Here is a 143,750-nt window from a genome sequence, read left to right on the forward strand (position 1 = left end):
TCTTTCCCATACTCGGAAACCAATTATGGTATCCAGCAGCATTGTCGGGTGATACCTCATGACCCTTGGCACCACTTTCGAATCTAACAGGTTATTCTTCTTTTTCCCAGCTTACCCGGGTTTCCCTTAGTACCCAACCCGGGGCTAAACTGGGTAGCTCGCGCGGTACAAATAAAATAAATTTAACAGATCCTCGATTTTTTCTTTTGCGGGTCGGGGAATTTTTTCGAACCCGGATATGGACTTACGTATTTTTGCCAAGGGTCTTTCACGTGGTACCGCTTTCTGAAGGCTGTTGTGTTTTGCTATTTACAGAAGAAGATCGGGAGATACTGGAGATAATAGGACCGTGGGTGCGTGGGGTGACACGATGGTTTGTGACCGCACCCATTAGCTTAGTAACTTGTCCAACCCTGACCCTGACCTTGGCCCTGAGCCTGAGCCTTAGCCCGCAGTTCCTATGTGCATATGATGATGGTTGTATTGAGGAGTAACCGCGTCACGTCAGTTCATATACAGGTTATAATTAACATTAACACCATCGCCTCTGCCAAGACGCTAGCGTGACAACCACGCTACTTGAACGGGAGTCAGGTGAAAATGCTTGGCGAGTATGGCACAAACCAAGGCGCTTTGCGCTAAAACCAATTTTCCTTCCCATGAAGTAGGCCTAACGCCAATTACAAGGGAATACAGTTTTGTCTTTTTATTTTCTCCCGTGGGTATGTACTGGCACTGCTGAAGAGTAGGCTATATGTAGCTTATTGGAATTCTGGTCTTGTCAGCGCCGAGACTCATAGAGTTCAGGCCAGAGTCATGCGGCACAACCGATGAACCTCGAATTTTCCAAAATCTCAGTTAACCTACCCATAATTAACTTCTCGGCCATTTATCCCATCAATTTGAGGCTGTAGAGTACGGTCATGAGGCATTGTTGCATTTCCACACAGGTACCTTAATCTACTAGGTCCGCGACTCCTGATTGATACCTGTGATAATTCGGGAGGAGAGCCTTCTCTCGCTTCAGTCCAAGATATCTTGCTAATACCTCTCCTCCTTGCAACTACAAACTGGCTTTCTCTCCAGGCTCTTTTTAGCCTCGTACATAACACGCTACGCCATCCATTCGAAGGACATTTTAAAGATAAGCGCAGGTTTCGCAGTGGGTCGGCCCGGGTATGCTAAGCCGGGTGATACTTCATGATCCTTGGCACCCACTACTTCTTCCAGTTTACCCGGGTCAACCCCTGGCTAAACTGAAAAGCTCGGTGGGGAAACTTGTAGGATCAGGCTTCGTTGATGCTGAAACATACTGTATCATATGAGGACCGAACATATCATACTGGGCACTCAATATCTGCAGTAGTAATCTACAGGGAGTGCAGTCTCGTGACACGTATGCCGGCCCCAGCTATATATACATGCTCTCTATGGTCATGGCGGTGAGATAGCGCTAGGCGCGGACGAGCCACAACTGAAACGTGTTGCTTCCCGTGGAATAAATACGAGCATGTTGAGCTTCACCGCGCGAGAGCGCAAACTTTTTCAGATTATGCCCAGTACCAAATATCGATCTGCAATAGTTACTGCCGAATAAGAAATTGTGCAAGACTTCCAAATTAAAAATCGGAATCCCAACTGTTATCCCGTAGCAATACCATGACCTTGCAGCTATCGCCAAGGCCGTTCTCGGCCTCATCCGACGCCGCGTCTACGAACGCTGCCAAGCCTATCCCTTAGACCGTCAGGCCCAATTGTAATTGGAGGCATCTCACGCAAAGTGGAAATCGTGATGTATGGCACGCTGATTGGAGTTGCAACGACAGATCACCACGAGTTTCTGTGTGGTGAATTATACGTTGCATCACAGACACGCATATGATCCTTATGTTTAGCATATCACGATTTCCAGTCCGCGTTAGATGCCCCTAATTACAATTCGGCCTGACGGTCTATGGGATAGCTCTATATATTTATTCGCACTCATATGACACAGATACCGCAAAACCCCCCACAACCCGAGCCCGAAGTGAAATAAAACCCTAACAGCCGTTGAAGCTAGATGATGCAGGGTCCACAATGTGTCAGCTAATTCCCTAGGTTGGTCCGGTTGTACCCCTGGCATACTAGCCGCGCGAGTGATACCTCATGACTCTTGGCGCCCGCCACTTCTTTAAGCTTACCCGGGTGCAACCCGGGGGCTAAACTGAATAACCCATAACCCGAGAAAAACACCCTTAGCTCAGTCGGGTTCTCGGTGTTCTTTCGCGGGTCGGTGAATTCTTCGGACCGGCCGCACGAGACGTTGAAACTCCGGTATTTGGCTATTGCCTTGAACACACCCTTTAATCTTCCTTAATCCTGGCTTAAGAAGACGGCTTGAATCGGCGCCGGAGGTGACCGACCGTATATTAGAATTACAGGTGCTGGGCGACTGCATGCTGAGATATACCTGGGGGGTGAATATGTCACACCCGATATTTGTAATAGCAAAGTCAGCATATATGCTTGTCTGTATTGGTTACCCCTCTGAGACTTCTGTTCAGAATGAACCACAAGGAGCGCAGTCTGGTGACAGGTATATTACTTTTGCGGCTTCCAGTCTATGGTCCCGAAGCAGCAACCGAAACGTGCCGCCGCCCAGAGAAAGGGCACCGCGAGTTTCACACTTCTATACAAGTACCATACGAGAGCGTAAAGTCTTTTACATAACATCTTCGGGCACACACAGCACCAAAAAACCGAGATATAACAGCCACTGAACTCGCACAGAATCGCGCGGAACCCCCGAACCCTAGCTGCGGCGGCAGTGCCTCTACCCTGCGTTGGTGTGTTCTGCCAGTTATGGTACTTGATCCTGGACAGCAATCCCACTCGTGAGAACGCCGACGGAAACAACTAAGACCCGAATATCCGGACACTGACAGGGGGGCAATTACTTGCATTTGATTTATCCCTGTCCGTCAAGCATTATAGCCGAGTGCGATCCCATGATCCCATGCCAAGCCCCGAATTTGCCGAACCCTAACCCGGGCGACTTTTCTTTTGGTTTAATTCATTAACTCAGGCAACGGGTTGGCAGTATGGATAAATGGACCGATGCTCTCGGTCATACGGGTAGTTATTTGGTTGATGAGCCTTGGGGAGCGTTGGTGAGGAGGCCGTCTCCGGAATATCTCTACTCTGTCTCACTTTGTAAAACAGCCCCGCCTCTGGATCCTACCATTATCTCTGTCGGCCTAGATTTGGTGCGGAAGATGCATGGGAGTGATGATGGCGAGTGCAAAGGGGATAGTTACAAAGTATATATAGATACTTAAATACGAGGCCGCTGCTTGCTAATAGGTCTCTCACACAAAGGTATTACATGTAGGGACGGATACATGTAGGTACACCCGTATCTCGATAGTTCCCGGAGCCCCCCATCATGGCAATTAACTCGCGACTGAATTTACCAGAATCAGAGTTAACTTTCAGACAAGATTGAGTAGGATAACTAGAGAGAGTGTGTAGATTAAGGATATGCCAAAATTCTTTGTGAAGAAACATTAGTTTGGCCCCGTTATTTGTATTTTTTTTTTGGGGGGGGGAGGCTCCGGGAATTATTTTTGACATGGGTGTACATGTAGCTAGTTACTAGCTACACCGTCACTTCTAGCTACCTGCAATCCACCTTCTAGCTGCCTGAATAATGATCGATTGGGCACGAGACTCAACGTCCCGCGACCTGATGAGACTACCCTAGGACAAGATGAGATGTCTCGGGAGTTTTCTTTTTGAAATCTCGAGATCAACCTCGAGACCGGCCCCCGAGTGATGTCTGATGATCCAAATTTAAAGCATTGCAAGGCTTCCTAATGCTCACACCTCCTCGTTCTCAGACTTCCTCATGCCCAGACTTCCAAAAATCGCAGAAAAAAGCCTACATTTCATGCAGCTGTACTGTATTTTCTCCCCGAATTCTATCCATTATTTTAATTTTCCGCCAAGGAGTTCTGGTTATACTTCACTTTTGAATGTTATCAACGGATTTAGGCGTAACTTCCTGCCCCAAATCCAGATTGTCTTGAGACTTCTAAGGCTCTGATGGGGTGGGGTGAGATAAGATGAGATAAGACTTAGTACAAAATTGTCGCGTCTTGTCTTGTGCCCATAATTAGCTCCCTGTGCCTTGCAACATGTAGACATAGTCTTCTCTCGGAAGTGTTCCCATCACATTAGAAGATTACCCCCCATCTAGCACTTCAGCAATACTTTTTTCATGTCTCGTCTTACCGGGCGAGATCCACCACTCTCCCGACGCCCTCGACTAAGGGCTACTTCCCATTTGTATTAAGAAGTATTGGGAAGGTTTTGGCTCTCAAACACCCCCCCCCCCCCCCACATTAGATAGTTTACAAAGCGAAGTCCCGATAGTAGCACCCCCGGCATTAGCAGATTCTTGATATTAGGATATCGCTGGCTGCCGGTCCCGAGCTTACCATACAAGCATCTTATCGCTAAGCACGAAAGATGCCACTACCGAGCCGAGTGACACCCCATGACGCAACCTCTCACAACCGCGCAGCCCACCACAAGAACCAACAACTGAACAACTAGCATCCCCCATCCTCATAACACGCGACATCCTTAAGTTCCCTCTTGCACGTCTCTCTCAACTCTTTTCTAGAACAGGTCAACACAAGATGCCTGTCTCGAGAACGGCCTAGTGCAGCAAATGTTCCTGACAAAATGGCCCTGAGGCGGGCGGCACAAAGGCTTCACTCGTTGATTTGCTAGCATGGAACAGCTATATATAGATACAAGTAGTTTCTGGCCTTCGGCCGGTACTATATGTGTATCAATCAGCCCAATATACAGGCAAGCCGCTTTGCAGCTTATTTTCTCTATTTGCCTGTCAGTCCGGGCTCTCAGGCCCCTCCTGGCAGGCAAAGTCCATCACTATATCTAGATCTGCTCTGGTCGATATTTGCCTTTTCTGATATTCCCCATATATCAGCAGTTCATGCTGCAAGTATGTCCCTTTAACAGCCACCAAGTCGCTAAAATCGAACTACTAATCAATTCCCAGAATCAGTAGGGAACATGTTAACAACCTAACACCACTCAGTACAATTAATACCCTATGTTAATATCCAACTCAACATGTTTCAAGTGAAACAAAACCTCTCAATGAGCCAATCAGAAGACTATAAAAGCACATTGCATATGCAGGTTATAATTATATACTTATTAGATGTAGATAGGTGGAAAAATGTACGTATGGATAGAAGAAGCAGGGAAGAAATTACTATTTTTTGTTGGGTCTCGGCACATGAGTACTCACTTGTTTTTCGTGTCTCGGGAATTTTTTACTTTTTATTTATTAATTGCATGTAACTATACAGTTATGGTAATATAACACAGCCCAGAACTTCCCAACTGCCTCCGCCGCTTCCCATAAAGTATAAATAGAAAACACAAAATAAAATAAATGAAACTCGTTACTGTTCGTCCCTCGATCCTCCCCACCCGTGGACCATTTCTCTCCTCTCCTCTTCACCATGCACGTCTCGTCCTTACTTCTCATGCGTGTCTCGGGGGGGGGGGGGGGGGAAGGGAGGAGATTATTTTTGTTATTGTTAATTCATTGATTATATCGAGAAAGAGGAGATGAAACTTGCACATTGATTTACAAGACGGGAGAAAACTAGGCTTTGGTCTCGTCTCGAACGATGTCATGGATAATATAGTAATAAAGAGAAGCAATGCCTGGAATTCCTCCACCCATCTAACTACTCCACCTCCCCTCCGCAAACACCCTCCCAAACCCCCTCTTCGCCGCCCCCCCCGCCCCCGCCGCCCGCTCCCTCCACCCCGGCCCCGTCTTCTCCACCTCCGCCCTAACCCACCCCGCCCCCTTCACTGCCTCCCACTTTACCCACTCCACCCCCTCCCCCCACCCCCTCCTCTCCACCTCTGCCCTAACCCACCCCGCCCCCTTCACTGCCTCCCACTTTACCCACTCCACCCCCTCCCCCCACCCCCTCCTCTCCACCTCCTCCTTCACCCTCACCGCCCCCCTTTCGGCCTCCCTCACAACCCTCTCCCACTTCACCCCCCTCACAACCTCCTCCCACCCCTTCCCCTGTACCCCCTGCATCCACTCCACTGCCCTCCTATCCGCACCCGTCAGCGCGCCCACCACCACCCCCGCGCCCACGAGGCTCCCGCCTGCTATCAGGAGCGACCCCTTCATTGTTGCCGACTGCGCCGCCGCGAAGGCGGAGTGTGCGGCGACGTTGCCGATGTGGGACTGCCATGCTGCTGCAGTGCTACCTAGGTGGGCGTTAGTACAGAAGGGAAGGGACAGGGAAAGGAGGAGAGGGGCAGGAGGGAGGGACGTACCGGCGGCGGGCCCACTAATGGTAAAGCCGAGCGCGAGAGGGAGCACGATGGTCGCGGTGCCGGCGAGGAAGAGCGCTGTGCTGACGGGGTGGTCGCTCATGAAGGTGAGGGCGTTGGTGCGGTGGGCTTGCAGCTGGGCGATGTAGTGGGAGAGGGGTTTTGTGTCGGGCATTTTGGCTTCTGGGTTTTTGGTGGAGATGGGAGTGGATGGCAGGGAGGCGCTTGTGTATGTAGCTGAACAGTTCAGGCAACCCATTGGAGGTGGCGTGCTTTATCGTTATCTTATCGATATCAGATCGATCAGTTCTCGCTTATCTACATACTTACAGGGATTCTGCACACCCGCACCGCAATACCTCAAACGCCCCCTCTTTACAGTTTCTTGGAAAGTGTTTCTTGACTGAATTGGCGACAATTTCCCCGGCGGAAGGTTGGGAGGGGCCCTCGCAAGCCGCGTACCCTATATACTTTTCTCCGTATTAATCGCAATTAATCCGAGCCGCCGCGCCGACCACTAAGTCTCACCTACCTACGTCCAATACAGCCTGCTCTGTAGCTAGCAGCTGCAGAGAGCGCTGCATACTCACCGCCGGAAGGGACCAGTGAATGCCACCGCGAAGTTGGGTTTGGAGTCTCTAAAGGGGCAGTCTCGGGTCGGATGCGACTGGGGATACATTTGAACAAAGACGGATCAGGAACAGTACAAGGGTGAGCAGGAAGCCGAAGAATTCAAGGTGGGCCATCTGAATCTTCGGATTCAGTAGAACCAAGTTCGCGTAATGAAGACAAGGACTAGGTTCGAAAGCTAACAGATACAGGAGAGAAGAAAAGATAAAGGTTGTTTATATTGTATAGAAGCATAAAGTTTATCGCACGACTACAACTACCGACGGCAATAAGGAAAAGACAAAAGAAAAGATAGAAATAACGAGCGCAATATTAGGTAGGTTATCAGAAACTAAGCGACGTACAAAGTAGCAACCCTACAGTAAAAATAGAAACCTATGAACTTCTCAATCAACATCAGAAAACCAATACTTATGTACCTGTTCAACATAAAACAGGATCATTACTGTCATAGCCCTTAAAAGAGGAGGAAGCCCTGCACGAAGGTGAGGCTAAAGGCTACGTCAAGAGTGTTAGGTGTAAAAGCATAGGGTAATAGTCAAATATATACACCGTGATGTCTGCTCGTCAGCAAGCAAAGCAGTAAAAGGTTTCAGGCTATAAAGGGCACAGTCAAAATATATTAGAGAAAACCGTTACCTGTTGTTGGGCTTTCCAGTTGTAATCTTCAAACTCAATTTCAGTAGTATATAGTGTATCTACCCAATAGCTAGGTCAGTCCATTTGCGGAGACGTGTATTAACTTGAGGGAGATGGAATATACATGCGGTATTCATCTTAATTGCAACTCCTGAGATAGGAGTGCGCGGTTCATTGTTCACATACTTCTGTGCTAGGGAGTTGATAGTCTTGAAATAGGGCGCTCGGCACGTTTCATAGTATTGGAGGATTCTCATCATTTCATTATAGTATTTATCATCGGCGCATGACTCACTTTCTTATTAGTCATTCTATTACTCACACGTCCATGACTCATTATATTTCTTTTGTACTACCTTTCATTGGTATAAATACGGGGCATTCCCCCTTAGCTAGAACAACAACACGATCAATTACTTTACTTCTCCTACATACTTTCTCTAGATAGCAGTGATTCCCGACGACGGTGAGCAAGAGATTCGAGGGTTGACCTATAGCTAGTACGGAGTAATTGATAATGGCAATAATGATCCATCCTAAAGTTCAAGCAGGATTTGATTGTAGAAACATTGGAGGGGGTATTGCGAGAGGGTGGCGATGGGAGGTTGTCTGAACTGACATGGTATAGCGGTGATGGCGGTAATGGTGCTGGCTGATGTTTCTTTTTTGAAAGGTAATTTCCGGTGGTGCTGGCTGCGGTATGAATATTGGATTCCGCGGTTATGATTGCTGGGAGCATGTCTCGAGCGAGAGAGCCGAGTACGGAATGGAAATAACTCGAATATGGTGTCTGGAACACCTAACTAGCTGTGGTGTTGATTCACGATTTGATGGACTTTGGTTTGGTGTACATGAAGATGGGAGATGGGAGCTTCCTGCGTTGTGGATGGTTGTGCACGTGTCAGTTCCTACTCCCAACCCTCACATATCTCCCTCGTATCCCTCCTTACACCCGTTCCATACACCCCCACAATAACGTTTGATGGCTTTTATTATAATCAGCCGCTAACAATAGCTACCACTGACTCCCACTCGCGGGTCAGGATTTAATCATCAAATCCCAACCTGTCTACCGCCGATTAATATGAGTTGGTTAATTTACCTCCCCCGCGCAACTTAATTAACCTCAGGTCGCCGCGGGAATGCGCTTTAGTGCTCCAGTATCCACAACCTAACCCTGGTGATATGATTTTTAGTTTGTTTTAGTTTTATCCCATTCCTGCCTAATTCATTAAATACATACACCCTTACGACTATGTGGGTGGTTGGGGCGATTTAGTGGGGGTAAGAAGAGAAGAGTGGTATTTGGTAAGATCTCTCGGTTTGAAAAAGGATTTGTTCTAGGGCTGTTCATTCAATAGGTTTTTTACGACGGGGGCCAGCCGCTATTCCTAGATATGTCCAGTCCGAGCTTGGGGGTGGGGGAGGGGGAGGGGGAGGGGGAGGGGGCGCTGGAGAAGGCGAAGAGGAATCATCAGTACTGCGAGAAAACTATGAGGAGAAGAAAGGCCTAGGCTAGAGAGGAATGGATGCACACTCTGGCATAAACAGGAAGCTTAGGGCGTACGCGTCCTGATAACTATTTCTGACCACCTTGTTCGTCCGCCAGCGAGTTTCGCGGTCCGCCCATCATAAATCGCTAAAAGAAACACCGGCGAGCTACAGTGTACATAGGTAGTCGACTAACCATCCAGACCCACACCCCCGGTTCCTTTACCACCATACCAGGTCTTGAGATTCCGTCGTCGTTTTGTGTGCAGTGGGTTTGGGTTCTGCAGTTGCGGGCATGGACTACCACTGACCTCTTATCTCTTTCCCGGATTGAGAGCTGTCTCGTCTTCTATCTCGTCGGTGAAGGATGAGATAGGTCTTGGGAGTGTGAAGGGGCCTTGAGGTAACTGTGGTCTCGGGTTCAATAGTACCAAACGGCTCCAACCCAGATCGTATCTAAAGTTAGATTGTCATTTCTTACACCTGCAAATGGCATGGATCATCCTACTCAAATTGATGTACGTATACCTCAGGGCATCAAAGCCTTGTTCGGACGTCATATACGTGCCACACAGCGCCCCCTCACCTTCCCCCACTCCGATCTATACCTTGATACCCAGGCAGAGGTTTCCAAGAGCGAGTGTATACCAAATTCATGATTATCAATCAATCAACTTGGTGCGTAATCATATCCTATCACTCGATATCACGCCAAGCCTTGGCGCGAGTGATTCTCCATGACAATGCCAAACACCACTAACCGTCCATAGAGCTGGATGGACTAGCTTGGATCAGCGCGTCCAGTGATCTTCAAAAAGATTTCTGGCTGAAGTCTGAATGTACGATGGGCGAAATAACTCTTTTTGTATCTTATGCAGTCCGTCAGTCCGTCAGTCGACTGACCCTTAATTGGACGGACTGCCAAGCTCTTTTATCAGTCCATGGACTGCAGTCGACTACTCATATTTCTCTGATGTTTGTGGACGCGACTGTTATTGCATGACATACAAAAATACGCCAAGCTCATGATTTGATTGTATGCAATAATGGCCTAGTTTAAAAACGTTAGTATATATAGTCGGACTGGGCGGTTGCCAGCCCGCAACTTGAAATTAAATTTTTATTACTATAATAATAATATAATAATAATTAATTTTGATTTGCCAGTGGCAGTAGACCATGTCCGACCATGCACCAGCCCGCAATACCATAGGGAGGATAAATTACCCATATGCGTATACCCCCATAACCCCGCTATGATTTTTCCGCCACCCAACGGCTGACAGCTGCACAGTGAAATTCAAGGTCTAAAACTCTCAGATTCCCCGCTACCTCCGGCGTTTTTCGGTCTCACAGGTATCAATAACGTCCAACCCCGCGTCTACCCCAGCTCCTCAGAATTCCCGCTGCGCATGCGGTAATATATGGTAAGAGAATAAGAATCTGGCAACTCCCGTGCCTGCACGCTCTACACCCCCCACATACTGCAGCTCCACCGCGGAATCCAAGTCCACCTCGCCTGTACAAATACTACCCCCTCCTACTACGCCCCTGTAATCGGGTAACTGCTTGAAGAGATTATTCAAACGCAGTATCCAAGAAATGGTCACCTTTATGGGATTTTGGTGGAGCTGCTCCACGATATGATAGGTTGCCGCTGTTTGTGGGGCGATAGTCCGACCTGCGGGCGGAATTAAGTAAACTGGAGGACATGGGAGTTGAAACAGCGGGTAAGTGCAATAATTCCCGCGATAGCTATCACCCTGCTATCCAAGATCTACAGGGCGTGTTGAAAGCATGTAAGGAATCCATAAAGCCCACAAAAGCGAGCATTGTATTGAATAAGTATATATAGTTTTAAACCCCTAGAATGTTTCACTGTCCACACCAGCTGCCGGCAACACAGCCTGTCGGCGGCTCAGATAATCCATCACAGCCTGATGTGAGGCGGACACAATCTCTCTCACCTTCCAAATATTCGTCAGAATGGGAGCCATGTCCTGAAACTGCTCCACCTCTGTAGGCAATCTCAAGGTCTCCCCACGCCTCAAGTAGTATAATTTACGCCCAATACACGACATGACAAGAAACATAAAGTTAGGCCCCGATTGTAGAATCCCCACCACGGCCAACTTCTTGATTGTGGCTTCGTCGTACGACACTTCGGATTTAAGGTTGCGGAGCATGGAGCGGCAGGCGGCGTGGAGCTTGCCGATGTCTGTATTCCATCTGACTGAGTCTGATGAGTTGAACCCGGGGTTCTTGGACGTCTGTAAAACGGCATATTCCAGCCGGGGGTCGGGGTGGATGGAGGAAACGCGCGTCCGGATGATACCATCAAAGCGTGGTGTCAGGCAGAGTGGTATGGGGTCTACACTAATCGAGTAATGTTCGAGGTTTCGTCTATAAGCGGATTAATAAAAGCGTAGAGGAGTAGGGAAATGGAGCTATGTGGTAGTGAGGAAGTGAGGTAGGGGAGGCTACAAACCGCTGAAGCATGAGAGATGGAAGGCTGGTGAAAGCCAAATCCAGAACAATCCAACAGATACCATCCCACACCCCTTGGCCGAGATCTTGTTGCCGAAGCAGGCCATGGGATTCAGTGATTAACGACATGCTTTGTAGTCATGAGGTGTCAGAAAGGGTGCGCTGTTATCAGGGATCGAAGAAAGATATACGCACAGTGTCTCTGTAGCTATATCAATCCAGTACTTGCAAGATAGCAGGTCCTTATCTGCTGATTCCCACTCTACCTCCAGAGGGTACGAAAGCTTCCTGCACTCAGCAACCGTCGAGACCTATGAAAGATAAGTATGAAAGATAAGACACTATACAAAGGGTCGAAGTGGGAGTCTACCACCTTTTCATATTGGGCGAGGTGAGCCGTGAGGTGTTTCGGGAACTTTGGCAAGGGGTAGTACTCTCTTAGTACATCGGGAGTGAAGCCTTTGCTTGTCAAAAGCTCCAGCAAATCCTTGTCGCGGATGTCAATAATTGAATATCGGGCTAGATTGGGTTCGTAGACACAGCCACCGTATTTGCTGACGATCTTCTTGAGCTCCCCCTCTTTGCTATTGTCTGGCTCGGACGAATCAGTCATGTATTCTGAATCTGAGCCTAATTCTTCCATGTCATCGTAATCATCTAAGGTTTCCTCGTCCGATGCTTCGTTCTGTTCTTCGTCTGATGACTCAAACTCGCTATAGTCGTCAAAGGTTACATTGTTCAATAATTTCCTAGGTCCATTGATCGGTTGTTTGTTCGGTCCCCCGCCCGGCAGTCCTCCAACGCTCACGTTAGCGTCAGTAGCGACGATCGTTCCATAATTGTCGCCGGCGACGTGAAGGCTGACTGTGCTACGTGCACGTATGGGTTTGTTTCCCCTGCGTAGGAAGCCTTTAGCTCTGGCACGGTCAGAGCGGCGGTCCTTCAGCTCGATAATACCATCAGTTAATCAAACAGACACCCAATTGTTGGCTAACGAGTCGGAGTAAACACAAGGGAGAAGAGGAAGATAAAGAACAGCCGCCATAAGCACCCTGGGGCCTCAGTGGAGTGAACAAACATTGATACGCACCTTGGATGAGGAGTAGCCTTGAAGGAGCGTTGCAGCACGGGACGCAGCACTCTCGTCAGGTTGATTTGCTCTTTGCCGTAGCTGGCGTTGCCAGGCACTGAGGACCACCTCGGAGTTCAGTTGAGCGGGCCCGATGCAGGCCTGGCAGAATCGCAGATACTTCAAGATGTCCCAATCCGCATGCTGCACTCGGTCGAAGTATGAAAGATAATCTGTAGGATTGGGGGTTTTGTGGGTCCGGATCATTTCGGCCATGACGAGAGTTTGTAGAGTAGAAGATGTGTACGATTTAAGCGAGGACGGGGGTGAAAGCCTGTTAATATATACGTGAAGGCTGGGCGCCAAGGGCTGAAGGAGGGATGATAAGGTTCTGCACGCTCAAGTTTGGTACCTTTTGCCGCGATTTTTGAGGTGAGTCACAATTGACACGGATCAAGACCAAGGTGCTGCAGGTGGCCGCGGGCAAATCCAACTACCGTGAAGTAGCTTGGGCGTGACTACGTGTATGGGAGAATACACGTATTCACCTCAATCGGGCATAACATTCAAATCTTGGGACTTCCTATGAAAACAGGCGGCTCTATCACAAGCGCCAATGAATTTTGTGATTCTTGTTGATCTATTGCCCAATTGAGCTGCATCGTTCTAGATCGATGTCTCGAGCCTGAACTCCTGCTGCTGCTGTGGTTACTGTTTTCGGAGATATCTCGTGAAGGAGAGGAAAGAACCGAGAAGGTGAGGAATGTGTTGATGAGTAGAAAGAAAGGAGAAGGTGTGCGATCAAGTAGCTCTTTCCTTATACTGACAAGTTAGAGGACAAACTGTTTCTAATATAAAAGTATAGGTTGTTTGGAACAACGTCCAAAGAACACAATGAAACGTTCAACAATGCAATTGTTGACAACATCCACCGGAATGACTGGCCACAACACATTTACAACTTCCAAGTAAATACATCCTACGTGCGCTGATTTCAAAACCTCGTTATTTTAACTTTTAACACGATCAATGTGACGCAGTGCCAAGGAAGAAAGGTGTGGGGTCAGGGTTAAATTAGGCTGGCTCGCTTATCGAATCGGACCTTTGTTTCGGGGTTCGTGGGTGTGCGGCTCGGCCCGCACCGAAACCCGTTGAAATTAGCGTCTTCGCCGCAGTACTACATCAGAATCCGATAAGACAAATACGATTCTGATGACCTACTCTCAACACCCGACATATGCACGCAAACAGAGACACTGACACCACAATACAAGCACCCCGCGAATACCAAGTAGCGTATAGACGCCCACCTTGGGATATACGCCAAGAACACGCCCACCAGCAAACGAGTCCGACAAACCAGCAGCAAATCCATCAAAGGTGCAAACACTACATGCATGTAAGTACCTACTTACCGGCCAGTTCAAACGCATAGACATATGTTGCATTCATCTGTACTCCGCCTCGCACCTGGACCTCAAGCTTACCCCACCTCCTTCCTACCATCCATACATTACAACCACCAACTTCAAGCCTATTAATGAATTAAACAAAAAAAACTTCAAGCCTACCAAAACCACACCAACCCCAGTGCCGCGGTTCCCAGCGCCCCCTCCGCTTACTGCTTGCCACTAGGTCCATCAGAGCGACCGCGGCCTTATACCCTCCACCTATCTCTACTTCTACCCCCTCCGCCTCGCAATCTCACGGTATTTTATAGGTGACCCCGCATTATCAAGAGACTCCCCCGGTTCCTCCTCTCGCAGAGTCGGTATAGGCCGTGGAGCTGCCACTTCCCCTCTCCGACACGAGACCGGGAGAACACTGGCCGGGAACTGTTGATCTACGCACCACTACCGCCGCCGGCGCACGCGCGCGGCTGCATCATCCTTGTCGCGCTGTATGGCTCTGTGGGCAAACTCAGCTGTGTAGTATTTGGTATGTTTTGCTCTCGACGCACCTCAAGGGCGTGCTCTCCGGTGGGCCTTATGACATAGGGGGATGAGTGATTAATGATAGATATGAGTTTTTTTTTTTTGTTTAATTCATTAATTGCATGCAACCTTACAGTTATGGCAATAGCCCCTGAACTACCCGCTCTCTTCCGCCTCCTCTCACGTTTGGCTGACATGATAGATATTGGTGTTAGAGATGTTGCGCGAAGAAAATATGTGCAAAGCGGGCCATTTAGACAAATCAAAAGCTTTGCGTATCGTTGAACGCAACGCAGAAGACAGAGATCGAGAGATTAAGATTAGAAACCAGGTCGAACTCAACACAATCATTCCGGAGTGATCGGTCGATCTTGGTTTTTGCTTAGCTTTTATGCGCCAAGTTTTGTTTTGGAGAGCGTATCAAGGACGTGAAGCTCAGTTACCCCAATACCGGAATTGAAGGGTTCACATGCGTTAATAGATAACCAATGAGGCACGGTATCAATTAATCCATCGATCGCGTCAGGGAATCTCACTCGCACCCTCACCAATCCCCGTTTCATGTATTATCACTCGCCGCCACCTCATGGATGGTCACTCGATTGATGGATGACTAACAACTTTCATAAGTCGTCACTCGGGGCATCGCTGGTCACTCGGCTTTTTAAAATGATTTTGGTCTTCCGAGGAGAGGGGGGGAGGGAGGGAGTTGTGCCTGGTTACATATACAAGTGGTTCTTATCGGTCATCGAAATCGAGAAGATTCGTTTGCGTGGAGGTTTTGTGGTGGGGTGATCGGTGGGCGGCGGTGTCCTTCTTGGCTCACATTCATTGTAGCTAGGTATAGTACAGGGAGTGATGCTTTTGTTAGGTGGAGAATTGATTGCGTGATTGACTATCTGGTGCATGGGCTATTGAATGTGTAGTGCAATGGCAACCAGGCATTAAGGTATTTTCTCAACTCCTCGATGGATCAATCGACTGGTCCACTTGCATATGACATCACTTCGGTCTACATTCCATAAGTTGCAAACCTCCGGATACGTATGCTGGCTGGGAAGGATTTGCGGTTCATTTATTTAATATTACTTCTCCTACTCAACACAGCCAGGGAGACCTTTGGGAGGCCTTGCAGGAGTTATTTCAGTCATTTGTATTGATGATGTTCTGAGGTCTGATCCGCAGACCTCTATACTTCATACTCACTGGGTTATGCTGACAGCGTGTGGTTACTTAGTTGTGGCCACCATTACTAGCTACATTACAGTCTCTCAGGACTAGCCTACTGCGAGTCCCATGTTATACCTTACAGGCCTGCTCAAAAACACTAACATTGTCATTGCTAAAAACTTAGAACACTACACCAGAAAGAATCCGGACTATACTAAATGGTCACAACCGCACTTACGATCTCTATCCTACAGTTAGCCCTCCTCTTACCGCCGCCGGTTGCACGTAAGGAAAAGACATTTATGTTCTCCGCCGCTCCGACCACTATGACAGGCATACTTTCCCTTGAAGCATCTCCGCCGAGAGCTTGGCATGCATATATACAGAATACGACTGGAGTTATCTACAGATTCCCAAGGCTGCATGCTATACTACGTTTGGCCTAGGCTTTACCCTACAGGGTAGATCTTGCTGATTTTCATCTCTAGCCCTGGCAAATACGCGAGTAACCCGAGGCAGTTAATATTGGGGAAAGTATGGCGGTCTTCACCTTCACCACGTACCTGTCACTGGGGCGGGTGTTGATTGGTTGGAACCCGGTGAGGAAAACCAGCTCATGAGGCGCAAAGGCCGCCTCAAAAGTCTTCCCGTGGCCGGAGAGTCAAGTTAGGCGTCCACACACAGATTTTCACCCAGCACCCAAGTTCACTTATGTAGACAGCGATAGACTCTACCCTACTGTAGCGCGGCCGGCCGTCAAAGCTCGGCACCAATTACATCAAAGGTCAGCTGAGTTTGTGATACGAGCTGCTCGAATCGACACCACGATCGAGTGGCAAGGCTGCCCATCTTACGTCCAAACATCAACAGATCTCGGATCGTTTTAACGGAACCGCGAGATCGAGGGCGCATCGACCCTAACTCTACGTCGACCCTAACCCTGATATCGTCGTTTGCCTGCGAAGACCAAGGAGGGAGGTGCCACGAGCATTCATTTGAGGTTGAGAGTTGTTGGTGTGCACTTAGTGATTATCCCTTAAGCCGTCAGACCGAATTGAAAAGACAGCTGTTAACCACATTCAGTAAGCATTGGGGGACATCTAGTACGATCTGCCATGTATTTGATAAGCAGCTGGCGTGACGGTATGACTGAGACCAACGTTCGATCTATCATCTTTACTGAATGTGGTTAACAGCTGCCTTTCCAATTCGGCCTGACGACTTAAGGGATATGAGGCTTTTTGGGACGCCGTTCTTTCTAGAGATCCCCTTCTGAACCCCCGTCCCTATGGTCATACAGCAAGTTGGAGCGGAAACTACATACATATTCATAAATACGAGATTCACAACCGGTGGAGTTATATATATATATATTGCCTATGGATGGAAGAGGAGAGGAGAGAGACAATCAAAGCCCATTACTATATACATTTACAATCACCTTTGTTTCTCTCTTGATATGTACTCCAGTGTCCCATGTCCGGCCTGGTTCCCTTCCTAATGCAGACCAACTGGCACATGACCGTGTCCTGTTTCTGCCGATGTCCCCTACCTCCAACGATTTGTATTTGCTTACCTTCTCCAAGAAGACGGGTGGCCAAAAATCATTATAAAAATCTGTGGGAATGCAACCTCATGAAACACTTAACTGTAGCAGGAGAGTGTAAGATATGAATTCCAGGGTATGTGTCTGCAAAGAATAATGAATTACTAATCGATCATTCCCCGGTAAATGATGGTATATGCAGCAGCTCAACTCATTTCGGGAGTTCTAGTTTAAGCTTTGGTCTTGGGTTTAGATGGTTCCATCCGTGTGTCCACCTACCTGTAGTAATGAGCAATATTACACTCAGATTTCTGATGTGTATTCTTGCCTCTTATTATTCCACCAATTATAGTTTTCCTTCCCAGCTTGCTCTACCTATATGTAATCATTCAGTAACACCAAGGCTTCTGATAGAAGCCTTGGGAATTAAAACCGGGGTGCACCAGGTTGTAGCTACTCGCCACGTTGGTTTGGGGGGGAGATTAGTAATTATTTGCCGGGATATGCAGGGAGATCATTAATTCCAGGCAGGATGAGCCGACTCAGCACGGTAGAGATAAGAGTATCGGTTATTGGTCGAATAGACTTGTCGGCCACCCAGTCTGATCCCGATTCCAACTCTGATTCTGACGCGCGATCCGCATACCACTGTGTAACAGTACCTGTATCGTGGGAGATGTTTTCTTCTACCGACAGAGAACCATCATCCTTGTAATTTTGTCCCAGACACGGCGGGTATCAGGTAGTAAGAGATGGGGGGGGTGTCTCGAGGAATAATGTTACTAGGCAAGATGTCAGTAGAGATAGTAAGAAGAACGGAGAGTGGCGTACACTGTAGTAGATCTCCATTTCGCTAAGATCCGTTTCATGGCGGGTATTGTGTGGTGCATGTTCTTGGTGGCGGGCGTGTAGGGATTTGCGACTGGAGATGGGAAAAAAAGCTTTGGATCTACTCTCTGCCCACGTACCAATATGTCCCTACTCCACCAACCCAACCCTCTACCCGGCCGGAATAAAAAAGATAAAAAAATAAAAAAAATAAGAGAGAGTGAGAGTGAGAGAGAGTGAGAGAGAGAGAGAGGGAAAAAAAAGAAAAAAAGAAAAAGGACTACCATCCTCACTACCGTAGCTGCTTAACTTACTCTAAAGACTCTCCCAGGCGGTCGTTATAGCGTTCTCTCCCCTTCCGCCGCGAAACTAGTTGTTTCCGCTACCACCGGCTAGCTTCTTACTCTTCCGTCCAGACACCCCTTCACCGCCTACGAAGGAAATGTCCGATGGCCGGATGAAGAATATCGAACATACTCACAACCAGACAGGATCCAACAACAGATCCATCCATCTCTCCAGCAGGGCGGGGGCTACAGTTCAGGTATCAGTATAGCTGACCGCCGAAGACTCTAATGTCCGCCGCTACAGGGCCCAACATATCTGAGCACCACTGCAGCCCCCGGCGCAGTTCCCCCGCACTCACCTGGCATCGCAGCTCTTGAACATGGGGATGACATTTCTGCTTGTCCGGGAATAAGGGTGTCAAATGTATGTAGGTGAAGTTGCTATGGTTTATTGGTCTACCGATTTACATACCGGGGACGTCCTGTTCGTCGAGTGCACTATAGCCAAGGCTTGTGATGGGAGATGCAGGACGGCCTAGATAGATGGTATGAAGTACCCAGTGAATATCTGCTACTGAAGACAGGTATATCAGAACTTCAAATATATGGCCACTATGAAAGTGCATTTCGACATATATCCTTCCATGAATTTATCAGGTCTGTATTTATTACCGATAGGCAGCTGGCCTTAGAAGGTGATGATGACGTTGCAGGTGGTATTATGACACGAGAATGATGGGAGTCATGTCGACTATTGATAGAACCCTAAACGTACGTTGCCGTGTTCTAAATAGAAACGGGGAAATGTGAAGCTTTCTGGCTGGTGGTAACCGCGCTGGGATTTGTGCGTGAATATAAGAGGGCGTTCGCACTTTATGGGGCGTGTGGGGTAGGGAGCTAAACCTGCTCAAAGGAATATTAACCAACCAGGTCGGGCTCACTACGACATTGTTAATATATCCAAATGTGCAAGGTATTGATGAACAAATGTGGTATATACCTATCCCGAAATGCGTACAAGGCAGAGATATCGATTTACTCATATCTTCCTGACGTTTTTGAACTGGGCCACTATTGCATACACCAAAAATCATCAGCTTGGCGCATTTTTGTATGGTATGCAATATTGGCCGCGTCCACAAACGAGTACAAGACCCCTCTCGCTAGGTACATTTGTATATGCTGTCTAGGTTCGTAAAGAAGGTATGCTGTTCCGAGACAGCCAGCAAGAGAAAACAATCAGATCACATGTAGTTTATAGAATTTGGCAAATATAATTTTCCAATACTGTAAGTCTGGGGGAATGGTGGGATACGGACTCAACAAGGCTGGAATTTTCCCAGCTCCTTCGGGGCAACTTTCCCCGAGCGCAGTTTCAGCACAGCTTGGTTAATGTCACTGCCGATGTGATGCGGTATTATGTAGTACCAGGACACTCATTAGAGAGTTTTAGCTATATAGCTATATGAGCTGAATAGAAAGTCGAGTACTTGGATAGAAACCCCTACACCTCTTATTGACTAAATCCTGCAGATCCTTGCCTAAAACAGCTAGAAACTCTCTATTATCGGGAATCTCTTGGGCCACCGCTCGGGTTTTTCAGTGTTACTACAGGAGTTCTAAAAGTCACTCCACATAGATCTCTTTGTGCAAGGATATATTGTTAGGGACCTTAGTGTTGAACAGAACGTTTTATAAATCGAATTGCGGAAGGATAACTAGGAAATCTGGTGTGAGCTTTTCACATCGGGCGGTGAAAACAGCTCGGGCCAACTTGACTAGCGAGGATAGAGTAGATACTCGTGGCTGCTCGAGGGCTTGGCCCGAGAACTCGAGTTAACTCGTCTCGTAGCAAATGCCAAGCGTCACGTTGGTGACCAATGCGAGTCAGAAACGTTGTTGGCCGGCTGTTGTGTTCACTCTCTGTTTCTTTTCTTCTCAACGACGATTCGAGACGAAAATACGTAGAATGAATAAAACTTCTATTTAGAAAACCGAGAACAAGCAGGATGATATATTATGGGTGATGAACAGAAAGATAGCAAGCTACAGTAGTTATACGGCCCTTTTCACTTCGGACACCTTTACAAAGGGATTGTCCTTTTCTGCGCTGACTAATGTATGACAAATCGCTTAGCAACAAATGTGCCCAACAACGTCACCCCAATTAAGGATATGTTGGACGCGAAGCGAATAGTTTCATCCTCCATCACTCATCATCATGCGTTCATCTTTAACTCTATCGAGCCCACACTGTTCGCTCTAGAATCTGGTTAGCAGAATCAACTCTCTTAAGATCTCGTGGATATTCTATTCGAGCGAGATTGCACCTTAGCTAATCGATGGAGACTGACGACACTGCAGCCCGGATTCAAATTTAAAACTCCGTACATATGCACCTACTCCGGGAACGAGGAACTCGCCTACATGACCACTACCTGGCCAGCGTGCGTCGATCCAGGGCGGGGGAACCCTGCCTGAAGAAGCTTACTTTAATGTACGGTGTCGGACAGCCAAAACCAGCCGGCCAGAGCAACCACCGACTCCCCTTCGCCCCATCGACTTTCAACAACGCAACACTTGTCCAAAAATAATGTTCTTTTGTAAAATGGGTCTAATCATGGTTGTAAACATCCCCATAAAATTGGATTTAAAATAATTAAGAACTGGCTGCACTATGACCTCTCAAACATTTGGTGCAATCTGCCCGAAAAAAACATAGGTGTGAAATAATAACTTTATGCCAAGGCGGCCACATTAATTGGGATAATTCTTACCCTATTGGGATGATTAGATGATTATTATTAACCGATTAGGACTAGTTTCTGGCTTGAAAAGAACATGGGGGTTGATTTTGACTGTCCGGCGCTGTACTCGTTTACTACGAAAGAACTGGAAAATGCAAGTGACGGAAACAGGGATAGTTTGTATGAGAGACCACCACCACTCCATACAAAGGATCCTTGCCCTGAGCAACTGCATTTTCTGGTTCTTTTCGTGGTAAACGAGTATATACACTAGCACTCCAGTGCGATGTGATAGGTGCATACATACCCTATTTCACCATATGGCAACGCAAACCTAATCCTAGCGGCAATCTGCATCTTGGGGAGGAGCTTCACTTGATCCACGGCTCAATCCACAGCAAATAGCGTGAATTCGGATGGCTTACGCCTTGAACTGCCCTGTAGCTTTTAGAAGAGATTTTTCTCTACTCTAAAGATTTATGCGGTAGTGAGACCTGGTTGCTGCGCATACAGGCACAGGGTAACTGCATTTTTAGACCCTTTAGCAGTCCTTCTTCGCGAATGTTTGACTGAAATCCTATCCATAAGCGACCTAACGAGAGCTCCAGAGGTGGCACATAGTCCGATCGGTTCCGCATCAATCAAAAAAAAATAAAGAGCCCCGGAGTAGCAAAAAGTTACTCTCGTCCAACATAGCGAGCTTAGAATTTTTCACATTGAGTCTACAAGCTCTCAATATCGTTAGTGAATTGGGGTACTTAATGGTTATGTGGCCAGGTCTGCTCGGACGCTATGTAAGTTATTGGTGTTTATCTGCATTAATTCTAATCTGGCCTGCTTCGGGTCAAGGGTCAAGGGTTGGCTGGAGCGCTTATGCACACCACCTAGAGTACAGTTCGTGGCGGATGCGTGGTGACTCTCATCTAATTCGTGGGTACTCATATGATACATGTGCTGATAATACATCAGCTTTCGGCAATCAAGACAACAAGGGGTTCGGGTCCGAACATATTATGGAGGAGGTGGGTTGGGAAAAGGCCCTGTGGTGTGCGCTGCAGATAAAGTTGGTATGGCAAAACCTGGAATTCGTAACAATCGCACAATATCCTACCTAATAGTTTACATGATTGATTGCATCTCTAGTTTTATATACTTTATATTCGCGTGTATAGTCTCTGCGTGTAGATCCTTATTTTCTCAGGCACCGCCGCCTCGACAATCCTTGGCAATGGTTTTAAAGAAATTAACTATCATCGGTGTACCTACGGATTGCGATACTATGGTCTGCATAAGCACCTTGCCTTACCAGTAAATGCCACGCTGACCGTGATCGATCCTGTGATCTTTGACATTGAAATTTCCAGGGAATCCTTTTCTCGAGTACGAGAGTTCCCAATACATACATAGGCCCACGTATCTCAAACCTCCGGGCCAGCTCTATGTCCACATCTCATGGGCTGACCGTGTGTGCTCTAAATGATCTCATTGGAGATCTCACCACCAGCGGGGAAACTGCCACTCTCTTGACTGCAGTCTATTCTCCCACATTATTCCTTTCCAATCAGAGGGGGCCTAGAATCCATGTAGGGTTCGGTTTACCAACTATATGCCGTACTACTGGTATAATGGAGTTACTAGTGTTACTGATAGCTTTATGATAGAGGGCGGCCTCGTAGTGTGACACCGTCAATCCCTACCCGCACACAGATGTGAAAGAAAGTCCAACATGCATATCATATGAAGTGCATCAATATAACCTTCACACACACTCCTAATACCTGAAGTTATCGAAGATAGCTTGCCTGTCGCTATGAGCAAATGAACTCAGCCACCTGTAAACGCTAGGCTTTGTCATTGTTCCACGAAATCTTATGGTGTAGGCAGTCTGAGGGGTTTAACTGTTGATTTACTAGATCTTCATGCGCTGTGCTGCGCATGGGCGAAACACCTTCCAGTATATTTAACCGATTCGTCAAGTCCAGCTAACTTCATTTTTCACCCCGCTCCAGAGTAGATCACCTCCGCTCCATGCTCCTCATACTCATTGGACTAAACAAAGGTCGCTGTTGGCCTGTTGATTACCCCCGAGAAAAAGCAATCAATTCCGAACCTACCACGGAGTAGGCCATTTGCGCACGCTCCACACGCGCTGTCAGGAAACCCCAACGACTGGTGACAAGTCTGATCTTGTTGTCACATCAAACTCTGCGCACATAGGAATCTGCCACCATCATCTGACTCTGGGTTTCTAGCAAACGAACCGCGAGGAGAAGTGCGATAACAAACCAGACCGGGCTGGAATATAGCCATATCACTCGCTTGGGGCGGTGGAGATTGGGCTTGTCCTGCGCTTGTGTTTGAGGCTCACCGTTGATATAGGAGCTCATTGACCCTCTCGGCCGCCGGGACATTAACAACTCCCCATGCATGCAAGGACAAAACTACTACTAATAGAGACTTCTCAGCCTGATCAACCATCGACCGATCTTCAAGAGAGACAGACAAGCCCTGGTCGGAGATAGCCAATATCGAGCTTTACCGCATTTAACTTCACCAGTTGTGCGAGCATACTGGTCAGGCAATGGTGTGATATAATAGCTCACTGAAACCCTTCTGAGGTCCGAAAGCATTGCCCAGTCGGCAATCCACCAAAAGATCATTGGATGTTATTAAAGTGAGTGATCAGACATGCCAGGGTACCTAGAATTACAAGTAAAGATTAGGCTCCCCGGCTTCAATGAATTATTTTATTTACCCTGAACTAGAAATACGAAAGCCACCTAAACCCGAAGAAAGCCATATATATACATCAGTGTCAATATCCTTTGTATGAACTAGACTCTTAGAGTCGGAGCTCAGATATTCTTATTTCGGGTAAGAGCATAGCCTGGCTCCTTTCATTTACCTCTCCTTTGATTTCTTCCATACTTGACTAAGTCTAACGGATAAATTTTATTCAACTTAGAAAGAGCAAACCTCAATCCAGTCACGCCTTTACTTATTTCAAGAATCGTTGTGGCCCACCTAAAACGAGGTCTCAGAAGTCTTGGTCCCAACTCAATGACGTTCAAGCTTCTACTATTCGTGTTGGCCGCATGCGTTCTCGCCGCCCCTGTCCCACCACTTACTGTTGTCCCAATATCCCCCAAAATTATTGCCCCTACAATTGTTGCATGGACCGACGAGCCCAAAAGTCGCGGAACACTCAGTATTATCAGCACATGTTGCGTTACCCTTGGCCTATGTGTTTGGACTGCTATCCACCCGGATATCCTGGTGAACGGTAGTAATAAAAAACGTTTGAAACAAAAGCTTCGTATGTCCATTAAGGCACTCATGATGCCAGAGGATATCCTGACCGCGGCACGGATCCAGTGGGACCACGCGCGACAGCTTCACCGGGCATTGGTTGCGGTTGACTATATTATGGAAGAAAACAAAAAGAAAGAGAAAGAGTCGATGGCGAACGACTCAACTGCACCCAAGCACACGACAGAACAGCAATCGTCACCTCGCAACTCGATAGACCCGGAAAAGCCCCAGCGCTCACCAGATTCAGAGTATTCAGAAAAACCACCACTACCAGAGGAGGAAAAAACACCACCGGAGATCACACCAGTAGAGACGGCGCTCCCAAGGACATCTACACATGGTTTACTATCACGAGCAAAAACAAAAAAGGGAGGAAAGAAAGAAAAGGACACCACACAAAACCTCGAAGAGGACTTCGAGAACTTTCTTACGATGCGGGTGGCTTATTTCGTTGTCATGGGCGGTTTTGTGAACAAATATGGTAAAACGGTCACATGCGAAGAGTTCTGGCGGGCCTTTGTGCGGGACCCCGAAGGTGTGAAACGAAAAGTCAGCTTCAAGGAAATTGTGGATAAGGGAAATGCGAGTATGCTCGCGAAGCTCATCGTGTCTTTCCAAGCCATCTGGTTCCTAATACAACTGATTGGCCGCCGCATCGCCCGCGCACCCATGGCGCTCCTTGAGCTTCATGTGGCTATCCATATTATCAGTGCCGCGGGAATATATGTGTTTTGGTGGAACAAATCCCTGGATGTGAATGAACCCATCGTGCTTGACGTTACCTATGTCCCATCCTACAAACCCGAGGATGAGAACGACCAGAATGATTTTGCACCATGGTGGATGATGCCCACTTTAGATACACACCCCGATCAGAGTTCTATAAGGCGTACCATACGGGGCTGGATATTTCCCCCTAACAAGGGAGAGATTGGTTTTCAGAATTATTTACGGGAGAGAGCCTCAGCGCAAATTAAAGAGATAAGGGATTTCAACGTGAATGCGCCCCCTCAGGGCCGGACGGTAGTTGAAAGATGTCTTCATTGCGCAAATGGCGAGAAGAGCTCGGTACATTCTAACCTTAAGCCCACCGGGGCGGGGAGTCGATACGGCGAGATTCGCAAAGCGGTTCTCGAGGTAATGCCCTGGTTGGGTCCTGAGGGCACCGTGGGATCTAAGTTCGTTAAACTCCTAGACCTCATTGAAAGCAAGAAAAAAAAGAAGCGAAGCAAAAAGGAGGGAAGAAAAGCAGATGAGGAGAAAGGCGCGGATAGTAAGGGCGCTCCCAAGGTGACGGAAGAGGAGAAGAAGAGCGAGAAAAAGGATGAGAAGAACGGGGAGAAGAAGGGGGAGAAGAAAGTGGAGAAGGTGGCAATGACCAGTCGTGCAAGACGAGAGGTTAACATGAGAAGCATCTCTACCTGTCTCTTCTATCTCTGCTACGCAGGCCTTCATTCCACGTCCTGGAACGATTATTTTCCTTCCGACGTTGAGAAATGGATATGGAGGGGATCGTGTTTGGTGATTGGGATCGTACCAGCCCTACTCTTGCTTTTTTACGTTATAGTGATCATAATCCAGGAATATGATCATGACCCGGAGGCATTACGCAAGAGTCAGGTAGCGATGGGAATTATACTGGGAACGGTTTATATTGTGGCCGCTGGGGCTTTGTTGGTCGAGGCCTTTATTAGTTTGCGCAAGGCTGATTCGGGGATTTATAAAAAGGTACCTGTGTCGGCATATCTACCGCATCTTTAGCATTTTCATTTCAGATGTATGTTAAGCGAGATACGAATTTCTTTTACGTTTGTTTTCTATCATGTACCACAGTCTCCTGCCAATTGAACTTTCCCTACGTTTTTAATGTCTATAATACTTGATTGAATGGTCACTAGCCGTACTGTGGGGGCCAATCCCCTCTATTCAACCAATTATGGCACGTGAGATAAAAATAAACCCACTGAAACATGTGCTAGAGATCAAGGTGTGGATGCTCGGTGATGCTGGCCGGAACAGTAGGTCTTGCCACCGACCGAACAAATCGAGTGATGATTTATGCTCCGGGCCAAGAACCAGAGTAGTGCCAAGACATGATGAACCTGGAATAGCGTGGCGCGGAGGGGAGTTGTTCCCCCGCCTGTAGGATTGAATTCGCTCAGACAAAAAGGTAAGTAGTTGATTGAAAGTTTATTGGCTGCCAGATCACTGGCTACATTTCTTTGGGTGGCTTCAATCCGGTAGCGCGAGTAGAGTAGGTATTTCATGCCAGACTATCACTTGTTCTGTAATTCGGTAGAGCTTTTATGTGAATATGGTGGGTGTAGGTACATTCTACAACATTGGTTTGAATGGAACGGGGGGTGGTAGTTGGCGCATATTCACCCGACGAGCCTGATCTAGGATAGGCTAAGATACTAATGTTCTCGTCTCCAAGGAATTCTTGAGGCTAGCGAGTTATATCTCGTTGATTGTGATAGATGTCGCAGGGGGGTTTATAGCTGTCGGTGTAAGTACTGGGATGTTTGGTTTCCGAGAGTTACCTCTGATCGCCGTATCTAGTTTCCTACGTTTTCTTTAGAGATGGGGAATCTGGAAAGATAGCGAGAATGTACCTTACCGTCGAAACGCATACAATTTTGAGCCTTATTCAGTCGACCTATCCAGAACGTAGGCTCAAAATAGCTTTATCAGTACAAAAATCCTTTTTTAAGCCTTATTTCATCCTTAAAACATGCTTAAATAATACTTATTTGAACCTTATTGGATTCATAAGACTATTATGAGCCTACGATTTGGATAAGCCGACTGAATAAGGCTCAAAATTGTATGCGTTTTGACGGTAAGGTATGTAAGTATTGGCAATCTTATTAGTTCGGATGAAAATACTTAGCTACCCTATGATAGGTCACCAATATTAGGCATAGATCAAGGGTTAGGGTTACTGACAAGTTCTAGCGTAGGCCATTGATAAAATTTACTCCGATGCGGGGAATCGAACCCCGATCTGCTCGGATCGTTGTCTTATTAGAAGGACTTGAGAGCGAGCGATGCTAACCGTTATACCACATCGGATTACACCAACATAGGGGAGAATTCGTTATTGTACCTACGTACTCCAAATGGCCCCGCGTCGCCCTATCTTTAAAGTCAATATCTGATATTGGCATTAGCCTCCCGCTTGGGAAAATAAGGGATGCTCAGAGTCATAGGTATCATGATACACCTCGCGGCCTAGATGGGAAGGAAAGCAGCAGGAAAAGTAAGGGTTAGGGTTAACATTCAATGGCCGTAATAGCATGTTATCTATTGAAGTCAACTGGTGCTATAGAATGTACTTGTCGCGATAGAAGAGGGTATTTCTATGCCTACCATAACTATTACTAGCGGCTTAGGTCGTATTTATTTATTACTTGTAGTCTGAGAACAGTAAAAATTCTCGTCTTCTCAATTTCATTAATACAAGCCGTTATTCGCTAGATTTATCTCCTCGCGATGTAAACTATCACCCATTATAAGCTCTACTCTCTTCCTATCAAGTCAGTCCTAACCCCTCAATCTGTTCAGTCTGCGGCTACCAGATTAACGCTGTGTCAGAGCGTGGGTCTTCGACGTACAAGGTAGTAGAGGTTAATCTGAAACCAAGGGTTAGGGTTCCTAGGCGAAGACTTGGTATTAACAGGCAACTTTGAAGGTGGGCTGACTGTCGGATTAAGACACCTTGGCGGGAGGTACGTAGAGCAATACATTGGAATCCCCATATCTAATTACTCCTCTAGATATACAATTCGGTCATAGACATTTCGGAAATTTATCGGTTCTGATTTAAATAGTTTTACTGCCAGAATATGAGAGCTCACTGCATGGAATTTAAATGATCCGAATGGTTAGGTTTAAATTCCGATGCATTACGAGGAGCACCACGCTCAACAATCTAGAACGGGAGGTCGAAGACCCACCCGTTGATTGTGAACCTATGTCAATCATACGATATCACTCGGCTGCAAAACTTCGATTTTCGCCCCACATCGACGGCGCCGGCTGGTCTTTAACTTCTACCCAGGCCCGGTCACTAGTTTGCCGAAAGCCTTGCTGATAATCTAAGCGCTAGTGGATCTTTGCACCGCCCGTCCTTGGCGGCTGCCTCCGGTTTTGCAGTCAGAGCTGCTTCAACCCGCGCATATGTATACATCGATTTGTAGAAAGGATCCAGTCAAGCGTTGGAAGCTAAGGGATACAAAGACAACAACGGGACTTGAGCCGAGTAACGCGTGATGGAAATCGTAATACTTACAAAAACCGCTAATCTTCCCCTGTGCTTACTGTAAAAGGTAACTTCGACGTTATGCGGGTTACTGCGATGTTAGCTTTAACTAGGCACTGAAATGCGTCGACACTAGTTAGTTTAAAGCACATATATAATCATAAACATAACTTACAATATCTAGGTTCCTTTACTTAAGTTTGATGGGCGTATCCGAAGTCGGGAGGGTTGTTTACGGTTATCGTGGATCCAAGGGCGATTCTTGGGGTAGTAACGGATATGAACGAATGTGGGTATGATTTCGATAGCCCCCTTGAGGTAAAATTATATATAAGAAATCAATTATATTTATTTATATGAGTGTCTAATCATAAGTTATCACTCGACCCTGGTCACCCGGCAGATTTTCTACCAACCCAGATAGATAGTGATGCATGGGCGCAATAAAAAACAAGATAATATCTTTTCATCCGCCAGGCCAAATTGTAATTAGAGGAACCTAATGCAGTTTGGAAATCGTGATGCACGTAGGGTACGCCGCCCGCCGATAGGAGGAACAACGACAGATACATACTATCGCAGGGTTTGTGTATGATGAAATGTGTGTACGCGTTGCAACACACATGTGCACCAAGATATTGCGTTTATCAAACCACGGTTGTATTTCAACCCCCGTTGGGTTCCACTGATTACAATTTTACCTGACCATTTAAGGGGTATCTTCGTCATTCCTTGTGGCAATAATATGAAACCTTGGAATTACTACTATTTTAGACATTTAATTTGCGAGGGCTCGAGCATTTGCTTGCGTAAAACAGTAAGTATATGACATATAAAGGAGACCTATAGGTGGGCAACACAATGAGTCCCAGGACTACTCCTAGAGGCGGCCACGGGGAAGGGGGGCGGGTATCATCTACAATAAGAGATATCGAAGCAAATGGTTGCAGTGATTCCCATGCATATGCATGCTGAGAGTATTAAGCCGGGGGTTAAGATCACACCTGAAGATGTGGAGGATTGGCTACGTCGTTCCAACGCAGCAATGAGGGCTGGGTCCGGGCGTGAGTACTGGTCAATCTGATCGACGGGACAGGTCCGCCCGCCCCCAGAACCCAGCCCAAACAACCACCTATTCTAACCCTATTTATCTCAAACTCATATTTCCACCGCTCGAGAGCCCTCACTTTACCCATCTCGGGCAACTCATCTAAGTACTAAATGAAAGTCTCAATCATAATTGATCACTCGTTGCATTTAACCTTAAGATCCATGAATTCCACAGTTGCTCTTATAACAATGAAATGATCAAGCTGTTCATCTCGAGTAACTAGTGGTCTCGAGCGAATTTAGCCGGAGAAGCTATGCTTCAATGAAGCTGCGCTTGAAAGAAGCTTTCCCTCCTTCTAGTCTTCACCCAAACCGCGGACTATGGTAGTCCCATGGCCCAGACAGGCAGTGCGTTGGTCAAGTAGCTATGCATCTGAGGCTACATGTAGAGTCCATACTCTTCCTACTCTAACCAATCGCTAGACGCCACCGTCACTTTGTACGGTTCGGAGGAGGTGCATCAGTATTGAACGGACCTAAGACCCACCAATCATACTATACCGGCCCGAATATCCACTACAAAAATAGTACTACCTACATATGTACGTCTTCAAGAATCTCCATGACTCACTGCAACAATTAAACGAAGCCCCATGGAAACCCTAACCCACACGCATAAAGAGTGGGCTGCCTGAACAACGCAGACACCGCCTGCGCCTCACATGAATATTATTTATTAACCCCAGAACCACGAATAGCCCCGATATATAGCCATGTTTCATTACCTCTGTTGACAGCACTCGACAACCAATCCACATTAACATACTAGCTATCAATTCCGAGAACTGCCAAGATGAGTACTTTGACAGGATCCAGTCAGCGGTCTGAGACGGCGCAGGAAGATGGGGGTTGCCTCACTGATGGAAATGTGTGAGAACCCGAATAGCGACTTGGATAATCATGAGCGGAAGCAGATAAATACAATTACTATGGAGAAACTTTTACACCTGGTATCGCTGCCAGAGGTTGGGGATGACATCCAGGGTAATACGGAGGAGCGGCAGGTGGAGGCGGAGGAGCGGCAGATGGAGGCAGAGTGTGTGGTGTGTTCGGACGAGACGCCAGATACAGTGTTGGTGCCGTGTGGGCATTTGGCGTTGTGTTCTGTGAGTATCTATCCTGTTTTATTTAAGTTTCGGAGGTAGGGGAGGGGAGGGGGATGGCGTTGACTGGTGAATAGGGGTGCTGTGATACAATGGGGATAAAGGAGAGGGGGGCGAGGAATTGGTCGGCAGTGCGGTGTCCCCTATGCAGGACGGCGGTGGAGTATCGGGTAGGTGTTCATGTCTAATGTGTGGGGTGTGGGTTGAAGTGGCACAGCTGACGGGGCGGTGAATGGTGTAGATTAAGGTATTTAAGGCTTAGAGGGATGTAGAGCTATACGCTGTAATCTCTACGTATCGTAATTTTTCTAGATATAATTTGGTTGTAGACGTTTGGGAAATTTATCGTTTTTGATTCAAACAATTTTACTGCCAGAATATTCAGGCTGGGAAGCCAAATGTTCCGAATGGCCAGTTTAAAGTCCTGATTTATTAAGAGGAGCACGACATCTAATGGTCTGGAACGGTATGTCGAAGACCCATCCGTTGATCATGAACCTCCTTCAATCACAAGATATCACTCGACAATAGCCGTTCGGTTTTTGCCCCCACCTCGCCCTATCCTCTAGCGGCGCCGGATTAATTGTCCTTAACCTCTGCCCGGGGCCGGCCAGTAGTTTTTTCGAAATGCCTTACTGACCACCTAAGCGCTAATGGATCTTTTGCACCGCGTGTCCTTGGCGGTCGTCTTCGGTTTTGCAGTCAAAATTGTTCCATGGATCCACTACGCGCATATGTATCCACTTGGTTTGTGGAAAGGATCCAGTAAAATGTTACAAGCTAAAAGACACAAAAGCGGCAATGGGATTTGAGCTGGGCAACCCGTAATGGGAATCGCAATAGCTATTGCTGTCACGATATGTTTGTTAGATAGTGAGTACAAGGCCTATAGCTATAGGTTGGTTCCGAGAGTTTTACGTTCATTTTCCTTGCTAAAGACCCCTAATATTCCCCTGTTCTCACTGTAAAAGGCAACTTCGCTTCATGTAGGATAATCGGCCGGGGCATATTCCTGCTGTGTTGATTTTGACCATGTACCAAATGCTGAAATGCGTCAGCACAGGTAAGCCTAAAGCGGAGATGTTTGGTGGAAATGATATTGCTTTTATTGAAAGCGCGGATAAAAGAGATAAAGGAAATACTTCTGACAAAGCGGTCCGATGTACATAGTGATGCATAGACGCAATACTTCAATACAAGGAGATATTATCCCTTAAGCCGCTAGGCCAAATTTTAATTCGCGGATCCTAACGCAGTTTGGTGATGCATATACAGGAATCGAGCAACAACGACAGAGAGTCGATTATCGATCTATAATAACGGAACCGAAGCAGATTATCGAAGTGGTTCCCTTTCTTAAGGTAATGAATTAGAAGTTAGGACCACACCAGAACCTATGGAAGAGACGGGCCATGGCGCTCCATGCAGATATTGAGAGCTGCGTACTTCGAACCTGAGTACAGGTAATATGATCGACGAGACAAGTCTGCCCATGCCCGAGAAATCACCCAAAACCAAACAACCACCTATCATACCCCGAGCTATCAGCAACGTATATCTTCATCATCTGGGAGCTCTCACGTTTCCCATCTCGGGAAATTCATCCATGTACGAGAAGAACGCCTCAATCATGATTGATCACTCGTTACATACCTAACTCAAATATGTAACCCTAACCCTGGATTCTAGAGTGTCATTAAATAATGACAAAGAGATCAACCGGTTCATTTCGAGTGGCTCGTGGCGTCCAATCGGGTTGACCGGAGATATGGCGTTTCAATGGGGCTTTCCCTCCTTCTTGTCTTGCAGTTGGGCCAAACCGCGGACTACACTGGCTAGCCCCATCGCTCATACAGGCAGGGCATTGGCCCAGGCAGACATCGGGTACATCTCAGCTGGGCTACATTCGACTTTCACCCCGTGATACCCTGTCGAGTTGAGCCACACATCCTCTTCTATTCTAGCGAATCGCCGCGAGAAGCCACCGCTCCGTACTTCGTGCTATGGAGGTGCATCTGTATTAAACGGGCCCCCAGCTCGTCTCCAAAAACCCAGCAATCATATGTACCAGTCCGAAGATCCACTACAGAAGTAGCACTCACCACATCTACAAAACCCTCTTCTGGAAAGTCGTCAATAAGCTAGCGCAACAAAAATTAGCGAGGGACCCCACCTAAACCCTAACCCACATGCATAAACGGTGTTGGGCAGATTTACGGTCAAGCATTAGTCATACAGTAGACGCGTGGATTTGCCGGGACAGGCGCAGCAAAGGGAAACGTAGCGGTAGCGCCAGCAACAGTTTGTTTAGGTGTTCAGATTATGAATTACCTCTAGCTAGTTTCTCTTGTCTTCTCATCATCACGAACAAATTTATCATTGCTCTCGTTTTGTCTTAATCAAAAGTTTTATTCATTTACGTATTTTTCGAATCGTCGTCGAAGAAGAGTGAACACAACAAGCGGCCAACAACGGTTGGCTGCAGAAACCGCCTGCGCCACACACATCAATAGCATTTAATATTAGGCTTAAGCCCAACACCACCTACGTCACCACCGATGACCATCTTAAATTACCCCTCCCGACAGGACTCTACGGCCAATCCACATCTTTTTAAAGTTACTGGCTTGCTAGCTAAAAACTCTCGAAAACCGCCGAGATGAGTATGTCCGGCCGGCAGTCTGAGGCAACCCATGAAGATGGAGCGAGTTCCTCGAGTAATGGCAGGTATTGCGACAGTCGGAGTCCGCAGAATCACCACACCCCCTACATCACCCGCGACAGCGTCTATCTCCCGGAGTGGGCCTCGAGGATGGGGCACGCAGGCTCCAGTGCCAACAATGGCAACCAGTATGAGCCATCACGCCCGCGGTATGTTCCACGGCCCAGGGAAAGTAGCGTCTGGAGGGACTGGGCTTATCGGGGGAGTGGAGAGGGGGATATTGGCACGTGGAAGCCCCCGCGCCGGGGGCCCTTACGTGCCGGGTCTGTGCCTGGGTTGGGAGGAGAGAGCAGGGAGGTTGTTGGTGGTGCGGGCGGCGGGGAGAGGAATACAACGGGGGTGGAGAGAAGACCTCTAGTGGCACCTCCGCAGTTGGGGGTGCGGAGTGGGGGTATTGATGCGCCTGCAGCAGCCTCTCAACAGCCCCGTCCCCACCCCCCGGTCGCAATATCAGACGCACCATCTTCCTCCTCTATTGGGGTTCCCTCCTCGGTGTCTCGTAAGCGCCGCTCTCGTAGGCGCCGCTCTCGAACAGTCGAAACTATAGATCCGGTTACTGGCTGTCCTGTCACTGTCCCCCCTCAACGAGCTGCAGCTGCAGCTGCTCCCTCCTCCTCCTCCTCCTCCGCTGTAACTACTCCATCCTTCTCCTCTGTGACTACCCCATCCTCCTCCTCTTCTGTGACCACCCCTTCTCAATCACGGCCAATCTCTCGACCTGCCCCCTCCACCATAAGCTCACCTCAACCGCGCCCCGGCCCGGTTGCACCGTCTGGTCCTCCTCCTCCTCCTCCTCCTCCCCCTCCTCCTCCTCTGCATTCGCTTGGCCTAGTCTCAATAATAGATTCCGTTCCTTCCTCCTCCGAAACTGTTTCTCTGCAACCAGTTCTTCGCCCGTCCTCAAATATTGCAAACACACCTCAATCGCACCACCCCAGCCCAGTCTCATTATCAGTGCCTCCTTCACACCCCGATCCCCGTCCGGCCAAAGTCGCACTCGCAAATCCTGCTCCGTCGTCTGATGTGGCAGCTAATCAACAAGCCCACCTGCGCCCCGGGCCAATCGTCACATCCGACCCTGGTCCTTCCCCGGCTGTTTCTGACCCTCGTAGGTCTCCTCGGCCAGTCTTGGTTCTCCGTCCTCCCCGAGTTGTGGCTGCCGCTCCTCAACCACGCCCTCCAGCAGTTCAAGTAGTAGATCCTCTTACACCGCCCGATGTTAGATCTACAGCACCTCTCCCATCTCGCCCGGGGGTGATAGATCCTCCTCCACCGCGCCGTGCGACATCTACGGTATCCCAACCACCCCTCCCTCGCCTAGAGACTCGAATAGTAGATCTTCCTCCACCGCGCCGTCTTCCATCCTCTTCACCTCTCCCTCGCCCAGAGACTCGAATAGTGGATCCTCCTCCTCCACGACATGCTACATCTACAGCATCCTCTCCACCTCTCCCTCGCCCAGAGACTCGAATAGTGGATCCTCCTCCTCCACGACATGCTACATCTACAGCATCCTCTCCACCTCTCCATCGCCAAGAAACTCGGATAGTCGATCCTCCTCCACTGCGCCGTGTTACATCTACAGCACCTCCCCCAGCTCTCCCTCGCCCAGAAACTCGAATAGTAGATCCTCCTCCACCGCCCCGTATAGCATCCCCCACACCCTCACCTCGCCCGGTCCCGGTATTGGTTCTCCGTCCTTCCCCAGCTGCTGCTGCCGCTCCTCAACCTCTCCCTCGCCCGGTCCCGGTATTGGTTCTCCGTCCTTCCCCAGCTGCTGCTGCCGCTCCTCAACCTCTAGCTCTCCCTCGCCCGGTCCCACCAGCAAATACTCGTCCTTCCCCAGCTGAACCTACCGTCTCACAGCCTCTCGCTCGTCCAGCCACACCAGCAAATCCTCCCCCGTTGCCTGCTGTGGTAGCCCCTCCTCAGGCTCCTCCCTATCTAGCCATATTAAGAAACTCCCCCCGGTTGCCAGCTGCAGCAGTGGTAGTTCCTCCTCAGCCTCACCCGCGCCCTATCCAGGCACCAAATCCTCTCCCGCCACCCGCTTCACCTGCCCCTCCACAACCCGCCGCAAGCAGCAGAAACAGCGCAAACAGCGGCCCCGCTCGCCCCGCCGCACACCCAGCGCCGCCGCCTCCACCAGCCGCGCACGCCGCAACAAGCGGACGACCTTCTCCCGCCGGCCTCACCGGCTTCGCTGGCCTGTTCTGGAGCGTTATCTACTCATTCACCGGCAGGGCGGGGGGACGGGGGACGAGCCCCCACACACACCTGTACCCGCACTGGTGCACTCACCCCCGCCCATGCATGACGCGGAGGAGAGGAGGCGGCTGTTGGAGGAGGCAACCGCGCTGATGGAGCTGTGTACGAACCCGGATATCGACCAGGATGAGCATGAGCGGCAGCAGCTGGTTGCGATGGCTAGGGAGACGCTGTTGCAGCTGCCAGAGGCTGGGGGTGACGTCCAGGGTACTGCGGGGGAGCAGCAGGTGGAGGAGGAGTGTGTGGTCTGTTCGGACGAGACGCCGGATACGGTGTTGGTGCCGTGTGGGCATTTGGCGTTGTGTTCGGTGAGTATCTATCCTGTTTTATTTTGGGTTTTGGGGGTGGGGAGGGGAGGGGTATGGTGTTGACTAGTGGATAGAGGTGCTGTGATAGGATGGGGATAAAGGAGAGGGGGGTGAGGAGTTGGTCGTCGGTGCGGTGTCCGCTGTGCAGGACGGCGGTGGAGTATCGGGTAGGTGTTCTTGTCCAATGTGTGAGATGTGGGTTGAAGTGGCACAGCTGACGGGGCGGTGAATGGTGTAGATTAAGGTATTTAAGGCTTAAGTGGTGTTTGGGCGGTTCGAAATGGGAGGCAGTTCTTTTGATTTATTTTTCTTACTGGACCGGAGGAGAGATCTGTTGATGTATGGCGTTAATTTAGTAGCTTTATTACATAGCCAGCACCGAACGTACTTTCTTGAATTGCTATAAGTATATGCGCATAGTCAGTCTGATATACATAATATATAGTTACCCCCCCCCTTAGGGAATAGGAAACACATACCGGGCAATCACCGGGCACTTTCCATTTGACATGGGCTATGAGCAAAAACCGGCTACAAAACACTTCCGGGTATCATCAACAAACTCTGTTTGAGGGTAAAGGCCATCTAACAGCGAAATTGAATTAATTATTGCCAGCGTCCGGAGGGAGACCCCCAGGCCGGGAAAGGAAAACACTATATTTCACACGACATGGAAGTTGTGAGGACCCAGCAAGTAGATATAGAACTCTACTCGTAATTTATTTGCGTTTCCGAACTGAACTGGGCCCGCATGAGCTTGTATTGAGGCTCATACGCCATCAACCGGTGACGGCCGTGTTCGTTTGAGGAGTAGTTCGTGCCCGTGAGCCCGCCGCCTTGCACAGTTTAAGTAGTAGTTCGTACCCGCGAACACCTTGAGCCCGTCACTGTCCGCGTCATGATTCCATTTGTTCGAAGAGGAGGAACGACATCACTTGCAAAGCGGGGTGAGGTGCTCGGGTATGCCAGCTTGCGGGGTAAAAGAAAGATGAACTCGAGGAGATTTCAATGCTTTCAGGTGTTCCAAAGTCCACCTGTTCGAACCTGATCAACAAGGCTAGAGAGAAGGCGATACAGACTGGAAACGCTGATGTTTGTGCATAAGAAAACTTGGAACCAGAGCCCAACTCGAGGAAGGGTAACAACAAGGCTTTAACTGTTGAGGAGGAAAGAAGATTGCTTGAGTGGGCTTTATCAGATGCAACTCACTGTCGGATGCCTTTAGGTGAGCTTGGGGCAGCAGTTACGTATCAGAAATATATTCCTTAAGCCAACTGTTCAAACAGATTTTAACGGGTTTGAACACACGCATCAATACAATCAGTAAGACCTTGAAAGCTGATGGAATCCATCGGCTTAGACCTACCAAAAAGCCTTTGATGAATGATAGACACAGGCTGCATGTCTAGCATTCTGTCTGCAGCATCGACAGCAGAATTGGCAAGACATCTTCTTCACCGGTGAGTCCTATTTTGAGAGTAGCAATCTACCGGGGGGGAGAAGAGCCAGAGGTGTTCTACGACGTGCTGGAGAAGCCTTTATACCGTGCAACATGAATAGAAAGTTCTAAGGTGAGGCCACAGTCATATTCTGGAGTGCTATACTATATGGATATTGATGCTCTCAGCTATCCTAGTATACCTACAAAACCCCTTATGAAACAGCTGTTGAACGAGAGACTGCTTTAGTAGAACTGTAACGAGAGTATGGTGGCGGGCAGCACAACAGGGTCGGTTTTGGCAGAGGTAGCAAAGTTCTCCGTCCAAGTGCAGGGGTGAGACTGGGGTATAGCCGAATAGTTGTGAAAAAAACTGTGTAGATTCTGACCCGTTTCAACAACCAACATCACAGCATTGCCTCGTGTGTTAAAGAGAGGATTACAAAGTAGAGTGGTGGGCGCAACAGCAGGTTATACCAGTGCACTATCAGCATATAGGAGGGAGAACCGGTGTGCAGATCCAGATTACGAGATGCCGGAAAGTGGTGAGATTGCAGACTTGTTGTGGACCAGACATATGCTTACTTTTTGACATACAGATTGGAAGGACTATTTAGTAAATAGGTGGCTTTTGATTACTGATACAAATGATTCAGACCGCGTGTGGTAATAGGTGGTGGGGGGTTGAGGTTAATTAAACCAATTGGGGTTTGCAAGTGTTCGGGTATTGGTAATGGAGGTTTAGGGCGGGTATCGGGGGTTGGTATATTCTCGGTAGGTAGGGAATCAACAATAATTTCAGGATGAAAAGGTGAAATACCAGTTACTCGGAACCCCGCTTGAATATTATGTATGGTGAACGCGTTATGGCGGACGACAGATAGTAGATCAGGACAATTATTTTTAGTAATAGGGCAGTGGAGGTTGCAAACCTCTTGCCTATAGTATGTTTTTAACGGTCCGAAAACACCAACGTCAGGGGGGTTGCAAAACTGGGGGGTATGAGATGGAAGACAGAAGGGTAGTATTTTTATTAAGCAATCAAAATTCCACTTTCTCAAGTTGTGGATCTGATTCAAATTGTTCAAAAATTAATAATCTCCACTCACCTGCGGTTCTATGATTTGTTTTCGGCCCGAAAATCTTCTGCAAGTATTCCAAGCACAGCGTACTATCATGATATTCTTTCGGGAAATTCCGTACCAAAATGAGTCGATTTTTCTTTTTTTTTTTCTTTCTTGTGCCAACCGGTCAAATGATTGCCTCCGTGAAGTATTATGAAGGGTGTACCCTGGAAATCTTATAGACTCATTGATTGAACAATACTACACTGGTAAGATTCTTGATTTTTGAATTCCTTATAAACCGCATCCTTTCTGATATTCCGACAAAGTCGCTTTGTGACATTGCCGCCGGTCCCTATGGTAAAGCCAATCCCGTACATGTTGTAGGTATTCTTTGTTTGAATTTGGTATTTCGATATCACAAGCTGGAGCTGTAGATTTAAAGGTTGAAGAGTAGAATTTTAATTTTATTTCTTGAATTTTTTTTATTGGACTACCTTCTGAAAAGATCGGTCAGAGTTTTCTTGTTCACTGCCAGTGCATTCGTATGGGCTGAAGAGATTGTTTTGACTGCCAAATATCAGCACTCGGGATGTTGTACAAGGAATCGGTAAGACTAATCACACCCTATAATCTTCTGGGATTGCATCGGTGAAGCAATAAATGTGCCAGCTAGTAGAGTAAAGCTTTATTGGTAGGTATGTTGAAACAGTAACCTTTTTACTAATACTTCCTCCTCTGATTTTGTCAAAAGCTGTTTCTCTGCATCTGCTTCCGTAACTGTCCGTGGACTAGTATTTTTGATATGCCGATGGAGAGTAATTTCCGATATGTCATACATTTTCGCCATTTGGGTAATAACCGGCTTCTTCTTCTTCGGTGGATGCCTTATTTCACTAATACTGGCAATATCATCAACAGAGCTGCTATACTCCTTGAGTTCTGCATGATAGTGCCTGATTGCCATGGCGATCCGTTCAAATTTGTTGTCATTTTCATCATGGTTAACCGTAGGTTTTGTGGTCGCTTGGGATTCCAGATCAAGCTCAAGTAAAGACAACTCATGATGATGATAAGACATTTTGTCGAGATGAATTAAAGTAAGGGAACGATGAACTCCCGTTTGCATGTTTGTCCGCACATGAGCACTCACTTGGAGTCAGCCACACATAAATGCACCTTGTCCGCCATCGAATCTGTTCCTCCAACGATCCAGAAAATGCTGTACTAGGGTGTGTGCAAAAGTGATCAGAACTCGATTTTTAGAGGTTGACGATATGCAGGTAATTGCGGGTCCAGTAGGGTGGGAATCCAATCAAGGGGGCCGAGACTTTTGTATTTATAAGGGGGAAAAAAGTGATCAGAACTTTTCTATTACTATCTACTCTAGTAAGGTGTGGCATCCCCGCCAGCTGCAATAACAGCTGCCAGTCTACGGGGCATGCTTTTTACTAAATTGTCTAACATATCTCTAGTTATAGTGTTATCCCAGGTATTTTTTAAGAAATTCTTCAATGTATTTAAGTGAGAAATTCTGCCAAATGTCTCTCCCAGTTCCGTCTCCATATGTGCCCATAAGGCTTCAATCAAGTTCAAGTCAGGAGATTGCGGGGGCCAGTCAATACTATCCATATTATTTCTTTCCCTGCAGAGAATAGAGTATTTTTTGTGCCCAGGTGCACCATCTTCTACCACTCGTGCCCAGCCATATTCATCGAACCATTTGTGCCAAAAGGGTATCAAAGGAGGGTCTAAAATGGTTGTAGTATATGATGAAGAGTCAATTTTGCTGCCAGATGGCACAAAATATATATCCGACTTGAGTTTAGGACCACAGAACACTCCCCAAATCATAACAGATTGTCTGCCTGACTCCCATCTCTCGTCGATACAGTCGGGATGATATTCCTCATCTGCTTTGCGTATTACCCATGGACGATGGCCAAAGCTGGCTGTATTGAAGGTAGATTGATCGGTCTATACCACCCGCATCCATTCTTCGTAGGTCCAGTGCAATCTCTCCTGATACCATCGCAACCGTTTTTGCTTATTTATATGCCGAATACCGAATCTATATATTTATTAGTGTCTATGATAATATGTTTCTAATTTAAATGACTTACTTCTTTCTTGAAACACGCTTGTGATAGCCCATAGATGCTATTACATCTCTCAAAGTTTTTACCGAGCATGCAATTCCCATCTCTTGTATTGTATCCTCCCACATCAAACGCTTAGTCCTTTTATCTCTGGTGATAAACAGCCGAAGTCTCTCTTTCTCCTCTGCATTGAACACGACAGGCTGGCCTGTTCTAGGCCTATTTGAAGGGGTCCCGTTGGATTTTGTCCTAGCATATATTGATTGACAGGTTCTGAAATCAATACCTGTATGCTCTTGTATCTTCTTCCATGTCATCTTTGCATCATCTCACAAAGTCATTATTCTTAACCTCTCATCACGAGTGGTTTCCTTTCTGTAAATATTGCTCGAAGCATGGTGCTGAGCCCGGGTGCCTTTGTTCTTCATGGAACGGAATGGACAAAACAGGACGGACAGGACAGGACGGACAGGACAGGACGGACAGGACGGACAGAACGGGACAGAGCAGGAAAAGACAGAGTTCGTGATGTTTGATAACAGTTCGGTGTCGGCCTTCTCTATTGCCATGACACTCATGAGGTTGAACTCAAACGTGGCCGTCTGTGGCTACAGCCAATGATAATATGCAGGCCCGATCCGCCAACCACGACGGCTTCTGATCACTTACCCACAACACCCGGTACTTAGTCTTGTTTGCTCAACCGACCTATATCGCCCCCCTTTCCTCGTAAATAAACAAAAGCCGCAATGTCAAACACAGCTACCGATACTACAATCCCCATCCTCGCCCTGCAGGTAACACCAAACGCACGCGCCAACCACATCCCACGCACGTATGCACTGCACTGCACTGCACTGCACTGCACCGCAGGGTCAGGGCTCATTCAGGCCCCCCACCACACACTCACTCCACCCACACCATGCATGCAGCCGTAGCCGCAGGCGCCTATTTAGAACCTCAGCTCATCGTAGTCAATGTCTACCCCACCTCTCTCTCTCTCATATCTCTACCGTCTCTCCTCCTCTCACACCGAAGAGCTATCTACCCACCACACTGATAGACTACACGCTATAACTAACTAACAGCCACATACATCTCTGCATACCGCCAGCCAGCTGCTCCACTCCACGCCACGCCACGCCATGCCCACCCCCGCCCGCTTCCGCCCACAGCAGGACCACCGTGCGCCCGCTATACCCCGAGCCACACCTGGGCGAATCCGCCGCTACCGCACCGCGGGCGGCTACATGCCCCGCCGGCAGGCCCACCCGGACGAAGACTCAGATGGCAACGGTAGCGAAGAAACAATCGGCGAATACACCGAAGAATACACCGACGACGACGACGACGACGACGACGATGATGGCGACCCCTCTCCGTACTCTGCCCGCTCCAACGGCGTCCTTCTGGCTTCTTCTTCTTTCTCTACCCATTCCGGATCCCCTTCTGCTGCAGCGGAACCACGTCTACTCCGCGCACGACTGCCGCGATGGTTCGTAGGAGACGCCGCCGGCTATCGCTATCGCGCTTCGGCTCCCCCGGCCTCAGCTCCTCCTCCCGCCGCAGTTCCAGCCTCAGCTCCCCCAGCCCCAGCACTTCCCGCACCAGGCACTGTCTACGGTAATCCCGCGCAAGGCCGCCCAGCCTACGGCAATCCCACGCCTGGACCACCCGGCCCAGCACCTCCCGCACCAGGTCGCCCCGACTACGGCCACCCGGCACCAGGCCGTGTCTATGGCCATCCCGCGCCCTCCCCACCCCCTCCCCCCCCGGCATCAACAACCTCCTCCACCCCCTCCGCCCGGCCCCCGCCAAAGAAGGACCGCCCAGCACCATCCTACATGCCGCTGTGGACCTGCGCGCCGTGCGCTGACACCATGTCTGTGTTTGCGCGCGACGAGCACTGCCGCACGAGGGCGCATGGGAGGGCTGTGATGAGGGCGGGGGAGAGTGCGGCGTATGTGCCCCCCATGCGGCGAGCCGCCGCTCCCGTCGCCGTGTCGGAGAGTGCTGCGTCCAGTGCGGGGAGTGTGTATGCCGGGGGTGGGGCTGAGACGAACCACCACCCGATCCCGAGGCCGGAACAGGGGCGTGGGCAGCGGGCATATGTACCCCCTATGCGGCGCACGTCCATTCCCGCGCGGCCCCCCGTCTCCGTCTCAGCATCGGAGAGCGCTGCGTCTGGTGGCGGGAGTGTGTACACCGGGGCTGGGGCTGGGGCTGGGGCTGGGGCTAAGAAGAACCACCATCCGATCTTGAGGCTGGAACAGCAACATGAGCAGCGGGCGTATGTACCCCCCATGCTGCGCGCCGCCGTTCCCGCCCAGGTGTCGGAGAGTGCGGGGAGTGTGGCTGGGGCTGGGGCTGAGACGGACCGCCAGCGCGTCGCGAGGCTGGAGCGTGACCAGCGGGCACACGCCCGTAACTTGCGGCGCGCCGCCAATGCCCTTACCCAGGCCACCGTGGCCGTTTTCGAGAGTGTAGGGAGTGGGCAGGGTGCGGACAGTGGGGAGAGTGTGTACTCCTCCTCATCCTCCGACTCCGACTCCGACTCCGACTCCGACAACTCCAACCCCGCACCCACACCCCAACAGCAGCAGGTAATGTTCTACTGCGGCCTCTGCGCCGCCGAGTTCCCCGTCCACGAGGTTTCCGGCCACGACAGTGGCGGCCGGGGCGGGGCGGAGGAGGTGGGCGTGTATATGTGTGTGCTCTGCGCGCAGCGCGTCCACATCGCTGGGCGGGAGGCGCATGCAAGGGGTGCTGCGCATCGGGAGATGGAGCAGCTTTACGGCGGTGGTGGTGGGGGGAAGGCGGGGGATGTGCGGTGGGCGAGGAAGAATGGGGAGGTGGGGAAGAGGTGGGCGGCGTGCGCTACGAGTGGGGGTGCGCAGGAGGAGGAGGCGGAGGAGAATGGGGAGGGGGAAGGGGAGGGGGAGGAGAGAGAGTGGCTGTGGATATGGATGTGGATAGGGAGGCGCGATTCTGGGGTATTACTGCCGACGCGGCACCGGACTCGGTTAGCGCATGGCCGAGCTTCCATCGAGGCGGGAATACACGGAAGGCGAGGAAGACGGCGGGAGCACCGAAGGCCCGGGAGGAGCGGCAGGTGAACGGCGGCGTGGTGAAGGTTGAGTGGAGGTGTAATGTGTGCAAGGAGCCGCTGATGGGCGGGGAGTTGGCGAGTCATAGGGCGGGGCAGTGTAAGGGCTCTGGCGATGGGGGGCGGCGGAGAAGAAGGAGGAGGAGGAGCAGGTGGACGATGCGGCGCGTGTGGCGGCTTTGGTGCGCTGGCTGGGTGGTTTGGGGGTAAAGAAGGGCGACATAGAAGCGGGCGCCCCCCGCCCTCTGGAGAACCTGCGCGGGGGCACACGGAAGGAGCGGAAGATGGCGAGGGACTTGGCGGAGGCGCAGAAGCGGCGGAAGGAGCGGGAGGCGGACGGAGGTGAGGTCAAGTGTGAGTGGAAGTGTGATGTGTGTGAGGAGCCGTTGCTGGGGGAGGAGCTGGTGAGCCATAAGGCGTGGCACTGCCGGGGTGGTCCGGGTGGGGGTTCGAAGGTCGAGAAGGGGGGCGAGGCGGGACAGCAGCCGCCGCCGTGGAAGGCGAGGTGGCGGAAGGAGAAGGAGAAGGAGAGAGAGGAAGAGGAGGATGTTGTTGTGCCTGCACCACCGCCACTGCCACGGTGGCGCCCATCGTCCTCAACGACTATGCCTGCGCGGGAGCCACAGTCACAACAACAACCACAACGAGCACAAGCACCTTCACCGCCGGCGACTGCCACCCCCGCTCTACAACCAGAAGTAGCACCACCGCCGCGGACAGCCCCGCCACCACCACAACCCCAGCCGCCAACCTACTCCACCGCCATCACCACCGCCACCGCCCCCACCGCCCTCCCAACAACCTTCTTCTGCGCCCCCTGCAACAAAACCCTCCCCCCCGCCAACCGCACCACCCATCTCGCCTCGCGCAAGCACCTCCAGAACACACAATCCACTCCCCAATTCTTCACCCCCCCCACTCCACAACTCTTCACTCCACATCTCCCAGCACCGACATTCATCCCTCCTCCCCCGGCGCCCCCACCACCCCCAGACCTACCATACGAAACATACCTCTGCGAGCAATGCAACAAATGGTTTGGCGTCAGCGGCCGCAGCGGACACGAGGCGGCCGAGAAGCATAAGAAGCGCGCGGCGGCGTGGGCGGCGAGGATGCGTGAGGTGCACGGGCCGGGGTGGGGGCCGCCTACTCCTCCTACACCACCGGCGGCAGAGGAGCCGTGTGCCGTACCATCTGCAGCACAGTCTGCGGCACCATCAGCGGTACCCTCCGCAGCGCCATCAGCGGTAGAAACCTTCTTCTGCACCCCTTGCAACAAAAGCTTTGCCCTCCTCGGTCGCGCAGGCCACCTCAACGGCCAGAAACACACCAAGAAGGCAGCCGCCATCGCCGGGGAAGCGGAGAGAAGGAGGCAACAACAACAGCAGCAGCATCACACCCAACCGGAGCAGCACCGACACTACCACTAAAGACGTACTGCGCCGTCTGTGACGCGACATACTTTACGATGGACATGCCGACGCACCGCGCGGGAGGAAGCATCTCCAGAAGGCTGCGGCGGCGGCGGGGACGCGGGTGGAGCTGCCGGTGAGCGTGAGGCCGGAGGAGAAGGTTGTGGCGTGGGTGTATAGTGTGCATAATGTGGTGGAGGAGGAGGAGGAGGAGGAGGAGGAGGTGACGCGGGCGGGGGAGTGGGTGACGGTGATGGGGGGGGTGTTTCGGTGTGAGGCGTGTGGGAGGGAGAGGAGTCTGCAGGGGCTGGAGGCGCATATGGGGAGTGAGCTGCATAGGAGGAATGTGAGGGTGGCGGAGGAGGAGAGGGTTTGGAGGGGGCGGGGGGGTGTTAGGTTGGGTGTGCGGGGGGCGGGGGGGTGGGGAGAGGGTGGAAGAGAGGGGGAAGGGAGGGGGGGGGAGAGGGGAGAGGGAGAGGGGGTGTTGTCGCGTCGTGATGTGATGTTTGTAATTGCGTTCAATGTACTTAACTTTAGCTTTCCTTATGTAGCTCCCCACTATAGCTATAGCTTCATTTCATTTCCTTTCCACCGGCCATATGTCTGTCACATCTCATACATCTCATACATCTCACCTCCTTCTGCTGCAACAACCTCTACTACCAACCAGCTATAGTGCCGTGTTACATTCATACGGCATGCATTTGGTGAGATGAGAAAGAAGTCTAGATCTTCATGCTGCGTTAACTAAACTAGCTAGTCCAATCCGAATAACTGCCGACAAGTAGGGACGGTACTTGTTCTTGCTGCAACTTACAGTGCTAGATCTGCTCATGCCGCATCGGGGGTGCCTGCGTCTTGGCGCTACGGCCCGTTTCGGCGGGATCATGGAGTAGCACTCGATCACAGCTTATCACTCGCCCACCTCACTTATCCACCATGAAGTCGAATTGAAGCGGGGATGACTTCAAGCCGACGTGTCTGCCCACCGAACGCTGAAAGCCGGCATGCTGTCCACATGACCAACATAGCACCTACAGTTGGTGCACCAGGTGGGAGTGCTGGGCCATGGACTCTCACTCGATACTAGGTTCGGGGGTCGGCGCTGTTTTGGTCGTTCTTGGATCTTGGGCCATGCTGGGCGGTGTTATTTGGCGTGTATATCTAGCTGGTGCAGAGTTTTCTGATAGGGAGTTGGATCCCGGTACGCCGTGGGGGGTGGTTTCGGGATGCTGGTTTACGGGGGTTCTGTGCCCGCGGGGGGGGGGGGGGTGGCCGGCGGGGGTGGGCTAGCTAGGTGGAGAGGAGCGCGAGGGATGGGGGAGGCGACGGAGGTGTGGGGGTGTGGTGTGTTGGGAGGAGTTGTGGTTGTCTGGAATTCGAAGCGGTGTTTATACCTTTTAGCTTTATTTTTAGGTGATCCGTCTGGTCGGGCAGTGGAGGTATCCCTTAAACCGTCAGGCCAAATTGAAACGAGTTACTCAAAACCTTTATTGTAATAATTATATAACGATGCGAGCATCATTTCGTGAAAGGGGGAGAAATATTCCGCTTTAGTTAACAGTGTTTAACCTAACTAGTTACACTAACCTTGTACGGCTAGTACAGGGTTGTCTTTTTCTTTCCGTCGTTTTTTTCTTTCTTTTTTGTTGGGATAGACGGTGGCTTAGAATGTCTTAGAGCAACGATATAGTTGTTATTTTAATACACTTTGGGATCGATACGGCCCATTCACCCATAACCGTAGGGTTGTATGTAATTTATGAGATAAATAAAAAAAATAATAAAGAAATATGACTTAGTCACCAAATATCACTCGGCATTGGTATATTTTGAAGTCTTGCATAAAAGACGTTTCTTTTGTTGTTCACAGAGTATCACTCGCCAAATAGCTTTACCCGGGTAACCTCTTTTCCCTGACCCGGCCTAATCATATGGAAATCTCAAAAAATGGAGGACTAACGTAACATACCCGTATATAGAGGACCGGGCCTGCCCCAAATAGGTACGGCAAGCCCATTGCGAAGCCTATGACATCTGCAGTGGACGATAGATCCCTTGGCTAATATCACCACACACTGATATAAATATATCCGACCCATTATATCTACTAAGTACACCGCCGTGCCGGTGCTCCCCCGAGGTCTTGATGAGCTTTGGGTTTGTGAGTACTGGATTGTCCTCTACAGTCTAAGCTGTAGTATATATAGCCATGACCTTTTACCTGCTTTTTTGTGTTTCGCGCGCCGCATGTTTTGGAAGGAGTAAACCGATAGTATGTTGACGGAACAAGTTACAATTTTCTAGCATCCTCTTTTTTACAATCTTTTGGTGCGCCACCGTAATCTGTTGACAACCCAAGACAGAAGGGAGACCTAGGTTATCAAGTATTTCTCTGTGCCTGCCGCGTTATCAGAAATACCCAGTGTGGGATATTTAGCCACAGGGTATATCTGAGCATGCGTACACCTGCCGGATCTTGCTTCAGCAATAGATCCAGATTGTTCGAATAGGTGTCCGTGGTTTCATGAGCTTCCCCTCTTGTATCATAGGGTTGTACAGAAAGGCCTTATTCCTTAGTAACCTTCATTTAATTATTCGCTCCCGAGGGACTTGGTCACAGGCAGATCACCGCCGCTCCCCACCAACCCTGCTCCTGTCACCACGTATTGTGGTGGTAGTTTAGGTATGCATAAATGTGGCCGCGGATGGATAGTACTGTAGACGGAGATAATGACGAGGCGGGTTAGATTGTACTTGCGGACGGGTAGGTGCGGAGGTTGGACCGCATCCCCGCACTTCCTAATGCCCGCAATGTTGTGTACATATACGGCGTTGGTAGCCACCCTTGAATTTCAGGCACCGTCAAGATAAGGGATTTCGCCACTTTTCGGTGTAATCGGAAGAGGAGGTGAGATCCTACGACCCTGAGAGCTCTGACTAACCGCATCAGATAATCACACACAACTAACCCTAAAGCCTGGCCATAAACCGGCGATAGGCAATGACGTAACCGGGATGTAGAATTGCTACCTGTATTATAGCTGCGGGTGGTTGTTCTGCAAGAATGCTTGTTCCGGTGGATATTTCCTCCTCCTACCTATTCTCGCGCTCATGAATCAAGGCATGAACGGCGACGCTGTAAGATAGTGCTTCTATTATCCTATCGATAATGACATACCAATCTTCCCATTATCATTCGCTGGGTACGCTATCGATTTGAAACGGCTATACGAGAGCGGGAAGGACTACAACTAGATCGGCTAGCTAACTAGCTTGCAAAATACGACGGCGGAAGTGAAATGTGTTTTATTCTATCTACAGAGTGCGGTAACATTATTGCGAAAACAGGGGTTTAGCGAGTGCTGTGGGGCCGGAGTGTGGCGAGTGATTTGATTGGTTGGCATTGAACCTCAATCATTCACGGAGTGAGGTTCACGGATTGAGGTTCACGGAGTGAGGTTCACGGATTGAGGTTCACGGATTGAGGTTCACGGAGTGAGGATTCTCGGAGTACGAGTGAAAATTTTTTTTTTTTCTTTTAGGTATAGACTAGTAGTCCATGTATTTAACCAGTTCTTCCAACAATTCAAGTCCGACAACGATCCATTCTTCAAGTTTCGGCATTCAAGTTATGGTCTCCCCCGAACCAGGTCAAGGTATGGCCTCCCCCGAACCGGATCAAGTTCCAACTCGTACAGACGACATCAGTTACAGAAAAAGATGTTATGTTCAAGCCCTTAGGTATGCAGGCTGGACATTTCAACAGATAGCCGATGATCAAGAGTTAGCAATCTCGACTGTGTATGGAATTTGCAACTCACCCGCTACACCACAGAGAGAAGGGAGGTGTGGCCGTCCTTTGATACTGGATACACCTACCCGCCATCAGTTGGTTTTTGCAGCTACCGCCACTGCTGAATCTAGAAGGAAACCATGGTCAGATGTTGCAGAAGAAATTAGTATAAGAGTTTCTGCCAAAACACTACGTGCAGTATTTGCTAAGGAAGGTTATTGTAATGGGGACAGTCTTTCCACGTATCGCTAGAATCTGATAGAAAGATGTGGCCGTGCAAGATAGAAATCAGGTTTAGATTATTCCCAAAGATTTATCGCTAATAACTCAATAATCTTTAAGGGCTATGCTACCGAGTAGAATGTACTTAATAGTTCTGATGAAGACTGTGGAAAACGGATAGTTGGGCGGGAAGGATCCTGAGTACTTATACTCCAACGGATTCCGTTCCGCTGCTCCTACTTCCTTACTAAGTTCCGGTGATGCCTTCTAGCGGAAGGGAAGCATTACCACCGCTACCCCGATTCTCTCTAACCGTTAGCGGGTGCTTCCGGTTCCGAAGGCAACTACCCTTAGTCAAAGCCTTTTGTAACACCTACAGTCTTGGTTGTCGCACAACCGGACCTGCATGAAATGAGCTACCGCTCAGGCGTAAGCTTAATCATTGCTGTAGAGCTCTTCCCTTATTGTAGACTTTCCCAGGCATCGTCCCTGTCACTACCGGCGCACTTATCATGCTCAGAGAATATAGAGGATCGCCGAGCACTCAGAGCTTCACTCTGGCTGACCTTCTAATCATTGGCGAGGCATAGACTCGTCAGTCATTACTCCCATTAATAGATCCTCTTCCTAACGCTCAGAATATAGTTACTCTGACAGCTGGTAGCTAACTACACTGCTGGCACTTGCATGTCACTGTGCAACTGGCTTCTATCAATAACTCTCAGCATGTAACCGGGCCCTGTATGTACTCATACACCAAACGGTTGAAATGGCTCCGTTACAGTTATCATCGTCGTGTAGCACGAAAGAAACCTTTTCTTAACGAGAGTCAAAGAAACAGACGTCTAACATTTGCTCTTGCACATCGTACCTGGATGGAGTGGCAGTGGAGAGGGGTAGTTTGGACCGATGAGTGCTATATTTGGCTTGGAGGTTCCTTCGGAAGGCAATACGTTACCAGGAATGGAGAGGAGGAGTGGATTGATGATTGTATTGCGCCTAAATTCGCAAGACAGGATTCAATTATGATATGGGGTGCTATTTTGGAGGATGGTTGTAAGAAGATCATTGTGATATGCGAGAAAGATAACTGGGGATCTATCACCGCCAGAACGTACATCAATAGAATTTTAATCCCTCGATTAGAACCCTTCTGGCTTCAGGAGAGTCAAACAACCCAACAGAATCTCTGGTTGATGGAGGACGGTGCACCTGCCCATAGAGCAAGCTCAACTCAAGTAAGGAAACTCTTTTCCTCATTATTCATTTCTAATTATATACAGAATGTCAGAGATCAATTTTGAATTACATCTCTTAATTGGCCTGCCTCTTCTCCTGATCTCAATCCAATTGAGAATATCTGGAGTATTCTTAAAAGGCGCTTGCATGATAGGAGACTGAGACCTAGAGGAAAAGCAGCAATCAGACAAGCAGTACTCAAGGAATGAGATCTAATTACTGAAGAGGACATTGACAAGTGTATCAGAAATATGCCAGAGCGGATAGAGTCAGTCATTGCTGCCAATGGGGATCATACCAGATGGTAGGGGTGTTCTTCTAAGTGGATTCGGAACATGCTGGAACAGGTATTCGTCAATCCCGCCAGCACGGGTGTTCGTCGATGCTGGAACTCTTATTAGTTACTGTACTGTAGAAAATTGACACAAGTTGCCACTCATAATCTGATACTTGCCAGCCTTTTTTTTGCGTATTGAGTCTGCTGCTGCTGCCAGTGAATCAACTTGAATGTTGGAACGTAATCTTTGCTGCTAGTGATCGTTGCTGAGGGCAGATGGTAAACACTCGCCACCCAAAATTTGATATTCGCTAGGCTTTTTTTAGCGCGCTCGCCTACCCCTGTTTTGGCAATAATGTTACCGCACTCTGTAGAAGGTTGTGAACCTAAACCCGTGGCCGCTTGGTAACGGGATACCCCCCTCGCAACGGCTTCAAAACACTCACGGGTAGCAACAAAAATGACAACTCTCAACGAAGAAGTATAGTAAAATAAAAATTGAAAGTATGAATCGACTCTACTACATCCAATGACTTGATTTAAAATTTTGTATGACCTTCAGTATGACTTATAATAGTAGTTATCCTCCTTGGCATACTATATAGATAATGATACAACCTCTCCCACGGCATCCACCTCTTAACCCGCTACTCAATTCTTTTTTGAAATTAACTACCAAAAACTGTGTTGCAACCACGTTACACAAACCCTAAAGTCTTTACCACTTAGACTTCAACCATCACCACAATGCCAAGCCCACCCCCTGACATGGTCAAGTCCCTCTCCCACCTGAGGTTAGGAGAGCTGGATGAAGACCTTACAGGCCTGACCAACACCAACGTCCTCTCCACCCAAGCCTACGAGATACTCAACGCCGAAGCCACTACGCATACCAAGCGCCTCTTCCTCACCCTTATGCTAGGCATAGTCAACCAAAACGCCATCCTCCAAAAACAGGTCGAAGGACTCAAAGAAAATGTCGAAGAGTACATGACCAAATACGCCAACCTGACCACGGCAATCGCAAACCGCCTTGAACGGATCGACAACCGCCATGCCACTCCCCTCGCCAACACAAACCCCCCCCCAAGAACACCCACCAACCCATCCCCCCCCAAGCGCCGCCCCCAACCAGAACCCGAGAAACACTCCCCGCAACCCCCCAAACACCCAGCCCCCCAAATCCTACCTGCAAGCAGCCCAAGAAAACCTTCAACAGTGGGAAACCGTCCCCAAACGAGGACGCAACAAAGCCCCAAACCCCCCCCAAACACCAAAAAGCCCCACGACATTCCCGGCAGCCCAACGCCGCTTCTTCGCCACCAGGACATCACCTACCCCCATCGATGCAGCTGAGCAGATGGCAGCGGAACTGTCCGTCGAGTTCGGCCAACTCCTCGCTCGCAGCAAACAGGTTGCCCCCGTAACAGCCCTTGCAGTCTCAATCAGCGCAAAAGGGACCGTGACTGTCTTCCCCCCGCCAACAGTCCTATCCTCAACCTACACTCACTGGTTCGAAGCCATGACAGCTGTGCTAAACAACAAGCTAGCCACCCCCGAGAACCCCTTCACCACCTTCCGCCCAGGCCCACCCGACGTAGACATCGCCATCCACCGCGTACCACTCTCTGCGATACCTGATAAAGAAACCCTAGACAACACCTTCCCAGAAGTGTTCAACCTCGCTTCCGGTATCATCCCGATCGCCACTCGTTTCCTCAATAAGAACGACGCCTCTCGGAACTCCAAAGCCACATCCACCATCGTCGTCACTGTCTCACCCACTGACGCTGCCTCAATAGGCGACACAATCCGACTATACTACAGACCACGCCGATTCGTAACCATGTGGTCAGCCTCCCCCACCACCCAATGCAAAAAATGGTGGAAATTCGGCCACGCCACTCAAGGGTGTCGCGAGATTTCCAAAACCTGCCCGATCTGCACTAAACAGCACGACTGACGTGGACACCGCTGCGTAATCTACACATGCCCAGGATTCCTAAAACCCACCCCCTCATGCTGCGCAGTCTCACCTGTGAAGTGTGCGAACTGCGCTGGAGAACATGCCGCCGACTCCAAAACATGCCCCACCTACCTAGCCATTGTCAACAGGAACAAAACAAACACCAACCCCAACACCGACCCCCCTGCCCCCACCACCACTACTCCCGTCGCCATGGAAATCACCCCAGAAGACACCCCCCCCCCTGCCCCACCCCCTCGACAGCCTCAGGCCCCTCAGCAAACCTCCCCGCCCCCGACACAACCCAAGCATAAAATATGACGAGCACAACAACGGACCCATCCTTCCTTCGCATCATACAACACAATTGCGCAAACAGCAACCAAGTGCTCCTAACACTCTTCTCAATCCCAATGACCAACCAAGCCCACATAGTCGCAATCCAGGAACCCCCCCTGCATGCCGGAAAGCCCCCCTCAGTACCGTCCTTCAACCTGTTATGCCCCTCGCCAACAAGGCCAGAAGACAAAATCTCAACATGCATATACATCAACACCAACATCCTAGACAAAAACTCCTTTGCCATCCTCCCATCCCACAGAGGCGATATTATCTCCGCCAACTTGTTCTGCAGAACAAGTACCAACACACATACAACCTTCACAATAACCAGTATCTATAACAGACAACTGGACAACACCACCCGCTCGCTCAGCCCCTCGACTATCTTCAACTCATCAGACAACCCCCACCTAGTCCTCGGAGATTTCAACATCCACTCCCCCTCCGCCGACCCCCTCCGCTCACTCTTTCAAAGAGAACTCCGACTCTCACAACCATATCTAGAAGCAGCAACCCAATACGGCTTCCTCCTCCTAAACACCCCTAGCACATACACCAGACTTTCACCTGACCCCAATAAAAGGCACAGTGTCATAGTCCTGTCCTTCGCCAACACACAAGCCTCCCACCTAGTCAGGAAATGGACCCCTTTATCAAACGCGTCAGGATCAGACCACAGAATCATCGCCATCTCATTATCACTCCCCTCAACAGACTTCACCCAGTTCCAAACCCCCGACTGGAAGCGAACGAACTGGACCCTCCTCAACGACCACTTTAAACAAACCACAATCCCACCATGCCCAATGCCGGACATGATAGATGACTGGTTTGACAAATCCCTCAACACCATCAAAGATATCATAAAACTACACACCCCAATAAAAACCATCTCCAAGTGGTCAAAACCGTGGTGGACAGGTAACCTCACCCAACTACGAACTATCTTCCACTCAGTCCACAGAGCATACAGAAAAGGCAGAGCCCCTCCATTCGAAATGAAAGCCGCCAAAAATGCCTATTTCAACGCAATTAAAAGGGCTAAGCAAAACCATTGGAACTCATTCGTCTCCAACGCTAGCTCTCAGGACCTCTGGAGGCTAAAGAAAATGGCCTCCAGAACGGAAGACCGTGTCCCCTCCCTCCCCAACTCACCCACGCCCACCCTCCTCAACAAGAACCTCATCAACGCATTCTTCCACCTTAGAACGGAAGCTGCCCCCCCCCCTCCCATAAGTTACCAAAACGTAACAGCAATAACGCTGGACGAGGTCCAAACCGTCCTGAAAACAACATCCAACCTCTCAGCACCAGGCACCGACACAATCCCATACAGCGTCTGGAACGGCATCCAGAAGGCAAACCCACTCATCATAGCCTCCCTCCTCAACCCACTCCTCACACATGGCTACCACCCCCTCTCCCTCAAAAGAGCCAACAGTGTCATACTAGCAAAGCCAGGGAAAACCGACTACTCCTCCCCTGCAGCATACAGAATCATCGTCCTCCTACAAACCTTCTCCAAAATACTGGAGAAAATCGTAACACTCCGCCTCGCAAAAATAGCAACCGCCACAGGCCCCATCCACCCACATCAGTGTGGGTCAGTTGCTGGCCTCTCTACCGCTGACACGGTCACCACCCTAATGCACAAGACAAGAGCGATGCAATTGGCTAAGCTAAAAGTCTCCACACTCTTCCTCGACATCAAAGAAGGATTCGACCACGTCCTTAAGCAAAACATCGCCCCCCTACTCGCAGCCAAATCAGTCCCCCCATACATAATCAACTGGACTCTCTCCTTCCTCTCCGACAGGTATATCACCCTACTCTTCAAAGGCTCCCCAAAGATTGCCACCTCGGTGCAAGTAGGAGTACACCAAGGCTCCCCCATCTCCCCCCTCCTCTTCGTAATATACGTCAACTTCCTACACAACCTCGACCCATCCCCCGGACTCACCCTCTCGTACGTAGACGACTTTGCGATTACAGTCGGCTCCCCATCATACCACCAAATCATCACCATCCTCCAGAACCACTACAGCAGGCTAACAGCCCTGGCCGCCCCACAAAATGTTACCTTCTCAGTAGCAAAAACAGAACAAATGCACTGACGAACACCAAGAGACAAATCTCCAATCTGCCATACCCCAATCTCCCTAGACGGACAGGAGTTTCAACCCGGACATCAAGTCAGATGGGTTGGCTTCTGGCTCTCCCCCTCATTCAACCCCAACACCCATTTCCTAAGGAGGCTAGCTTCGGCAAGGTCAGCCTTCGGTCCTATACGACGCTTCTCCTCAGCAGGCAAAGGCCTCTCCTCCCGCAACTGCCAAAAAGCCGCCACACTAGCAATAAGGCCCATGCTCACCTATGGCGCAAACGTCCTCACCCCCACCTCCGCCCTCAAATCCATGGTAACCTTCTGGAACTCCGTCCTCCGGTGGACCACAGGATGCTTCGGAGCCACCAACCGCAAAATCCTGTGGGCAGAGGCTAACCCACCCCCCCTTGACCTCTACCTCCACTACCTCAAATGCAAATACGCGATACGAATCCTTCGCACATCCCCTCTCGCAAACCCTGTTACGGGCAGGACCAGCCCCTCCTTCCCAACCATCTCCACCCACAGAACATACTCACACACCCAACTCCTCAAAGGCCTCCCCAACCCCCCCAAGAAATGGAACTCGACCGCCATAAAAGGCGTCGCCCACTTACCCATCGAATTCCTCGCATCGCTCCTCCTCCCCGTGATAGCGGGAGGCATCGCCCCAATACGAATGAACCACCACGCAAAAACACAACTCCTCACCAACTGGCGGCACTACTACCCACCTCCTGAGTACTACCCCCAGCCACCCACCACCACCCCACTTCCCTTCAACGACCTCCACAAATTCATTGCAACCCGCATCCACCAGTTCAGGTCAGGAAAGAGCTACCTTCGAGCCCAAAAAACCTGGATGACCGCTCACCTCCCCTCAAAATGCGAACGCTGCAACGCAGCAGAAGAAACACCAGAACATGCCATACTCCCCTGCCCGGCGCTCGCCCCAAACAGACACGGCCCGCTACAGACCATTACATCACTAAACGATATCTGGAATGACCAGAACCTCACTATAGTTCTAGGTGCCTTTAAAGCAATCACAAAAATCGGATACCCCAGAAGCGCCCCCCCCTCACCCCTAGCCACAGGCTCAGCGACCATGTCGACCCTCACCTCGATCCCCACCACATCCTCCTCATACTCGCTAACGGGGCCGATCCCCGTAATCTACCCCTTATAAGAAAGACCCACTTTGGGCACAGGGGCTCAGCCCACAAAACCTTTTCCTTTTGTCCCGCGCTGCTTCGCTTGACTTTCTTTGTATATCTTTCAGTTCGTTTTTCTGTTGTTTTCTTTAGTGGGACGTGTCTGGGAAAGATTGGGGTTAGGTTTCTTTTCGCTATAGTTTATACTGCATGCGACCATTCTGTACCTAGAAACTAGAAATGAAATGACTACACACACACACACACACTCTCCCACGGCATCTCCTCCCAAACCCTTAATTTGAGATAAAGAGATTAAATCCTCCCTTTTGTTAGGGACATTTCCAGTAGATATAATTTCTTTCCTTAACCTTCTCTTAAAACATTAACAGCTATCCCCAATGTGGTTAAGATTTAGAGAGAATGAGTGCCAATCCATTTTTGAAATACCATTCAACAATCTAACTTTTTGTATATTTTGATTTATGGATTCTTGCCCAATCTTCTATGGCCTGAGTCCCATTACCATGTCTTCTGAGTTCCTCAACCATAGGTATATACAATACAAGTAGTTTCCGGCCTTCGGCCGTACTATATGTATATCAATCAGTCCAATATACAGGCAAGCCACTTTGCGGCTTATTTGTCTATTTGCCTGCCAGGCAAAGTCCATCACTATATCTAGATCTGATGTAGTCAATATGTGACTTTTCTGATATATTATCCTCATATATCAACGGATAACATCAGCAATCTTTACAGTTTCTCTAAAGTGTCTCCTGTGTCTCCAGAGAATCAAAATCTGTTTTGATATATCAGGAGAACCTCAGGAGACCTGGGAGACTGTTGGGAGACTCATGAATATGTACAGCTCGATATCAGTAGGGAGGGTCGGGCGCAACTGGGCGCGCGCGCAACCATTTTTTCACAACCCAGGACGGTGATGACGACGTCGCGCGACGCAACCACGACAACCATGCCTACCAAAGACAGCAAGACAGCGAGGAGGGAGTGGCCATAGGGGGTACTATGGCAAGGAACTGGAATAAAGTGGTTTGGAGGCTCTTATTCATCGATTACTAAGCTCCTCAAAGTACCAAAGTCAACCCTTGTCCATGCCCTGGCAAGGTATGAGAATACCGGTCAAGTTAGACCCACAATCAAATATGGGACACCCAAAATCACTACTGCTAGAGATGATACACAGCTCCTCATCTGCAGTAGACGTGAGAGGACAATCCCATATGAGCAACTCCGCCAGGAATTCGCAGTACAGATTTCAACTAGCACAATCAAGAGGAGGCTAGCTACATTTGGTGTCCAAAAGCACATTATGGCTGAGATGCCCAAGCTGACCCCATATGATGAAAGGAGAAGACTGCAGTGGTGCATTGAACACAGAGGTTGGGATATCAGAAAGTGGAAGAGGGTGGTGTGGAGTGATGAGTGCAGTGTTGAGAAATATGCAGATCCATATACCTTTTGGGTATTCAGAACTGCAAAGGAAAAATGGCTTCCTGAATGTTTTAAGGGTGCCAGGAAGTTAGGAGGGGCATCAAAGATGGTTTGGGGATGTTTTGCCGGGGAATTGAAGGGGACCTGTAATGGGGTAATAGTGGGGGAAGGAGGGAGTACAAATGCAGAGGCATATATCAGGACTCTTGAGTTTTCACTACTGAACTTTTTGAGAGAGCTACAGGAGAAGGGTATCAGACCAATCTTCATGCATGATAATGCTAGGGTATATACCGCCAGCCTTACAACTCAATGGTTGGAGCAGCATGGGGTTGAAGTTCTTGAGAACTGGCCTGCATATTCATTTGATTTGAATCCCATTGAGCATGTTTGGGTACACTTCAAGAGACTCTACCATCAGCACTACCCCCATTTACTATATGATACTAGATCCCCTCAAGTAATTAAACCCCTCATGGAGGAAGCTCTTATTCATTCCTGGGAACTGTTACCTGATGAGTTATTTGGTACGCTGGTTGAAAGTATGCATAGGAGAATTGAGGCTGTTATAAAGGCAAGGGGTTGGGACACAAGATATTGAATGTCAAATTATTTTTATTTATCTACTATTTAACAACTATACAAAAATTCAGCTCTCCAAAGGATCAATTGTAGTTGTTGTGCTGGTACCCGTGATGGTTCGGGGGCGTGCGCGGCGTTGCGACGTCGCGCCTGACCGTCGCGGGTGAGCCACAACTATACAATCTTGCTGATGAAGTCAGACAATTTCTCCAGTTAAAACTATAGGTATATCCCTTTAATAGCTACCAAACCGCTAAAATCGAACCACTATCGATTCCCAGAACCAGTAGCAACCCTATTAACACTCTAAGACCACTTAGCACAATACCATATGTTAACATCCAACACAACATGTTTCAAGTGAAACAAAAACATCTCTCAATGAACTAATTAGAAGACTATCAAAGCACATTGCATATACAGGTTATCATTATATACTTATTAGATATATATGGCCTCAAGATCTCATGACAGTATTGGACAGAACTGACACCTAATCGGTCCTTCTTATCCACCCTCTCTCTTTCCTCCCTTTTCCTAAGTGCAAGAAGGGGAGTGTGAGGACCATGGGGAACAGCCCAGAACACAACTCAGCTTTAATCTCATCGGTAAAAATCATTTTTCGCCTGGCAATTTTTGTCTAGTGCTGTTTCGCCCTAGCAAAAGAGAGCCTAGCTCTTTTGCAGGCGAAATGGATATAATATCTGTCCGCTCATAAGGCATCGCCGATCGTTCTCTCTGACACCGGCATATTGAGTTCTTTGGTGATTTTACATAACGTTGCATGGGGATATATTTGCGTCACTTATGCGGCGCAACCGGCTTCTTCCCTTTTCGCTTTTTTCCGCGGCGTGGTGGGGGTTTGATGATGTTTGAGGGGTGTCCCGTTACCAAGTGACCACGGGTTTATTACCGCTCAGACAGACCATGAAATAATGAACTTTTTTTGCCCATATGTGCGGACGTAGTGTCTATGAGAATTCTCCGCCTGCAACATTCGTTCTTCCGCCCTCCATCTCTCCTCTTGTGCTACCGCAAGCGCTGTCCCAGCTTTCACCTTTTCGGTCTCTGCCTTGATCTTGAGAATCTCCGCTGCCACACTGTCCGACTCATCTTCGGCGCTAGGTATAGTCTCTTCCTTTAGCTGAGATGTGGCCAAGGTGTTGCGGGTTAAAACCTCGACGTGTGCGAGCTCGGTAGCCTCGAGGGCCGTATCTGCAGCCACCTTCAGGACGTCTAGAGCTCTGTTTCGTGACCCTTCTCCCATGGAGCTCCATTGGGGATGTTCGAAGAGACAAATCAGAAGATCTTTGTATTCTTGCACATGGTCGTTGCGGACTACCGGTGGAGCGTTCGGGGTTTTCATCCTGGTAGTGGTACGCTTCTGTTTTCACGGTGAACTATTAGAATAAATGTAGTGAAGGGTTTAAAACTCACTTTTCTTGCAGCTGTGGTGTGGTGTTGAAGTGGGGAGGTGCGCTACGTGTGGGTATTCGAGATGGAGTTGGATCTTTTATGTTCTGTACGTTGGCTGGCCGCTGGCACATCCTCTGTTGTTTTACATAAGCGAGGTTGGAGGCCTAATACGCTGCTTTAATAAAGAACCGAAAGGGAATGTTAGCCAACGCTTGTGACGGGGAGGACAAGTAGCTTCGTTAGCATGTATTTAGCCGGCCTGACCCGGCCTGACTCGGTCATCCCTTGAATAGGTCATCATTACATGCAGGTCTTACAGGGAAGGCCCAAGAATATATGTATTGTGAGACGTTTCTGGTTTCGATCTGCCGGAAATATGAAGAGAGGCCTCGCGCCCAGACCTTTGTTCCTCGTTCTGCAGATTATAGAAGGGAAGTAGTGTCTTCCAGTATTTCAGCTAACGTTTTAGGGGGTTAGTATATTACACACCTTACTTGAATAAACCACTGGCATATACAATGCAAGATAAACTCAAGATACGCATCACTGTACTAGCGATGCTGATTTTCATATAGATCATGTGACCCATTAGTCTCATAAACTCCTCAGCCTTTACATTAGGACGGTAGTCATATAAGCTATATCAAAATCGGCGCCGCTGGTATTATATTATATGGATGTCAAAGTGAAGTCTTGGAGACCTCCGGTTATGATGTGGATCCAAAGTGCGAACCGTGTATATGATATAACATGAGGAACGAATAGTTTCAAGGAGCAGAGGCAATGAATAGTAGTAGATTATTTGGGTTGAAGCTGTTGTTTGTAATTTACCTTGGTAGATCAGTTCGTCTATCAGATAAAACCTAGGTTGGCGTCGAGAAGATCACCGGGCTGTCTTAGATTGCAATTTGGGGATGGAAGGAACGATGACTAGTGATTTATAGATTTCCAAACGAACACATATCCTCGCCGCTTACAAAATCGTAGCTCTTGCAACGTGTACCAAGACCTAATTAATTAAGCTGTGCATTTCCCGCAACAATTATTTATTTACCAGAGCACGACGTTGGGTCGAGTGATGTCCTATGATCACATCCAAATGTGCTAAACGCAAAACAGCAGGATCTTCACGGGCTTCAAAGGTACTTCTGTTATTAATTAAATGCCGATGGATATCTATTGGATTTGGGACACAGGCACTCCTTCATGAATTCAGCCTAACTCGAATTTCACAGTTTGGGTTGGGTTGGGCTGGGTGGGAGGATCTAACCGTACTTGTAGCTTGGGTTTACTAGATTTCGATAAGGAAGGATCTTTTGGATATATATGTCACTACGCAGAAATCTTGATATGTCGGTAAAAAACGATATTTCCTTGGCGGAAGTTTTCAATCACGGCTGCTGTAGGGTTAGGGTTTTGGTCTACTATGTATTTCTTCATTTTTTGTTCTTCCATTGTCACGCACTCAGATTCGTTCGACCCCATGATATATATTTAATCTTAAGAATATTCTCGATACTACACCGAGTCTGTTTAACAACAAGATTCCCGTTGATTCCTGGGTACGAGACGAGACGATATCAAGTGAAGTCTCGTCTTGTTTTGTATTATGCGGTTCTGGTCCTAGGGAGCTTTGAGACTTGAGGAATATTCCAATAATGTCCCTAATTATATACAGAAGATCGACTATATACCAGCGGCTGAATTATGGATTATGTGCGGTATGCTGAGTTGAGTACCTGAATTGAAATAACAGGGTTGAGATTGGCGAGACTTAGCAATAAGACTGAGAGAGGTGCTAAGTAAGTGGACAAGTTGTAGTTATGTAGAGAAAGTACGATAGGTGGTGAGTTTAGCTTAGATTAAGATCCAGAGACTCTGCTCTCCTCGTTTAGAATCATCGTCAACAGAAGCATCTAAGTCACAATTACAGACACTTCATTATAACTTAGTTTCCCGTCCGTCCTTACTGTCTAAGAATGACCATGACACCAAGCGCTCATTATATCCCTTGTTTACCAGTTTTAAATCGTCTGTCCGCAACGCACTTTCGAACTCCCGTGATCGTCACAGCGCCCCGAATGAAAGCGTGCCCAGAAAGAGTAGCCTCCCGTCCCCCTCTAAAAATTTTAGCCACAATTGACGTTGACTTCCTTTGACGTTGACGTTTCCGCCCCCTGCACATCTTGACCCCTGCGCATGCACAGATCCGTAACCCCACACGCGTCTGTTCCTGCATATCGATCGATCGGCCAATGGCGGGGTTCGCTTAGCTTCACTTATCTTATCGCAGCAGAACCTGGTAGCAATCGGCACTTGGCATCTTCCGCATATGTGGCTTTCACCACGAACGTACTACAGTCGTCTCTGGGTCAACGACGAAACCAGTTCGATGGCGAGTAGGCTAATCGAAGCCAACAAAAGCCAATAAAAGCGTCCCAACCCCTTTGCTTTGACTGACTATCCGCCGAAAAAGTAGCCACTCGTCATCGAGCCGGGTTCGTCGTTGAGCCAGAAACGACTGTACTCGCTATCAACCATAAGAACCTGAAAATGCAGCGTGATCGGGCCGGGGTTGTGACAGGGAAGCGCCCAGGGTAGCGAATATCAAAATGGAACATCAGGCCATGGCCGGACAGAGTTCGTGATGGTTTGTGAGTGGAGTTTGACGTTCATAGTTCTAAATACAAAATAACTATCCTACCATTGCTGACTATTCTACCATTTCGTATGCCTACCATTATTGGCAATTACCTCTTCAATCCTATCTGGCATAGTATCTATATATCCTAAAATCTCATCCCTCGTGATCCTATGCCATTCCTCCAAAACCATCTGTTTCATCCCTTCTGCACTAGTAGGTCTAGGTTTGTTCTCAATACGGCCCTTCAGAAGTCCCCATACATTCTCAATAGGCTTCAGATCTGGTGAGCATGCAGGCTATTCTATAGATGGCATATTATACCACCACCTTTCCAGCTGTTTAGACTGAGCCCTGTGTGCAGGTGTACCATCCTCCATTACCCACAATCTCGAACCTAAATATAATTAGTGATCTGGTAGGAAAGAAAAAAAAAAAAAAAAAGAATCACGAACCTAAATCAACACTTTTGTGGCACCAGAAGGGGTGAAGACTAGGCTGTAAAATATAACGGATATATGTTGTTGCGCTGATGCTTCCCCAGTTGGCACGATTCCAGAAAACCAATCCTGGTTTCCTACCATCCACGATTGCCCCCCAAATCATAACTGAATTGACTTGTTTAAATTTAGGAACAAGACAATCTTCATGAAATAGTTCTTCCTTTCCAATCTTTTTGGTCACGTAGGTCTTGCCTTTAGCCCCACTTGTAAGAAACACATAACACTCAACTATCCAAATAACTTTCCTCCAATCATGCGCTGTCCAGTGCCGATGTGCTAGTGCGAACACCAGTCTTTTCTCTTTGTGTGTAGCTGTCAGAAAAACTTTTCTTCTAGACACTCATCGTACATAGCCTTCTTTTCGAAGTGCTTTATAGAGGACTCGATCGTTGGCTGTGGTGCCGCATTCTTGTTCAATTTGGGGGAAGGGCTTGCGACGTTGAACAGCATTGAAAGTTGCTCGTTCTACAAGGTGTTGACGGGAGGGCGATTCAAGATTAGGAGGACGGCCTTTTTCTTCTTGGGTATAACAGGGCCTTGGCAAATATTCCAAACGGTGCCAACAGACAAACCCTGAGTACTAGCAATTTTCGCGATTGTCCATTTTGCATTGGACCGAAGAGCATGTATATATGCTCTTTGTCTATAAGAACCCTCGCGGGTTTTTACTGGCATTTGAACAGAGAAATCCTTTCATGGATCAATTGGTTAACACACTGGGTTACGAAGGGTTGGATTAGTCAGAAAGGTTTTATGGGTTTCTATCGGGTTTTGTTGGTCGCAAGGGTATGAGTCACATCAGATTTGTCATCGCTGGGGTTTTCTTGGGTATATTATAGAGCCCCGTGAGAAACTCGGGAGTTTTAAACTGAATGTATGACAGACAGTTTTAAACTGGTTAAAAACTGGCTGTCGAAAACCTGGGTGTTATGGTCATAAACTCAACAGCCATTTTGGGAGTGGGCTAGGGTAATTTTAGGGCAAAAATTGGTATTTAGGGTGGGTTAGGATAATTTGGGTGGTCAAAATTAGAAAATTGAGTCTGAGTTTATGACAGTTTTCAGTTAAAAACAGATGACAGTCCGAGTTTATGACGCAGTTTATAACTCCAGCTCTGAGTTTGTCACGGGGCCCTAGTATATTAGTAGGCGTTGCCCTCGCTCCTGTTCTCTTTCTCTTCTTTTCCTTTGATACCCAACATCTTCTGTATCTACACTGTCTATTACTCTGCAATCACTATTCTCTCCCCTCTTCTGAGGAGACCACTGTGCTATTACTTCGTTGACTCCCTCGACCCATACCCAAATCAGAATCTACTTCGGATCTCCATCGTTATATTAACTCCTCAGTTTCTACCTTCACGTAACGTACCCTGCGGAATACTCGCCACACTCGCCCCCTTGAGAAATCCCAACGGAAGAAATAAACTAATGGATTTGGATTTGAAGGACGAGAGCTCTACATCAGTCATGGTCTCTTTTATTTTCTACAACCTCTTATTTTCGTTTGCTCTCTACAACGCCTGCTCTCTACAACATTCCATCGCCGTTTGCTCTCATTTCTACTACGTTCCATTTTGATACCCGAATCCTTGTCACCACCCTGGGCACTTCCCTGTCACGGCCCGGCGCGGTCACGCTGCATTTTCAGGTTCTTATGGTTGATAGCGAGTACCTAGCACCACTACTCGGGTGTTGCATCGCTGCCAAACAGAACGGCAACACCCAGAGTGCCCCAACCAACCCAACCCAGTACCACCCACCGATGACAAAGGAAAAGCGCGAGGTCGCCTAGCTTGGGTTAAGGTTTGCCGGCGCGGGAGGGTGCGGGGGCCGTCCGTTTTCATGATTGGTGAGTGACGTTGATTAAAACCTCTTGATGTAGTTACAAGCACTCCCGGATGTTTCTCACGAGGCGGAAAATCCTGCGGATGTAGATGGAGAAAGAGATGGTGAAGGAGAAGATCTAGGAAGAGCATGCCGCCGAGTGTCGTCCCATATAGAAGCTAATATATAATGCTTGGGTACGTGCAATAATATAGCGTATTCTAAGACTGATTTCGCTCGGTCGATGGGTTAGTGATGGGCAACACACAAGACGAGACAACTCGGGGCTTTGCCTTGAGAGACGATTCGAAACCGGCGGGGACAGCCAGGGAGAGCGGGGCCGGGGGGACTTTTCACTTGGTCTTGGGACCTATTATAGGACATAATATACGATTGGTAACAAAACTCGAGATGTCATTCACAATACTCCTTCTGAGCCTACAACTGTTTACGTAACATATAGTAGGCTAGCTGGCTACTCCCCATGCGTGCGCATCACCCCCGAATCAAGCATCCTAATCAGCTAGGAACAGCGCCACATTCGATACAAATTCCGTGTAGATTTGGGTCATGCGGTCCGAACCCGCATCTCCCGCAGTACCAGTGCGCGCGGTACCGGATCCCCCCTGAAATTGAGGTGAATCTGGCAAGAAAATGGATGATAGTTAGCTACTGCTCCTAGCTGATATTTCCAAGTATGTGCAGGGAGAAGAGTCAGGCATACCCAGTCTCGGGTTGTGCAGCCGGATCGCTGGCTACCGGGGCTATTATGCGCTCTAGCGCCCTCATGGCGTCTTCCGTCTTGATGATATTGTTAGTACTCACGTCCTGTCTGTGTGACCCATACTAGCTTACCCCTATATCGTAGGTTGATGTGCTATTCATGGTTGATTGGGATTGTAGGATGATATCTTTCGAGGATGATGGATAGGAAGTGTGCAGTATGAAGAGGGGCCAGAGGATACTTGTATATGAATTTCAGCACACCGTCAGGCTGTGCTGCGTCGCCTGACTCGCTACACTTGGCTCTGCGCACTTGCCCTTCCTCGCAATAGTGTTAGTAGAGTGTTTTAGTCCTCCACTGCATTTTTCGTCGGTGATTCAGGCTCGTAGCGCCGAGTCCTGCAAGAGTGAAAAATGAACCAATAGCAAGCTCAAGCTGATGGAGATCATTTTTGATTTTCCACCTTTACAGGAGTCTCGGCGCTTCGAGTCTGAATCATGGACGAAATATGGGAGGACTAAGACACTCCACCGTCCAATAAACAGTTCACCTTTGGACGGATGATAGCCCTCAAATTCGCAGCCTTAATCCTTCAGCTAATACTGGCCATATCTATGAGCACGTTTGGATTTTGATTGGCTGCATTAATATTACCACGCACGACCCAGGCTGCGCACATGAAGCTCCATCCATCCAAGCGATACCGCCAAGCTGCGATATCTCCAGTCCGTATTAGCCCAAAATTCCAGTAAGTATTGGTCAAGCGACGGTAAATGATTGTAGGCTAGGTGTAGTAAACCTTTTGGGTACTTAGTGGGTTAGGGTTGTTTATATTGCCTTCTTTCGTTATCCCGTCGACTGTAAAAACCGTTTTGTGGATCAACCGTGTACTGAATTATTTATCATGCTTCCGCAACTAGTAACCACATATAAAAGAAAAAATATCATGAGATATAGTTATATTAAACTCTCCCCGTATTGTCGTGCAGACACCTTCCCGTTCTACATACGCGGGCATCGCTTGCCAAAATATTTGCGGTAGTGGATCGATCTCTAGGCTTGCCTTGCATGTCTTTCCTTTGCGTACGTACTGGTACTCTACTCTACACTCAGAATGTTGCGGTGCTCTACGTCTGCACGGGCGTCGGCGGTGGGGATCCAAACCCGGTGGGGGGACTCTCCTCTTCGCTATCTATGGGTATGGTTAAGTCCATATGTGCGTGTGTGCACAGCAACATAACAAACGGCGTCGGTCCCGCCTCCTTTCCTTTCCGCACTTTGGGCCAGAGGAAGGTAAAGTAACGGTTCCAGCAATAATCCATTCCCCACCAATGACCCAGCCCAAACCGACCAAAATGCTAGCTAGGTACACATATATACCACCGCCTAACCAGCCCACCGCGCAGAAACTAAGACCCCCTCCCCCAACGTCAACCATCACCCCCGCAGTCCACATCCCCACCCGCGTACAGTCGCAAAACTACTTCGTCCACCTCTTTAACGACGAGGAAGAGCTCGATCTACAAGAATCAACCAGGGATCAATCAGCCAACCAAAGCAATCCACAAATACCTCACCGCAGGATCACCACATGGACATACGCCTTCGGGCTCCCTGCCAACGGACTTCTATCCTTAGGACTCTTCGGCCCCAAAACTGCTCATAATTCTAGGGGATATGTCTAGGGTAGTTAGATTCCCCGAGTCGAGGGTTGGGGGCTTGGCCATGAAGTTGTTCGCTGCTAGCTCCGAGTGGACAGAAGGAAAGAGTGAGTGAGAGCATACCTGCGCCACTCCGTGGTCCCCGTGTAGTCGATAGCCTGCGTCTGCGGTGTCTCTGTTAAGGTTCGCCGCGCTGCAGCGCTCCGGCGATGTTGCTGGCCTGTGGGGTTGCAATGGTTAGTTGTGGAAGATGCCGAGGTGTGATTGGATGACTTATGACTTTGTAGGAGGAGGGGGTGCTCATGTTGGTTTTGGGTTGGTGCGTGGGAGGTTATGATGTGGATGGCAGACAACTCGTTGTGCTGGTCGGGGCGGGGTAACTGGGCTGAACTGGTTGGACGATTGATGTCTTACTTCTGTGCGTCTTAGTCTCGTTCCCACACTGTGTAATGTGTGACCATGTGCACTATGGGCACAGTCTGGTGTAATAAGTTTTTGGAACTTCCTCCGAAAAATGTCCGAGTGACTCCGAGGGCTCTCAGAGAGTCTAGGGGTTCGGAGAGATTTTAAAACCCCGAAATACTTGATTTTGTATGGCAAAGTGGCAAAGATTTAAGGTTTGCCAAGGATATTTAAGGTTCAGAAAACCCCCGCGAGCCTTCAGATTTTACGCTAGTTCGGGGTATTCTCGGGGGGTGCTGAGCCCATACAAAATACCCCCGAAAAGCCTCCGCGAGAGCCCTCTGACGCTAATATCTCCGGGAAAATAAGTCACCAAACGAAAAAGACCTATTACACCAGACTGTGCCGGTGTCGGCACATTCTGGGCACGAGATTATTGCGTCTACTATTTTGCTACAGACGGGAAGCGCTATGCCAGGTAGTGGCTAAGAATATGCTAACGGGAATAGAAACGTATAATCTCGATGATGGAAATAGACATCTGGGGATTGAGATCTACCATATACTCTACACAAAGGCGGCCTGGTTTCCGAAGAGCAGGGCGCTGGTTGGGGTATGGACCATATCTTAGGGGTCAACAGCTACGGTACCATTAGTTTGATCTTGTGTTCCTGCCTTGTCCAGTCGGTTCAGGAGGGTGGCGAGGGAGCCTAACTGGCAGCTAAGGTCGTGGTTAGGTCTTTACACTTTCGAGAATATCTATCCCAATGTAAGGAAAGGCGTTGGATGAATAAGGTTCAACCTACTAGTTGTGTTTTTCTTTGAACAAAAATACCGGGATGGTGATTAACGGGATAGGATAACTTGTCTTTTCCCGACAACTATCCTAGCTAGGCAATAAGCTGACTACATAGAATAGAATATGGTATATTTGGTGATGCATGGCGCAAGTGTTATATAGGTGAATGACAGTGCGGGGCCGTGGGGAGGTTGACTGTCACTCTTGCTTGTGAACCTTTTTGATAACCAGCGCTATGCACACGGAATAGAGCGATTCCTAAGAATATTTAGTGTACGTTAGTTCGCCCCTTAACAACTACCTCGACAGTCCGCACGCGGGCTAAGTCAACGCTTTCCTCTGTCAGTAAGCCAGCATCCAGCCGATGTGCATTGAACCATCCGAACATGGTAATGTTCGAGGTTAACGAGTCGGGTTTCTATTGTTTGAAGTCCAGCCTTCTATTGCTATGTGCGGTATGGTAGAGCGCGTGTTGTCGACTATGTTGTCAGTGTCATTATCCCCTGCGCGGCGGGGGAATGAGTGTACGTACGAGAAAAGACTCAGGGAGCGGAACTAGCATACGCACAACACCGACTTAGTTCCGGAGGGTCCCGGCCGTTAATCATGATTATACCCTAGTGTGGTCGACGAGCAGACTCGAGATGAGCAGGCGGAAATGCTTGACCATGACTCGTGGACTTGTCTCGACTTGCAAAAGCTCGAGTGGCTCGAGATGAGCTCGAGCTTTTCAGCGGCACCGGTGAGAGTTCCAGAAATCGTTCTAGCTCTCTCTGTAGAAATATATAAGATTAATGAACTAAACAACAAGAAGAGAAAAATCTCTGTGCAAACATGTGTTGTCAGGGTTAGGGTTGACAAGTCAAATGCCGGAAGGATAATATGGGCAATTTAGTATGGATTCGGGCGGGGTATTCAGGGATAAACACCCCAAAGCTCGAGCTTTTCAAGTCGAGTAGTAGAAAAAGCTCGAGCCAACATGGGTCGTGGGGGTAGCTGCCCGTGGCTGCTCGAGCCTTGGGCTCGAGTCGAGGACTCGAGTTAACTCGTCCCGTCGACTATACTATGATACCCTATATATAGTCTTAATTTTCAGGTCTACATATGGAAGACTGGAGGAGGAAACCACCCGATGATGAGAATGACGTGAGAAAGACTGACCCATCACGTTTTGGCCACTTCCGGTGGAGTGAGCGGATGGGAACTCCTGAACCAAGCTCTGGCCACCGCGGCTTGCCCGCCCGCCCATACCCAGTATGAAGGTAATGTAGTGAGGCGGGTTAGTGGTCAACCCTCATCCCCACCACCTCCCCTACGTCCCCGATTCTGGCCCAACTAGCCCCCCCTTCCCGCCCCTCCCGTCCCATTTTTTCGCCGTTTGCTCGGACGGCCGGCCGTGTCGGCGATGCCGGGAGAGCAACTACGCGCGAATCCAACGTTCCGTCGGGCAGCGCAGGCATGTTTATCAGAGGGTGTTACGGGATTTTGCCGTTTACTCCAGCTGTGGCTCTGCAAGTTTGTGATCGGTATCTTGTTGTTTGGCCCACTCCGGGATATAGGTACATAAGTAGTCAATATTTGAGAGTACCCCAGTTGTTTTTATGCCACAAACTGTTCAGGATTTAAGCCAGTTATCTCGTCAACGAATAACAATCCTGTTGAACCGACTGTAATCTTTATGGGTGAAGCCTATCTGACGGTCGACTATCTCAAAACATGCGGAATATTCCAAGTCCCTACGCATTACCTGTATTCGCATGCTGCCTGAAGCGCTGAGGATATGTCACAATGTATCACTCGGTCATACTATCTCACTCGACTCTCATAACTGAGAACCACCTTGGTAGGGGACAAGCTTCCTTAAAACTACTGTTACTACCATAGAAACGAGCACTCTCGATATCCAACTCATCAGCCGGGTTGTTACTCGATTCGTCCGGGGATAGCGGAGCCAAAACTCGTGTCATGAAAATTAAACGGTCCGTATTCGGTCCGAGGTACTCCCATATAAAGTAGACGTATTCAGCTTCTTGGGCAAGGATGCACCTTAAGGGCCAGTTGTTTGGAAATTTATTTATTACTGGCCTGATTAATCATTTAGTTGACGCCCCGGGCAGTAAGGTTTGAGTAGCTGCTTTCACGGTTTTCGCACTATCTGGAGGCCCTCAATCGATGGCGGAGTAGGAAGTGGTTGTGTACATTTGTATATATCCTGTATTGGAGAGGATTTATTGAAGAATATAGTTCAAACAGGTTCGCTGTGCGAACCTTCTCCTACGCCTCTGAACATCAACACCACCTGTATCAAACATTCTTGGTGTTCCCCTTTCCATCGCTCGAAAATCTTATCTCTGGGTAGTTCACAAAATATATTTGGAATTATAATCGTCCGATGTATCAACAATTGGACCCTATCCGTCAATTAGATGCCATACTCAGTTGAAAGCTGTCGTCGCCAGCCTCAGCTTGCGCAATAATGGTGTCCATAGAACACGTACCTGCTGCGTTCTACTGGGAGCTAACTGTGTTGGGTAACGGACACTGAGCCACCCTGTCCGGTCTGTCGTAATTCTGTCGTATCCTGTGGGTTGAAGGGACCGTTGCTTCCTGAGGGGATCGAGCATAGAAGAGCTTTCGTAGACTCATTATCCCCACGCACCGCAAGATCAAACAGGATTTCGGTGACGGTCGATAGTGAGCTAGTGTCATTAAATTGATCTAATAATGGCTCCAACATACAGGCATCCCCAAACTCTGCAACAAGATCTATGAGTGGTATACCTTCGATGGCTTTACCATCCATCATCCAGTCTGGAATCAAGATCCCCAGCAGTTTATTGTCTTTCTCCCGCCGGGCTATGCAATCATAAACGGCGGTGCAGTCTGGGATTACCCCTCGCTTAGCAAGCAACGCTGTCATTTGACAATCACCACGAGTAATGGGTAGATCAAGAGGATGTCTGGTCGGGCCACCGAGAATCCGCCGGTTCACTCCACCAAGGGATATTCTTTCTTTTCACTTCACCTAAATTTATTCCAGCATCCACCAACATACTTACGATCACATAGCCATCTGTGGGTCGCGATACCGCATCGTACAACGCCTCAATCAGTATATCTTCTGGAACACTGGTAGGCCCATGCGGTGTTATGTAACACGCGCTTATAGGACCTACTAGGTGCTTGTAATAATCCAAAAGTATCCGGAGAGATGACCTTTTACCCAAAGCAGCAGCCTCGCATAGTAGTGATCGGTACTGCTCGAGGCCAATTCCAGCAGATAGTTTGTAGAAGTGTGCCATGCTTGCACTGGTACTACCGAACTGGTCTAATAATGGTTCCAATGTGCAGAACCTGCCAGACTGTAAGGCTAGATGTATCAGAGGTATAGTTTCGATGGCCTTACCCTCGGTCATCCAGTCCGGAAGGAGAATATCAAGTAGAGTATTATTCTTTTTGCATCTCGTTAGGCAGTTCTCAATAAGGGTGAGGCCAGGAGTTACCCCGCGAGAAAGCAGCGCCTCTATCTTGGTGCGGTGATCTTGATACCATACAGGAGCGGATGATTTTTCAGGGCAAAGGGTGGTTTCAGTGGTACTACTCCACTTATCGAACAGTGTCTCCAACGCACAGAGACCCCCATGCCGCATGATAAGTTGTATCATGGGTATAGTTTCGATGGTTTTACCCTCGGCTGTCCAGTCCGGAAGCAGAATATTAAGTAGATCATTGTCTTTTGTATGTCTGATGAGGCAGGACCGGATGTTGATGGGATCCGGGGTTGCTCCTACAGATAGGAGCAATGACACCCTCTCCTTATCACTCTTCTCAATGGGGAAGTCTAAGGGATGGCCTTTCGCACTGCGACTAACCTTACTAATCTCACCGGATTTAAATCCCCGATCGATTAACACGGATACGATATCGTAGTTGCGGGTGCGAATTGCAGTGTACAAGGCCTCAAGAATTAAATCTTGACCGCCAACTGTTTCCCTATGCCCCCCTGGGTACTCGTACATATCGAGAAGTACCTCGATGAGTGGCTTGTTGCAATTCTGCACAGCACTGAACAGGAGTATTTTATACTCATTGGGATTTATTCCTATAGGTGCCTGTAGAATAGCTAGTAAACTGCTCAAGCTGTCAACAGGAACCTGTGGCGGGGGTTGTCTGTGGTGTACCCAACCCGGATGCCGGTACCATGTTGTTCTATATAGTGATTTCTTATCAACCGGAAGTTTCACGCGCGATATAGCCTTTTCCTCCGCGAGGCAGGCCACAGAAAAAAGTGCACCTCCGGAAGAGAAACTCCACCCCGGCCGTCGGTATCATTTCGCAACACTCTCCAATCCACCTGTGAGGGAAGAACCTCGCCAATATTTTCCCAGACGGGGGTTCTCTCTGCGTCTGCGCACGGGAGTCTTAGGACCAGACCAGGTAAGTCGGAGTCGCTACTAACCAGGTATATAGGCTTTAAACATTGTGCAAACTTCATCGGCCAAAACTAGAATCGAGGGCATCGGAGAGTAATTCGTCTTTTCCTGGAGTTTTTTTCTTGTTACGAACGATAACAGCCAGGAAAGGAAAGTACTCATGGGCTCTAAAAGACCACCCACCGTGAGGTGGCAAGGGGGGGAAAGGGGAGCTGTGAAAACAGAAACTCTAACCCTCCCCACCTTCGTGGGCGTCCCCAGTTGTCTCCTAGAGTACCAGATGTAAGCCTCCTCTAGTAATATTTCGTCCGCCATCGAGCTCAATAGGCCACAAAGACTACGGTAGGTGAGAGGAGTAACTATTAACCAAGTCTGTGGGCCTTAAAGGTTGCGGCGACTTCTTCGCCAATCACTACCGGTGGTGGGCATTGCCGACCCGATTTCTGTACGGGGTAGCAGCCAGCTCGTACGCTGTGGAAGAAATAGTCGCGGCTTCATAAAGGCTCTGGGCAGACCCCGTCCAGTTAACACTCGGGAGTGAGGTATGGTGCGAGATTAGCAATGCTAGGTATAGCTCTAGCTCTGCCGCTGTGTGGTTCATAGGAACTAGAGAGGTATGGGTAGTGGTTCGGCGCTTTTTTTTTTTCCTTCTATTTTTTTCCTTCTTTTTTTCTTTTTTTCTTTGGGGGGGGGGGGGCAGGGTTTCCAATGGTTCACCCGTTCTACCGAACAAATCGGTTTTAGTAAACCGGTTTTGTTAATATTTCGGTTCAGCTTTTGTCTTCTGAGCTAATTCGGTTTGAACGGTTCATCACAATCAAAAACCAGTTCAAACCGGTTTACTAAACGATTTTATCATACAGGTACCTGTCACATAGAGGACGTATTTCCTGACCTTGACCGATTTTTGGGCCACCTAATAAACCAAGGAATGGACTCTGAAAACACATTTAATTTCTGAACCTGCAAACCAAACAAAAGAACGGTTCTAGTTCTTAAACCGGTTGAGAAAACCAATATTAAGTTCTGTTCAGTTCAGTTCAGTTGGAGATGTAATTCAGTTCAGTTCGGTATGGTATGACATCCGAATACAACCGGTTTCAACCGTTGGAATCACTGGGGGGGGGGGGGGGGGGGGCGGAATCAACCAAGTTTGTGGACTTTAAAGGTACGTCAACCTCTTCCACAGAATCACCGGGAGGCATAGTGGAACGCCGGCACTCGTATTCTCTCGAGTTCTCACGGGTCAGTTCGCTCGGCGCGGACAAACTCTGCATCTCTTAGCGGTTCCGGATTGGGCTGAGCCTGCATACCACTAAAATACCCACCCGCGACCCAGTCCATTCCACAGAGGCGGTGAAAACTGCTATCCCGCAAGGTAAGTCCGATATCAACAGGCTAGCTTCAGGTGTCCGGGGAAGTTGGACGATACGCTTTCGAACAGTTAGGGATAGCAACTCGGCGGGCTGGGGGAGCAAGAAGCAGGTATGCCTAGCGCAGGTAAGTGCAATATTAAAAAGCCTCGCCGGCTTTGAAGACCGTGCCGACTAGCTACGTGTCTGTGGTCTTTAAAGGCCCGCAAGGATCGGGAAATGGGCCGGGGTCTCAGAAATCAGTGACCCCCCGCGGTCGAGCTTCTGTACGGACCGGAGGTGGCCCGGAGTGGTCTCCCAGCGCCCCACCATTGGCTTGACCCTTTATGGCTCTGAGGCCAAGTTCCTGAAGAGGTCGTTAGGCACAAATGAGGGGAGGTCTGAGTAATAGTGTATTAGCCCTTCCCGATTTTCGAAAAAGTACTTAAACCCCGATTCTCGGCAGTGGGTATTTCTATCTCTGGCGCTATAGAGGTTGAAGGAAAAGCTACGAATTTAACGGTGCCCCGCGAGCAGCTATCGGCCCAGCATATCACATGGTAGGTCTAGGCAGGTAAGATGCAAAAGTGAGAAACTCTACGGCCTTTATGATTCAAGGAATTTAGCAGCCAACCTTGCATGTTGCCAACAGCAGGGCGGAGAGAGTAAAGAATGTCACATACCCCAGCCGCGGGATTAGACCATTGAAATAGGTCTGCCCTGGTTGTTAACATTCCCCTTCCCGCGAAGTACCGCTGGTAAGAGGGGGGGCATGTGAAAGGTAAGGCTTAAAACATAACTGGACTCTTTACCACTTGAACTAATTCCTTCCAGAAAGCAACATCACCCGTGTGGGAGGTGTTCCGGTAAAAAGGGGAAGAAGGTCGATGAAACCAAGCAGTCATTTGATTGTATGACCTCTTCGTAGACTGATCTGGCGCGGTGGTGCTCGAAATGATTTGAACTTGAAAGGGCTTCGAAAATCATCGGCACCCAGCAGCGGCCCTTTGAATGAAATAGGTAGGTAGGTAGGTAGGTGTGCCACCAATCAAGCCTATTTGTTTCAAGGGCACACACTAGGTAGCTAAAGTTATCACCCAAAGGCAGGAGGCAGATAATACTGACTTCGGGGTCAAGTGATAATTTCAGACCACCTTGGATTTGTGGGAACTGCTCCTGTCCCTGCCCATCGGAGATAATTTCACTAGAGTTGTAAGCCCGAGAATATAATAATCACCCATGAGCTTGTCTTGGGACATTCATGACTTCACTGTATTTGTCATGATCAGAGGGGAGACTGTCAATGAATCGAGAATATCACTGCAAAGCAACCTATTCCGTCATTCTTGCTGATCGTGAAACAGACATAGTGGGGTAATTGGCAATTGGAATATGGCCTGAAGAGCCGCTGCACTGGACTGGGTGGTTGTTTTTGCTCTGGATGGTGGTCTATACTGTGTTTTATACCTCTCGTTAGCAAGGGTTGGTGCATGCAATAGAGTACTCTTGGTTATTGACGACGTTACCCCCGAGCACAAAGACAGTACGGTCGGTACAAACCGCTAAGTAGGAATCAGATCGTGTCATCTTGGCTTCTATTCCCCACCTTTCCGTCGGTCCGTCCGTATGGTCAATGCCCCATGATAACACAATTAATCGCGCCTGTTGGGATATAGTTACCCTTTCACCTGCAACCGCCCTATCCCCGATCGACCATATCCTTATATCTTCTCTATCCATACAGCAACACACCCACCCTTGTCCGTCAAGCCTGCCGAACGGTACGGAGTAGTGGTCGACCGTTCCATATACCGGGGGTCTACAGACGGTGCACCATCGGTCAAATCGATATACAAGGTGAATGCGAATGGAGGTCAACGCAACTGAAGAATGACTCAAGTATGTACCTAGAAACACTCAAAGATATACGTACTTAGGGGGAGCGTGGGAAATTCATGCAAGAGTACAAATCATAAAAATCTTGCCCGAACACATTAGTAATTAGCTCCTCAATGAGAATATATATGGATTCACTACCGAATATCAGCGCCCTGCCCTGCAATCCATGTGATTTATCTACCGCGGTATGCTACATGGAGTACCACTCATCACCCTCCGATAGATCAAACTGTCGAGGGATAGTACGCATCGTTCAGCAGGGACGACGGCTACCAGCGGTCGACGGCCAATGGAGTGGGCCAGATCTACCAAGTTTCAACGGCGCCCGCAGTCTAGGTATATCCCAAGCTACCGTGTCGTGGTGAGCTTCCTCCTAGCCCCACGCCCTTCGGAGTCCCGCGCCTCCACCCCCCAACCCCCTTCCGAACCGGACATTTCCCTCCCTAACGTAGCTGCGAAACGCAAGCGCGCGGGAAGACTCCTACGTAGTCTGATCTAGCGGGCGGGGAGGTCAAGATCTCGTCTCTAGAGTACCGGGGGGGTGCTGGGGGTGACCTCGGCGGGAGAAACTGTGGGTTGGTGGTATATGGGATTGTAGGACTGTGAGGTGGCTCTAAATGGAACCTTTGAGTACTTTTAAAATGGATTACATAACTTGCAGATTCTGAGCGGATCTCCGGGGCTTTCCGGGGGCGGGTTACACTGTCCCCTGAGGTTGTCCGTCTGGGTGAGTCGGGGACATTGTGGCAAACTCGTCGGTAGTTGGGTCTCGCTACATAAACTGATTTCTTTAATCACCGGAATATGATTATAAAATAAAGCGGCAAGAATTGTCAATAATCTGGCGGGAACTAGCTCCCCGGGCCCACAAAAACCTACACCGCCCGCCATTCCGACAACACGAAACAGGGACGGCGTCCTGCCTGCCGAAATCCCGGGAGAACAAGCGGTTGGTCGGCCCTCACATTCTAGTGAGCGAGTGCTCTCTTCATAAGAAAAACAGGACTACAATTTCCATACCCCCAACCGCCGTCACTATCCACAAAGTAGCGTATAGTACCAGCGGGAGAAGCATCGTATCCAGAGACAGTCTCCACACAGTCTACATATATACCGGCCAGACTCGCGCCAGAGGAAAACCCCGCATCTACTGCAGCCCATACCGGAAGATAATGCATGATCGCAAGTCCCTCAGCGGAGAGACCTAGCCACAAAGCGCAAAGCCCTAACCCTACCGTAACTGAGATTACACAAGCCCAGCTGGGAGGGCACGAACACGAGCGGCGATGACCAGATGCAGTAATACGTCCTAGGGTTTCTCCAAAGGTGGTAAGAATCCTCTGTGTTCAATGACTCACTCAGGTAATGGTTTAGGTCGGGGTGAGCAAGGGGGGGCCGCTTGCATGTTCTGAGGTACGAATGGCGCAATGATCCTTGACACTCCCGCTCGGGTTTTTCACTGTACTTGTATGTACTGTGATGTCAGCGCGCCACCACCTGTACCCAGAGTACCAGCGGAGGCCAACCCTCCTTCATGGAACACCCACATGTATGTAGCCACTGCGCCAGTGGCCCCAGGGCAAAGTCGTGTGCCGCCAAGACAGCTGGTGGAATCTGGTGACAAACCTAACCCTGGCCCTCCCCCCCCCCTTTTTTTCAAATATTTAACGCAAGGGTAGGTAATCTTCTTATAACCGCCTTCTATATTGTTCTCATCCATTGAATGAGGGGATGTTCGAGTACCAAGGAAAGTGGCGTCGTCTATCTGTGATTAGGCTAGCCTGCAGCTAGGCCGACACCTCCGGAGGTGTTCTTGCTTGTACACGTACCTCGTGAGCTCACTACTGCTTTGTACAGCCTCTAATTAATGGGATAAGTCGCCGCTGTCTTGATAGGCTAGGCCCTCACGAGGTTCTCTGTGCTTTAAGAACAGCGAGAGTTCATAGGTTTATTCGTTGTCCGGAAGAAGGATTCCCTCTGTAGACGGTTCCTGGCAGCTGTGCGCATAGTTTACCTAGATCGATAACCAATCATATGTGGTACCTTTCCACGAATTGATACATATTAACGAATATATTGAGTTTATTCTTGTCCGCCGAACTCAATGGCACCTTACTACGGGTTGGGAGGTTGTTCCGTTTGGGAGAGTATGAATACTGGGAAGCATGCAAAGGTTCTCAGTGATTATTTACCTAGAAGTTTCAATATCGAGTTTATTGAGTGAAATCCGCTCTATGCGAAACCCTCGCCCAGATGATAACCTCTCATATGAGCAGGTTTCATTGATAAAAAAGACAAAAATATCTCGGATGTAGAGATAAGAACCGGAATAATGCAAGTGACGATAAGAGATTATTTGTAAGAAGTGGCGCCATTCTGCCATACAAACAACCCTATCACACCTTTTGCTTTTTATCCCACTACCCGAGTATCCTCATAGATCATACTTCATTGTGATCACCCAAGCCCATCGCAGATTAGTTTAGCCTACTCAAACACATGTCAGAGGTTAACTTTATACTCCCCACTATTGTAGCTCCCCCGCGCACTAGTACCCGGGAACCCCATGCCACCCCAGCTGCAGGGCTTCCAATGGGCCCCGTCTTATGTGGGCTTGCCCGGGCTGTTAATGGGCTGGGCTGGGTTGGGCCTCTATTTACATAGCTGGGCCAGGCCAGGCCGGTGTCCTTTCGGGCCCGGGCTATGTTCCCTGGGCTTGGGCAGGAAAACTGGCATTTTTCGAACACCAAAATACATTTTGTAGATGGAAAAAAGATTAAATGTGCTGAGAAAAGTTGAACTGCATCTATTTTAATCATTTAATGCACTTTAGATTTATATTCCCGATTTATGGGCTACTTTGGCCTAGCCCGGGCGTTTGTTAAATGGGCTGGACTGGGCTGGGCCGCGGCTTTATGGGCTGGGCTGGGCCGGGCTGGGGCATTGTCCGGCCCGGGCGAGCCCATTGGAAGGCCTGCCCAGCTGTGGGGGAAGGACAGGTGTTTTGTTGTGAGGGTGCGGTGATACCAGGTTGTTAAATGAGTCACATACTATGCATACTTAATCTACACACATCTGTTAAGACGAGATATTCAAAGCCTTTTGTGTCACTCCCCTATCTATTCTGCCTCAGCGTCCGAATTTCGATGACATAACCAGACGCAAAATGGCAGGTTCAGGATGTCGTCTTCCGCCTAGTCTTGTTCAGACTTTACGCAAGAGACACGATTCTTGGGTACTTTCGATGCTCTTCGTCGCGTACCATACATTACATCCATCGGGGTGTGTATCGGTTTAGACTGTTCCCGGAAGAAATAACATCATCATCTTTAAAGCACTTCTTCCAGCAGGTCACCTACTACGGCCCCGCGCCTCTCACACTCAGAGCTCTTCTTCATGCATCGGACAAGCATACCAGTCGGTGGGAAGGCCAATCTCGAGACTTTAGGCAATGTGGTATTAGGACAGAGAATGCTTGGTAATCATGCGAATTGAAGCAAATCGAGCGCGTGGGACCTCTTGGATTTTTGGGGGAAGGAAACGGCGGATGAGAGAATATTCATGTTTGGAGGGGGGGGTTGTGAGACTTCCGTTCTCATCTAAAGGGCTAGGCCTGCGTATACAGGCGTGAAATGTCTCGAGATAACTGGTCTCGTGCCTATAACTACACGTTTGTTGGTTTTTAAGCCTTGGACCTGTGTAAGATAACGCCAAGACACCTGAATCTCTACTCAAAGACTAAAAACAATCAGCTCACCCTGCTATTCAATTCAAGCATTCTATCTCCCTCCTTTTATCCTGCTACTATATAGTGGTCTTCATGAGACGAGATGTCTTGAGGTTTTGTCATTCCGAACACCTCGACAAAACGTATTTCCTGTCTCGGGACTGGTTTGAGATCTGTCGCGATATAATACTGTCCTCAAGACTTAGTAGCCGAAATGGCCAAGTTCGCCCCAATGTCTCTAAGCCTCATCCGTATGGGACGGCTTTCGGACAGCGCATGAACTCAGAACATCAACTGTTTATTTTACCGGGCATCTCTCCCTATAGTCAGACTACTCATTTCCTGCCTCCAATTGAGAGCTAGGATATCCCCCAAACCATATCAGAGTCTGAAAATTCGATTGCCCCCATAAGAAATTGCCACTGTACTCAACAACAAGAACGCTCAAGCTTAATATTAACATTCCTATAATTACCTCCCCAAGGGTTTGTATATAACTTCCTCCTGTACCGCCAACAGACTCTTTTAAGCTCTACGCGAAACCCCAACCACCGGCTATACAACTCCTAACCACAATCTCCCCATAAACAGAATTAAGTAGGACAGATCCACCTCTCGAAGCACGATCAGAGCTCACCCCGCCTCCCCTTATCGTGGTCGACGAGAGAGCTGACTCGAGTCCAAAGCTCGAGCAACTATATAGTACTTTCATGAGGCGACCCGAGTTGCCTCGAACTCAACTTCATAAAGCTAAAGCAATTCCGGCGTTATTCTAGCCGTAGCACAAGTTACTAACAATAAAATGTAACAAACCCTAACCCTACGAAAATATAATTTCAACTTTTAAGGGCCAACAGATGAGACCGCCGAGACCACCGAGAGTGATACTAGAGTATCTTAATATCAAGCCAGGTGGCTTAGCTCCTCCCGAGTGTACATTACACCAAAGCCGCAAACATCAAACATCACAGGGAAATAACAGAATCCCCCCGCGCGGATATCACAGCAATTCTTTTAACACTCTTGTATTCCGATTATTTTCGACTAGACATGAGCAGAACACAAGCCTTTATAACGAAAGGAAAGAAAGAGAGTAGAAGACAAAAGAGATCGTGCTAAAAGGAAAGTCAATATCACGGGAGCTCTGACGAAGGAAAGTAACATATGATCCTGGTAATTGACATTAACAAGGAACAGCCATTCTCGCCTCTCCCGCGACAGCACAGGCAACTCAAACTCCTCCCCATTTCGAAGGCGTTAGACCAAGGGCAGTAGTAGAATACTGCGGACGGTTAGACCTTGGCGTATAATCTACGACCAGCTTGCACTGTTCAGTGCTTGAGGGGATAGGGCTCATAGCTAAACCTACCTCGAAAATAGAAACAGCAACTAGGTTTGAGCCATACGGAGATCCTTGAGCCTAGATTGCATACGGGGTGATGTCACGTCTACTTTTTTTCGGCTGTTGGGATCGCTTTCCTTACGCCTCATCCTTTAGGGCGCCGTGTGGAGGTATGCATTGTGATATGCCCGAAAGTGTGTAAATCTGTACGTACTGGACATATAAGACAGCGTATAGAAGCCCCAATCCCCCTGGGGGTAACGGAGAATCGCGTCTACCGGCTTTAAAAAGCGAAAGGCTACATCTAGAAACAGTACAGACCCATCATGAACTGTCACTCGGGGGTCGGGTGGTAGATTCAGAAAGTCAGATCGTTTCGCGGACGGAATTTAGTAGAGAGTGATATATATGCTCCTTAATACACAAATTCTATGCCATGCAGATATCTGATATGGCTTCCCATGACATGCTTATGTCCGATATTCGCCCCCACTTAGGTAGTTCGACATGACCGTCTATAGTGCTACCTAGGACAAGTCTTGCCCTAGTGGTATACATAATAACATTCAAACTCGACTCCGAGTTCCCGCCTTCTCAATCATGCGACATCCACCCGGCTATCCACTCCCGTTCCGCACTTCGCTTTACACCTGTCCGATTCGGAGTTAAAAATACTCCTTTAACGGATCCATGCAAGATTACTAATCCCCTGTACCACTACGAGTAGTCTATCTTTAGTAGAGATCTGCAATAAAACGATCGATACGAGTAACACCGCACACACCATATAACCTGTCATTTTTACCCCTTGCTGGAGAGTCATGTTAGGTCGGAGGAGTCGGGTGGCTAGAGGGGGTTTGCATCTCGCGGGGAGGCAACACAGTCAGATACTTGCTACTTGGCGCTCGGATCAAATACGAGTGAGGAAGTTAGGTTTCCCTGAAGTAGCACTTTAAGGTATGGCGATCGATTTGATGAAAGCCGTTGGTTGCTATGGAGTAGTAAGAATAGTACATAGGAGCAGGGATGTCTCATGCACGTTACGACTCGTCACTGGTCCCTGGCTCGTGCGCAGGGTGTAATCCTTGGCTCAAAAGCTTGTATCACTCAACAGTTCCCTCCGTGCATTGCAGCCTCCCCACCACGACGGATGGGGTGTGCGGTGATATAATATATGTACTCCGTGACTAGGCTCAAAAAGCTTGAGTTCCATACACGTCCGCTGGAATGCTGCACGCTGTTTGGTCTACATGTTGGTCTGCAGGTCGGTAGTTCGCCCGGAAGCTGGCGGCTCGTATCTGAATGATTATCAAAGAAACATCAGGCTCGCCCCTCCTAATCGGTGCTTCTAAGGAGGAACTATTAGTTGTAACCTTGCTAGCTGGCTGTTCGGCGCACACGATACCTAGTACTCGATTTTGCACTTGTGAGCCAACTTCTAAATGCTATAAAAGCGACGGTACTATCACCTCTCCCTCACCTCTCACCTCCCACCCGCAGCGCAACCTCCTTATCCCGCTACTTCTATATACACTAAATCTCAGAGACCTCTACCACAAGCATGCACATCAGCACTATCCTCCTCCCGCTCCTCCTAACCTTCACTCTCGCCCTCCCCACGGACCTTGCCCCCCGCCAGGAGGACGTCTCCTGCACCTGCCAGCCACAGTTCGAAGCTGGTGACTACTGCGGTACCTGCGCCGGCTCCCGGGGCTTTATCGTCTACGAGCTCGGTGACTGGAACCGCCAGACGACGCTGTTCCATTGCACCGGTGACGGTAGCGGCGGTTGCTACGGCATCGGGTACCAGGAGAGCTGCAATGTAACGTATACGCCGTGTGGGCCTAACTTCCCGTAGCGGGAACGGGTTGCTGGTTGGAACGTTCGTTAAGATTCTTTTTTGTATCGATATCCGGGGGTGTAGCTGGTGCCGGCTGTACATCGAGATACGCTCATTGAGACCTGTTTCTTATGTCACTGAGATAGATGGATGTGTAGTTTGGGGAAGGTTGATGGGAATGTCTATATCGCAAGGAATAACCTATTTTTTACGCCTCATCTTCGTAGCTTATTGTTGCCTCATGCTCTCGTTTATTCCTGCAGTTCAGTAATAGTTGATTAGTAAGTTGTTGGGGTTAATAAAGAATCACATGGGCCATATCCAATCTCTAGATGTAGAAGCAAAAGGTGTATAGGGACAATGTAATATTGTGTATACATATGTGTGTGTGTGTGTGTGAGTGTGATTACCAGGAGCTGTCTCACGCGCATACAACTGCAGAGGTTCATGATGAGTGAACGTCCGGCTACTCGCTTCCGGTGGACAGCCACCCGCTGTCATTTTTGTCTAATACCTACTATACATAGTACCTATGGTGCGAGAGGCCTTGGGGGGGCGACCTTGTAATCCCTGTTCACACCAATTTAGTAATGTAGCCCTTACATCTATAAAGTTGAGCTAGTTGAAGGTAATGCTCCTCAATGTTTGCTTAGCCAATGAGATAATTCACTGAACTACTATGTACACGGTTGATGGGCCGCCCTCTACTCCCTCTTGCGCCATATTTATTCGCTGCCACACTGTAAAGTACCGCCTCCGGTGGCGTTCTGATAGCGCTTGATTAACTGCGAGTGACGGACTGTGATTAGGGTACCGGTGGAAATTTATCGCATGGAATGTTAATTGTGGAAAAATTATGTAGAGTATAAAGGAGAGAGGAATCAATGACTATAATAACCCTAGGGGATCCACCGAACTAATTCAACTTCTAGTATACCGAATCTACCGGAGCCACTACCAGATCCGTTGAATTCATCTTGGAGTCGTACCAAACTCACCTCCGACTATACCGAATCCAGCAGCTCCCTATGATAGATATGTTTATAGGTATGAACCCTGGTATTCAAATTTCTTATCTATCTGCATATAAACATTCATAGGACTAGCTGTTTAGCTATTAAGATATCCATAGAGTTAAGTGGATGGCTCACGGCTAATCGCTGATGGTCTTACACTGATAGACTGAAGTTGGGCCATGGTAAATGGATGTTAAGGTGCCACTCCTGCGTGGTCAAATATCTTTACAGACAACTCACAATCACTAATATTCCGGCGTCATGGGAGTGAGCCATAACGCTTGCAGCCGAATCTCAAGGTCATTCGCCGAGCCAGGAAGTCACCGACTTTAGACTTTCCGTGCGCTTTTATTGGCATGACTGGTATTTACTACTCTCCAGGGTGATGTAATGATATCTGACTCACGGTGTAGAGATACACCCCTTCTCCCGCTGAGAATAGCGTGTGTATTAGCGACACTAAGATGTTGTTGCGCCTAAGTCGTTGTTATCAATTGTCTATGGTAGATAGGACTCGAGCGAAAACTACGCCGTGGTCTTGCCATTAAAATACTTTACTGAATACCGACAGTTCCACCTTCTCCGGACAACCCGGGAGAGAAAGATATTTCCTAAATTCTCCGACGATACAGGAACTATGTTGTTCCCTTTCTCACCGGTTAGAGTGCTTGTCCCGGTTAGCACAACACCTTCTTCGATCTCACTCTACTATTTTCATAGCCTCCGGGCTGCACACAATCACCTTCAATGAATTCTCAATCAACCAACCAACCAACCAACCACCCCTAAACCCGGAGCTTTCTGACGGGGTACCTTACCGTCGAAACTTATACAAGTTTGAGCCTTATTTAGAGAAAATATGTAGGAGAAGTAAAGTAATTGATCATGTTGATTGTTCTAACTAAGGGGGAATACCCCGTATTTATACTAAAGAGGGGTACTAGTAGTACAAAAGAGATACAATGAGTCATAGATGTATGGGTAGTAGAATGACTAATTGGAAAGTGTGTCATGAGTGAGTCATACACCGATAACGAATACTATGATGAAATGATGAGAATCTTCCAATACTATAAAACTTGCCGAGCTCCCTATTTCAAGACTTCCCTTCGTGAGCCATAGTGAATAGTAGAAGAAAATAAAACATGCTTCAAGTTGCGCTTAGCCAATCCTTTTGTGGATAAATCCATAATGTTCTCGTTCATAGAAATATATTGCAGTTCAAAAAAATAATCCTCAAACAGTTCCCGAACAAAATGAAAATGTACGTCAATATGTTTATACCTTTTATGAAAAATAGGATTCTTAACCAAAGAGAGGGAGCCATCATTGTTCAAGTTGTAGCCATGAACGTTAAAAGATGTGTTCAGTTTCTGTTCCAGTTCGTATATCAGATTTCTTAACCAAATCAGTTGTTGACTGGCATCTAGGAGGGCTTCTATTCCACCTCAATGGTAGAGGTATCGACCAAGCATTGCTTATGAGAATTCCAGGAAATGAGAGATTCTACTAATATAAAGAGGCGGCTGGTAAATGAGAGGCGGTCGTCGATGTTAGAGGTATACTAGTAGCTTGTATCTCTATAGCCAATAAGTGAAGTGAATGGCATCTTTGCATAAAAGAGTCAACAATCAAGGGTATCCTTGAGAGAACAGAGTACGCTATGGACTGGAGCTAAATAGGCCTCGCCAGTGGTGGGACAGAAGGAAAATTGTGAAAGTATTGTAATGGTTTAAGCGAATTCAAGTCTAGTACCGATTACTGCTTACATGAGTGAACTGATTATCGACTGATAGATTATTGGATCGTCGATTTCCTCTGCTTCTATTCCCTTTTCAAGTTGTAGCTGAACATTGTTATTTATTGATTTTGCCAAAGGTCTGGATTCTTCGAAACCATATTTGATAAGTAAATGCTTGAAATAGTCTTCCTGTAATAGGGTGGCACCATTTTTAGTGTTGATAAGGTAGATTCTGAGTGCCCAGTTGACGGCGCCAGTTTCCGTTGTTTCAAATTCTAAATTAAGTAAGAGGCTGACTCGATTTTTACGTTCAATGGGCCAGTAATAAATGAGGTTATCGTATACGTAGATAGCAATGACTACTTCCATTGTTATGTGTATAAAGATACGAGGGTCAAAGTCTGCTTTTCTGAATACTATTTTGATTGGTGCTTTGGAGAGGCGGGCGCACCATTCCCTAAATGACTGTTTGAGGTCGTGGATGTTTTTGATTAGTTTCCATACTTTGTCAGGAGTAGAATAGCCTGATGACGATTTCATATAGATTTCTTCCTTGAGTTCTTTCATGGATCGATTGATTAATGCATTGGGTTACGAGAAGTTCGATTAGTCAGAAAGATTCCATTGGTTTTTATCGGGTACTATCGGTCGCGAGGGTATGAATCATATTGGATTTGTCATCGTTGAGATTTTCATGGGTATATTAGGAGCCTTCACCTCCACTTCTTTTCTCTTTTTCTTCCTTTCTCTTCTACGCACTTTTTTCTGTATCTACGTTGTTCGTTACTATATACGCATTACTATACCTTCTCCCTTAATGAAGACCATCACGCTATCGCTCCTTTACCCCCATTAACGCTTGCCTGCACGGAGTTCCCTGGGTTCCATTCAAGATTAACTCGCCAGCTTCTACTATACTAATACGTATCCTGCGGAATACTCGCTACTCGTCCCCTTGAGATTACGTTGCGTCCTCATCTGCACCGTATACCATATCCACCCCCGACCTGCCTACATGGGTCCCACTCAACAACATCGAAGAATTCAATCAGCAGTATGAAGATAATACTGTTGCTCTATTCAAGCACGTCGCCACCCTCGTCCAGCGTATCTGTCATGAGAGGGATACTGCCCGTACCCAACTCGCCGCCATCCACGAAACTATCGACACCCTTGAGGAGCAGGTAACCCAGCTCAACCTTCATTTCAATGTCGTTCGCGCTGCCTATGCCTCCGTCGTTCCCGCTTCCATCATCACCGCCCCTCAACCGAACTCCGTCTCCACCTTCAGGTCTGAAAAGTTCCCACACCCGGAAAAATTCGACGTCACCCCTACCAAGCTCTCCAGATTCATTACCCAACTCCGAGTGAAGCTCAAAGTTAACGACGACTGGTTCCGTAAGAAGTCAGCAAAAGTAATCTACGCTGTCAGTCGCTTGGCAGGGAGGGCACTCAATCAGGTCATACCACTCATCAACGCCAACCCCATTGCCCCTTTCTCTTCCATAAGCACCTTCGTTACCCATCTGGAAGCATCTTTGCAGACCTAGACTCCTAGGTTACCACTCACCATCAGTTGGTCGCCCTGAAACAAGACAAAGGAGACTTTGAAACCTACTACTCGCAGTTCTTTCGCATCGTGGCCTACTTTGATTCCAATGAAGGAGCTAAAATCGGCGCACTAGCTGAAGGACTATCAGACAACCTTAGAAATGCCATGACCTACTGTACGGACAGACCCAATATGGTGGAAGCATATGCGATCATGTTGATGACGATCGAATACCAGATCTGAGGTCGCAAGGCCGAACAACGAGCAATCCGTAAAACAATTAGACAATTCACTACCCCTGCCCCCACCGCACACACATCCCATAATGCTGGGGTCCTCGCCCCAATTGATCTCTCTGCCCTCCAAGCCCATCCCACTGAACGCCCTGCATCAGCAAACCTATAGCCTTCGCCACACGACCGGGGCGCTCAGGGCGCTCAGGGCGCTCGGTAGGTAAACTACCTCTCCTGAGATACCGCCAGTGTTCCTGGCGAGGTCTGGTGCACATTATTCCGCCCCAGTGCACACCAGTCTGCACAACGGGCCCCGACACTAAATACTAGTGGCCGGTGTAACTAGGACGTCACTCTACCCCCCAGAGAACGCCAGTTGCACGGTTGGATATTCTGACTGCTCCTGAAGCACTCTTGACTGCTCCAGCGGGCTCTGGAGATAGAATGATTGCCCTGACTCCCCCTGACGTTGCCGGATGGGGTGCTTTGAAATCTGGCTCATGCCCGACGTACCGATTCCTACATGTCGGCGCCCCGTTCTCTCTAGGCATACACCTCTCCGCCGTTCCGGCCTTTGGTATTCACAATTCCCCCATGAGATTACAAAAACATCACTCGCACGACGATCTCTACTGTCTCCAGAGCATTCGCGACTGCATTTGGAGAATTGGTGTATTCAACACAGTGAACCTCCGCCTAATACTAAATACAATACGCTATTTAACACCCTAACTAACCCTAATACAATATACGAATCAGACGAAATCCCCCACTATCTCCCTTAGCACTTGTGATTGTTCTACACATCCTCCTCCCCCCCCCCCCTTCGTAATCCCCCGCTACAGGTAATTCCGGCTCTTCTTCTTCCTCCTCCCCCTCCTCTTCGGTGTTAATGCCGCGAAGTCGGGCATTAATCACTTCGTCCTGGGCGCTGTCGGAATCAACCCGACCTCCTGGAGCACTCGTGGGTGTTCTTCGAGCATCTCGGAATGCGGCAAGATCCGCAGCCAGAGCTTCATCGTCCTCGCTAAAACCCTCCTCCGGTATAATCTCAATCGTTACCCCTTTTTCATCTCGTATTTATTAGGGTTAGCATTTAGAATACCACTCGCATTACCGGCATCTAGAAGTATCATACCCTTTCTCGAAGGTTATCTTTGATTACCTCCAAGATTGCCTCCTGGTTCTGTTTACTTCTCCCCTACCAAGTGTTGCTCATCCTGTGGAACGTTTCTACTCGTTTTTGGATATCAACTTGGCAATCCCGTATAGCCCTAGTAGCATCCGTCATTGCTCCCAAGGCACTAGCCATATCAATGAGGGCATCGGGCCATACTTACTCACAACACTCTCATTCTGCGACTGAAAATTATCAGGCTTCACGTAACTCCCTGTTGACCACGCCCGAATGCCGTGCCAGATCGCCGTCGATATCAGGCAAATAAGGGTAGGGGTTACCCGCTCTAGAAATTCGGGATCCCTAACCCTTCGCATTCTTACCCCATCAAAGTATTTAAAATACAATATATCGATAATTTCCAGAGCCAGGAAGCGCAGTCGGTAGATCTAGAATCTGTTACCGGCTATCCCGAGTGCTCTCTGGGCATCCCAGGCATCATACCTCGTAATGCTGTTGGGGGCTCAAGAAACGATCATTCTTCAAAAGGTATTCAACTTGAGCCGCCCTCGCCTCAGGCCCCACAAAATTTCCAAGCCCGTATATCGTAGAGTCCGACAGGCGCCCTTTCACCTCGTGCATCAAGTGGGAACGGACACGGGAGTGCAGACTTCTGACCTATCATTCTCAATTATGCTTCCAGAGCACTCGTAATCCTTTTGGGGGCACTCACCTGTTTAATAACGACCTCTTCAAAGTCTACTCTACACCCCACTCGGCGACTAGGAGTTGCCCACATGCTCAATACCAGTACCGAAAGTCTTGCTGCAGGTGGAAAGAGCTCATGTAGAAGAGTATGCTCCACGATTAACACGCTACACTCCTTCTCAATCCTCTCAGCCTGCACTGACAGCACATTTGCACTCCTAGAGTTAGGGACCACAGACCTCTGAGTCAATTGGCTCGAAGGAATGTCGCCAGTGTTCTCAAAGACATCGTGAGTGTCCTCCGGAATACTAACCTCGCTTCCCGGAATCAAAATACCCTTGCCTTCCGGCATCGGAGTACTTTCGTCCTCCTCTCTAGATGAGGAAAGGTACTCGATTTCGTAGACTCTTCGCGATATACCTTGACCGTGAAGTTGGCTTGAAGGAATCTGACGACTGCTCACAGAGTTCTTGCCAATTACTTCGCTAGTCGGTGAAGAACGATATGTCCGGTAAGTGGGGGAAGACTCCCCGTATCGAGAGCGCATCGAGGAAAAATCGATATGGCGCGTAGAAGAGGTATACTCATGAGCATAAACAGGTGCAGAGGACCTAGACTGTCAGGGTGTTGGGGGTGCTCTCTGGGATGCCGGGAGTGCTCTCTGGGATGCATTCTGGCTGGGTGCTGAAGTGGGTGCTGCTCTCCCTTGACCTTGTTTACGTATTACTTTCGCACCCTGCCCAGTTCCCCTCTGAATCGTTAGCCACTAATACTTACATTTTAAAAAGCATCAATGAGCGAGATAGAGTCGAACCTGTACCATGTCCACCGACACATTGGACGAAGCAATGACCTCTGCTACCGTGCCAGTTGGTTTCATCCGAGCATTGCCCAGTGCTCTGTCAGTAGTCGGCTGAACTGTATGAGGTTTCTTTCCGATAGTCTGAGACTTCTGGGTGTAAGATGGGGGGGGAGGGCTTGAGGTTCATCCTCTGGTTCATCCTCATCCTCCTCGGAGCTCTCGTGGTCATTCTCCGGAGCATCATCAAAGTCTGAGTGGCTAGTATCAACTATTTCTTCCACCTCTGGCGCCTCAATTGCCTCTGGCGCCTCAATTGCCTCAGGCACCTCCTGCGCTTCAAAATTACCAGTATGATCCTCGGGGAGATGAAATTCTATCCTCCTAGGACTGCTCCTCCCAGTGAGGGTTTCGGAGGAACGGAGAAGACCTTTCCGAGTTATTTGAGCGGCGGTGGTCGATTGACTACTCTGAGTGCCGGCTGGCAGTGGAGTCAATGTTCGGTGAGATATTTCAGACTCGTCAGTCAGTAAATCTTGATGTTCTTCAAGTCGTTTTGGGGGTCGTGGACGCTTTGGGGCAAGAGGTGCTGAACCGGAGGAGTGCCTGGTGGTAGCAATTCTGATGACTGGCAGGAATATCCGCAGTGCTCTAGGAGCACTCGCGATATCTTCGATTAGAAATCAATTCTTGGCGAGAAAATTAGCGCCGCTAATCAAGAAAAATTTGCACCGCTAATCCTCTTACGACAGGGATCATCCTATGTTACCACAATTTCTGTACTCAACCGCATCATTTATCATCACTCGTTTTACTGCACTTTCTGAAGTGGTACCGAGTGCTCTGAGAGCAAACTAGGAGTTTGATTCGACTTTGAAAGAAAAGAAATGCAATTACTACCTGGAATAATCTAATCTAATCTAATCTAATCTAATCCTATCCGATATAACTCATCCATTGATATACTCTCACAAGACAAAGGGAAATCCAAAACACCTGATCGTACCGCACCCCAGTAGCTATCGCGAGTGCTCAGGGAGATATCCTAACAACTATTAAAAGGTTAGTGACAATTCCGCAGGAAGGGAAGTTAGAGATTGTACCAAAGGGAACTAATGATGCCCACCACCATCACCACCATCACCACCACCACCATCACCAGCGCCTCCAGCTGGTCCTCCACCACCACCGCCGCCCGGAGGAGGAGGGGGTCTGCCCGGAGGCGGTGGAGGTCCTAGACCACCACCACCACCTCCACCACCTCGATCACCACCTCCACCACCACTACCACCACCTCCAGCACCAGCGGCCACGAGTGCATCAGCAGCTCTCTTGGCTGCTATCCCGGCAGGTGTCCAGATCGTCCCCTGTAAGAAGTTTGGGTCAGCAACCCCGACACCCAAAGGATACTTCCTAAGGTATTTGGGGTCTAAATCGTCGATAGCATCCTGCTGTCTATTGCGACGCCTAACAAGAGTCTGAATTAGCCTTTAATTACTGGCATCAGTTCTAGGCATATATACCCTCAGTCCTATGGCATTTATCCGGTGCTTTCCCTCCTCGTAATCCGAATCCTCTGCAGGAATATCGATCATGCTATAATCATCTTCCTCAACGTGAGGGAAAGCCGGGTTCAACGGGGGGGATTCCTCAACACCCAGGTTAGCACCCGCGCCTGCTCTGTGGAGGACCGCCAATATCCTCCGAGGCCTGGCATTGCTGTTTTTCAACCAACCTTCGAGCTCCTCTGAATCGGTAATTTGTAACTCCACCGGCCGAACGGGAGGAACAGCTGCCGGGGGGACATTCTCAATTGCACCCTAGATAGTCCTGACTGCTCTGCCGGGTGCGATGTGCTTCAGGATCAAGTTCCATAGCTCGGGGAAGGTTATCTTTGTCAAAATTCCGATGAAGGTTCGTTCAGGGGATCATTCTAGTCAGAAGTAGGTGGTGGGACGAGCATAAAGAATGCCCCTAGAGTATCGGGGCCCACCACGGTAACCATTATGGAAGGTCGCACGAGTTCCGGAGGTACTGCACGCTCTTTCCCTTTGCTACAGCGTCTTCCGGCTGCCTGACCACCGCCGTCATCATCATCATCACTATCACCGGCAGCAACTTTGAACTGACGGTCTCCCTGTCCCCTTGATAACTTATCCTTCATACCAACATCCGCGATGAGCCACTGTAAAGCACTCGCTAGTGCTCTACGGGCAGCGGATTCACCCCCATTCCAAATTGGCAGAAAACCGTTGAGGGAGGGCAGGTTCATTAAGTAAAGGCATAGGGCATTAAACGCAACCAATCCGGAGGTGTTTTTATTGACCCAACCTACATTTTGCATTTCCGCCTTTAGGCTGTTGCGGATGCTGGTGTACACTTTAGGTAGGTTGAGTAGACCTAAAGTCATCTTCGCTTTGCTTGCTTGAGTCATCTTGAATGCGGGCGAGTTCGGGGATGTCTCTTGAATACTCGGGGATGTCTCTTGAATACTCGGGGATGTCTCTGGGACAATCGGCGATGGCTCGGGTCTAATTCATCTCTGTCACACTGGTGAGGGGTGGTCTATTAGTTCGGACGGGCTTGCACTAGAACTTAACCGAGAGGGGCGTCGGGGCTTGAATGTAGGGGTCTCCGGTGCAAGAACCTTCGGTGGAGCACTAACGGGTGCTGGTGAGGGAGTAGTAGAGCCTGCTGGGCCTGTTGAGCAGCCTGTTGCTGGGCCTGTTGCTGCTGGGCCTGTTGAGCGGCCTGTTGAGCGGCCTGTTGAGCGGCCTGTTGCTGGGCCTGTTGAGTGGACTGCACTAGACTTGGACTGAGTGAGAACCTGACTTGGGACTATGGTTTTCCGGGCAAAGTTCTTTTGTGGAGCACTAGCGGGTGCTGGTTGGGTAGCACTAACCCTAAGTACGGTCGTCCATACAAGAGCCTCTGGTGAAGCACTGCTGCGTGTTGAGGAAGCAGTGGAGTCTGCTGCTGGTGGGCCTGTTGCTGGGCCTGTTGCTGTAACGGGGGTCTATGGGCGTGACGACTATAGTGCCAAGGAATACAACTGAGGCGGGAACGTAGCAATAGGTATTCTTGGCTATGGACTATGGGGTGGCTATACCTGGTATGACAAACCAGTTGGGCCCTATGGTGTGACGTAGAACAAACATAGTATTCGTGAAGTGAATACAGGATTGGATTGGATTTTATATTGCATAGAAGCACAGAGCTTATCGCACGCCTACACTACCGCCAAAGACAAAAGAAAAAGTACGTACAAACATCGCGCGACATGGTGTAAATGAACAGAAACTAAGCGACGAACAAAGTAACAACACTACAGTAGAAATGAAATCCCAAGGGCTTCTCCGTCAAACAACATAAAGTCAATCGTCTATATACCCGTTCACCATAAAACAGGATCATTACCAATGCCTCAAGGGAAGTACTGCACGAAGGCGAGGCGAGAGACCGCCGAAGCATCAGTTGCTAAAGCGTAGGGAGGGGGTGTCGATGGGGTCCCTGGGAGTCTGCTCGTCAGGCAGCAGGGAGTGAAGGTAGGAATGGCACAAAGGCCAAGTGTAGATGGGGTGAGCGTGAGCCGCTACCTGTTGGTGGTCTTTACCGTGGTGACCTTCGAACTCGATTTCCGTAGTATATAGGGTGGTCGCAATCGTAAGTGCCGACCGTGTCTTGATGGGGTGGCCTCGGTTGTAGTCCCGGGCCGATGGGGTTGAGTGAGCGGGGAAGCCGACTCGGTTAAAATGGGTTGCCTCACTAGGGCCGTAAAGCGGGGTAAGGCCCAACGAAGGGACCTCGCGTAAGGTGAGAAACGGATGTTTTGCGACCGTAAGGTCGCTAACACCGTGGGTTGTCGTAGGCTTTGTCAATGGGTCTGGGCTAACCTCCAGACTATCAACAGAGTGCCAATATGACGTAGAGAGGGGTAGCCTTGAAGGGCTGGTCGTTTTGGTGTCGCGTTCGGGGGCGCCTACGGGTTTGAGGAAGGGTGAGAAGAAGGACGGCTCCTAGTGAAAGGCTTCAACTCGGTAGATAGGGGACGTCTCGTTCAGGGCCTGAAGCAATTCGAGAATCAGGATGTCGAAACGGGAGGGGGTTCCGTCTCCCGCGCGGTCGGGCGCGAGTAGATACAGGATTTGGATTTGGATTTTATATTGCATAGAAGCACAGGGCTTATCGCACGCCTACACTACCGCCAAAGACAAAAAGAAAAGTACGTACAAAATACCGCGCGACATGGTGTAGATGAACAGAAACTAAGCGACGAACAAAGTAACAACACTACAGTAGAAATGAAAACCCAAAAGCTTCTCCGTCAAACAACATAAAGTCAATCGTCTATATACCCGTTCACCGTAAACCAGGATCATTACCAAAGCCATATAGGAAGTACTGCACGAAGGCGAGGCGAGAGACCGCCGAAGCATCAGGTGCGAAAGCATAGGGAGGGGGTGTCGGTGGGGTCCCTGAGAGTCTGCTCGTCAGGCAGCAGGGAGTTAAGGTAGGAATGGCACTGAGGCCAAGTGTGGATGGGGTGAGTGTGAGCCACTACCTGTTGGTGGTCTTTACAGTGGTGACCTTCGAACTCGATTTCCGTAGTGTATAAGGTGGTCGCAATCGTAAGTGCCGACCGTGTCTTGATGGGGTGGCCTCGGTTGTAGTACCGGGCCGATGGGGTTGGGTGAGCGGGGAAGCCGACTCGGTTAAAATAAGTTGCCTGGCTAGGGCCGTAAAGCGGGGTAAGGCCCAACGAAGGGACCTCGCGTAAAGTAAGGAACGAATGTTTCGCGACCATAAGGTCTCTAACACCGTGGGTTATCGTAGGCTTTGGCAATAGGTCTGCGCTGACCTCCAGACTATTGACAGAGTGCCAATACGACGTAGAGAGGGGTAGCCTCGAGGGGCTGGTCGTTTGGGTGTCGCGATCGGGGGCGCCGACGGGTTTGAGGAGGGGTAAGAAGAAGGACGGCTCCTAGTAAAAGGCTTCAACTCGGTAGATAGGGGGACGTCTCGCTCAGGGCCTGAAGCAATTCGAGAATCAGGATGTCGAAACGGGAGGGGGTCCTGTCACCCGCGCGGTCGGGCGCGAGTAGATACAGGAGGTTCCGTAAAGAGAAAAGGAAAGGAATGAAAACATGAAAAGGCACGAGGCAACACCCCTTTATATACCCAGCTCCTAGTCCGTTGATGACTCATACCCCGCGTAATGAAAACCAAAAGAACACAACAGAAAACCCATTACAAATCCTAGCCCAACTGCACAATACCTTCTCTTCACGATCCAATCGATCATCTTAGCCAACAAGTACCATTGCCGTCACAGATTACGCCCCTCCTCCAAGGCCTACCTCCTGGTAGGCTTAGGTTTTCGTTGGTAGCGTTCATGGAATCGTCGAACGATAACCGGCGAGTGTTCAAGGTCCAATAGCGGTTGCCAAGAGGCATCGTTGTATCCTGTATACCGTACCAGATACTCGAACTTCCCCTTGTGTTTCCTAGAATCCAAAATATCTTCGACTTCCCATTCTTCCTCCCCTTCCATCTCGACCGGGGGTGGTGGTGATAGTTGTTGTCCACGTAATGGATTGTCTGCTTCGGGTGACAATAATGAAACGTGGAATACGGGATGGATCTTCATGGAACGGGGAAGTTCCAGCTCATAAGCATAGGGGTTGACGATTCGTTTGATACTATAAGGACCAATCTGTTTCCAATCGAACTTTTTGGAGGGTCGCTTTGTCAGAACATTGTGTGTCGATAAGAAAACTTTATCTCCTATGCAATAGCGAGGGGCAGGAGAACGGTTTAGATTAGCCGATTCCTCTTGTATCTTTTGTGACCGAAACATTTCGCTTTTCAGAAACTCCACCATATCCTTCATTTCTTTTGCAATACTATTGGCCTGATCTTCCGCTGTATTTTTGCCATGTTCCAAGGGGCCAAAAGTCATCCTGGGATTTCTTCCCGAGTTGGCGTAGAAAGGAGAGACCTTTGTTGTTTCCGAAGCATGGTTGTTTGCTGCAAACTCAGCCATTGCCAATAGTCGAGCCCACTCATCTTGTTGATAAGAGACATAACTTCAAAGATACTGTTCCATTACGGCATTGATCCTTTCAGTTTGTCCATCAGTTTGAGGGTGGAAGGCGGTGGAGAATCGTGGGGATATTTCTAGGCGTTTGCAAAGCGACTTCCAAAATTCCGCGACAAATTGTGTTCCTCTATCAGACACGACAGTATCAGGTAGTCCATGTAGCTTCCACACATTATCGATATACAACCTCGCTACTTCCTTCGAGTCCACCTCTTTAGGCGTTGGTATCAGATGTCGCATTTTGGTTAGTCTATCAACAACAACTAGGATCGCAGTATATCCATCACTCTCAGGGAGGTCAGTATCAAAATCCATCGAAACATCCTTCCATATTCCATCGCGTATTGGCATTGGACGAAGTACTCCATAAGGCGCATTGCGTGGTGCCTTGCTACGGGTACACACATTGCAGTTCCTAACATACCGATCGACATACTTTCGCATTTGTGGCCAATAATAGTCCCGACTTAAGAGTTCCAACATCTTTGCTCTACCCGGATGGCCTGCTGACGGCTTATCGTGGTGTTCTTGTAGAAGCCTCAGCCGGAGGTTATTGTCATTTGGTACGTAGAGTGCGCCTCGATAAAGTAGCCGACCATTATTGTCTTCCGTACATTCGGCAAGTGAAATTTTATTAGAATGGCGAACGTCGCTCCCAAGCATGGCAAGAACTTCATTTGGGAAACTATCGACTTGGTAAGCTCTTGAAAATAACTCCTCCACAGTGGACATTCCTTCAGCGGATTCGTTTGATAAAGAACCCGCGAACAAACTTAGCTTTGTATCTAAATTTTTCCGCTTCAGGACCACTTGGCTCTGATGCGTCAACCGTTCATCCCCCTCTTTAGGTAGGTCACCTGACCTTCTAGTTAATGCATCTGGTTTTGCTCCTTGTTTCCCTGTTCGAAATTGTATAACGAAATCGAAACGTGAAAGGAATTCCGACCAAAGAGCTTGTCGGCAATTTAACAATTTTGTCGTCATGAAATATTCCAGGTTCCGGTGATCGCTAAAAACTTCAATAGGGAATTGTACTCCTTCCGGATGATGTCGCCATTCCTCAAAACATCGCACAATCGCTAGAAGTTCCTTATCATAAATTTCATAGTTACATTCCGCAGGGGAATGTGTCTTAGAAAAGAAAGCGACCGGATGTAAAATTCACTTATTATCACGTTGGGATAGGATTCCTGCTGAAACATAATCGGATGCATCGGTTTCTACCAGAATTTTTTGATCCGGATTGAAATGAACTAGTATAGGTGCCGTTGTGAACATCTTTTTTAAAGTCTGAAATGCTTCCTCTCTTTCATCTGTCCATTTGAATTTAACATTTTTCTTTGTTAGAGCTGTAAGCGGGGCAACAATTTTTGAATATCCTAGGATGAACCGTCGATAAAAATTTGCAAATCCCAAAAACACTTGAACGTCATGAAGGTTTGTTGGTGTAGACCATTCTAAAACATCAATAACCTTCTTCGGATCTATTCTATTAGCATTCGGGGTAAGAATTAACCCAAGATATTTTGTTTCTTGAACCATAAATTCGCATTTTTCGAGTTTGAGATGGACATGATTCTCATCAAGTACCTTGAGAACTCGTTGGATATGATCCTTGTGCTCTGCAAGGGATCCGGAGTAGATGAGAATGTCGTCTAAATAGGCCGTCACAAATTGATCGAGATAGGGGCGTAGGATATCATTGATCCAATGTTGGAATGTAGCCGGAGCATTCGCTAATCCAAAGGGCATTACCGTATATTCAAACTGTCCATATCGAGTCCGGAATGCTGTTTTCCATTCATGTCCCTCCGCGATTCTGATCTGATTATATCCCCAGTGTAAATCCAACTTGGTATAATATTTTGCTTTTGACAATTTGGCCAAGGTTTCCTTCAACAACGGCAATGGGTAACGATTTTTGATCGTAATTGCATTGAGGCCCCGATAGTCGACACATAAACGAAGGGTTCCATCGGCTTTCTTGACGAATAGTATGGGCGCTCCCGCTGGCGATTCACTATGGCGGATAATTCCCTTGGGTAGATTTTCCTGAAGGTAATACCATAGTGCCTTTAACTCAACTTGGGACAGAGCATATATTGGTCCCCATGGTGGTTGTTTGCCTTCTTTTAACACTATTTTCATGTCATGGAACGGTCGATGTGGTGGGAGGGTTGAAGCATCACATTCTTCAAACATATGAATATAGCGATGGAACTCTCTCGGTATCAGTTGTTCAATATCGATGGTAAGTTTTTCAGTCGCTGAAACGGCAACGGTATAGGTTTCCGGTAGAGGAATCGATATGCCATGAACCGTAATGGCAGTTCCACTAAGCGAACAATGTTGGCAGCAGCTTCGAGAGTCAAAGATAAGCAGATTTTCCTTTGGTCGAATCGTAACATCATAGCGTCGCATCCAAGGTATCCCCATCACAATTGGATAATGTCTCAACTTTGTCACAAAACATGACGCAGTCTCTCGATGGCCATGAATGTCTAGCGAGACATCAACAATATGGGTGATCTTTCCTGACTTAATAGGTCTGCCATCTATGACATCCACATGGCGGGGTGTTTTGAGGGGGGTCATGGTGAGATTGTTGTGGCGTGCAAAAGATTCGTCAATAAAAGCATATCCTGATGCTCCGGTATCAATAAGGGCGTAGGTGGGTACGAAAGTATTTTTATTCTGTGAGATCGAACAAGTTACTACAAATTGGTTCCCATCCATTTCCTCCTCTGATACCGAAAAACCAGAAATACACATCTTAGAAAAATCCTTAAATGGTCCCTGGGCTAAGCCACTTAGTGCAGGGACAAATCTTTTGCCGACTCGTTATCCCTTCCGTCGTTTTCTTCCATTCTCAATGCCGCCCCCCTCATCACTGGTCTTCTTGGTTGATTTCCAGTTGCCCTTGCTTGGGGGCAATCTCTAACCATGTGTCCGACTCCTCCACAATAGAAAAATCGGCCCTCAGCTAAGCGGGCGTTTCTTTCGGTTGGGGTGGGGCGACGACGTCCCCCGGATAGATCCATTGGTACATCAACTCCCGGGCGGAATGAGTGATGATTCTCAATATTAGATGCGTTGACAACCGGGGCAACGGCACGGGGAGTAGGGACAGGGTTCGCTGGAGGGGGACGTGGGGTCGGAGCTGCAGTAGTATTCCCAGGCTTTTTGCTTCCTCGCTTAGCTTCTGCCGCTCGTCGTTGATTATCTAACCGTTGCAAAAGTGTCGCACAGGCATCTACTGTCGCAGGAGTTTCATGGTGTATCATCGATTCATTGAGCTCTGCATTGATACCTTCCATCAAAGCCTCAATCCGAGAGACTTCATCCATCCCTGACTCGGCAGCATATCTTTGAAATTCGGCGAAGTAATCGGCAAAGGTTCGATTTCGTTGAAGGATGTTCCTAAGGTTCCTTCTAGCCGTGCGCATTCGATCAGGGTCCCCGAACGTCGTATCTAGGATTTCATAAAACCGCAACATGGAAGGCAAAGGGATGCCTTCTTCTCCGACGTATTGTAAGAACTGATTAGCGGCGATACCCTCTAATCGACTGAATGCATAGGATAACTTGGACTGTAGTGTGGGAAAGCGGTCGGCATTTCCCAATAACTTAATCCTCATCTGTTGTTTGAATAGGTGTAATCTTTCTCGATCGCGATCTCCCCTAAACAACTCAGGATCTGGGAGCTTCTCTGACCGTTGAGTAGTAGCTACAATGGGTGGTATTGGAGGCGCAGGTGGGACATCATCACCACCAATCGGTTCTTTGTCAGGGGCCCCGACCTCAACAGCGACCCGTTGAGCTCGAGCAGTAGCAAGGTCTCGTTCAAACATCTCCCTTGCATTCCCAGCCTCCCCCTCCACCTCCTGTAGGTCCGTTGCATACTGAGCAAGCCCATGTTGGGCACGTTGGAGAAGTGCATAAGCTTCTATTCCAACGTTGTTGTCTACCTCCGGGTGTTCTTGGAAAAATGTTTGAAGGGCCTCGCTTAGCTGTTGATAATCAATAGGGGCGTGTCCCGACATCGTAGGCTATGGTGTTGTATTGGTTGGCGATAGAGGACGGAACCTAGTGTAATGGGGGTCTATGGGCGTGAGGACTATAGTGCCAAGCAATACAACCGAGGCGGGAACGTAGCAATAGGTATTCTTGCCTATGGATTATGGGGTGGCTATACCTGGTATGACAAACCAGTTAGGCCCTATGGCGAGACGTAGAACAAACGTAGTATTTGTGAAGTAAATACAGGATTGGATTGGATTGGATTTTATATTGCTTAGAAGCCAAAGGCTTATCGCACGCCTACACTACCGCCAAAGACAAAGGAAAAGTACGTACAAACATCGCGCGACATGGTGTAGCTGAACAGAAACTAAGCGACGAACAAAGTAACAACGCTACAGTAGAAATGAAATCCCAAGAGCTTCTCCGTCAAACAACATAAAGTCAATCGTCTATATACCCGTTCACCATAAACCAGGATCATTACCAAAGCCATATAGGAAGTACTGCACGAAGGCGAGGCGAGAGACCGCCGAAGCATCAGGTGCGAAAGCATAGGGAGGGGGGTGTCGATGGGGTCCCTGGGAGTCTGCTCGTCAGGCAGCAGGGGGTTAAGGTAGGAATGGCACAGAGGCCAAGTGTAGATGGGGTGAGCGTGAGCCGCTACCTGTTGGTGGTCTTTTCAGTGGTGACCTTCGAACTCGATTTCCGTAGTGTATGGGGTGGTCGCAATCGTGGGTGCCGACCGTGTCTTGATGGGGTGGCCTCGGTTGTGGTACCGGGCCGGTAGGGTTGGGTGAGCGGGGAAGCCGACTCGGTTAAAATGGGTTGCCTGGCTAGGGCCGTAAAGCGGGGTAAGGCCCAACGAAGGGACCTCGCGTAAGGTAAGGAACGAATGTTTCGCGACCGTAAGGTCGCTAACACCGTGGGTTATCGTAGGTTTTGGCAATGAGTCTGCGCTGACCTCCAGACTATTGACAGGGTGCCGATACGACGTAGAGAGGGGTAGCCTTGAGGGCTGGTCGTTTGGGTGTCGCGATCGGGGGCGCCGACGAGTTTGAGGAGGGAGTGAGAAGAAGGACGGCTCCTATTGAAAGGCTTCAACTCGGTAGATAGGGGGACGTCTCGCTCAGGGCCTGAAGCAATTCGAGAATCAGGATGTCGAAACGGGAGGGGGTCCTGCCTCCCGCGCGGTCGGGCGCGAGTAGATACAGGAGGTTCCGTAAAGAGAAAAGGAAAGGAATAAAAACATGAAAAGGCACGAGGCAACACCCCTTTATATATCCAGCTCCTAGTCCGTTGATGACTCATACCCCGCGTAATGGAAACAAAAGAACACAACAGAAAACCCATTACAAATCCTAGCCCAACTGCACAATACCTTCTCTTCACGATCCAATCGATCATTTTAGCCAACAAGTACCATTGCCGTTACAGTTGCTGGGTCTTGATCGTCACTTGTGTATGGTTCAGAGAGTTCAGAACTAAAGTCGGGAAAGGAGTTGGAATCAGTTAGGGTTGCTCACCAGTTACTCGGGAAGATCCCTTCAGTGTCCGATGGAGCTAGGTTAGTATCTGGCTGAGTCCGGATTTCAGTCCGGATTGGTGGAGGTACAGGGTTTTGTTTTTGGCTCTTGTTGATCGGGGTAAACCCAGAAAGCACTGGCGACTGCTTAGGGGGTGTTTCTGGTATCTCCTCCGGGATAGGCTTGACAGTTTTGCGGGACGGTTTGCGATCTGAGGAAGTTCGGTGTTTCTTATGTTTTCGGGACGATTTGTGTTTCTTGGTTTTTCGGTGGGTCTTTTCGTTATCGTCTTCGTCTATGTCACGCAAGCACCTCTTATTGGGAAGTTGATTTGTGTTCTGTGAGCTACCGGGAGTGCTCTGAGCGGTGTTAGGAGTCTGATAATTTTAATGTATCACTGTGGTGAGTATGGTTCTAAACTTAATTGGATTAGGAGAGAGAAATACCATCTTATTTATAAAGATTGCCAAGGTTAAATCGCTTGAAAACGGAGGAACTTGAAGGATGAGATTTCAACAGGTAATGTTGAAAGCAATGGAAAACTTGAAGTGATAGGTAGAGGAGAACTTGAAGGTGGTTAGGAACTTCTCACGAACTTGAAGGAAGGGAGGGGTGCTCTTATACCGAGTACGATCAGCTTTTTTTTTGAGCTTATCACGCTCCCGAGAGCACCCACGAATGCTCTAGAAGCACTCGAGTGTGCTCGTACTCAATATGTGCTTCAATATATGACGTTGATCTAAATGCTCCAGGCGCACTCGGGGATGCTCGGACGGTACCAATGGTGACGTCGATAACATTCTGGTGTTGGGGTTGGTGCTTGTGTTCCTGTTGGTGTTGGTACTCTGTCCTCTAGGAAGCTGATTCGGAGAGAATGTATTCTTTGAGCTCGTAGTCGATATTAGTGTTGAATTTGGCGCTGAGAACACTGTCTCGATCTGAAGAGACTCCGCGAGTGCTCAGGGAGAGAGTGCAGATACTCAGGGCGATAGAATCTAGCATAACTGGCCACCTGATTGGGGTGGTGGGTGTTTTCTCGTGTTGGTGTTGGTGTTTCTATTAGGTTGTTGATGTATGACATCAGACTCGTATTGAAAATCAGCCTTGCCGACCGGGGTGCAGGTGAGAGGAGCCTCATTGGCTGACAAATCAAATCATTCGAGCACTCTGCAGCAGCACCTGCAGGAAAAAGCCTCCTCGGCCTTGGCAGAAACCAAATTTTTAGAGCACTCAGGAGTGCTTTGCTAGCATCATGAGACTTCAATGAAATCGTCTTGCCCCTTTTGCAGCAAGCGGTACAGCTCCTCCGCGAACTTCGATAAACATCTTCGAACTACACATTCATTTGAAGCATATGAATGGCTGGGAAACCAATTTTTACTCCTGGAGCGCGATCAAGAGGCACTCGATGACACTCACGACAGCCCGGAAGGCATTCACAATTCCTATTCAGATGCCCTTGACGACTCGGATAGTTCAGAGAGCAACAGTATCAATTATCATGATCAAGATCCCGATAATAATTCAGATCTGGAATCCGAATCATATTTTATGATGGAAGAGACATATGGAGATGCAAATAGGCATGAGGCAGCGACAACGATTTACGAGGGTGCTGCGGAGCGTCCTTACCGCTCGGAGGACTACGACGAATACTCACAAAACATTCTCCGATACCCGTGGCACCCATTCAACTCAGCATACGAGTTTCGAATGGCACGTTATTTCATACTGTCGAAGGCCTCACAAGGAAATATCGACAGTTTCTTTCTACACGCTCCATCAAGCAGTGGCGAATGCTCCTACAGGACTGGGCGAGGTTTTATAAAGAGGTTGGACGAAATGAATGACATATTGGGAAATGCGAGCTGGCATCATTCGGAGGTGGATATTGGGGGAGAGAAAATCACTTACTATTACCGGGATCCAATGGTAATTGTGCGATATTTTCTAGGCCTACGGGCCTTTCGGGAGTCATTGGTGTACGCGCCAGTGGTAGAGCATAATGAATCTGGCGAGAGAATGTACGGGGAAATGCATACGGGAGATTGATGGTGGGAGACGCAGGTCTGGTAAGCCTCACAAGTGCTCTAGAGGCAGTCGCTAATGCTTTCTGGACAGAATACCTTACCGCAGGGGTCGACTGTGGTACCAATTATATGAGCGTCAGATGGCACACATTTGACAAATTTTAGTGGGGACAAGAAAGCCTGGCCAATCCATCTTACCATCCGGAATATCAAGTCATCGGTCCGGAGCAAGCCCACCAGGCATTCGTTAATTCTTTTAGGGCTACTGCGAGTCCCACCTAATCTCGAGGGTTGGTGATAGCACGTATTCCGCAGGGTACGATATGCGACAGTAGAAGCTGTCGAGTTAGTCAAGCGAGGTCAAGCGAGGCGCGAAGGCCTTCGTGAAGAGGAGAAGTAATAGCGTGTATATTGAGAACCAGCGTAGATATAGAAGTGGTCCTGCCTGGTATGATATGCCAGGTACGGACAATGGTTACGGTAGAGAAATACAGAAGATAGATAGATAGTTTTGTATTGCTTTGAAGTACATGACTTATCGCACGCCGACGCCTCCGCCTAAAAACATAAGAAAGGACAAAAGGAAAAAGAAACGGAAAAAGCGAAGAAAAGGAAAGAGAAGAAAAGACGACGTGAAGAATCAGAGGCGGAACAGAAAAGGAAAAGAAAGATAGAAAGAAATATCATTCCTCCGGGTCCTCCTCGTCCATTTCGTACCAGTTGAGTAGGTTGGTTTTTGCTGCGAATTGTAGAATCATGTCTACGTTGATGTTGGTAAATAGCCAGTTTTCCCACGTGGGCGGTCCTGGGATTTTGTCCATAAGTGTCCTCCGTAGTTGTGTCCATCGTGGGCAGTCGATCATGGTGCTTGGAAGATTGTTCCGAGCCACATTGGCAGGGTTCGGGTTCCGTGAATGCTGCGTGTCTGTCTATCCTAGTAGCTTGACATCGTATGCGGTGTATGAGTTTTGCTTTGGATCGGAGGAGTTTTGCTCGCTTTGGTTGGATTTTTAGGGTTCCTGGTTTGTGGTAGTTGATGCATGGGATGGAGTTCCATTCTTCCAGCAAAGGTTTGATAAGGATGTCGTTCTGGATCCATCACTCTCTGCGGTTGCCTGGTTCTGGAGAGGTAGCATGAGTGATGCGATCCGATGTAGGCCTGTGTCTTTGGTATTTTTTATTCTGGTAGGGAGGAGCTGTATGAGTTCTTCGTTGAGTGGGTGGTCTGCGGGGTGGCAGAGGATGCGCGTTCCGTATTTTCGTGATTTATAGTTGAGGAGGAGTTCAAGTGGGGGGAGTGCTGCCTCTTTTAGTAGTCTTTCGGTTTTTGTCCAGCGGGGTAGGCCTGTTATTATCCTGGCGGCTTCGTTATAGAGTGGGGATAGTGATCGGAGGATATGGTCGGCTCCCGTCCACCACGCCTCCGATCCCCATAGGATAGTGGGGAGGAAACCTTGGACGGTGAGGTGGTGAATGGATTTGACAGTTGATCCGGGGAGGTAGGCGATATTTCTGATGCTGCCTAGGGCTCTGAGGCCCTTGGCGATAGTTTCTTCGATGTGTGGTCGAAAGGAGAGGTTGGAGTCCAGCCAGACTCCTACATATCTGAGTCTCTCTTTGGGGTGGATTTCTTCTTCTGCAATTGTTACCGAGTTTTTGGGATTTGGGGCGTTCGATGTTGTGGGTTTGAAAAAGACTAACTCGGATTTTTGGGGTTCGTATTTGATATTAAGGGGTGCCGCTTTCCTGACTCTTTCGTTCATTCTTTCGTTGAGTCTTTTGGTAATAAAGAGAGAGGACTTTGCTAGTTGGACGAGGGCGTCGTCGTCGATGTAGGTGGTGTTTATTTCTTTGGGGGAGTTGGTGGAGTCTGTTATTACCCCGGCGTATATCATGGATAATCCTGGGGATTGGGAGGACCCTTGGGGCAGCCCGGAGGTGTATGGTTGTGGTGGTTCCAGTTCGTGGTTGAATTGGAATTGGAGTTTTTGGTTGGTGTTGAATTCCTTACACCATGTCGTTAGGTATGTTGGGAATCTTTGTTGGGTCATGATCTCGGCGAGTAAGAGGTGGTCGACACAGTTGAAGGCTCCTTGTATGTCATTTGTGAGGAGCGTGGGTCTGTCTGGGGTGGCGGCTCCTGTGGTCCGTTTGATCAGGAGGTTCTGTTGGATGGGCGTGAGGGTACGGAGTGAGGCATCGATTGCCGAGATTGTTGGTCTACCTCCGAATTGGTCTTTGCTAAGGGTTTCCAGGATGGTTCCGGCGGTGCATAGTCTTGTTGCCACTATCTTTTCCAGTACTTTGCTGAAGCATTGCAACAGGGAGATGGGTCGGTAGGCTTTGGCCGAGGAATAGTCGGGTTTTCCTGGTTTTGGGATTGGTATGCATTTCGCTACTTTCCATCGGTCCGGTTGGACTCCATGTCGGAGCATGGCCGAGAACATGTCTTGGAAGAGTTGGGTGTTTGCCTTGATTGTTGCCTGTATGAATGGATATGGGATGCTATCTGGTCCGGTGGCCGAGTGTGTTGGGCATGATCTGATTGCGGATGTAATTTCTTCTGTTGTTACTTCCTGAAAATCGTCACTAAGGTCAAAGAAGGGGGGTCTGATTTGGAGTGGGGGGTTGTTGGGGGACGTCCAATTTGTGGGGAAGAGTTGGGCTCTTAGAGCTTGGCACTTCCCCGCAAACGTTTCTTCACCTTGTATAGTTGGGATTGTAGAGTCCCTTCTTTTCCCCGTGTTGATTAGTTTCCAAATGGCGCTCCCCTTGGCTTCCATGAGTTCTTTTTCCCTTTGTTCTGCCTTGGCTTTTCGGATTGCTGCCGTCCATTTCCTGCTGGTCTTCCTGAAAGATTCCCTGTCCTCGTCCTTTTGGGTGTTTCTGGCTTTCCTTTCTAGTATGTGGAGGGTTGATTTAATTTCCTTCAGCTCTGGGGTCCACCATTTCTTGGATTTAAGGTGTCCTTGGCTCCATGGGGTTATTTGGTCTATCAGGTTGTATATATGTTCGAGTATGAAGTCGACCGATTGCTTTGTGTGGTTCTGGCTTTCCCACGCTTCGGGGGGAAAGTGGAGGCCTGAGATGTTTTCTTCCAATTTCTCCCAGTTCGTTCGGTGCCATAGTCTCCTGGGGATGTGGGGGGGTTTCTCTATTCGTAATTGCAGGATTGTTTTTCCATGATCAGAACCTGCTCCATGTCGGTCGATGTTCCAGCGGACATCATGGTGCAGTACTGGTCCTTTTACAAGTGTCAGATCGATGATGGTCGGTCTGTTGTTGTTCCTGGGGAAATGTGTGAATTCGCCTGGTTCGTTGAGTAGGGATAACTTTTGTCGATCAATCAATCTTTTTAGTTTCTTGGATCCGGGTTTGTCTGCTCTAATTGTGTTGGTGTAGTCATAGGATCTATGTCCGTACCATAGTTGGTGGTGGCTGTTGAAGTCTCCCATTACGAGGCAATTTTGGATGGTGGTTATTTGTCGGGAGATTTCTGCGAAGGGTCCGCTCCGCCCTGGTGAGTATATGTTGAGGATTTGTGTTTTTTGGTTTTGGATTTCCACCGTGACGGAGACGATGAAGTTGTTATGGGTGTAGTGGTGTTTTGGTTTTAGGTTGGCGTGTTTTCTGATGTATGTGGCGGCTTTGGTGCCTTTGTTGCTGGCTGTGAATAGATAAAAGAGAGGGGATTCCGGTGGGTGGCCGTCTTTATTGTTCCATGGTTCTTGTAACAAAAGAAAGAGTATGTTGTGGTCCTGTTCTGCTTCCTCCACTACTGACTTTGTTGTGAGCTCGTTTTTCGCGGAGTTCAGTTGCTGTGCGATAGCCGTTGTCCTTTTGGTGTGACTCATTGGGTGTTATCCATGGCTGCGTCTTCTTGGGGGGGGTCCTGGGCCGGGATGACAATGGGTATTGGTAGTGGGCTTGGGTTTGTATCTGGTCCAAGTTTGTTTGTGATGCGGACTTTGGTACGTTCCGGGCAGTTGGCGTCTGTTGCTTTTGGGGGGCCTTGCAGTGATAGCACCGGATGGGTGTGTGGATACATCTAGTACCTCCTGAGCATTCTGAGCATGGGTGTTCTTTTGTTTGGTGGTCCTCTGCACAGTGTCCGCATCTCCCGGTTTGGTGGGAGCATCTTTCGTGTCGGTGGCCATATTCTAAGCATTTGGAGCATTGGGTTTCTGGGTTGGCTGGGAGGTAGTTGTCGATTTTGCCTTGCCGGTCGAATAAGGTGAGGTATCTCAGTCCGAAGTTGTCCTTTGTGTATTGTCCTGGGAGTGCGATGATCATTGACGAGTGTGACTTCCCTATTCTGGCTTCGAGTTTGCTGATCCATATGGGGATCTGTGCCATTTCGAATGTGGTTCCGTAGTTGCTTCTGATTTCTGAGGCCATGACCTGTCCTGCTTCATAGCCGTCTCCGATTGTTGTTGGGATTCCATGTACGATGAATTTGGACCATTTGGAGTTGACCCTGATGTCCACAAAGGGGACCTTGAGTTCTCTAATGGCTGTTTCTATTTCCTGTTTGTATTCGAAGACTTTCGAGGCGGGGGTAGCGAATTTGGTCTCTAGCACAATGTTGTTCTTCGAGGTTTTCCTGGCGGCGATCAGCTGGCAGTCTGGATTTTCGATTTTTGTGTTGATTCTTGTTCTGATGTCGGAGGGGGTGACTGGTGATTCCTTGTTTGTTTCGATGACTATTTCCCTGTTGATTTTGGTGATTTCTGGTTTGAATAGTGGATCCGCTTTCGGCTTGGGTTTCCTCCTGTTCGTGACCATGGTATATTCGGGGTTGGCGTTTCCTGCTGCGATAGATGCGTAGGATTTTGGTACTGGTGGGATTGGTGTTTCTTTTCCTTTTCCTTTTAGTTGTTGGGCGTGGTTCACCTTGTTGATGGGTGCAGGGGGAGGGGCGGGGATGGTGGCAGCGGCGACGGCGGCGGTTGCGGAAGCTTTTCCTTCGTTGACTGCTTGGTTGCTAGGTCTGTTAACGGAGAGGTTGGAGAGCTGTTGTTGGAGGCGGTGGAGTTTTTCGGAGGTTTTGTCTTGGTTCTTTGTCATTTCGAACATTTGTTTGGCCAGGACATCAACGGTGTGCTTGAGGGTTTCGTTTTGGGTGGATAGGACTTCAATGGTGGCTTTTAGGTCCTTGTTGATCTGCTCGGTTGTTTGGTTGAGGGGTTCGAGCGCCACGGTGAGGGCATTTCTAATGACCCATGAGATATAATTGAGGTCCATTCTGGCATGGGTTTCTTGGGGGACGATGCTAGGGTGGATGTAGTCATATTTTGGTGCGTATGGTTCGTTGTATTGGGTGTATTCTGCGAAGATAGAGAAGGGTTCGCCGCTGAGTTGGGTTTGTTCGATTGTGGTAGATTGTGTTTGTAGGTTGGGTTGAGTGGATTGGGTGTCGGGGAAGCGTGGGGGGGCTGGAGATCCTGGGGGGGGGGCTCCTGCAAACCAGGAGCTCAGGGAGGCTTGTTGGGACATCACTGACGTTCCAGTTCAGGTTGGGTTGGGAAAGACTTCTGATAAAGTTCTCTTTCTTCCCGCGAATTTTGGTGGGTTTGGTGGGGTTGGTGAGGCCAGGTTGTAGTTTTGCTATGGTCGCGAGGCTTAAGCGAGGGTTGAGGGGTGAGGAGATCACAACTCAGGGACTAGAGCGTGAATAACTTCGCGTACGAACAGATGTGCGATGAGATACCAATAGATTACGCGGTCTATTGACATACAGGATCGTGTTCGAGTAAAAGTTTTATCGGGAGGCAGGCCAAAAGTTATTGTTGTTCGAAAGTTTTGGTGTTGCGAGGAGTACAGAAGACGTTGCGTAAGGAAAGAAGGAGAGAAAGGAAAACAGGAACGAAGCGAGGGAGAGTCCTCTTATTATACCCAAGGAGATCCTGCGATGACTAATCCCCAATGACTCACAACACGCAACCGAACAGAAACCCAAAGAATACGAGAGAACCCTCCTGACTAATCCGACTCCGCGTAACCCGACGACCCCACCAACCGATCCATGAAACCTAAGCTCGGGAAGAACTCACTTGTCAATTCCGCTTTACGACGTCAGAGTCAAATGGCACTACATCGCGCCCTTGGGGAGATCTTCCTGAGCATCCGGGAGTGCTCTCAGGAAGGCGAGCTAATCGCATGCGCCAACGGGTACGAACGTCTAAGCTTTCCGGTGTTGTCGGGTTGGATCGCTGATCAACTTGAGCATTCAAACTTACAAAATATTAGTACTAGCTCTTGTCCAAGATGCGAGGTGGAATTCCACAGTCTTTGAAGCACTCGCCGGAGCCATACGCGTGATTACAAGGATTACCGGGAGAGGGTAAAGCTATTCAGGGAGAACCCGGGACACCTGGGACCGGTGGAATACCTTGTCGCGAGATCAGTAGAGACACTCTTCAATGCTTTCTGGGGTATGCCGAGGGTTAATCCATACGATCTCAACAAACCGCACATTCTGCACAATATCTACCTAGGGATGTTGAAGCACATGATGGAGTGGGTTCAGGATTTCTTGAAGAAGCAAAATCGATTGGAGGAATTTGACAATGCTTGGGCCTCGATTGCGCCTTACCCTAGACTGGCAGTACCGAACAAGGCATATCGTGCCACAACCCAATGGCAAGGGAAGGAGATGAGAAATCTGGGGCGGGTCGTTCTTGGAGCACTCGCGGCTGCTTTGAGAAACCCGGGGGTGGCTGTCAGGGGCGACTTCGCAAAGGCATTGAAATGTGTACGAGGCTTAATCAACTTCCACTTAATGGCGCAGTATGGGAGTCATACGACGAGCACACTGAATTGTATGGAGAGCTATCTCGAGGATTTCCATAAGCACAAGGATATCTTTTTTGAATTCCGGGCGTACAAGAGGACGGTTAAGGATTCGAGAGATCGGACAAAGGCCTTAAAGACCTCAGGCTCACAAAATGCTCAGCGAGGTTTGGAGGAGATACGCGAGATACGGGAAAGGTCTCACTTCAACTTCATCAAATTGCACGTGTTAATGCACTATCGGGAACATGTGGAGCGCTTTGGGAGCATTCCCCAGTACTCCACCGATATCAGCGAACTCGCCCATGTACGTCAGATAAAATAGGCATACGGAGCATCCAACAAGGTCGATGCTGCAACGGAGATACTGGACTATGCGTGACGGCGGTTGGCGTTAGAGATTCGAATGCTGAATCTGAAAGACATTGTTGGAGGTCCTGAGAGCACTGATGACATCCTTTGGAGCCATCGAGATAACCTGAAGGAATTACTTGAGATTTTCAAAATCGAAGACCGGAAAAAAACACCAAATGAACGATTCATAGTAGAAGGCCGACTGCCTCCAAGGCGTCTTTGCAACCCCTCCACGAAATCGGAAAGACTTTTCAATATTGCGGATGCCAGTGGACTGCAAATAAGCCATACCATGTTATATCGCCTGATAAAGGAGTATGCAGAGGATGCAGGATGCTCTCAAAGCTTTGCCGGAAGCTCTGAGAGCATTTTAGAGCGCCGGGTTGAGATGTTCAGATGTTTGCAGGTTCCGATACTAATCTTCCAAAGACCTGACGTGTACGAGGTTCTGTAACGGCAATATTATATTTCAGCTAAGGTGATAGATTGGGTTGTGAAGAGAAGGAATCGCGCAGTTGGACTATGATTTGTAATGGGTTTTCTGTTATGTTCTTTCGGTTTCCGTTACGCAAGATATTAGTCACCAACAGACTAGGAGTTGGATATATAAGGGGTGTTGTCTCGTGCCTTTTCATGTTTTCCTTCCTTTCCTCTTCTCTTCACGGAACCTCCTGTATCTACCCCAACGAATACTACTTTTGTTCTACGCCTCGTTATAGGGTTCAACTAGTTGTCATACTAGATAGAGCCACTCCATAGCCCATAGTCCTGAATACCTATTGCCACGTCCTCGCCTCGGTTGTATTCCTTGGCACCATAGTCCCTACGTCCATAGACCGCCGTTACACCAGGTTCCGTCCTTTATCGCCAACCAATACAACACTATAGCCTACAATGTCGGAACACGTTCCTATCGATTACCAACAACTAAGCGACACCCTTCAAACCTTCTTCCAAGAACATCCACAGGTCGATAACACTGTCGGGATAGAAGCCTACGCACTTCTTCAAAGGGCCCAACATGGTCTAGGTCAGTATGCAACGGACTTACAAGAGGTGGAGAGGGAGGCTGGAAATGCAAGGGAGATGTTCGAACGAGACCTTGCTGCTGCTCGAACCCAGCGGGTCGCTGTCGAAGTAGTTGCCCCTGATGAAGAACCGATTGGTGGTGATGATGCCCCACCCGCGCCTCCAATACCACCCGTTGTGGCTACTACTCAGCGGTCGGAAAAGCTCCCAGACCCCGAGGTGTTTAGGGGAGATCGCGATCGAGAAAGATTACACCTATTCAAACAACAGATGAGGATTAAACTATTGGGAAATGCCGACCGCCTTCCCACACTACAGTCCAAGTTATCCTACGCATTCAGTCGACTGGAGGGTGTTGCCGCTAATCAGTTCTTACAATATGTCGGAGAAGAAGGCATCGCTTTGCCTTCCATGTTGCGGTTTTATGAAATCCTAGATACGACGTTCGGGGACCCTGATCGAATGCGCACGGCTAGAAGGAACCTTAGGAACATCCTTCAACGAAATCGAACCTTTGCTGACTATTTCGCCGAATTTCAACGGTACGCTGCTGATCAGGAATGGATGAAGTCTCTCGGATTGAGGCTTTGATGGAGGCATTAACGCGGAACTCGACGAATCGATGATACACCATGAAACTCCTGCGACAGTAGATGCCTGCGCGACACTTTTGCAACGGTTAGATAATCGACGACGAGCGGCACAGGCTAAGCGAGGAAGTAAAAAACCTTGGATGCTACTGCTGCTCCGACCCCTCGTCCCCCACTAGCGAATCCTGTGCCTACCCTCGCGCTGCCGCCCCAGCTGTCAATGCACCTACCCCTGAGAACATCCCTCGTTCCGCCCGGGAGGTGATGTACCGATGGATCTGTCCGGGGGACGTCGTCGCCCCACCCCTACTGAAAGAAACGCCCGCTTAGCTGAGGGCCGATGTTTCTATTGCGGAGGAGTTGGACATATGGTTAGGGATGCCCCCAAGCAAGGGCAACTGGAAATCAACCAAGGAGACCGGTGATGAGAGGAGCGGCATTGAGGTAGAGGAAAATGATAGAAGCGATAACGAGTCGGCAAAAGATTTGTCCCTGCACTAAGTGGCTTAGCCCAGGGACCATTTAAGAATTTTTCTGAAATGCATATTTCTGGTTTTTCGGTATCAGAGGAGGAAATGGATGGGAACCAATTTGTAGTAACTTGTTCAATTTCACAGAATAAAAATACTTTCGTACCCACCTACGCCCTTATTGATACCGGAGCCTCAGGATATGCTTTCATCGATGAATCTTTTGCAAGCCACAACAATCTCACCATGACCCACTCAAAATACCACGCCACGTAGACGTTATAGACGGCAGACCTATTAAGTCAGGAAAGATTACTCATATTGTTGATGTCTCGCTAGACATTCATGGCCATCGAGAAACTGCATCATGTTTTGTGACAAAGTTGGGACACTATCCGATTGTGATGGGGATACCTTGGATGCGACGCCATGAGTTACATTCGACCAAAGGAAAATTTCTTATCTTCGACTCTCAAAGCTGCTGTCAACATTGTTCGCTTAGTGGAACTGCAATTACGGTTCATGGTATATCAATTCCCCTACCTGAAACTCATACTGTTACCGTCTCAGCGACGAAAAACCTACCATCGATATTAAACAACTAATACCGAAGGAGTTCCACCGCCATATCCACATGTTTGAAGAATATGATGCTACAACTTCCGCCACATCGACCGTTCCATGATATGAAGATAGTATTAGAAGAAGGCAAACAACCACCATGGGGACCAATATATGCTTTGTCCCAAATGATTGAAGGCACTCTGGGATTATCTTCAAGGAAATCTGCCAAGGGAATTATCCGCCATAGTGAATCACCAGCGGGGGCCCATACATTGTCAAGAAAGCTGATGGAACCCTTCGTTTATGTGTCGACTATCGGGGCCTCAATGCAATTACGATCAAAAACCGATACCCATTCCGTTATTGAAGAAACCTTGCCAAATTGTCGAAAGCAAAATATTATACTAAATTGATTTACGTTGGGGATATAATCAAATCAGAATAGCGGAGGGGGACGAATGGAAAACGGCATTCCGGACTCGATATGGACATTTGAATATACGGTAATGCCTTTTGGATTAGCAAATGCTCCGGCTACATTTCAACATTGGATCAATGACATCCTGCGCCCCTATCTCGACCAATTTGTGACGGCCTATTTAGATGACATTCTCATCTATTCCGAATCCCTTGCAGAACACAAGGACCATATTCAAAAGATTTTAAAAGTACTTGAGGAGAACCATGTCCATCTCAAACCCGAAAAATGTGAATTTATGGTTCAAGAAACGAAATATCTTGGCCTAATCCTCACCCCAAATGGCAACAGAATGGATCCAAAGAAAGTTATTGACGTTCTGGAATGGTCCATACCGACAAATCTCCATGATGTTCAAGTATTTTTGGGATTTGCAAACTTTTATCGACGGTTTATTTTAGGATATTCGAGGATTGTCGCCCCACTTACAGCTCTAACGAAGAAAAATGTTAAATTCGAATGGACGACGAAAGGGAGAAGCATTTCAAACCTTGAAAGAAATGTTTACAACGGCACCTATACTAGTCCATTTCGATCCGAATCGAAAGATTGTAGTAGAAACCGATGCATCCGACTATGTTTCGCAGGGATTCTATCACAATATGATGATGAGGGAGTTTTACATCCGGTAGCTTTCTTTTCCAAGAAACATTCCCCTGCGGAATGTAACTATGAAATCTAGATAAAGAACTTCTAGCAATCGTACGATGTTTCGAAGAGTGGCGACATCATCTAGAAGGAGCACAATCCCTATTGAAGTTCTTAGCGATCACCGAAACCTAGAATATTTCATGACGACAAAATTACTAAATCGTCGACAAGCTCGTTGGTCTGAATTTCTTTCACGCTTCGATTTCGTTATACAATTTCGACCAGGAAAACAAGGAGCAAAACCGGATGCATTAACTAGAAGGTCAGGTGACCTACCTAAAGAGGGGGAATGAACGGTTGATGCATCAGAGCCAAGTGGTTCTGAAGAGAAAAAATCTGGATGCAAAGCTAAGTTTGTTCGCGGGTTCTTTATCAAATGAATCCGCTGAAGGAATGTCCACTGTGGAGGAGTTATTTTCAAAAGTTTACCAAGTTGATAGTTTCCAAACGAGATCCTCGTTATGCTTCGAAGCGATGTTCGTCATTCAAATAAAATTTCACTTGCCGAATGTACTGAAGACAAAACGGTCGGCTACTTTATCGAGGCGCACTCTACGTACCAAAGGACAATGACCTCCGGCTGAGACTCCTGAAAGAACATCATGACAAACCATCGGCAGGCCATCCGGTAGAGCAAAGACCTTGGAACTCTTAAGTCGGGAGTATTATTGGCCACAAATGCGAAAAGATGTCGATCGATATGTTAGGAATTGCAATATGTGTGTCCGTAGCAAGGCACCACGTAATGCGCCTTATGGGGTACTTCGTCCCATGCCAATACCCGATGGACCATGGACGGATGTCTCAATGGATTTTGTTACCGACCTTCCGGAGAGTCAGGTTATAATGCGATTCTAGTTATTGTTGATAGACTAACCAAAATGCGACACCTATACCAACAACTAAAGAGGTGGATTCGAAGGAAGTAGCAAGGCTATATATCGATAACGTTTGGAAATTACATGGACTACCTGATACGGTTGTGTCCGATAGAGGAACGCAATTTGTCGCGGAATTTTGGAAGTCACTTTGCAACGCCTGGAAATATCTCCACGATTCTCCACCGCATTTCACCCCCAAACCGATGGACAAACTGAAAGAATCAATGCCATAATGGAACAGTATCTCCGAAGTTATGTCTCTTACCAACAAGATGATTGGGTCCGGCTATTGGCAATGGCCGAGTTCGCCACAAATAATCATACTTCGGAAACAACAAAAGTCTCTCCTTTCTATGCCAACTCGGGAAGAAATCCCAGGATGACTTTTGGCCCCTTGGAACATGGCAAAACGACAGTGGAAGATCAGGCCCACAGGATTGCAAAATAAATGAAGGACATGGTGGAATTCCTAAAAAGCGAAATGTTTCGGGCACAAAGGATACAAGAGGAGTCGGCTAACCTAAATCGTTCTCCTGCCCCTCGTTATCATATAGGAGATGAAGTTTTCTTGTCGACCCGCCACGTTCTAACAAAGCGACCCTCCAAGAAGTTCGATTGGAAACGGATTGGTCCTTATAGCATCAAACGAATCGTCAATCCCTATGCTTATGAACTAGAACTTCCCCGTTCTATGAAGATCCATCCAGTATTCCATGTTTCATTATTGTCACCCGAAGCAGGCAATCCATTACCGGGACAACAACTATCACCACCACCCCCAGTTGAGATCGAAGGGGAGGAAGAATGGGAAGTCGAAAACATTTTGGATTCTAGAAACGCAAGGGAAAGTTTGAGTACCTGGTACGGTACACAGGATATGACGATGCTTCGTGGCAGCCGTTATGGACCTTGAGCATTCGCCTGATATCGTTCGACGATTCCATGAACGTTATCCACAAAAACTAAGCCTACCAGGAGGTAGGCTTTGGAGGGGGTGTAATCTGTAACGGCAACATTATTGTTGGTGGAATGATCGATTGAATCGTGAAGGGAAGGTATTGTGCAGTTGAATTAGGATTTGTAATGGGGTTTCTGTTATGTTCTTTTGGTTTCCGTTACGCGAGGTATGAGTCATCAACGGACTAGAGGCTGGATATATAAAGGGGTGTTGTCTCGTGCCTTCTCATGTTTTCCTTCCTTTCCTTTTCTCTTCACGGAACCTCCTGTATCTACCCTCGCAACACCAAAACTTTCGAACGATAAAACTTTTGGCCTGCACCCTCGATAAAACTTTTACTCGAACACGATCCTGTATGTCAATAGACTCCGTAATCTATTGGTATCTTATCGCACATCTGTTCGTACGCGAAGTCATCCACGCTCTAGTCCCTGAGTTGTGAACTTTCTACCCCTCAAGCCCTCGCCTAAGTCTCGCGACCGCAGCGAAACCAACCAACAACCTGGCCTCACCACCCAACCCACCCAAACACCGCTGGCAGGAAAAGAACTCTATCAGAAGTCTTCCCAAACCCAACTCGAACCGGAACATCAATCATGTCCCAACAAGCCTCTCTGAGCTCCTGGTTTGCAGGAGCCCCCCCCCCCAGGAACCCCAGCCCCCCACGCTTTGCCGACACCCAATCCAGTCAATCCACCCAACAAACACAGTCCACCACGATCGAGCAAACCCAACCCAGCGGCGAACCCTTCTCTATCTTCGCCGAATACACCCAATACAATGAACCATACGCACCAAAGTATGACTACATCCACCCTAGCATCGTCCCCCAAGAAACCCATGCCAGAATGGATCTCAATTACATCTCGTGGGTAATTAGAAATGCCCTCACCGTGGCGCTCGAACCCCTCAACAAGGCAACCGAACAAACCAACAAGAATCTGAAAGCCACCATCGAAGTCCTATCCGTCCAAAATGAATCCCTCAAGCACACCGTCGACACCCTGGCCAAACAAATGTTCGAAATGACAAAGAACCAGGACAAAACATCCGAGAAACTCCACCGCCTACAACACCAACTCACCAATCTCTCCATCAACAGGCACAACAACCAAATGGCCGCCGAAGGAAGAACTGCCACAACCACCGCCGCCATCACCGCTGCCACCATCCCCGCCCCTCCCCCCGCACCCATCAATAACTCGAACCATGCTCAACAACAACCAAAAGGAAAAGGAAAAGAAACACCAATCCCACAAGCACCAAAATCCTACGCATCCATCGCAGCAGGAAACGCCAACCCCGAATACACCATGGTCACAAACAGGAGGAAGCCCAAACCTAAGGTGGACCCACTATTTAAACCAGAAGTCACCAAAATCAACAGGGAAATAGTCATCGAAACAAATAAAGAATCACCAGTCACCCCCTCCGACATCAGAACAAGAATCAACTCAAAAATCGAAAACCCAGACTGCCAGCTTATCGCCGCCAGGAAAACCTCAAAGAACAACATCGTGCTAGAAACGAAATTTGCTACCCCCGCCTCAAAAGTCTTCGAATACAAACAAGAAATTGAATCAGCCCTAAGAGAACTCAAGGTCCCCTTCGTTGACATAAGGGTCAACTCCAGATGGTCCAAATTTATCGTACACGGAATCCCAACAACAATCGGAGACGGCTATGAAGCAGGACAGGTCATGGCCTCAGAAGTCAGAAGCAACTACGGAACCACCTTCGAAATGGCACAAATCCCCAGATGGCTAAGCAGACCTGAGGCTAGAGCAGGGAAAACGCACTCGTCAATGATCATCGCACTCCCAGGACAATATACAAAAGACAACCTCGGACTGAGATATCTTACCCTATTCGACCGGCAATGCAAAATCGACAACTACCTCCCAGCCAACCCAGAAACCCAATGCTCCAAATGCTTAGAATATGGCCACCGACACGAAAGATGCTCCCACCAAACCGGGAGATGCGGACACTGTGCAGAGGACCACCAAACAAAGGAACACTCATGCTCAGAATGCCCAGGAGGTACCAGATGCATCCATACACCCATCCGATGCTACCACTGCAAGGCCCCACACAAAGCAACAGACGCCAACTGCCCAGAACGTACCAAAGCCCGCATCATAAACAAACTTGGACCAGACACAAACCCAAGCCCACTACCAATACCCATCGTCATCCCGGCCCAAGACCCCCCCCAAGAAGATGCAGCCATGGATAACACCCAATGAGTCACATCAAAAGAACAACGGCCATCGCACAGCAACTGAACTGTGCGAAAAACGAGCTTACAACAAAGTCAGTAGTGGAGGAAGCAGAACAGGACCACAACATACTTTTCCTTTTGTTACAAGAACCATGGAACAACAAAGACGGCCACCCACCGGAATCCCCTCTCTTTTACCTATTCACAGCCAGCAACAAGGGCACTAAAGCCGCCACATACATCAGGAAACACGCCAACCTGAAACCAAAACACCACTACACCCACAGTAATTTCATCGTCTCCGTCACGGTGGAAATCCAGAATCAGAAAACACAGATCCTCAACATATACTCACCAGGACGAAGCGGACCCTTCGCAGAAATCTCCAGACAGATAACCACCATCCAAAACTGCCTCGTCATGGGAGACTTCAACAGCCACCACCAACTCTGGTATGGGCACAGATCCCACGACTACACCAACACAATCAGAACGGACAAACCCGGATCCAGGAAAATAAAGAGATGGATCGATCGACAAAGGCTATCCCTACTTAACGAACCAGGCGAATTCACACATTTCCCCAGAAACAACAACAGACCGACCATCATTGACTTGACTTTAGTCAAAGGACCAGTACTGGACCATGACGTCCGGTGGAACATTGACCGACATGGAGCCGGATCCGACCATGGGAAAACCATCCTACAACTACGAATAGAGAAGCCCCCCCACACCCCCAGGAGACTATGGCATCGAACGAATTGGGGAAAACTGGAAGAGAACATCTCAGGCCTCCAGTTCCCCCCCGAAGCATGGGAATGCCAGAACCACACAAAGCAATCGGTCGACTTCATACTCGAACATATAGATAACCTGATAGATCAGGTGACCCCATGGAGCCAAGGACACATCAAATCTAAGAAATGGTGGACCCCAGAGCTGAAAGAAATCAAATCAACCCTCAACACACTAGAAAGGAAAGCCAGAAACACCCAAAAGGACGAAGACAGGGAATCTTTCAGGAAAACCAGTAGAAGATGGACGGCAGCAATCCGAAAAGCCAAAGCGGAACAAAGGGAAAAAGAACTCACAGAGGCCAAGGGAAGTGCCATCTGGAAACTAATCAACACGGGGAAAAGAAGGGACACTACAATCCCAACTATACAAGGTGAAGAAACGTTTGCGGGGAAGTGCCAAGCTCTAAGAGCCCAACTCTTCCCCACAAATTGGACGTCCCCCAACAACCCCCCACTCCAAATCAGACCCCCATCCTTTGACCTTAGTGACGATTTCCAGGAAGTAACAACAGAAGAAATCACGTCCGCAATCAAATCATGCCCAGCACATTCGGCCACTGGCCCTGACAACATACCATATCCTTTCATACAGGCAACAATTAAGTCAAACACCCAACTCTTCCAGGACATGTTCTCAGCCATGCTCCGACATGGAGTCCAACCGGACCGATGGAAAGTGGCAAAATGCATACCAATCCCGAAACCAGGAAAATCCGACTACTCATCGGCCAAAGCCTACCGACCCATCTCCCTACTACAATGCTTTAGCAAAGTACTGGAAAAGATAGTGGCAACAAGATTATGCACTGCCGGAACCATCCTGGAAACCCTTAGTAAAGACCAATTCGGAGGCAGACCAACTATCTCAGCGATCGATGCCTTACTCCGCACGCTCACGCCCATCCAACAAAACCTCCTGATCAAGCGAACTACAGGAACTACCCCAGACAGACCAGCACTCCTCACAAACGACATACAAGGAGCCTTCGACTGTGTCGACCACCTCCTACTCGCCGAGATCATGACCCAACAAAGATTTCCAACATACCTGACGACCTGGTGCAAGGAATTCAACACCAATCAAACACTTCAATTCCAATTTAACCACGAACTGGAACCACCACGACCATATTCCTCAGGACTACCCCAAGGATCCCCCCTATCCCCAGTACTATTTACGATATACGCCGGGGTAATAACAGACCCCACCAACTCTCCCAAAGAAATCAACACCACCTACATCGACGACGACGCACTCATCCAACTCGCGAAGTCCCCTCTCTTCATCACCAAAAGACTCAACGAAAGGATGGAAGAAAGAATTAGGAAAGCAGAACCCCTTAACATCAAATATGAACCCCAAAAATCCGACCTCGTCTTCTTCAAACCCACAACATCAAGCACCCCGGACCCTAAGAACTCGGTAAAAATCGCAAAAGAAGAAATCCACCCCAAAGATAGACTCAAATACGTAGGAGTCTGGCTGGACTCAACGCTCTCCTTCCGACCACACATCGAAGAAACCATCGCCAAAGGCCTCATAGCCCTAGGCAGAATCAGAAACATCGCCTACCTCCCAGGATCAACAACAAAATCCATCCACCACCTCATCGTCCAAGGCTTCCTCCCCACCATCCTATGGGGATCGGAGGCATGGTGGACAGGAGCCGACCACATCCTCCGATCATTATCCCCCTCTACAACGAAGCCGCCAGGATTATAACAGGCCTACCCCGCTGGACCAAAACCGAAAAACTACTGAAAGAGGCAGCACTTCCCCCACTCGAACACCTCCTCAACCACAAATCGCGGAAGTACGGGACGCGCATCCTGTGCCACCCTGCGGACCACCCACTCAACGAAGGACTCATCCAACTCCTCCCCACCAGAATAAAAAACATTAAAGGCACAGGCCTACATCGGATTGCATCACTCATGCTACCCTTTCAGGAACCAGGTAACCACAGAGAAAGATGGATACAAAACGATACCCTCACCAAACGCATGATAGAAGAATGGAACTCCATCCCACTCATCAACTACCACGAACCAGTAACCCTAAAAATCCCACCAAAGCGAGCAAAACTCCTCCGATCCAAAGCAAAACTCATCCACCGCATACGATGTCAAGTCACTAGGATAGACAGATATGCAGCATTTACGGAACCTGAACCCTGCCAATGCGGCTCGGAACAATCCTCCAAACACACCATGATCGACTGCCCACGATGGACACAACTACGAAGGCCACTTATGGACAAAATCCCGGGGCCGCCCACTTGGGAAAACTGGCTATTCACCAACCTCAACGTAGACCTGATTCTACAGTTTGCAACAAAAACCAACCTACTCGACTGGTACGAAATGGACGAGGAGGACCCGGAGGAATGATGATCGGTTTCTTTGGTTTTTTCTCCTTTCTTTTCTGTACCTTCTTTTAAATTTCTTTCATCGTTTCCTTTGTTTCTCTCTTATGTTTGGCGGAGGGTCCGGCGTGCGATAAGTCCTGTACTTCAAAGCAATATAAAAATCCAATCCAATCCTGTATCTACTCGCGCCCGACCGCGCGGGTGACGGGACCTCCTCCCGTTTCGACATCCTGATTCTCGAATTGCTTCAGGCCCTGAGCGAAACGCCCCCCTATCTACCGAGTTGAAGCCTTTTACTAGGAGCCGTCCTTCTTCTTACCCCTTCTCAAACCCGTCGGCGCCCCCGATCGCGACACCCTAACAACCAGCCCCTCAAGGCTACCCCTCTCTACATCGTATCGGCACTCTGTCAATAGTCTGGAGGTCAGCGCAGACCCATTGCCAAAGCCTACGATAACCCACGGTGTTAGCGACCTTACGGTCGCGAAACATTCGTTCCTTACTGTTACAGGAACTACGGAACACTGTTCTAGAGACTTAGGACAAGGAGGAATACGAGTGACGGGTTGTGATGCGAGGACGGTCGGGTAACGAAAGGACAAGCATAGAAAGGTATCGGGTAGTGTGGGAGCACGCGGTGTTACCACACTAGTGTTATACTATTATGACGGCACGCTTAATATTGGGTGTCTCACCCGGAATAGAATAGGAAGCGGGGCTTACGGCTGTAGGCTGTTCTACTTAGGGAAGTAGGTCTAGGATAATAGTATGGTACAGCCCGATGACTGGCAATTGCAAGGTTCATGGTTACGTGTCGGAATTAGAATGGAGGACGGAACTATGCGGGGGCGCTTTTCTATCTGGGTTATATTCGGGACCATTATCTTATTCTATTATCGTTGTGTCAGTTAGTATTAGAAAGCGGGCCTTGGCATAGGTTCCAACATGTATAAATAGGGCTTGATTCTCCGAAGACTTGAGGGTATCATCAACCATCAAGTCAAGGGAATCCGGTTTACAATATCATCAGTTTAAACGCTACAGAATTATCGCTTATCACTAGCTATTTCCCTTAACACTTACCTTACGCGAGGTCCCTTCGTTGGGCCTTACCCCGCTTTACAGCCCTAGCCAGGCAACCCATTTTAACCGAGTCGGCTTCCCCGCTCACCCAACCCCATCAGCCCGGTACTACAACCGAGGCCACCCCATCAAGACACGGTCGGCACCTACGATTGCGACCACCTCATATACTACGGAAATCGAGTTCGAAGGTCACCACTGTAAAGACCACCAACAGGTAGCGGCTCACGCTCACCCCATCTACATTTGGCCTCTGTGCCATTCCTACCTTAAACTCCCTGCTGCCTGACGAGCAGACTCCCAGGGACCCCATCGACACCCCCCTCCCTATGCTTTCGCACCTGATGCTTCGGCGGTCTTTCGCCTCGCCTTCGTGCAGTACTTCCTATATGGCTTTGGTAATGATCCTGGTTTATGGTGAACGGGTATATAGACGATTGACTTTATGTTGTTTGACGGAGAAGCTTTTGGGATTTCATTTCTACTGTAGTGTTGTTACTTTGTTCGTCGCTTAGTTTCTGTTCATCTACACCATGTCGCGCGGTATTTTGTACGTACTTTTCTTTTGTCTTTGGCGGTAGTGTAGGCGTGCGATAAGCTCTGTGCTTCTATGCAATATAAAATCCAATTCCAATTCCTGTATCTACTCCACGAATACTACTTTTGTTCTACGCCTTGCCATAGGGTTCAACTAGTTGTCATACTAGATCCAGCCACTCCATAGTCCATAGTCTTGAGTACCTATTGCCACGTTCTCACCTCGGTTGTATTCCTTGGCACCATAGTCCCTACGTCTATAGATCCCCGTTACAGGCGAGCGTTATATTATAGAGAATACAGAAGATAGATAGATAGATATTTTTATATTGCTTTGAAGTACAAGACTTATCGCACGCCATCAAACACCGCCGAGGACAATAGGAAAGAAAGAAAGAAAGAAAGAAAGAAAGACAAAGGAAAGGAAAATCGAATAAGGAGATACGGAAAAACGAGTACAGGAAAGTAGGAAAGCCTTTAATCCTCCAGGTCCTCCTCCTCTTCGTCCATCTCGTACCAATCCAGTAGGTTTGTTTTTGCTTCAAATTGTAATATAAGGTTTACGTTCAGGTTCGTGAAGAGCCAGTTCTCCCAGGTGGGTGGTCCCGGGATCTTATCCATCAATGGCCTCCGGATTTGTGTCCATCGGGGCATTCGATTATGGTGTGTTTGGAGGACTGTTCTGAGCCGCATTGGCAGGGCTCAGGTTCTGTTTATGCTGCATGTCTGTCTAGTCTGGTGACCTGACATCGTATGCGGTGTATCAATTTAGCCTTGGAGATTGGGAGTTTTGCTCGTCTGGGGTTTACTTTGAGGGCTCCTGGTTCGTGGTAGTTGGTGATTGGGGTGGAATTCCATTCCTCCAACATGCGCTTGGTGATGAGGTCGTTTTGTATCCATCTTTCCCTGCAGTTTCCTGGTGCCTGGAAGGGAAGCATAAGTGTTGCGACTCGGTGGAGTCCCGTGCCTTTGGTGTTCTTTATTTTGCTGGGGAGTAGTTGGATGAGTTCTTCATTGAGGGGGTGGTCAGCCGGATAGCAAAGGATCCGTGTACCATATTTTCGTGTCTTATGCGTGAGGAGTTGTTCCAGTGGTAGGAGTGCTGCTTCTTTGAGTAGTTTTGCAGTTCTTGTCCATTGGGGGAGGCCTGTTATGACCCTGGCTGCTTGGTTGTATAGTGGGTGGAGTGATCTTATGGCGTGGTCTGCTCCTGTCCACCATGCCTCTGATCCCCATAGGATTGTAGGGAGGAGGCCTTGGACGACAAGGTGGTGTATGGTTTTGACTGTTGATCCAGGGAGGTGTGCTATGTTTCTGATTTGCCCTAGTACTCGGAGGCCTTTGGCAATGGTTTCTTCGATGTGTGGTCGGAAGAAGAGGTTCGAGTCTAGCCATATTCCAACATATTTGAGCCTGTCTTTTAGGTAGATTTCCTCGTTTGCGATTATGACTGGGAGTTTTGGTGTGGGGATTTTCTATGTTGTGGGTTTGAAGAACATGAGGTCGGATTTCTGTGGTTCATATTTGATGTTGAGGGGTGTTGCCTTTTTTACCCTTTCGGCCATCCTTTCGTTTAGCCTTTTCGTAGCGTAGAGGGGTGTCTTTGCGATCTGGACGAGCGCGTCGTCATCGATGTATGTGGTGTTGAATTCTTTGTTGGAGTTGCTGGGGTCTGTTATGACTCCTGCGTATATAATAAATAGTACCGGGATAAGGGGGAACCTTGGGGCAGTGCTGAGTTGTATGGTTGGGGGGTTTCTAGTTCATGATTGAACTGGAATTGGAGAGTTCGGTTGGTCTTGAATTCCTTGCACCAGTTGGTTAGGTAGGTCAGGAATTTTTGTTGGGTCATGATTTCTGCGAGTAAGAGGTGGTACACGCAGTTGAAGGCTCCTTGTATATCGTTTGTGAGCAGGGCTGGTCTGTTTGGAGTAGTAGTTCCTGTGGTTCGTTTGATTAGGAGGTTTTGTTGAATGGGTGTGAGGGTGCGGAGTAGGGCATCGATCGCTGAGATTGTTGGCCTGCCTCCGAATTGGTCTTTGGTAAGTGTTTCCAATATAGATCCGGCTGTGCATAGTCTTGTTGCCACTATTTTTTCCAATACCTTGCTGAAGCATTGCAGTAGGGAAATCGGTCGGTAGGCTTTGGCCGATGAATAGTCCGGTTTGCCTGGTTTTGGGATTGGTACACATTTTGCCACTTTACATCGTTCTGGTTGGACTCCATGGCGGAGCATGGCTGAGAACATGTCTTGAAATAGTTGGATGTTTGCTTTAATCGTGGCCTGGATGAATGGGTATGGGATGCTGTCGGGGCCGGTAGCCGAGTGTGTTGGACATGATTTGATTGCGGATATGATTTCTTCTGTTGTAACTTCCTGGAAGGTGTCACTAAGATCAAAGTATGGGGGTCTGATCTGGAGTGGGGGGTTGTTGGGGGACGTCCAATTTGTGGGGAAGAGTTGAGCTCTTAGAGCTTGGCAATTCCCCGCAAACGTTTCTTCACCTTGTAAAGGTTGGGATTGTAACATCCCTTCTTCTTCCTGCATTGACTAATTTCCAGATAGTGCTTCCTTTAGCCTCTGCAAGTTCCTTCTCCCTTTATTCTGCTTTGACTTTGTGAATCAGTGATGTCCATTTCCTGCTCGTTTTCCTGAATGTTTCTCTGTCCTCGTGTTTTTGGGTTTTCCTGGCTTTCCTTTCCACTGTGTTGAGGGTTGTTTTGAGTTTCTTCAGTTCTGGGGTCCACCATTTCTTAGATTTGAGGTGTCCTTGGCTCCACGGGGTGACTTGGTCTATTAGGTTATCTATGTGTTCGAGGATGAAGTCGACTGATTGCTTTGTGTGGTTCTGGCTTTCCCATGCTTCGGGGGGGAGCTGGAGGCCTGAGATGTTTTCTTCTAGTTTTCCCCAGTTTGTTCGATGCCATAGCCTTCTGGGTGTGTGGGGGGGTTTCTCTATTCGTAGTTGTAGGATGGTTTTCCCATGATCGGAACCTGCTCCATATCGGTCAATGTTCCAGCGGGTATCGTGGTCCAGTATCGGTCTGTTGTTGTTCCTGGGGAAATGTGTAAATTCGCCTGGTTCGTTAAGTAGGGATAGCTTTTGTCGATCGATCCACTTTTTCAGTTTCTTGGATCCGGATTTGTCTGTTCTAATCGTGTTGGTGTAGTCGTGGGATCTATGTCCATACCAGAGTTGGTGGTGGCAGTTGAAGTCTCCCATGACGAGGTAATTTTGGATGGTAGTTATTTGTCGGGAGATTTCTGCGAAGGGTCCGCTTCGCCCCGGTGAGTATATGTTGAAGATTTGTGTTTTTTGGCTTTGGATTTCCACCGTGACGGAGACGATGAAGTTATTGTGTGTGTAATGGTGTTTTGGCTTTAGGTTGGCGTGTTTTCTGATATATGTGGTGGCTTTAGTGCCCTTATTGCTGGCCGTGAATAGATAGAAGAGGGGGATTCCGGTGGGTGGCCGTCTTTGTTATTCCATGGTTCTTGTAACAAAAGAAAGAGTATGTTGTGGTCCTGTTCTGCTTCCTCCACTACTGACTTCGTTGTAAGCTCATTTTTCGCGCAGTTCAGTTGCTGTGCGATGGCCGTGGTCCTTTTGGTGTGGCTCATTGGGTGTTATCCATGCGGCATCTTCTTGTGGGGGATCTTGGGCCCGGATGACAATGGGTATTGGTAGCGGGCTTGGGTTTGTGTCTGGTCCCAGTTTGTTTGTAATGCGGATTTTAGTGCGTTCTGGGCAATTGGCGTCTGTTGCTTTGTGAGGGGCCTTGCAATGGTAGCATCGGATGGGTGTATGGATACATCTGGTGCCTCCTGAGCATTCGGAGCATGGGTGTTCCTTTGTTTGGTGGTTTTCTGCGCAGTGTCCACATCTCCCGGTTTGGTGGGAGCATCTTTCATGTCGGTGGCCATATTCTAAGCATTTAGAGCATTGGGTTTCTGGGTTGGCTGGGAGGTAGTTGTCGATTTTGCATTGCCGGTCGAATAGGGTGAGGTATCTTAGTCCGAGGGTATCCTTTGTGTATTGTCCTGGGAGTGCGATGATCATTGATGAGTGTGTTTTCCCTATCCTGGCTTCGGGTCTGCTGAGCCATCTGGGGATTTGTGCCATTTCGAAAGTGCTCCCATAATTGCTTCTGACTTCTGAGGCCATTACCTGTCCTGCTTCATAGCCATCTCCGATTGTTGTGGGAATTCCGTGTATGATGAATTTAGACCATCTGGAATTAACTCTGATGTCGACAAAGGGGACTTTGAGTTCTTTCAGGGCTGCTTCGATTTCTTGTTTATACTCGAAGACTTTCGAGGCGGGTGTGGCGAATTTGGTTTCTAGAACTATGTTGTTTTTTGAAGTTTTCCTGGCGGCGATGAATTGGCAGTCCGGGTTTTCGATTTTGGAGTTGATTCTTGTCCTGATGTCGGAGGGGGTGACTGGTGATTCCTTATTCGTTTCGATGACAATCTCTCTGTTGATTTTGGTGACTTCCGGTTTGAATAGGGGGTCTGCTTTAGGCTTGGGTTTCCTCTTCTTGGTGATGGTGGTGTATTCGGGGTTGGTGTTTCCTGCTGCGATGGATGCATAGGATTTTGGTGCTGGTGGGGTTGGAATCTCTTTGCCTTTTCCTTTTGATTGTTGGGCATGGTTCGGGTTGTTGGCGTGGTTCATGTTGTTGGCGGGTGTGGTGATAGGAGCGATGGTGGCAGCGGCGACGGAGGCAATTGCGGATGCTCTTCCTTCGTTGATTGCTTGGTTGCTAAGTTTGTTGACGGAGAGGTTGGTGAGCTGTTGTTGGAGACGGTGGAGTTTTTCGGAAGTTTTGTTTTGGTTCTTTGTCATTTCAAACATTTGTTTGGCCAGGACGTCGACGGTGTGTTTAAGGGTTTCGTTTTGGGTGGATAGGACTTCAATGGTAGCTTTTAAGTCCTTGTTGATCTGTTCGTTTGTTTGGTTGAGGGGTTCAAGTACTACAGTGAGGGCATTTCTAATTACACAGGAAACGTAGTTTAGGTCCATTCTTGCGTGGGTTTCTTGGGGAACGATGCTGGGGTGAATATAGTCGTACTTTGGTGCATATGGCTCGTTGTATTGGGTGTGTTCAGCGAATATGGAGAAAGGTTCGTTACCGAGCTGGGTTTGTACGATGGTGGTGGACTGTGTTTGTTGGGTTGATTGGGTGTCAGGGAAGCGAGGGGGTGCCGGTGTTCCTGGTGGGGGAGCTCCTGCGAACCAGGAGCTCAAGGAGGCTTGTTGGGACATCACTGATGTTCCAGTTCGGGTTGGGTTGGGGAAAACTTCTGATAGAGTTCTCTTTCTGCCCGCGGTGTTTGGTGGGTTGGGTGGGGTTGGTGAGGCCAGGTTGTTGATTTCGCAACGGTCGCGAGGCTTAAGCGAGGGCTGAGGGGTAAAGGGTTCACAGCTCAGGGACTAGAGCGTGGATAACTTCCCGTACGAACAGATGTGCGATGAGATACCAATAGATTACGGAGTCTATTGACATACAGGATCGTGTTCGAGTAAAAGTTTTATCGAGAATGCAGGCCAAAAGTTATTGTTGTTCGAAAGTTTTGGTGTTGCGAGGGGGATACAGAAGACGTGGCGTAAAGAAAGAAGAAGAGAAAGGAAAACAGAAACGAAGCAAGGAAGAGCCCCCTTATTATACCCAAGAAAATCCTGCGATGACTAATCCCAATGACTCACACCGCGCAACCGAACAGAAACCCAAAGAACACGATCGAAATCCCCTGACTAATCCAACTCCGCTTAACCCAACGACTCCAACAACCGATCCGTGAAAGTAGCCCCCCCCTTCAAGCGCGAGCTCCTGCGAGCCTGGGTCTTAACCTTTGCCTCGAGTGGTCCCAGTTTCCCAGGGTATTGTGCATGGAAGACATCGACTGCGGCGGTGTCGTTGTGGTAGGCGGCGGGTTCCCAGGTGTGGTCGGTGTATCCTGTCCACTTGACGAAGTATTGCAGGCCATTATTCCTTGTTTCCCGCGAGTCCAGAATCTCCTCAACCTCATATTCTTTCTTCTGTTCGACGATAACGGGTGGCGTGGGTGGTTGTACTTGACCCGGTACGGGGTCCTGTGCGGCGAGGTCCAATAGCGACACATGGAAGACAGGGTGCATCTTCATACTCCGGGGGAGGTCGATTCTGTAGGCGTATGGGGATATAACTGCCTTGATAGGGAATGGTCCGAGCTTCTTCCAGTCGAGCTTCCTCGAATTGCGGGTGGTGCGGATGTTTTTGGCTGAGACAGAGACCATATCGCCGACATTGTATTGGGGCGCGGGGGTTCGCTTCGCGTTGGTGGCTTGCTCTTGTTGATCTTCTGCCGTTCGGATATGGGTTCGTAGGTATTCGTGTAGTTCCAACATCTTCCCGGCGAAGTCTTTGGCATCGAGGCTACGCGGTGTCTTGTCGGATGGTTTGATTGTTACTGTGAACCGAGGGTGGAAGCCGAAGTTTGTGAAGAAGGGTGTAGCTTTGGTGGAGGCGGAGACCTGGTTGTTAGCAGAGAATTCGGCCGTTGGGAGCCATTTGACCCAATCATCCCGTTGATAGGACACGTAGCCTCATAGGTATTGCTCCATTACAGCGTTGAGTCTTTCGGTTTCGCCGTCGGTTTCTGGGTGGAAGGCGGTGGACATTCTTGCTTCGATCCCGAGGTGTTTACACAACTCTTTCCAGAACTTGGCGGTGAACTGTGTGCCGGGATCTGAGGTGACATGTGTAGGGAGACCATGGAGTTTCCAGATGTTCCGCAGGTATAGTTGGGCGACATCTTCTGCGTTGACGGTTGTATTGCAGGGTAGAAGGTGTCGCATCTTTGTTAGTCGATCCACGATTACCATAATTGCATTGTAACCCTCACTCTCCGGTAATCCGGTAACGAAATCCATTGACACTTCCTGCCAGGGTTGTTCGGGTATTGGTAGGGGTTGGAGTACACCGAGTTTTCCGGAGGTGCTTGGTTTACTTCGCCGACAGGTGTGGCAGTTCCGTACATAGCGTCCAATATAGTTCCGCATACGGGGCCAGTAGTAGTCCCTGCTGTTGAGTTCGAAGGTTTTTTCACGTCCAGGGTGTCCAGCGGAAGGGGCATCGTGGTAGAGCTTGAGGATTTGAAGTTTCAGGGGGTCATGGTCGGGGACGTAGAGGTTACCACGATAAAGTAGTCGACCTTCGTTCTCGGTGTATTCGGCCAGTGATATTTCCTTCGATTGCTGCTTGCCTTTGTTTCGCATGTCTAGTATCTTTTTCGGGAATGGCTCAGCCTTGTATCCTTCGTCAAATAACTTGTCCAGTGACGCATTCTTTTCAGCGGGTTCGTTTGATAAAGAACCCGCCAACAAACTTAGCTTAGTCTCCAAATTCTCCCTCTTCAATACGGTCTGGCTCTGGTGTAAGTGTCTTTCATCTCCCTCTCCAGGGAGATCTCCTGATCTCCTTATCAGTGCGTCCGGTTTCCCACCTTGCTTCCTCGGCCTGTATTTGATGACGAAGTTGAATCTTGAGAGGTATTCTGCCCAGCGTGCTTGTCTCCGATTAAGTTGTTTGGTGCTCATGAAGTATTCGAGGTTCTTATGGTCGGAAATGACGGCGATTGGGTGTGCGGCCCCTTCCAGTTCCGGGCGCCATTCCTCGAAGGCTCGTATTATTGCCAACAGTTCTTTGTCGTAGATTTCGTAGTTGCACTCGGCGGGGGAGTGTTTCTTGGAGAAGTAAGCCACAGATCGGAGGGTGTTGTTGTCGTCGTATTGGGACAGTATGCCAGCGGAGACGTAGTCTGAGGCGTCGGTTTCCACGATGATTTCGTTTTCAGGGTCGAAGTGGGCAAGAATGGGGGCAGTGGTAAAGGCTTCCTTGAGGGTGTTGAACGCAGTTTGAGCTTCGCTCATCCATGCCCACGCTTTATCCTTCTTTGTCAGCCCACTCAGCGGTGCAGCAAGTTTGGAGAACCCGTATATGAACCGTCGGTAGAAGTTGGCAAATCCGAGGAATGCTTGTACGTCTTTGACCGTCTTGGGGACTGTCCAATTCTGAACTGTGTCCACTTTCTTGGGGTCCATTTGTATGCCATTTGGTTCGATAATGAGACCGAGGTAGGTGGTGCTTTGTGTGTGGAACTCGCATTTCCCCGGTTTCAGCAGTATCCCATTGGCTTTCAAGGCTTCGAGGACTTTCTCAACGTGGTCTTGATGTTCCTCGAAGGTATCACTATAGATCAGGATGTCGTCGAGGTAGGCTGTGCAGAACATATCGAGGTATTCGCGGACGCAGTCATTGATAAAGTGTTGAAATGTGGCCGGCGCATTGGTGAGTCCGAAGGGCATTACCGTGTACTCGAAGTGACCATATCGGGTGAGGAAGACTGTCTTCCATTCTTCACCCTCGGCCATTCGAATCTGGTTATATCCCTGACGGAGGTTCAACTTAGTATACCATTTGGCTTTGGATAGTCGGTCGAGTGTTTCCCGGATGAGTGGTACGGGATACCGATTCTTTATCGTTAGCTCGTTGAGGCCACGGTAGTCGACAGAAAGATGGAGAGTTCCATCAGCTTTTTTCACGAATAGGACAGGGGCACCAGCGGGGGAAGAGCTAGCTCGTATAAAGACTTTCTCCAAGTTATCCTGTATGTACTTCCTGAGGACATTCAGTTCGTCGCGCGACATGCCGTATAGTGGACCAAACGGTGGTTCCTTTCCTTCTTTGAGCGGTATTTTGTGGTCGTACGGCCGGCGTGGTGGCATTCCGTTAGCGAGGTCTTCGTCCATCATGCAGTAGAACCTTTTGTATCGTGACGGTACTTTGGCTCTCCAGTCGTCCTTCGGGGTCTTATTAATAGCCTGGTTGATTTCTTCCATAGTTACGCTAAAGATCTGAAGTTTATCTCTTCGAGCAAAGCGGCAGAGAGCGGCTGAGGTGACGATGCGGAAGCGGGGTGGCGGTGTAACTCCCTTGACAGGGGCGGTTTCCTTGGAGGAGTTGCAGTTGTTCTTGCAATAGTCGGAATTGAACTGTATGCTGTTATCCTTAAACCGTAGTATAGCGTCATGCAGCTGGAGCCAGGGGATTCCAAGTACAAGGGGGTAGGAACCGAGTTTGGTGACAAAGAATGGGACCGTTTCGTGGTGAGCATTAATGGACATTGGCAAGTAACATAGGTGAGTGACCTGACCAGAAGATATGGGTCGGCCATCTATGATTTCGAGGATGCGAGGTGATTTGAGTGGGAGTAGAGGGAAGTTGTTATGGTGCGCGAATGTTTCATCAATGAATGCGAACCCAGAGCAGCCGGTATCAATCAATGCGTAGGTTTGAATAGGAGTTTTATTGTTTACAATTTTACAAGTAGCAACAAAATGATCACCGTCCAATTTATCTTCCACAGACGATACTGAGAAGACAGAGGTAGAGAACGCAGACAAAGGAAAAACATTAGGTGGTCCCGGGCAAGGGCCATTGATCAAGCCCGGGACTATTGAAAACCCGACTCGGAGGAGGCGGGGCTGACAGCCGGAGGGGGAGCGGGGTCATTGGTGGTGCGGGCAGGTGCGAGGAGGGCACCCCTCATAGCCGGTTGATTGCTACGGGGGCGGTTGGCGGAGGGGCAGTTGGCAAAGACATGGCCGGGGTTGGCACAGTATATGCACAGGTTGTTGTCCCGCCTCCATTGTTTCTCATCGGCGGAGGTTTTGCGTTGGCCGTTGATGAAGGTGTATCCTTGTTCGGAAGCGGGGCGTTGGGTGGAGTGGGCCTGAAGAGCAGAGAGGTCCATGGGGAAGAGACCCCCAGCAGTGTGGGACGGGTGTGCAGCGGCGGGGGGAGCGGTGAATTGGCCAATCGTATTACGGATGGCCTTTTGTTCTGCCCTTCGGCCCCGGATCTGGTTGTCGATAGACATGAGAGTGGTCGCGTAGGCGTCCACAGTGTTGGGCCTGTCCGTCCTGTAACTCATCGCATCTTTGAGGTCTTCGGAAAGTCCTTCGGCCAGAGCGTCGATCTTTGCCCCCTCATTGTAGTCGAAATAGGCTACAATGCGGAGGAACTGGGAGTAGTACGTGGCGAAGTCTCCTTTGCCTTGTTTGAGGGCGACGAGTTGGCGGCGGGCGGTGCCTCGGGGGTCTGGGTCTCCGAACGATGTTTCCAGGTGGGCGACGAAGGCGGCGACGGAGGAGAAGGGTGTGGCGGGGTTGGCGTTGACAAGAGGAACGACCTGGTCTAGGGCCCTTCCTTCCATTCGGCTAACAGCATAGATGACCTTTGCTGCTTCGTCACGGAACCTGTCGTCGTTGACCTCGAGTTTCATCCGGAGTTGGGTAATAAACCCAGGGAGCTTGGAGCGGGTACCATCGAATTTCTCAGGGTCCGGGAACTTTTCGGACCTGAAGGCGGGGGCGGCGTTGGACTGTGGGGCGGTGGCGAGAGGAGCGGGAGTGACTGAGGCGGCGGCAGTGGTGCGGGCAATGTTGAGGTCCAGGTTGAGCTGATTTATTTGCTCTTCCAGGTTGTCGATAACTTCGTTGGCGGCGGCGAGTTGTTGGCGAGCTTCGTTTCTTTGAGCGATACGGAGCTGGGAGTTTTCGGCGAGGTGGGCGAAGAGAGCGGCGGCGTCTTGTTCGAATTGTTGTTTGAATTCCTCCACATTATTGAGAGGAATCCACGGAGGTGGGTCGGCGGTAGACATGGCGTACGGTGCGGATGACGATGCAACGTAATCTCAAGGGGCAGTGATGGCAGATATTCCGCAGGGTACGTCTCAAGGGGCAGTGATAGCAACTATTCCGCAGGGTACGATGTTCGACAGTAGAAGCTGTGGAGTTAGTCGAGCGAGGTCAAGCGAGGTCAAGCGAGGTCAAGCGAGGTCAAGCGAGGGCCTTCGTGAAGAAGAGAAGTAATAGCGTATGTATTGAGAACCAGCGTAGATATAGAAGTGGTCCTACCTGGTATGATATGCCAGGTACGGACAATGGTTGTGGTAGAGAAATACAGAAGATAGATAGATAGATATTTTATTACTCGACTAGAAGCACAAAGCTTATCGCGAGGGTCAAAAAAACCTACAAGAACAACCGGACAACATGAAAAGGAAAAGACAAAGGAAAGCGAAAAAGTCGCAGCTAACTAAGGCTACGATACAAAATTGGTGCGAACACGAAGGAACGCGAGACAGAAGGGGTACAGGTAAGCAGAATCGAACCGACAAAATAAGACACCTTCCCGTGGTAGAAAATCCAAACACTTCTCCCAATTACAACCTTGTCCAAACCTGGCGTCGCGAAGCGACTTACTCCACTTAGCGTATTCCAGAACCAACTCAAGTGTCACCTATCCTAGGAGGTTAATCTGGGGCTGTGGTAGCGTCATCGTGACCTTCTTGACTAGCAGGCCGGCCGACAGAAGAACGAGGTGCGAAAGCGAAAGGGGTGTGTTAAGGTAGGGTAGCCTGGGAGTCTGCTTGTCGGGCAGCAGGCCATTGAGGATGGTAAGCATAAGCCGCAACCTGTTGGTGGTCTTTACAGTGGTGACCTTCGAACTCGATTTCCGTAGTATATAGTGTGGTCGCAATCGTAAGTGCCGACCGTGTCTTGATGGGGTGGCCTCGGTTGTAGTGCCGGGCCGATGGGGTTGGGTGAGCGGGGAAGACGACTCGGTTGAATGGGTTGCCTGGCTAGGGCCGTAAAGCGGGGTAAGGCCCAACGAAGGGACCTCGCGTAAGGTAAGGAACGAGTGTTTCGCGACCGTAAGGTTGCTAACACCGTGGGTTATCGAAGCCTTGCCAATGGGTCTGCGCTGACCTCCAGACTATTGACAGAGTGCCAATACGACGTAGAGAGGGGTAGCCTCGAAGGGCTGGTCATTTGGGTGTCGCGATCGGGGGCGCCGACGGGTTTGAGGAGGGGGTGAGAAGAACGACGCGTCCTCGTAAGAGGGTTCAACTCGGTAGATAGGGGGACGTCTCTTTCACGGATCGGTTGGTGGAGTCATTGTGTTACGAGGAGTTGGATTAGTCAGGAGATTTCTATCGTGTTCTTTGGGTTTCTGTTCGGTTGCGCGGCGTGAGTCATTGGGATTAGTCATCGCAGGATCTTCTTGGGTATAATAAGAGGGCACTCCCTCGCTTCGTTTCTGTTTTCCTTTCTCTCCTTCTTTTCCTTACGCAACGTCTTCTGTATCAATTTACTATATACTTGTTTGTACCTGATATATCATACCGGGTCGAACCACTTCTATATATCTACGCTGGTTACCAATATACACGTCGTTACTCCTCTTCCCTACGAAGACCTCTGCACCTCGCTTGACCTCACTTGACTAACTCGACAGCTTCTACTGTCGCATATCGTACCCTGCGGAATACTCCCTAACGCCGCCCCTTGAGATTACGTTGCGTCATCATCCGCACCGTACGCCATGTCCGCCGCCGACCCACCTGCATGGGTCCCTCCCAATAATGTGGAGGAATTCAAACAGCAGTTCGAACAAGACCCCGCCGCCCTATTCGCCCACCTCGCCGAAAACTCCCAGCTCCGTATCGCTCAGCGAAACGAAGCTCGCCAACAACTCGCCGCCGCCAACGAAGTCATCGATAACCTGGAAGAGCAAATAAACCAGCTCAACCTGAACCTCAACATCGCCCGTGCCGCCGCCGTCCCCGCTCCCATCGCCTCCGCTCCCCAAAACGCCGCCCCACAGTCCAACGCCGCCCCCGCCTTCAGGTCCGAAAAGTTCCCGGACCCTGAGAAATTCGACGGTACCCGTTCCAAGCTCCCTGGATTTATCACCCAACTCCGGATGAAATTAGAAGTCAACGACGATCGGTTCCGCAACGAGGCAGCCAAGGTTATCTACGCTGTCAGCCGAATGGAAGGAAGGGCCCTTGACCAGGTCGTCCCTCTTGTCAACGCCAACCCCGCCGCCCCCTTCTCCTCCGTCGCCGCCTTCATCGCCCACCTGGAAGCTTCATTCGGAGACCCAGACCCTCGAGGAACCGCCCGCCGCCAACTCGTCGCACTCAAACAAGGCAAAGGAGACTTTGCCACGTACTATTCCCAGTTTCTCCGCATTGTGGCCTACCTTGACTACAATGAGGGGGCAAAAATCGATGCTCTGGCCGAAGGACTCTCCGAGGACCTCAAGGATGCGATGAGTTACAGGACGGACAGGCCCAACACTGTGGAAGCCTACGCGACCACACTCATGACCATCGACAACCAGATCCGGGGCCGAAAGGCTGAACAAAAGGCCATCCGTAACACGATGGGCCAGTTTACCGCTCCCCCCGGCGCCGCGCACCCGTCCCACACTGCCGGAGGTCTCGCCCCCATGGACCTCTCTGCCCTCCAGGCCCGCTCTACTCAACGCCCCGCTCCCGAACAACGATACACCTTCGTCAACGGCCAACGCAAAACCTCCGCTGTCGAGAAGCAATGGAGGCGGGACAACAACCTCTGCATGTACTGCGCCAACCCCGGCCACGTCTTTGCCAACTGCCCTTCCGCCAACCGCCCCCGTAGCAATCAACCGGCTATGAGGGGTGCCCTCCTCGCACCTGCCCGCACCACCGATGACCCCGCCCCCCCGCCGATCGCTAGCTCCGCCCCCTCTGAGTCGGGTTTTCAGTAGTCCCGGGCTTGATCAATGGCCCCTGCCCGGGACCATCTAATGTTTCTCCTTTGTCTGCGTTCTCTATCTCTGACTTCTCGGTATCGTCTGTGGAGGATAAGTTGGATGGTGATCATTTTGTTGCTTCTTGTAAAATCTTAAACAATAAAACTACCATCCAAACCTATGCCTTGATCGATACTGGTTGCTCTGGGTTCGCATTCATTGATGAAACATTCGCGTGCCATAACAACTTCCCTCTCCTCCCACTCAAATCACCTCGTATCCTCGAAGTCATAGACGGCCGACCCATATCTTCTGGCCAAATCACCCACCTATGTTACCTGCCAATGTCTATCGACGCCCACCATGAAACCGTTCCTTTCTTTGTCACCAAACTTGGCTCCTACCCCCTTGTACTAGGAATCCCCTGGCTCCAGCTGCATGACGCCACTCTGCGGTTCAAGGAGAACACCATACAATTCAATTCCGAGTACTGCAAGAACAAGTGCAACGCCTCCAAGAAAGCTGCCCCTGTTAAAGCAATCGCCCCGCCACCCCGCTTCCACCTTGTCAGCTCCGCCGCCCTCTGCCGCTTCGCCCGAAGGGACAAACTTCAGATCTTTAACACGACCATGGAAGAAATCAGCCAGGCCATTGACAAGACCCCGAAGGATGACTGGAGAACCAAAATACCGACACGATATCAAAGGTTCTATTGTATGTTTGACGAAGACCTCGCTAATGGGATGCCACCTCGCCGGCCTTACGACCACAAAATACCACTCAAGGAAGGGAAGGAGCCACCTTTTGGACCACTATACGGCATGTCTCGCGAGGAACTGACCGTCCTCAGGAAGTACATACAGGATAACTTGGAGAAGGGCTCCATACGAGCTAGCTCTTCCCCCGCTGGTGCCCCTGTCCTATTCGTGAAGAAAGCCGACGGAACTCTCCGTCTCTGTGTTGATTACCGCGGCCTCAATGAACTAACGATAAAGAATCGGTATCCCCTACCACTCATCCGGGAAACACTTGACCGACTCTCCAAGGCCAAATGGTACACTAAGCTGGACCTTCGTCAGGGGTACAACCAGATCCGAATGGCCGAAGGCGAAGAATGGAAGACTGCCTTCCGCACCCGATATGGTCACTTCGAGTACACGGTCATGCCCTTCGGCCTCACCAATGCGCCGGCCACCTTCCAACACTTTATCAACGATTGCGTCCGCGAGTACCTCGACCTATTTTGCACAGCCTACCTTGACGACATCCTAATTTACAGCGACACCCTCGAGGAACATCAAGCCCACGTCGAAAAAGTCCTCGAAGCACTAAAGGCAAACGGAATACTACTGAAACCGGAGAAATGCGAGTTCCACACACAGAGCACCACCTACCTCGGCCTCATTATCGAGCCCAAGGGCATCCGGATGGACCCCAAGAAAGTGGACACAGTGCAGAACTGGACAGTCCCCAAAACGGTCAAAGACGTACAAGCATTCCTCGGATTCGCGAACTTCTACCGCCGATTCATATACGGGTTCTCCAAACTTGCTGCCCCGCTGAGTGCACTAACGAAGAAGGATAGAGCATGGGCATGGACGAGCGAAGCTCAAACCGCATTCAATACCCTCAAGGAAGCTTTCACTACCGCCCCCATCCTTGCCCACTTTGACCCTGAAAAGGAAATCATTGTGGAAACTGACGCTTCAGACTATGTTTCCGCCGGCATACTGTCCCAATACGATGATAACAACACCCTCCGACCTGTCGCTTACTTCTCCAAAAAGCACTCCCCCGCCGAATGTAATTACGAGATTTACGACAAGGAGCTATTGGCAATAATCCGAGCCTTCGAGGAATGGCGCCCGGAACTGGAAGGAGCCGCACACCCGATCGCCGTCATATCCGACCATAAGAACCTTGAATACTTCATGAGCACCAAACAACTCAATCGGAGACAAGCACGCTGGGCAGAATATCTCTCAAGATTCAACTTCGTCATCAAGTACAGGCCAGGGAAGCAAGGCGGGAAGCCGGACGCATTGACAAGGAGATCAGGAGATCTCCCTGGAAGGGGAGATAAAAGACATTTACACCAGAGCCAGACTGTCTTGAAGAAGGAGAATTTGGAAACTAAGCTAAGTTTGTTGGCGGGTTCTTTATCAAATGAACCCGCTGAAAAGAATGCCTCACTGGGGAGACTATTTGACGAAGGATACAAAGCTGACCCATTCCCGCAAAAGATACTAGAGATGCGCAACAAAGGCAAACAACAATCGAAGGAGATCTCAATAGCCGAATGCACGGAGAGCGAAGGGCGACTGCTCTATCGGGGAAACTTCTACGTCCCTGACTACGACCCCTTGAAACTCAAAATCCTGAAACTGTACCACGATGCTCCCTCTGCCGGCCACCCTGGACGCGAAAAAACCTTCGAACTCATAAGCAGAGACTACTACTGGCCCCGCATGCGGAACTATATTGGACGCTACGTACGGAACTGCCACACCTGTCGGCGAAGTAAACCAAGCACCCACGGAAAACTCGGTGTACTCCGGCCCCTACCAATACCTGAACAACCCTGGCAGGAAGTATCGATGGATTTCGTTACGGGACTACCGGAGAGTGAGGGTTATGATGCAATCATGGTAATCGTGGACCGACTAACAAAGATGCGACACCTTCTACCCTGCAATACAACCGTTAACGCCGAAGATGTCGCTCAACTATACCTGCGAAACGTCTGGAAACTCCACGGTCTCCCTACACATATCACCTCGGACCGTGGCACACAGTTCACTGCCAAGTTCTGGAAGGAGTTGTGCAAACATCTCGGTATCGAAGCAAGAATGTCCACCGCCTTCCACCCGGAAACAGACGGCCAGACCGAAAGGCTCAACGCTGTGATGGAACAATACCTACGAGGCTACGTATCCTACCAACAGGATGACTGGGTCAAATGGCTCCCCATGGCTGAATTCTCTGCCAACAACCAGGTCTCCGCCTCCACAAAAGCTACACCTTTCTTCGCAAACTTCGGCTTCCACCCTCGGTTCACGGTGACGATCAACCCATCCGATAAGACACCGCCCAGCCTCGATGCCAGGGACTTCGCCGGGAAGATGTCGGAACTACATGAATACCTACGCACCAACATCCGAACGGCACAAGACCAACAAGAGCAAGCCACCAACGCGAAGCGAACCCCCGCGCCCCAATATAATATCGGCGATATGGTCTTTGTTTCAGCAAAAAATATCCGCACCACCCGCAACTCGAGGAAACTCGACTGGAAGAAACTCGGACCGTTCCCTATCAAGGCAGTTATCTCTCCATATGCATACCGAGTCGACCTCCCCCGGAGTATGAAGATGCACCCTGTCTTCCATGTGTCGTTGTTGGATTCCGCCGCACAGGACCCGTACCGGGCCAGGTACAACCACCCCCGCCGCCTGTTATCGTCGAACAGGAGGAAGAATATGAGGTTGAGGAGATTCTGGACTCGCGGGAAACACGGAATAACGGCCTGCAATACTTCGTTAAATGGACAGGATACACCGACCCCACCTGGGAACCCGCCGCCTACCATAACAACACCGCCGCAGTCGATGTCTTCCACGCACGATACCCTGGGAAACCGGGACCACTCAAGGCGGAGGTTAAAACCCAGGCTCGCAGGAGCTCACGCTTGAAGGGGGGAGCTACTTTCACGGATCGGTTGGTGGAGTCATTGTGTTACGAGGAGTTGGATTAGTCAGGAGATTTCTATCGTGTTCTTTGGGTTTCTGTTCGGTTGCGCGGCGTGAGTCATTGGGATTAGTCATCGCAGGATCTTCTTGGGTATAATAAGAGGGCACTCCCTCGCTTCGTTTCTGTTTTCCTTTCTCTCCTTCTTTTCCTTACGCAACGTCTTCTGTATCAATTTACTATATACTTGTTTGTACCTGATATATCATACCGGGTCGAACCACTTCTATATATCTACGCTGGTTACCAATATACACGTCGTTACTCCTCTTCCCTACGAAGACCTCTGCACCTCGCTTGACCTCACTTGACTAACTCGACAGCTTCTACTGTCGCATATCGTACCCTGCGGAATACTCCCTAACGCCGCCCCTTGAGAGTCTCGTTCAGGGCCTGAAGCAATTCGAGAATCAGGATGTCGAAACGGGAGGGGGGTCCTCTCCCCCGCGCGGTTGGGCGCGAGAGTACAGAAGACGTTGCGTAACGAAAGAAGAAGAAGAAGAAGAGAAACAGAAACGAAGCGAGGGAGAGCCCCCTTATTATACCCAAGAAAATCCTGCGATGACTAATCCCAATGACTCACACCGCGCAACCGAACAGAACCCCAAAGAACATGATCGAAATCTCCTGACTAATCCAACTCCGCTTAACCCAACGACTCCACCAAACGATCCGTGAAAGATAGTCGGCTTTGTTTGGCTTTGCCAGAATAACTCCGTCTGCCTTTTTGAGAGAGAGAGGGTGGTAACCGCTTTTTAGGAGTGGGTTGAGGAGCGCGGGGATTATGCGCGGGTTGGCTTTGAGGACCCCTTTCCATACTGAATAGGGGATGGTATCTGGACCAGGGGCTGATAGGTTGGAGGTGGTGAGGAGGGTGGTTCTTACTTCCTCGGGGGTGATGTTTTGGACATGAGTGAAGTGGAGGGGGGGAGGGGAGCCGGTATCGGGTCTGGGTGGGAAGAACGCTTTAACAAGGTTCTGGTTCAGTAGAGCGGGAGTGGGAGAGTTGGGGAAGGATGGGACTCTGTCCTCCGATCTTGATGCCATTTTTTTGAGTTTCCAGACGTCGTTGGTGGCTGCAGTGGATACAAAGGAGTTCCAGTGAGTGCGCTCCGCATTTTTGATTGGGTTTATGTAGGCGTTCTTCGCCGCTTTGACTTCGAAAGGGGGGCTGAGGCCTTTTCTGAAGTCGCGGTGGACGGAGTGATATATCGTGCAGAGTTGAGATATGTTGGGGTTCCACCAAGATTTCGACTATTTGGTGATTGTTTTGGAGGGGGTGTGGCCCTTTAGGGTGTCTGTGAGCTTCTGCAGCGATTGTTCGAACCATGTATCGAGGCTTGTCGAAGGGGTGGGGCTGGTGACTGTGAAGTTCTGGAGGATGGGTTGGAGGGCTGGCCAGTCTGTGAGTTTCCAGTTGGGGCCTGTGATGGGGGTGAGGTTGGTGTTGGGGTGGGCGGAGGTAACGGCGATGGCCCTGTGGTCAGAGCCAGTAGCTTCAGGGAGGGCTTGCCATTTGCTGAATAGGGAGAGGGCTCTTGCGTTAGCGAAGGCGAGGTCGATTACAGCATGTCTTTTCCGAGGGTCCGGGGAGTACCGGGTGTAGGTGCTCGGGTAGTTTAGGAGTGAGAAGTTGTTGGATGTGGTGGTGTGGGTATATGGTCCTGAAAGGCGTAGTTCTCCATCAGAGAAGTTCCTCATGGGGTCTGCTGCAGGGGACTGGATGTTAAAGTCCCCTACTATGATAAGGGGGTTGGTGGTGTGGGTGAATATTTCGGTCGGGTTGATCGATCGTTTGGAGTTGGATAACTGTCTGTTATAGATATTGGTTATCGTGAGGGTGGAGTGGGAGTTTGAGGAGGTTGATAGGAACAGGTTGATTGAGATGAGGTCCACTCTGTGGGAGGGAGTTGCTGTTGCTGAATTGCGTCCGAGTAGGTGGTTGGAGACGTAGATGCAGGTGGATATCTTGTCCTCTGCATTGGTAGGGGAGGGGGAGTATAGTGTGAATGTGGGGGCGTTAAGGGGTTTTCTTTTGAAAAGGGGGGGTTCTTGGATCGTGATGACTTGGGCCTTCAAAATTGTGAGGGAGGAGAAAAGGGAAATGAAGACACTATTGCTCCCAGCGCAATTGTGTTGTATGATGCGTAGAAATGGTGTCGGGGGCCTGTTAAGGCCTCCTAACATTTAGGTGTGGGTGAGGTCCATCTCCGCCACTGAGGTCTGGGGAATCTCGATGACTTCTTCGTCAGGGTGGGTGGAGGGGGAGCCGATAGGAGAGAAGATACGCCTTCCGGCAATGGTGCCGTTATTGGCCGCGTCTTGCCTCTGGAGGGCGAGTCTGTATGGGCAGGAGGAAACGAAGGCTGGGTAAGGGCCGCCGCAATTAGAGCATTTGGACTGGGAGACATCGCAGCAATCCATTGCTGATGAGTTGTACCCTTGGCAGCTGGGGACAGGGCAGCGATGCTCTGCTTTGGTATGGGAGAGGGTGCAGTAGGGGCAGGTTGGGAGCTCTTGTTTGCACCCTTTGATGACATGTCCGAGTTTGTAGCAGTGGGAGCATTGGGTTCCTGCTGAGGCTGACCACATGATGGCGCAGCGGCGTGGGCGGGAGAAGAGGTGTATG

The 143,750-nt window shown here is 49.0% G+C and overlaps 13 protein-coding genes across 13 annotated transcripts; 7 read left to right on the forward strand and 6 right to left on the reverse strand.

Annotated features, from left to right (window-relative positions):
* Positions 1–11,009: 11,009 nt before the first annotated feature.
* Positions 11,010–12,976, reverse strand: LAJ45_03004 (uncharacterized protein; the record flags this gene model as incomplete). Its single annotated transcript, XM_046112594.1, has 7 exons — positions 11,010–11,051; positions 11,112–11,547; positions 11,633–11,761; positions 11,827–11,942; positions 12,005–12,118; positions 12,191–12,571; positions 12,722–12,976. 7 exons carry the CDS (start codon positions 12,974–12,976, stop codon positions 11,010–11,012), a joined length of 1,473 nt encoding a protein of 490 aa, XP_045974083.1.
* Positions 12,977–23,900: 10,924 nt separating this feature from the next.
* On the forward strand, positions 23,901–26,285 carry LAJ45_03005 (uncharacterized protein; the record flags this gene model as incomplete). The annotated part of the gene is made up of 3 exons (XM_046112595.1): positions 23,901–23,924; positions 24,059–24,086; positions 24,178–26,285. The coding sequence occupies 3 exons, from the start codon at positions 23,901–23,903 to the stop codon at positions 26,283–26,285; spliced, it is 2,160 nt and encodes a 719-aa protein (XP_045974084.1).
* Positions 26,286–30,740: 4,455 nt separating this feature from the next.
* Positions 30,741–31,263, forward strand: LAJ45_03006 (uncharacterized protein; the record flags this gene model as incomplete). The annotated part of the gene is made up of 3 exons (XM_046112596.1): positions 30,741–31,004; positions 31,079–31,171; positions 31,243–31,263. The coding sequence occupies 3 exons, from the start codon at positions 30,741–30,743 to the stop codon at positions 31,261–31,263; spliced, it is 378 nt and encodes a 125-aa protein (XP_045974085.1).
* A 2,397-nt stretch (positions 31,264–33,660) lies between these two features.
* LAJ45_03007 (uncharacterized protein) lies at positions 33,661–36,558 on the forward strand (the record flags this gene model as incomplete). Its single annotated transcript, XM_046112597.1, has 5 exons — positions 33,661–34,854; positions 34,947–35,472; positions 35,590–36,299; positions 36,374–36,466; positions 36,538–36,558. The coding sequence occupies 5 exons, from the start codon at positions 33,661–33,663 to the stop codon at positions 36,556–36,558; spliced, it is 2,544 nt and encodes an 847-aa protein (XP_045974086.1).
* A 5,487-nt stretch (positions 36,559–42,045) lies between these two features.
* Positions 42,046–45,436, forward strand: LAJ45_03008 (uncharacterized protein; the record flags this gene model as incomplete). The annotated part of the gene is made up of 3 exons (XM_046112598.1): positions 42,046–43,763; positions 43,877–44,046; positions 44,112–45,436. 3 exons carry the CDS (start codon positions 42,046–42,048, stop codon positions 45,434–45,436), a joined length of 3,213 nt encoding a protein of 1,070 aa, XP_045974087.1.
* A 14,035-nt stretch (positions 45,437–59,471) lies between these two features.
* LAJ45_03009 (uncharacterized protein) lies at positions 59,472–59,921 on the reverse strand (the record flags this gene model as incomplete). The annotated part of the gene is made up of 1 exon (XM_046112599.1): positions 59,472–59,921. One exon carries the CDS (start codon positions 59,919–59,921, stop codon positions 59,472–59,474), a length of 450 nt encoding a protein of 149 aa, XP_045974088.1.
* A 5,539-nt stretch (positions 59,922–65,460) lies between these two features.
* Positions 65,461–65,826, reverse strand: LAJ45_03010 (uncharacterized protein; the record flags this gene model as incomplete). Its single annotated transcript, XM_046112600.1, has 3 exons — positions 65,461–65,584; positions 65,666–65,742; positions 65,797–65,826. The coding sequence occupies 3 exons, from the start codon at positions 65,824–65,826 to the stop codon at positions 65,461–65,463; spliced, it is 231 nt and encodes a 76-aa protein (XP_045974089.1).
* A 5,061-nt stretch (positions 65,827–70,887) lies between these two features.
* On the reverse strand, positions 70,888–73,008 carry LAJ45_03011 (uncharacterized protein; the record flags this gene model as incomplete). Its single annotated transcript, XM_046112601.1, has 6 exons — positions 70,888–70,938; positions 71,026–71,130; positions 71,187–71,410; positions 71,583–72,681; positions 72,822–72,934; positions 72,987–73,008. The coding sequence occupies 6 exons, from the start codon at positions 73,006–73,008 to the stop codon at positions 70,888–70,890; spliced, it is 1,614 nt and encodes a 537-aa protein (XP_045974090.1).
* Positions 73,009–82,507: 9,499 nt separating this feature from the next.
* LAJ45_03012 (uncharacterized protein) lies at positions 82,508–83,138 on the forward strand (the record flags this gene model as incomplete). The annotated part of the gene is made up of 3 exons (XM_046112602.1): positions 82,508–82,544; positions 82,596–82,688; positions 82,825–83,138. The coding sequence occupies 3 exons, from the start codon at positions 82,508–82,510 to the stop codon at positions 83,136–83,138; spliced, it is 444 nt and encodes a 147-aa protein (XP_045974091.1).
* Positions 83,139–88,400: 5,262 nt separating this feature from the next.
* Positions 88,401–89,839, reverse strand: LAJ45_03013 (uncharacterized protein; the record flags this gene model as incomplete). The annotated part of the gene is made up of 4 exons (XM_046112603.1): positions 88,401–88,726; positions 89,003–89,228; positions 89,284–89,457; positions 89,513–89,839. The coding sequence occupies 4 exons, from the start codon at positions 89,837–89,839 to the stop codon at positions 88,401–88,403; spliced, it is 1,053 nt and encodes a 350-aa protein (XP_045974092.1).
* A 524-nt stretch (positions 89,840–90,363) lies between these two features.
* Positions 90,364–93,568, reverse strand: LAJ45_03014 (uncharacterized protein; the record flags this gene model as incomplete). Its single annotated transcript, XM_046112604.1, has 7 exons — positions 90,364–90,956; positions 91,413–91,737; positions 91,810–92,078; positions 92,345–92,817; positions 92,952–93,124; positions 93,189–93,289; positions 93,553–93,568. 7 exons carry the CDS (start codon positions 93,566–93,568, stop codon positions 90,364–90,366), a joined length of 1,950 nt encoding a protein of 649 aa, XP_045974093.1.
* A 9,627-nt stretch (positions 93,569–103,195) lies between these two features.
* On the forward strand, positions 103,196–103,984 carry LAJ45_03015 (uncharacterized protein; the record flags this gene model as incomplete). The annotated part of the gene is made up of 1 exon (XM_046112605.1): positions 103,196–103,984. The coding sequence occupies one exon, from the start codon at positions 103,196–103,198 to the stop codon at positions 103,982–103,984; it is 789 nt and encodes a 262-aa protein (XP_045974094.1).
* A 6,492-nt stretch (positions 103,985–110,476) lies between these two features.
* On the forward strand, positions 110,477–111,079 carry LAJ45_03016 (uncharacterized protein; the record flags this gene model as incomplete). Its single annotated transcript, XM_046112606.1, has 1 exon — positions 110,477–111,079. The coding sequence occupies one exon, from the start codon at positions 110,477–110,479 to the stop codon at positions 111,077–111,079; it is 603 nt and encodes a 200-aa protein (XP_045974095.1).
* Between the last annotated feature and the right edge of the window lie 32,671 nt (positions 111,080–143,750).

This window comes from Morchella importuna, assembly GCF_003444635.1.
Source record: "Morchella importuna strain M04M26 chromosome Unknown Morimp01GS006, whole genome shotgun sequence".
Classification (NCBI taxonomy): Eukaryota; Fungi; Ascomycota; class Pezizomycetes; order Pezizales; family Morchellaceae; genus Morchella; species Morchella importuna.